Source organism: Phyllostomus hastatus, unplaced genomic scaffold (assembly GCF_019186645.2).
Source record: "Phyllostomus hastatus isolate PE091 unplaced genomic scaffold, TTU_PhHast_1.1 phas_contig_86, whole genome shotgun sequence".
NCBI classification, from domain to species: Eukaryota; Metazoa; Chordata; class Mammalia; order Chiroptera; family Phyllostomidae; genus Phyllostomus; species Phyllostomus hastatus.
In genome coordinates, this window is record NW_025333977.1 from 23,329,991 (window position 1) to 23,474,169 (window position 144,179).

Here is a 144,179-nt window from a genome sequence, read left to right on the forward strand (position 1 = left end):
TTTCAGACAAATGGAAAGGAGGAAAAAGCTGGGGTAGCAATAATCATATCTGACAAAATAGACTTTAAAACCAAGACCATAGTAAGAGACAAAGAAGGACACTACATAATAATAAAGGGAACAATTCAACAAGAGGGTATAAACCTAGTAAATTTTAAGCATCCAACATAGGAGCATCTAAATAGATAAGGCAAATCTTGATGGACATAAAGGAAGAGATTGACAGAAGAACATTATAGTAGGGAATTTTAACGCCCCATTGACTTCACTGAATAGATCTTTCAGACAGAAAATCAACAAGGAATCAGCAGCTTTAAATGACACACTAGATCATATTGGTTTAATTGATATATCCACAGCACATCACCCCAAAACAGCAAAATATACATTTTTTTCAAGTGTACATGGAACATTTTCTAGGATAGACCATATATTAGGACACAAAACAAGTCTCAATCAATTTAAGAAAATGGAAACCATATCAAGCATCTTCTTTGACTGTAATGCTATGAAATTAGAAATCAATCACAAGAAGAAAACTGAAAAATACAAACACATGGAAGCTAAATAACATGTTATTAAACAATGAATGGGTCAACAATGAGATCGGGGAAGAAATCAAATATACCTTGAAGCAAATGAAAATGAGAACACACCAACCCAAAATTTATGGGACAAAGAGAAGACAGTCCTAGGAGGAAAATTCACAGCATCACAGGTGTATCTCTAGAAACAAGGTAAAGCTCAAATAAACAATGTAATTTCATACTTAAACAAAGTTGAAGAATAATAAACAAAGCCCAAAGTGAGTAAAAGGAAGAAAATAATAAATGTTAGAACAGAAATAAGTGCAATAGAGTCTAAAAAATACAAAATATCAATAAATCCAAATTCTGGTTCTTCAAAAAGATAAACAAAGTTGACAAACCTTTAGCCAGATTCATCAAGAGAGAGAGACAGAGAACCCTGTTGGAAATTGTCCTGCCTGGTTTCAGAAGCTGTAACCCACCATGGCTAAGGCTGTGTGAGAGACCTTGGGACCATAAGTCACTAAGGAGACAAAGCTTATCTCTCTGGCAGGAGCACCACCTCTGCCCCCTTTACTTCACTTTGCTTGGCCCTGAGTCTGACCAGTTAACCAATGTTGGGTAAGATTCATCAAGGGAGGGATGACCTAAGACAGTCACGGTCACGAAGGGGCCCCCACTGAAGGACTTGGGGAGCTATAGAAAAAGGGAGTGAAGGAACCCCCTTGGCTTTGGCATAGCCTGAGTCCCCATTCTGTCTGCAAGAAGTCTCCTAATCTCTTGGCTGCCTTACTTCCCCTGCCTGACTTAAGCCTGAAACAATGCCAGAGGGCAGTGCAGCCCTGCACTGGAAAGTGTGGGTTCCCCAGGGCAATCAGGCCTGAGAAAGAATACATAAAATCCTGTGAAACCTGCTTTGCTAAGACTGCCCTCAATTTTCTGATAAGGGTTCGAGCAGGAAATGAGTTTGTTTCCCAAAGTTTTATAGCCCTTTAGCTAACAGACCCTGACTCAGAATAAGCCCTTGTGGTTCTTTGTATGTTATCTATTGTTTGATCCTTACTGCCTGACAATGATTGATGAGCTTTACCTGTATTCCTGTGCAAATTAAACCCAATAAAAGCCCATTGAGGAAAAAGTTCCTGGCCCTTCTCCTTGTAGAGAACGACCACCTTTCCTCCCCAAGCAGATCATGTCTTCGTAGATTTATTCTCATCTGTGGCGGCTGGGGTGGGAGTTGGGGGAAGAGGCCCTGTGGGCAGAGCCCACCCACAGAACCCAAATAAGTAAAATAAAGAATGAAAGAGGAGGAATAACAACTGACAACAAAGAATTTTAAAGGAGTGTAAGTAATCATTATGAATAATTATATGCCAACAAATTGGACAACCTGGGAAAAATGGATAAGTTCCTGGGAACATAAAATCTTCCAAAACTAAATCAGGAAGAATCAGAGACTCTGAATACACAGATTATACCAAGTGAGACTGAAGCAGTAATAAAAAAAACTAACAACAAAAGCCATGGACTAGATGGCTTCACAGGTAAATTTTACCAAGCATTCAGAGAAGACTAACAGCTCTCCTTCTCACATTACTCCAAAACACTCAAGAGGAGGAAAGACCCAAGCTCACTTATGAGGCCAGCATTATCCTTATTCCAAAACCAGTAAAAGACACTATGAATAAAGAAAATTATAGGCTAATGTCCCTGATGAACATAGATGCTAAAATCCTGAACAAAATATTAGCAAACTGAGTACAACAATACCCTGAAAAGATTATACACTCTGATCATGTGGGATTTATTCTAGGGATGCAAAGTTGGTACAACATTCACAAATCAATACATGTGATTCACCACACAAACAAAATGAAGGATAAAAACCACATGGTCTTATCAATAGATGCAGAAAAAGCATTTGATTAATCTCTCAGTACAATGGGAATAGAGAAAACATGCCTAAACATAATCAAGTCCATATATGGCAAACCCACTGCCAGCACCATACTCAATGGGCAAAAACTACAACCATTCCCCTTGAGACTGGGAACAAGACAGGGATGTCTGCTTTCACCTCTCATATTCAACATAGTCCTAGAAGTCCCAGGCACAGCAATTGGACAAGAAGAAGAGATTAAAAGCATCTAAATTGGAAAGAAACCAGTAAAACTGCCATTATTTGCAGCTACTACTGCAACATGCTACTGTACATAGAAAACCCTAAAGATTCCACCAAGAAACTACTGAAATTGATAAATGAATTTAGTAAAGTAGCAGGATACAAAATTAATATCCATAAGCCAGTTTCATTTTTATGTGCCAATTATGAACTATTAGAAAGGGAAATTAAGAAAACAATCCCATTCACAATTGCTTCAAAAAGAATAAATACCTAGGAATAAATGTAACAAAGGATATAAAACCTGTACTCAGAAAATTATAAAACACTGAAGAAAGAAATTGAAGAAAATACAACTAAGTGGAAGCACATACTACGTTCATGGATAGGATGAATTAACATCATTAAAATGTCCATACTACCCAAAGCAATCTATAGCTTCAATGCAATTCTTATGAATATTCCAATGTTGTATTTTATAGAACTAGAACAAATATTTCAAAAATGTATATGGAACCACAAAAGACCCCAAATAGCAAGAATGATCTTGAGAAAAAAGAAAAAGTTGGAGGAATCATGTTACCTAATATGAAACTATAGGAAAAATGGGGATGACTGTAATTGAACAACAGAATTTTTAAAAAATAATCATGGTACTGGCATAAAAACAGACACATAGACCAATGGAATAGAATAGAGAACCCAGAAATAAACCCTTGACTTTACAGTCAATATTTGGCAGAGGAAGCAAGTGAGTACAATGGGCTAAAGACAGTTTATTCAATATACGGTGTTGGGAAAATTGAACACATACATGTGGAAAAATGAAACTAGAGCACCTTTTTACAACATACACAAGAATAAATTCAAAATGGATTAAAGACTTAAATGTTAGACTTGAAACCATAAACATCCTAGAAGAAAACATAAGCACTGAAATGTTGGGCATTGCTCACAGCAAGGCAAACAAGAAAAACCAAACAGATAGGACTACATAAAAGTAAAAAGATTTTTCACAGCAAAGGAAACCATCAACAAAATGAAGAGATGACCCACTGAATGGGAGAACATATTCACTGATACATCTGATAAGGGGTTAATATCCAAAATTTATAAGGACTTATAAAACTCAATACCAAAAAAAGAAAACACCTGAACTATCAGCCAAGATGGAGGTGTAGGTAGATACACATTGCTTCCTTGCACAACCAAAAGAAGGACAAAAAGAAATTTAAAAATGAAAAACCAAAACTGCCAGAAAATTGAACTATATGGAAGTCCAACAACCACAGAGTTAAAGGAAAACTATTAATCCAGACCAGTGGGAGGAGTGGACATGGGCAGTCAGGGTGGAGAGGACGCACGGCAGGGTAGACCTGCCTGAGTAGACCAGGCAGGCGAGGTGGTGACTGGTGGACCAGGCAGTACCACATTCACATGCAGAGAAGCTGGGAGGAAACCTGGGGGGTGAGACAGACTGTGCAACCCAGTGTTGCCCAGGTAAACTAAAGCCTCAAAACCTCTGGCTGCAAATTCCTGTGGGGATTGTGAAAAGGAGAGTTTGTTGGAGAGACACACAGGGTCCTAGAAGGTAAACAAACCCACCCACCCAGGAATCAACACCAGAAGGGCCCAATTTACTTGTGGGTAGTGGGGGAAATGACTGAAAGCCAGCTGAGAGCCAAGCAACCAGCATTTTTCCCTCTTGAAACCCTCCCTCACATACGGTGCCACAACGCATCAATGTGGCTTGGACAGCCCTGGTGAATACCTAAGGTTCCACTCCTTACAATGTAACAGGTGTGCCAAGAGAAAGGAATATGGCCCAAATTAAAAAAACAAAAAACAAAAAACAAAAACACAGATCAAAATTCTGGAAAAATAATTAAGTGACAAGGTGATAGCCAACTTATCAGATGTAAAGTTCAAAACACTGGTAATCAGGATGCTCACAGAAATGGTTGAGTATCCAAAGAAACCCCCCAAAATGCTAAATCGAAGAATATAAGCACCCTTATGTTCACTACAGTCATATTTACAATAGTTAAGATTGGGAAGCAGACAAAGTGTCCATCAGATGAGTATATAAAACAACTATGGGACATTTACACAATGGAATACTACTGGGCCATAAAAAAGAAGAAAAAATTCTCCTTTTGAGACAGCATGGCTGAACCTGAAGAACAATATGCCAAGCAAAATAAGCCAGTCAGAGAAAGACAAATACTCTCTGATTTCACTCATGTGTGGAAGTTAATGAACAAACTGAACTAACAAGCACGACAGACAGACTCATAGGTAGAGAGCAGGATGTTTCTGGGGGGAGGGGATGTATAGGGATCAAGCAAAAAAGAAAAAAGACTCATGGACACAGACAACAGTGTTTTGATTGCTTGGGGGAGAAGGGGTGGAGGTGGAAGAGGGTATAAGGGGGGTAAATCATAGTAGGAAAAAATACAACTAAATTTAAAAATTGAAAGTTAAAGAAAAGAAAAGAAAATGATAGGCTAATTTTCACAGGATCTGTTGGCTTTCCTGAGTAGTGAACTAAATGGAACAGAAAGCTTGAGATGTCTTTTTGCTGGTTTTCTCGCTAATAGAGAATTCAGAAGCAAGAACCTGTTCAGCCTCCAAGGTGAGAACTGTGATCTCAGACCTTCCCTCTTGCCAATGTTGGGGGCATCCCTCTCAACAGGGAGACATCAAAGTTGTTCACCTGGAAAATGTCACAAGATGAGGACCGTGTGTTCTGTGGAGATGTTACTTGGGTGGTAAGTTTGTCGATAAATTTCCCTTCTAATTTATAAACAGGTGCAAGACTTTAACAGGCATTTTAATAAAGTGTGTCTAAATGACCAATACAAATACGAAAAAGTGATCATCATCATTAGACAACAAAATGCAAATTAAAGCTTCAATACAATGCTGCTAAAATTAAAAAGATGGACAATACATGTGTTGGTGAAGATATGGAGCCATTGGAACTCTCATAAATTGCTGGTAACAGTATACATTGTAGAGCCACTTTGGAATATTACCACAGTTTAACATACGTGTACCCTATGACCCAGCAATTCTACTCCTGGCTTATGCACCCAACATACTCAAATGCCATGAGTAAGTGCCATGTCCACCAAAAAGACAGGTGAAACATGTTCGTAGTCTCTTTATCAACAATAGCATCCAACTGTAAATAATTCAGCACAGTAGAATGGATGCATAAATTATACTCATACAATGAAATACAACATAGAAATGAATATAAGTAACTACTGAGATATATAGCAATGTGTTTTAGACAAAAGACACCAAAAATGACTAGTGTACAACTTATACAAAGTTCAAAAGCAGATAAAATTAATCAACGACGATAGAGCTGAGAACAATAGTAATCCTGGGTGTGCGGAGCAGGAGTGACTAGATGGTGACATGGGACCTCCTGGGGTTGGAAATGTTTTATGTTGTGACATGATGGTGGTTACATGGGTGTATGCAAAAATTAATTGAGCTGTACCTTTAAGATTTATACACTCTGTGTGTAAAGTGTACATATATTAATTATATATTACTATACATATATTTTACACATGTATTTAACTATATATAATAAAGAAAAAAGCTAGCAGTGAGTAATAATTCTGTTGCTGAGAACCTATACCTCAAATACAAACATTTTCAATTCTTAACAATATACCATATTTCACTAGGACAAAAAGCCTAAAAATATTATCTTTGAATTTAAAAAAATACAAAAAAGACATTTAACAAAATGGTAGTAATGAGATTATGGGCTGTGTTTATTGTCTTTATATTTTTAAGTATTTTTTAAATGTTCTGTGGAGAGCAGGCAAATAATTTTAGAGTAGCTGCTAAGATGTGGACTAAAAATAGTACCTCGTTTCATTTTAATTCATTAAATTATAATATTAACATTTAATAATTTTCTTTTTGCGGGTATATTTTAAACAAAAGAGATAATTGAAAATTAGGATTCTTTGGGCTAGTCCTCTTTTGGATAATAGACACTGAAAGTTTATATTTTTCATTTATTAAAACCATATGCATGTTCGTGTCTTTCTTGCTTTATTTGAAAGCAGCAAAGCCTGGTGTTAGGCATGTGGGCTCATATTCTGACTCCTTTAGTTTATAGACTCAGCTCTGCCATCTCTTAGCTCGTGACTGTAGGCAACTGACTTACACACTCTAACTTTCAGTTTCTTCTGAGTTAGGGGTGGCGATAGTCTCCAGAGCAAAAGGGTCGTCCCAAATATAAGTGATTTTTGTTATTGTTAGTGCTACAGTAGACAATTAAATTATTTTTGCTCTATGTGTTTGTGGGTCTAGTAATACTGTTATGTTTAAGGTGAATTTTGAAAGATATTTCACATTAAAAATTGCTAAGCATTCTGAGCTCTCAAAAATTAAATAGCATAGCTCTAACCAACTGATCTACTAATCTACAGTGGACATCAGTAACCATTTGCATTTTCTAATCCTCATGATGTAGGCAGAGTAGTGCTCCTATTTCGCACATGAGGACACTGAGGCTCAGGGAGGTGAAATGAGCCCCCAGAAGAAAAGGAAGAACCCAGAGCAGAGCAGAGGTCTTCTTCCAACTTGAAGATCAGGCAGTGCTTGCTCCATAGCATCACACCCACCACGGTCGGCAAAGGGCAATTTCTTTCCAGGTGTGTTTAACCTTTAATTTCTATATGCTTCTCTGGTTTCTCCTTTGATCTGAACTGGGTACATCATCCCACTTCAGTCTCCCACACACTTCCCCTCAACCACACTGTGATCAGTGAATTTTCCCACTTGCACGCAAGAGCTCATATTGGCCCTTTGCCAGAAGTGCCGCTATCTTTCAAAGCTAAAATCATATTCTTCATCCTTTCTAATATATTTCCTAATTTACTTCATGCAGTACTCTTTCTAATTTCAGCTTCTCTTCAATCCTGATTAATACTTTGTTTTTTCTCTTACTCAGCACTAACAGTGCTGTTTTGTATTGCATGCCCTTGGTTATTTTTCTTCCTGTATAATTCTATTATGTATCTTAAAACCTCTTATGGTACCCAACATAAAGGCTCAAAATGGAAGATGCCTAATGGATATGTGCTGAATGGATGAATGTGTTAATAATGTAGCAGGCAGGTAAGTATACATTTTTAAATATATATTTAAGAAATAAGTTTGGGGGCACATGTCATAATATTCAGAAATGTACTGTCAGGATATTTGAATGAAACAAATGATTTGCAAATTCTACTTGCATTTCATTCATTAAAAATTTTTTTTGAGGTATTAAAAATAGGATTCTTGCTCAGTTGTCCTTGGGTCTGATCTCATTAATATACTGGAAATGAATTTGCTCTTCTTTGCAGGCCCATTAACTTCTACAGGCCACAGAGATAGGGCACTCATAGAAAATTTCTTGAATGTCAACTAGATCAGAGAGCCAGGGCCAGAACTCATTGGTAAAAGATATGCAGCCATCCTTTCCCGAGGTGGGTCAGGATGCTCTTGCCCAAGGCAACATGGTATTCAACTGGTCTGTTTCACAAACTCCTCAATGCCATTACAGAGACTGGTGGAAAAATCCTTTTGTGTATGACATGTTGATTATATTATCTAATACAAAATATGGTCCTACACACTGGGTGAGCTATGCATGTCAATTTTTAATGTTTCCCGTTCTGATCATGAGTTTCATATGGCTTGAGATATACTTGAAATACTTAATGCAGTACATTTTATCTATTAAGAAATATTGAACTGAATATGCAAACTAAAAAGTATAAATATAAGTAAATTTGTATTTTGAACCAAAGAACCCTCACTTTTAAAAAATAAATTTTGTTTAAAACTTTTAAATTAAAACAGAAGTTTTCAGATTTTTTTTGGATGATGAGTCAGTTTTAATATTCTGAAATTCTCAGTTAACACCAAGGTTCAGTGGATGCAAATTTTGCCAACAAGGAAGTAGAGTGGGAATTTCCAGAATATTTCCGCAGGTAAATTTTTCAGAAGCTTGGTCATGGATCAGACAAAACTTATGTAACCACTGGCTGATTGCCAGATCTCAGAGGATTTGATGAGTAAGAGTTGTGTATTGTCGGAGTTTCCCGGAGAAACAAATCCAATAGCACATGTGTGTATACACATATGTACTGATACGTGTATATATGATTATAAAGATTTGGCTCATATGATTATGGAGGCTGAGATTTCCAAGCTCTTCAGTGAGCAAGCTCGAATTCCAGGAGAGCTGGTAGTATAGTTCCAGGCCAAGTTCAAAGGCCTGAGAACCAAGAGAGGCAGCAGGGTAAATTCTAATCCAAGTTTAAAGGCAGAGAAGACAAATTCCCCAGCTAGAAGGCAGGCAGAGGGGAGTTCCTTCTTATTCACAGGGGGATTAGCCTTTTTGTTCTGTTCAAGTCTTCCACTGATTGAATGAGGCCCACTCACACTTGGAGAAGGCAATCTGCTTTACTCAGTCTACCAATTCAAATGTTAACCTCATCCAAAACACCTTCACAGAATATTATGCTAAGCAAAATAAGTAGGTCAGAGAAAGACAAATACCTTATGGTTTCACTTATATGTGGAATCTGATGAACAAAATAAAACAAACAAACAAAATTAAAACAGACCCATAGATACAGAGAACAGACTGGTAGATGCCAAAGAGGAGGGGGGGGTTAGGGGAGTGGATGAAAAAGGTGAGGAAATTAAGAGTACAAACTGGCAGTTATAAAACTGTCACAGATGTGTAAACTATAACATAGGGAATATAGTCAATAATATTGTAATAATTGTGGATGGTGCCAGGTAGGTACTAACCATATCAGGGCAATTTGTAAAGTATATGGTTGTCTGATCACTATGCTGTACACCTGAAACTAATACAAAATAATATTGAATGTAAACTGTAATTGAAAAATAAAATTAAAAAATGGAGACACCCTCACAGACCATCAGAATAATGTTTGACCGATTACTGTATTTTGCTGTGTATAATGTGCACTTTCTTCCCCAAAATTTGGAGAGAAAAATAATAATGTGTATCATACATGGGTATAATGATTACATACCGTGGTATAATAATCCCATGCATAATGTGCACAAAAACATGGGTGTGCATTGTACACAGGAGTGCATTATGCACAGTAAAATGCAGGTATAGGGGCACCCCTGTGGCCCAGTCAGGTTGACACATAAAATTAACCATCACAAGATGTTTCAACAGGATCTCCCCGACTACCCAAGATAATGAATGCCACTCTTAAAGTTGGAGCCTAGATTAGGAAACTCACCTTTTTTGGGCAACAGTGATGTGATAAAGGAGCACGGATTTTGGAGTTAAATTGATCTGGATTAAAATGCCCCCTTTCATTCACTTTGTAGCTATGCAAATTTGGATAAACTAATTAACTTCTTAATTTCCTTACCCACAAAACACAATTATTCACAGATTATCAGGGAAAAACATTTGTGGTGTGCTTGTCACATACATAAACATTCAATATATCATGTCTATTATCATCAGTAATTCCCTCTGGATTTACACAGCATTGTTCCAAAAAATAATTATTTTGCACTTCATACTTTAGTTAACATAGAACATTGTTTGCAGATAGAAGATGAAGCAATGTTGCTTGGACGTCGTATTTTTTAGGGTATGTTCCAGTGTTCTTTTCAAATCACAAAAGTGTATAGACAATTTTAAATAAAGTCTTGAAAATCAAAGCAGACCATGATATTAATACTTTATATGCTCCATGGTCCTCTGTTATGAGTCTACACTGAGTGTCTGGAGTGTCAGACTCAGTAAGACAAGACAAGAAGGAAACAGGACACAAGTTCATTGACGGACAGCAAAGTGTTCCCTCTTGTTTACAAAGTGTTCCCTACTGGGTCATGCCGATCTGCAGACTGAAAAAAAACATGGTGTTGGGACTACTTACAGGGCATTTTAATTTGGCTACATAGAACTCCATGTGCTTGTTTGGGGCACAAATTCATTATGGTCCCAGTGACAAGAACAAATGCTGACCAGTGGGCTGATTGAACATTGTTTATCTCATTATCCTGGTATCCCACCCCCTGGAACAAACGATCCAGGCTTAATGATAATGGACATGCTGTGAACTCAACACTAGAAGTGCATCTTGGGGGCAGTAGTCATGGACCTGTGTCAGCAGTCAGGCCAGGCCTCAGTGAAGTTATGAAGCAGCGCGTGTTAACTGTTTGTTGACTTCATCTTCTCTTTTCATACTATCTTCCTCTTTTTCAGACCAGCTCCCATCATGCACTTGCTTCCTTTCCTGTGTTCTGTGTAAAATCAGGAAAAGAAAAATTACTTCCTAAGTTGAATAAGGATTAAATAAGGTGACGTCTATGGTGAACCATGGATTATTATAAACACTTGTAGTTGTTTCATAATTAGAGCAATACCATTAATTTTGCATTTCCCTTAGAGAACTGTAAGCTTCTGAGAGCCTGCAGGTGCCTTGTTCAGGACTGATCCCCAGGAACTGGCACTGTACCAAGCATTTAGGAGGAATGCAACAGCATTTATTAAATGAATGGGTAGATGGGGGGGGGTGGATGGATGGGTGGATGACAGACCATAGGGTAAGTGGATAGATGGATATTTTGAGATTCAAAAAGTTGCTGAATGTATCATCCTTGTGCCTCTTCTCTGCCTGGACAGTACTCATTGACCATAGAAGAAAAGCACAATTCTCTTTTATGATTAACCAATTAACTGGCAGTTTATCTGAAATCTTAGTCCCTACAATGTTGGCATAATAGTTTGTAAGTTTTTTTTATTTTTAATTAAATTTAATTAATTAATTAATTAATTTTTAAATTTATTTATTACCAACCATAAGCCAAAGTTACTTCTCCAAAGTAGGCAGGAAAAAAATCATTTGATTTTTTTCAAATGATTCAGAAAGTCAAATGATCAAAAAATCATTTGATCCTAAAATTTGTACTCAAAAATAAAAGCTAGTAGTGTATTTATAGTTCATTATTGTGCTTACAAATTTTGAGTCAGACTAACCACTAGAGCTAGTGGTGGTAGAGCCACACCTATTATTTCTGCTAAGTGCCATCCTAAATTAAACATCACCTGTATTATTATTTTTTTAAGCTTAATTATCCCAGAGAGGATGAAGAGCTGACATTATCCTGTGTGGACATGAAAAATATCTGCTTGCCCTTATTAACTGTGCTGCTAAGCCCCAGGCTCCAAACACACTTTATAAATGTAGAATCACTATGTTGTACACCTGAAGTAGATTATTTTATGTCAACCATACTTGAATTTTTTTTTAAAAAGGAAACTGCCACCACCACCACCACACACACACACACAAAAATATTAAGAAAATACCATGTTCTTAGTGGTAAGGCCAAGTAAACGGAAAATGAAGTTTAAAAAAAAAGTGCACTGAGGCTTTCCTACTCACAGTGTGGCCTGTGGCCCAGCAGGCTGGGGTTCTCCCAACCCACCGAAACCTACTTCATTAGAATACGCATCCTGACAAAGTCCCCAGATGATTCGCATGCATTTAATATTCAAGAACTTTCACAAGAGACTGGTGCCATCATAGAAGGTCAGAAGTGGGGGCTTCACCTCTCCCCAGAACTGATGGTCACTTAAGCCTATCTGCTGAGAAAAGCTGGGCATTTGGAAGATGAGAAGAAAGAAGCAGAAGTTAGATACACAGAGATAGAGGTGGTAGCCTGGGTTCTTGAATTTTCCAACCTCCCCAAAAGCAAACTTTCCTTCATTTTTTGTTCTTGGATGTTCAGATTGCTGGTTGTATCCTTACCACAAGCCTCCCTCTTTACATTGGCTGGCTGGAGGGAGTGAACTAAATCATGACTAAAAGAAAATTAAAACGGATATTTGGAGTTAATTTGCATACCCTGTGTAGGTATTATTTATGAGCAAGTTGCCTTTTGTGCTTTTTTAAGTATTTATTAAATAATACATAGTCATTATTTTAAAAATTAATTTTTTAGAGGAAACCAAAGTAGAAAAACCTTTTTTCCCCTAGGGCCTCATTCCCATTTCCCAGAGGTCACCAGTTAACAATGTTTTGTATAAATAATATTTTTCTGCATATGAGCAATGCTCTGTTTTCCCTGCTCCTTGGCAGCAACAAAAGAAGAGAAAGTGGATCATATTATTAATATTATCAATATATCTAGAGGGATACATATAATATCTAACATTTGTTTAACTCATGCTTTTTAAAATGTCCTTCTGTAGCTTTATTTCTAAAATAGTCATTGGAGGCAGGCACTACAAATATCACCACTTTCATAGATTTGACATATGTGTGCACTGAGGCTTAAAATCCTGACCTTGGTTTTCATTGAGGTTTCCTAAATAAGTAGTTATATGACAGTTCCTGCTGTGTTTGCTTTAAAATAATTGAGGACATTATCCTTTAAGGCTCGTGTAGGGATATTCTTTTAGAATTAGTGCTAGAGGCAGGCCATTGTCCCTGAGAAACTCAAATGCTTCATAAAGGCTGAATCACTGACCACATTTTAAACTTTTTCCTGAATGGCTAGGGGGCTGTGAATGAGAAAGAGGCTCTGTAATAAATCCCACAAACTATCAGAGTGCTGCATGGTGACTCAAAGTAACCCAGCAGGATGGTCAGATGACAATTTCCTCACTGGACAGTCCCTCCAGGTAGTTATGCCCCAGGCCTAGCTTCCTCAGCAAAGGTCTTCTTTACCATAAGTGAGCCCTGTCCTTGGCGCTTTTGTACTTAGGACAACATATCTTTGCAATACCAGAGGAATTCTCTTTTCTAGACTCCTGGAGGCACATCCTCAGGCACCAGAGCACAAAACACCAGCACACAAGATCGCAGACCTCCCTGTTTTTATCTTATTCCCCACATACCATCTCTATGTGCTGTAACTGTTAACTGTCCTGTACCAACCAAGGTAAAAGAAGCATGTGTTTCTCCATTTTGTATTTTATCTAATTCCACAGATTTCTCTGCTTTGCTTTCTCCTGCCCCCTTGATCTACCACCAGTGGATTTCATGTAACTTTCCTTAAGTCTTCTTTAATTCTAATGTATAAAATAAGCTGTAAAACTGCCATCCTCCAGGGCATTTTTCTCAAGTTTGAAATTTGGTTCTGGGCATGTCCTCAAAATCTTAGATCAAATAAACTCTTATACAAGTATTTCTATAGGCTGGATGTTCTCTTGTGGACAGGTGCTCAGAGCCAAACCAGAAGTCAAGCACAGTTGACTTCTCTAGTCGGCATATTTGGTTCCTTTCCTTGGCTATGAGCTCCTATCTCTATGTCACTATTTCATTGTATTTTTTGTGTAATTACAATCTGCTTCAAGTATTTTGTGGAGTAAAGATGGAGTTTAGATAAATATGACTTCTAAATTGAGGAAACCAAGATACCAGTGAAAACTAACAAATTTATTGAGATACTTGCTGGTAGCACTAGAGCAGGAATTGTGCTTTCCTAAACTATAGTTCATGCTGCTTCCTCTGTTTCACATAAAGTGAGTATCAAGCTTTGTCTCCTTAACCATGGGACACAATATAATATATTTGTTTTTAAAAGTATGGCAATCCTGACAGTAACCAGAGGGGAGGTGGGAAAGGATAAAGGGGGGATAAAAGAGGAAGAGTTTTCAGGAACATGTATAAAGGACACATGGATAAAACCAAAGGGGGGTGGGATCAAGGGTGGGAGGTGAGGATGGCTGAGGTGGGGGACAAATGGAGACAACTGCACTTGAACAACAATAAAAAATAATAAAATAAAAGTATGACAATCCTGCAAATATCACAGCTGAATGTTGTTTGAATTGAAAACGTGCTTCAAACGTGCTTTTGAAGGCCATCAAGCTTTGCCTTAGGATCTACCTAGTGCTGGGAGGCTGGAATTTGCCAGCAAACACAGCAAGAGATGAAGGTCCTGTAGTTCTTCCTGCACTAAATGGTCCTTTAAAAATGCAGAACATCGTTTTATTCTGACAGCCCTTTTCCAAATGGATTGCAAGTATCTACATTAAATCAAAACATGTAAAAGGGGGGGAAAAGGCAAAACACTTTGGTGGGCAGAGAAGTGACACACTCTGAAAAGGACTATTTTAAGTTTTAGAGGGAATTCCATACTGCTTTCCACAGTGGCTGCACCAGTCTGCATCCCACCAACAGTGCACTAGGGTTCTCTTTTCTCCACACTCTCATTGGCATTTCTTCGGTGATGTATTGATGACAGCCATTCTGACATGTGTCAGGTGATATCTCATTGATGTTTTAATTTGTATTTCTCTGATGATTAGTGACATTGAGCATCTTTTCATATGTCTATTGGCCCTCTGTGTGTCCTCTCTGGAGAAGTGTCTGTTCAGGTCCTTTGCCCATTTTTAACTGGATTGCTTGTCTTTCTGGTTTTGAGTCCTATGAGTTCTTTATATATTTTGGAGATCAAATCTTTGTCCAAGGCATCATTGGCAAATATGTTTTCCCATTCAGTGGGTTCCCTTTTCATTTTGATGATATTTTCTTTAGGCATGCAGAAGCTTTTTAATTTGATGTAGTCCTATTCGTTTATTCTTTCCTTTATTTCCCTTGCCCTAGAGGATATATCAGCAAAAATGTTGCTGCATGGGATATCTGAAATTTTGCTGCCTACGTTTTCCTCTAGGACTTTTATGGTGTCACAGCTGATCCAGAGATCACAGGGCTGGGATTACACCCTAAGAAGCTTTAAGCACCAATTCAAAAGAAACTGCACCCCAATGTTCATAGCAGCATTATTTATGACAGCCAACTGCTGGAACCAGCCTAAGTGCCCGTCAGCAGATGAGTAAATAAAAAAACTGTGGTACAACCGGAAAGCTGTGTGAGGTGCTTACTTACACCTTGATTGGGATCTCTGTAACACATTTCTATTCTTAGTCCTCCTCATGTACAATGTACTTTGAAAATGTTAGTGTATAAGAGAATTGATGTTTGTTTTCTGTTTCATCTTAGACAGAGGAAATAAAAGGGGTTACAGCTCCTTTTTTCTTTTCTTTTCTTTTTTCTTTTACTGGTATGCTACCAGTGTATGATGGACAATGGAGAGACATGTTGTAGAGTGTTCTATTGCCTAGTTGACAAAGCTGCTTTTGAATGCTGGTGCCACTACACACTTCTATAATATGTGTCCATGCTATATGACAAAATGCTCTGATTCCCAGTGCCAAAAGCTCAATTCAGTGAATACAACTGATCACACTCATCCATTGGTGCTCTTTTTATTCTCTATTGGTGCTTAAAGAGCTTATCCTTTACAAGTCATCCACACTGTTGCTTTGGCATTTTATCTTTGCTCAGATTGTAAAAGAGTGGTGGCTTGTTTATGCTTTTGTATTTGTGTCTAATGCACATAGTAACATGATAGATGCAATGCCTTGTGTAGCTACAGTCTTCTGGAAAGGCCAATCTTTTAGGAATTGTTTTCCAGATCTTCAGTAAATTTTTTCTTTAGATTAAAAACTAAATAAAAAACTGTGCTACATTTACACAATGAAATACTATGCAGCAGAAAGAAAGAAGGAACTCTTACTCTTTGATCAGCATGGATGGAACTGGAGAGCATTATGTTAAGTGAAATAAGCCAGGTGGCAAAAGATACATACCGTATGATCTCACCTGGAAGAGAAACCTAATGAACAAAACAAATAAGCAAAATAAAGCCAGATGCATGGAAACAAGGAACAAACTGACAGTGACCAGAGGAGAGAGGGTGGGGAGGGTGAGTGGAGAAAGAAAGGGAAGGGTCTGGTCAAACAGCTTGTATAAATGACCCATGGATGTGGACGACAGGGTGGGAACTGACTGTGGGAGTCAGGGAGGGTGGGACAAAGAGCAATGGGGGAAAAATTAGGACAACTGTAATAGAACAAAAAAATAAAAACGACTATTTTAGATTTCATTCTGCCATGAAAAGCCTTTTTATTCACCTTTCACAGAAAGTATTATAACAGAAAAGGTGTGGGAAATCTTTTTATTCCAGGTGAAATATGAGCAAGTGTGTTGCATGGCTAAAGCCATTTACTGTCAAGAGTGCCCTCTGCTGGATTTTTTAATAACGTTCCACAGGGCCTGGCAGAAGGAACACCTGCGAGAGTGTGGTCGGTCGGGTAATAATGTGGGTGTAATAATTTATAGTTTTAATTTGAACATTTCACCTAAAATGTCCTATGGTGTGCTTGAGTGTGATAGCGTTATGTTACAGAATCACACGCTTATGATTGTATTAAAAAAGTGGCGTTATTTGTGCTGGACCTGTATTTTAGGCTTCAGTATTTCATTTGTTGATCAATTGAGGTTTTTAATGCATTGGTTTAAAAATGTATGCATATGCCCTGGCCGGGAGGCTCAGTTGCTTGGAACATCATCCCTGCACCAGACTGATGCTGGTTTGATCCTGGGTCGGGGCAAGATCCAGAGGCAACCGATTGATGTTCCTCTCTCTCTCTCTGTCTCTCTGTCTCTCTGTCTCTCTCTCTCTCTCTTTAAAAAATATCTATCCTTGGGTGAGAGTTAAAAGATGTATGGAGGGGGAAACCCCAGGAATTTTATCTTAAGAATACAAATAAGCAGTTATAATAGCATCAGGAACAATATTGCACATCATGAAAAGAACACTGTTTTAATTGTGACAACCTAAGAACAGTTCAGCGAGAATTAATTGAGTGCTTATCCTGGGAGAGGCCCTGTGTCAGGCATTGGGGTTACAAAGGTCATGCTGACACGACCCCACATCAGGATCTCAGAGTCTCGTGGGGCGTCAGATCCACCAGCACACCGTTACTCTGCCATATGTCACGTGCAGTGGGAGAGCAGAGTGACACCTAAGTTATCCTGTTCGGAGAGCAGTTAGGGAAGCCTTCCTGATGGAGCCTGGCAAAGAAGACAAGGCAGGGCACAGAAAGGCATTCTGGGTAGAGGGAAGAGTATTGGATAAGAGGAAACACGGCGCATGTGCAGAATGTGAGCAGAACCTGATCTCAGGCTCGGCCTGGCTTGCTCCGCGCTATACTCAGGGCTTGCCTAGAGGGGGTGCTGCGCAACAGCGGTTCTTAGTTGTTTTCGCCTCAGGACTTCGTCCTCTTAAAAGTCACTAGACTTTTGGAAGTCCGTATGACTTCCTAAATGACTGGACATATGGACTTTGTTTCTTGATGATTACCACATTAGAAATTAAAACAGAAATTTCTAACATAGTTGTTGATACATGGACCCACAGGTTGCCTTGAGCTATATTTTATTGTCAAGAGCCAACCAACAACCGACCCTTGACACAGGACGGATGAGACACATCTGCACAGCAGAGGTGACTGTGCCCAGATCTCCTGTCTATCTCTTCCTGTATGCCTGTCCCTGCTAGCAATAGGTGGTGGGATTTTTAGATACCTGTGCGTTATAACAAAAAATCCGCACAATGCCTCTGATTCTGTGCGAAATGACTTGCTGACCACAGAAGTCCCTAACAACCCTAATGCTGCCTAATTCCCCCACCTGGGAAGTTAAGGACAAAATTAAACTATGGGCAGACCAGCTGCCAGAAAGTTAAAGGAAGCTGTTGCTAGGAATGTCCCTTAAGGAGTCACCACTTAAAAGCTCAAGATTTATTAGAGCCACTACCCCTCCCATACCCTGGACAGGAATGTTTATTAATGGGACCAGGTGGGTAAAGAAGCAAGGAATTCTAGTTGAATATAATAATCTCAGTACATGGAAACAAATACAGAACATGGCCCCTCCAAGATGTATAAATCAAAAGACCTAGGCAGGAAACCAGTTACCTAACCTAGACAAATCTAACCTCAATGGACAATAGCTAATTTCTATATAACTCATAAACCACCCCTTGCACCCTTTTAACTTAGACCAGTCCCTAGAATCTTAATAGACACCTAGTTACTAATTGCCACCTCAAAGTTTGTGCCCGTATAGCTTCGTTGGCTATCTGATTGATAACCCTCTTGGTCAAAATAACCTTTGTTTAACATGATTGATCTGTAAGACCTTATGTACTTTTCAAAGTTGTCTCTTTGTTTAACATGATTGATCTGTAAAACCTGTACTTTTCGAAGTTGTTTCTATGGAAACCGTTTCTGTTTTAATAATCACACTATGCAGCTGCTCCATTGAATGTTGTATAACCTCCCCTATAAAAATAAAGATTGATTCTTCTCAGGGAGTCATTCGGGCCCCAAAAGCCTGACTGTCCCCCGGCACCCCACCTGGTGTCTCACTTCATTCACTTGGTCTGAGCCGTTCCTCCTTCGGGGACCCTGAGACCCACTGAGGCTTGACCTGGGCGTTTTATGTCTTTAAAAATCCTGTTTTCTAAACAGAAATAAGTAAGAAGGGTGGCACCTGTCTGCAAAACTTTTCATGTCTAACTTAATGGAGTCAGCTGGCTTCTGATATCTGCCTCTGCATCTCATATGTTGCAACACTGCATGTCAAGTAGCAGCTGGAAAACTCTAATGTACATTCATTAAACAAAACAGGATCAAAGGCAAATGACATCACAGTATTATTATGAAAACAGTTTTGGTTTGGTGAGCCCCAGGGGTGCCCAGGCTGCACGTGGAGAGCGAGGGCTGCAGGCGTAGGCGGAGGCAGGTCCTTGCGGGAGAGCTATGTTCGCAGAGCTAGGTGCACACTGAATGTCACCGAGGGCCGGGGCTGTGAGCTTGGACATACATAGTCAAGTCTGAGGTTGAAGTCATCCTTTCTGCAGCTGTGTAGTGTATGGATTGGAGGGCACAAGACTTGAGAGAAGACAACTAGTTATAAAATTATTACAATTGTTTGGGCAAGAAGTGATGAGAAACTCAGCTGGATTGGTGTATTCAGGCATGGAAGAAGGGAATGGATTTTGAGAAATATTTAGGAAGTGGAACTGATTAGACTTTGTGACAGATTAAGAGTTGGAGGGACTGGATTAGGAGATGGAGAAAATGCCATCGTGTTAGCTTGGGTACCTGGAGAGCCAGTGGTAAAATCCATGACACAGTGACTATGGAAGCCCATGCCAGGGCAGGAGGGAAAGGAGGTGCATTCAGTTGGGGCTTGCTGCATGGCTGGAGCTGGCGGAGGACCCACGACAGGCACCCTGGAGGGTGAATGAGTGAATCTAAACCTCCTGTGTGGACCCCATTCGTAGGTGCACTTTTACCTGCTCTTGAATACTGTCCCAGACCCTTTCTGCTCCACTCTCTCTTTGTGTGTTAATTGGCTGCAGCCATTTTTAGGAGTCAAAGGAAAATGACACTGGGAATGCATTTAGCTTGAGTTTAGTGGCATACGCATATCCACGTGATGTTTCGGCTATTGCAGTTATTGCTGACTCACCCAGCAGAGGAATGACCCAGGAACACTTCTCTCCCACACTCTGCAAAAGAGCAGGGCAGAGGCTCTGAAATAGGAGCTCACTGTATTGCACCCAGCACCAGGCAGGTGTTTGAGAGGAGGTGGAGCAAAAGCAAGGTTAAAAATGAATGGGGCCAGAAGTAACTGTGGAAGATTCTCCATATCATCAGATATATTTTTAACATGTAAGCAGAGGAAGTTCTCTTCCGGCAGGAACTGTCACTCCTTCCAGTAAGCTGTGGTGTCTCTCTCCCCTCTCCTTGAATCTGGGCTGGTCCTGTGATTTGCTTTGACCAATAGAATATGCTGAAATGATGTGGGGTCATTTAGAAACTTTCATCTTTGAAGATACAAATCTTCCTGCATTTGCATACTTAGCATGTTCCGTCTTGGAATACAGATGCCACGCTTTTAGAATTCCATTTCAGGAGAAAAGGCCATGCGGAGGAGAACCAAGTCACTCAGCTAATAGCCAGCCAAAAGAGCCAGCCACCCAGGGAGCATGTGGATGGCCCAGCGCAGTGGGACACTCTGATGACTGGGCCCCAGGTCAATAGTAACATTTGGCAAACAGTCCCCCAAGCTAAGCCCAGTCAACCCAGAAATCAGGCAGTAACAAATGGCTGATTTTAACTTACAAGTTGCAGAATAAGATGTTACTCAGCAAGAGATCACCGAAACAATTGCTGTGGTTGGATCAGAAAGAGGATAAAGACAACTGGGTCAAAAAGGAGCTCCCTCTTGACAGGACAGATTTGACTATGCTTACAGAGCCAAGAAGGAAAGAGTAGAGGGAGAGTTAAAGGTACTGGAGAGACGGGAGGTACTTCAGCAAGTCCTTGAATGAGACATTAACGAATTGGATTAAGGACATAAATTGAGGTCCTGGCTATGTATGGAAGGCAGTAACTTCATTCCGTGAGAGTGGAGGACTGAAGTCAGGGGGAGTGTGTCGTTTAGCTTAGTGGACCATTTATCTTGAAGTAAAAGACTTAAGATAACTGTAGTCTGTAGCCAAGCAAGTATTATTTCTTTATTTCAGGAATTTACCTAGAATAAAGAAAACAGAATGCAACTTCTTATTAAAAAAATAATGAAAACTGAAAGAAGAAAAAGACAACATCCTAAAAGTGGTAGAATTGCTTTGAATGGTTAAAATTTCTCAAACTTTTGATTTGATTTCTATGGAAAACTTGTGGAATGTGTTAAATAGAGCATTCTTTTAGGACAGTTTGCAGCAGTTTAACAGAGCAAAAACCTCATTATCTGTTAAGAAAAGTGAAGAAAGGACTTAATTGTGGAAAGATGAAAAGAAAATCTTCACTTTATCTGTTTTCTCAAAAACCTTTTTTGCTTTAAAATTTGGCCAAGATACTTTGAATTATTAAATTTAGCTTAGAAATATTTAAATGACTTCTTTTTTTTACTTTCTGGAAAAAATAGCTGTGCATTTTATGTCTATTTTAACAATGTTTACATTACGTAAATTGTTACCATTTAAAAATACAGTAGTTATATTTTCTGTATAAAGCCCAGGATACTACAAAAGATGGAAAGAACAGGCTGACATTTGCAACATACTTCACAGCATTTAAATCCAGTGTGACATACAAGTAACATATGTGTTGCATCCATTCTGTAGTTTTCAAGTTATGGAGAACCGTATACTGAGCAAAGATCCATTCAAAAAACACTCAGTCACCAATACAAGTTTGATAATACATGTAGCAGTTTGTCTTTTATCCATGAAATCTGTTTTGCAGCATCTTTTCCAGCTGCTCATTATAAAACATATTTCTTATCTGCACACTCCCTACCACTTGTCTAAAGTTCTCTGACTCACAAAAATTAAGTGATCATTGACCAGAAGAATATCCTTGTTAGCAGCTGTCATTATAGACACAATAACATCATGTCTAATGGTGTCCTCAGGGTCATGGGACCTCAGTTTAAGACATTCTATTGAGTCCTTTGCTAAATCAAGATGGTTCATAAGACAGTGGCTAGCAAACTTCACACATTCCAGGCATATGGGTACATGAATGCCATGAGACCTGCCCAGCTGACACTGCCCAAGTGGTTTGTTTTGAGAAACCCATTCTCATTTCTTTGCCCCAAACACTTTCGCCAGCAGTTTAACAACTTGCAGGCGCTCCTCGTTATCACTGCTCTTTAGTTGAAATTCAAACTGGGATAAAACTGAGAGCAGCAAATTACTATCAATACTATAGAGCTCCAAAAGTAAATCAAAGATGCGCTCTGACAAAGTGCTGAGAGAGGTTTTCCCAAGTGTCAGAACCTGGCTTTCAAACTGGTAACACAGTATATGGTTCAACAGCTTGAGCTATCCTTTTGAGTAAAACCTTTGCCAAATCATATGCTTGCTTGTTTAAATTCTTATGGGCAGGTTCCAGATTTGCTAAAACCTTACCCAAAAGCTCTCAAGGTACTACTGTATCTCCTTCACAAATGACAGAGCTCACAAGGTCTATGTGCATATGAACTTTCCGGTTGTGGACACTGTTTATAACTGAAAAAATGTTCTGTATAGTTGTATAAAAAGCTCATGGCTATCTTCCAACTCAAAGCAATATTAAATGACTTAACCCAAACAATGTTCTCAAGTAAATAAAAATACCTGTTCAATTGTGGCCCCTTTGTATCATCTAACCCCTTCAACTTGCCTTGTTGTAAACACAAATCTATCCTTTAGTTTATCAGGCGATGTGTAAGGAGCTCCAGGAGCGTAAATCCTGAAAATATCAGCAAGGCCACAGGCTACCAGCAGGTAAACATCTTTCTCAGGACGCTTGAGGAAAAAGTCTGAAGCAAGAAGTAAAGCCAGGTTTAAACAAAGCTCCTTTTCTTCTTCTTCAGAGCCCTGGTCCACATCCACGCAAGTTGTCACAGCCATCTTTAACTGTCTCACCATCTCCTCTCGGATATTTTATCTGAGATTTCCTTGACGCCAGGAGCAAAAGCAATTTCCCATCATTGGGCTTCGTCTTTGAATGAGCCCTGAAGCCATGATGGAATATTTTTACCCCGTCGGGGGTTGAGATGATGTCTTCTCTAACGCCTCCAGTCTGGGTCAGGTGGCCCCTGGACAGGTTTCCAGGACACCCCCAGGGTCCAGCAGAGGGAGGGTGGAGTGGACTAGAGTTGTGTGAAGAGAGACTGGGGTTTGCGGCTCTGGGGAGAGAGCTGAAGGGACAGTTGCCAGAAACTCTGGGCTGAGTCCCTCTCCGGCACGGCAGAGGCCATCATTCTTAGGTGGAGCACGCCCCTCCTGGCATCAGCCTGGGAAGAAGCAGTAGCCCCACCTTCTGGTCTCTAGATAACTTCTTTGAAAACTTCTGTATTTCACAGGTTTCCCACAATATGAGCAGCACATACTCTTTCTAGACAAGAAATGAATGTCACCAAGGAGGCCACTGAGCTACCTCTCTCGAAAGGCAGCTGGAGGACTCCAGTGGGCAGGAGATTTGGGTAGAATTGCAGCTAGGAATCTGAGATACAGAGAGGAGAGAGATGGGAACCAGAAAAAGAGACGAGGAGCACAGTGCCAGATGGAGCCATTTTATTTCCAAACATGAGTCAAAGCAGACACAGACTTTCCTACCTCCATACTGGATTTTCATCTTATAAAACAGATTTGCTGCTAAAATCCTTCATAAAATCTGCCTTTCCTTTCGCAGTAGAAAAGAAGCAAAAAGTCACAGGTTAAAAGGTCATGCATAAAATATTCTATCCACCAAGATAATTATACAATAGTCTTAAATTCTTCACAGATCAATGAAAAAAAATCATTAAGACTAATAGACACTTCACTATGTTTTGCTGCACTTCAAGATTTTTTCTTCATATATTTATGTTCATATTTCACAAACAACGATATTACAAAAATGCTATCAACTTTTTCATAAAATAGGAAAACAAAACAAAGCCATAACACTAAAATATATACACATCAATCTGCAGAGCATAAACTTTAAAAAAATTAAAACAAAAAGAAGATGAACTCACCCCAAATCAAAATATCTCCAACATAAACTCTGCAGGCTTCCCAAAGGAGTTCTTAGCACTCAGATTTTGGGTTGGTGTATAGCTTATCCTGCATCTAGTGGTTCTGTGTATCATGATTCACAACTGTTATTATTACAAGGACAATTTCAAGGTCTGAGGTGGGACACAGTGCAAGTCATTAGACAGATATTCACACATATAAAAGCTTTAATGAAACTCAAGTATTTCATCAGAAACAGTGCTTGACTCCCCTCTCTTTCACTCCCCCACTCCCCTTTCCTCTGAGAGACCCTGCAGAGGTCTGGAGTCACTTACTGTCTGTAACTGCTCCAGGATTTGGCTTATCATTCTAAGGGCAATGGATGTCATTTTAAGGAAGTCTGTGCATGTATTATATTTTCTTTGCTTAATTAGAGGTAGATAACCTCAAAATAAGGTCCAAATATCAGTTCCTCCAAAGAGTGTCCAAAGCACAATATTAAACAAGGAGGTTAGCTACTAGAAAGTAAGAATTGAAATTTTAATTTTTAAGAAAAAATATCTTTGATGATGCATGTGTCTGTGTATATGGAGACAAAACAAACAAACAAACAAACAAACAACCACTGTAGAAGAAGAGGTCAATGTATCTGTCAGTCTGGAAAAAACTGTTGGAATTTATGGTTGGAAGGAACCTCATAAGTCAAGTAATCAGTTCTCTGATTTTAGAGGAAAGGGAAAAGAGACCCGGAGAGGGTGAGGGAGTTGCCTGAGCACACCAGCACACTAATTTGTACGACTATTTTTAGACACACTCAGGCACACACACACACATCCACACCCGGTTGCATTCACTTCCGTTTTGTACAATAGCTGCTACCAGCTTACACAATAAATAAAATGAACTATGCAAATTTTTGTTTGCTACTTCACGTCCAAAAGTGGGAAATGCCCATCTTTCAAATGAGCGAGAGGTTCTACTTTCTCCCAACTGATACATTTATCAAACTGTGTCATCACTGGCCTGGGCCGCTGCTCTCTGCAGCCCCTGGAAGCAGCACAGATGGAGGGAGACGTAGGAGTGGCGGGAAGGAAAGCAGAGAAACTCAGCTCACGGTGGAATCAGTTTCTAGTTATGCCAAAGATGCTCCCACTGGCAGTGAAGGCTTTACATCAAGTTCAGCTTGGGCTACTGGAACTTCTAGACTTGGTGGAAGGACATAATGAGGGTGTAGGCACCAGTGCCAGTGTATGCCCTCTGCCCAGAAGAATGTGAGCTAGTGCTCCTCTGACCGTCAAGGGTAGAGATGAGCAGTGTGGGTCTTGTCTAAGCTATAAACTATAGACTTAGATGGCTTTGCTAGGTGAGGTCATAGTTTCTAATGATCTGAATTTGTAGATGCATGTGAACATCACAATACTTAGGCCTAATGTACAGTAGTATTAATAGCTATTTTACCTTTTCCATAAAATTACATGTGGATATAATTCTAAGGTAGTTTTTAAAAATATTATTACTTTTAATATTCATTATAGACTTTATTCTAAAAAATCTTGAGCCCAGCTACATATATTAACATGAAATAACTTTAAAAATAAACATACATTATATACATACCAAAATAGCCCCGTTTGAAAGCCATGTAAGTGAAAAAGTTGAGTTTTTAAGAACAAACTAGACCTTTTATGGGTATTTTTCATAATTTTAAACTAATATTAAGTATATCTTCTTTCTGACTATGCCCAATATATACACACTTCTCTTAGTGATTTATGTCAGAAGTATTCACTATGAAAACAGTAGGTTGGTTGGTTTGTCTGTTTTCACTTGTTCTAAATTGGAAAATTTATTCCAAATATAAGTAAGTTTGGTCCCAAAAGTTCTCCTCCAAGGAGACAGCATAACCAAAAAGCTTGCAATGTACAGCTGTCCAGGGCATGTGCAACTTTATATTTTCTAATAATAGCGGTGGAAGGTAACTTTCAAGTATCATCATAATCCAACTGGACATACAGACCGTTATCTCATAAAATTAACTTAACACTCTATAGGGAGAAAGTCATTGGAGAAACTGGTCCTTGCTAGAACATCTTCACCAAAATTCCCATAGGAAACAAAGCCATCCATCTACAAGGGACAGAGGGCACTTGGTACCCAGCACTGACCTTAAAGCGCACACATTTAACAGTGCTCCGAGCTCAACGTAAACTCTAGCAAGATGAAGAAGAGCCCACACTTTCTTGACTCACTAAAGGTTACTGGATCATCCAGAGCAGGAAGTATTTCTTCTAAACAGAACTTCTTGGGGAAGGCAGGACCCACAGCTATTTTCCTCCTAGTCCTGCCCTCCGCAGCAATGGCTATTTGTAGTCGTTTGGCTAAAACAAGAAGAGAGAGACTGGCTAACTTGGAGAACCAGATGTAGGTGTTTTTGTACTTATTTTAGTAAAACATTTAAAAAAATTAAATTAACACAGGGAAGGGAACAGAGATTCCATAACTCACAAATAACAAGGGGGGAATGAGTTGACTAAAAAGTGCATGTCTTTCCAAAGCAGGTACAGGAGGTCAAGAGGGGCACAAGCATTCCAGAAATTTTACTCCTTCACAGATTTTGATCCAGCCATGTGATGTAACTATTCCTAGTCCGGATTCCCACTGAGAAGTTGGTGGGCCAGCTGGTGAAAATCATGCAGCCGTGGAAGCCATCCTCAAAGTGATCCAGGGTCACCTCCACACCTGCACTCTCCAGACGCTTTGCATACATGATCCCATCATCTCGTAGGACGTCGTGCTCACACGTCAGAATATAGGTCTTGGGGAGGTGCTGCAGGACTTCCTGGTCTGCAATGAGTGGGGCGGAACGGACATCCAGCAGCTGCGGGATCTCCCGGACAATCCTGGCGTCGCCAGTGGTCTGCATGACAGGCTTGTAGTTCTTTGTGAAGACCGTGGGCAGGAGGGACGTCCAGTTCAGACGGGCCCTGAGGGCAGCAGCCTCTTCCACGTCGAGGGAAGTGTGGTTGTTAACTATCATGGCCTGGACAAAGTCATAGTTGCCTTTGAAGTAGTCCACCCAGTACTTCACCATGACGTAACGGGGCAGGATGGGCGTGTCCACATTCTGCTGATAAGAGGGTGTGTTGAAATCTAAAGCCTGGAGGACTGGGTAAATTAAAGCTTGCAGTTTGAGCTTGCTTTTCAGGTTGGCATCTTGACTAAACTGGAAAAGAAGAAGCAAACATATCATTTTATTTGGCAGGGCTCCTTTTACAAAAACCGTACCTCAAAAAGCAGGGTAATGTGTTACTCTGAATCAGTCAAAAGGATACAGTTGTTAAATTTCAAGCAGGCAAGGTATTATTGTAGTTAAAAAAAAATTCTCATCACCAACCACCACCACCACTCTATGAAGCTACTGGGTATTTACTAAGAAAGGTATCATGTCTGCAACTTACAATTTTGAGTGAACACTTCAAACGTACATGATCTCAAAGGTTTCTACACCCTCCTTAACATATTACTTGTATCTATCCTTTGGTAATTAGCACACCTTACTATGGTACTATGGATGGATAATGTGTGAACCTTATGTAGTTGTGTATTCCCTGCAAGGTTCAAAAGAGGCAATGGCTTCCTAGGGAGAAAAAACTAGCCCAACTTTTCCAAAGGAGAAGGGTAGGAAAATGAACAGATGACAGGACTCCAAAGTGTTTCAGTAGGACCTCCTCTGATAAGCACTCAGTCTTCATGCTTCATGAGAGTGAGATTGTACAGACATAGTGCTGCCAGGGTACCCTCCACTCTGTCTAATGAGCATGTGCCCTGGAGTGAAGTCCAAATAAGAATGGGAAGGAACCTCCATCTCAGCTGACCTCCGTTCCCCTATAGCTCCCCCAAATGTGAAGGCATTGCCTTATTTTGTAATTCTACTGTCTCAAATGATTTATTTTTCATGTAACATTTAAATATAGCTAGCTAGCTCACTGTATGCCACAAACGATCTTCAAGGTAACTTTAGCCATACAATTTTGTTTTCCATGGGTCGTTAGAACCCCATCCCCAGGGAAGATGAACTGCTCTGTAAAAGCGAGGGGAAATGATCAGTAAAGTAGTATTATTGATATGTGCCAAGAATTGTATATACATCATCTCACTAAGTAAGTCCTGGCAACAGCCCCACAAATCAGATGATATTATCCTCATTTTCCCGAAGCTCAGAGAGGTTAAGGACTTGCACAGAGATAGTCCCACAGCTCCCAAAGGGGGCCTGGATTCCTTCCCAGTTCCACCTGGTTTTAGACCTTCCCCAGTGCACTGGGACTGATTTCTTACCACATTTGGGCATGTGGAAAGCAACCCTGCCAATGCCAAGTGGAGAATCAAGTTCTTTAATTATAGCAAAGGGGAAGAAACCAAGGTACACCACAGATAAAAAGGCAGATGCTACTTGAAAATATCAAGAAAGAAAAAAATTGGAGGTGAGAAGACGGAGATGCCATTCTTAAATTATTTGATATGCTACACAAAAACCGTTGCCACCAAAAGCCTTTCTGGAAGGAAAGGGTTAAGGAGCCAGGTGCTAGCTAGAGAGGGAAGCAGGCCCTGGGGCTGCAGTCGGACCCACCAGCAGCGGAACCACCAGCAGCCATGCTGGAAGCAGAAGACAAGCATGTCCACTGTCCCAGGGCTGACAGGGCTCTTGGACACAATGGGCTCCAGGAAGAAAGACGTCAGTGGGTTGAAGGAATTTACCTGGCTGTAGACAAGGCAGGTGGGAGCGATGCAGCAGGGAAAGTTCTAGGATGGGCGCATAGTCCCTGAGGAAGAAATACTCCCTACTCCTAGACTGGTTGTGGGCAACAGTCTGGAAAGATCGTGCAGAGGCAGGATGCAGTTGTATCTACAGGCTGGCTTTTTTTTTTTTTTTTTTTTTAACGAGCCACCTGGAAGGTGATTCAGAGTTGTAACACCCACTCAGGAATGTGAGCCATCTTTTCTGGATTGGGCCCCAGGCTTGTCAGCTGATTACCTCTTCCCTCTTCCTCCCACCCTCGGGCCTGCTGTCCTTTAACTTAGGACAGCTCAGAATTTTTCTCTTGTCAAATCCACAATGGGAAGAAAATGTACTTATCTTTGAATTTATACAGCTGCCCGGAATTTGGTTTTCAAAGAATTTAACCAGGGAAAGCTCAGGTTTATTATTACATTTCAAGTGGAAGAACCATTTAATGTTGTCTTTCATATAAAAAAACAAAAACAAAAACAATGGGAAACACTTTTTGAATTTTTAATTTGACCCAAGGTTCTAAGGAAACAATCTCAGCAATTGGAGTTCAGACAAAAATCCCCTGTTTTGGAAGTCCAACATGGAGAAGGAGCAGGAAATGCTTAATTTTCATGTGTTCCCTGAAGAGCAAGGGAGGCCTCTAAAAGGTTAGGCCTCTTCTCATGTTGAATGTCCCCAGAGCCTTTTCAAGTACTCAGAGATGACCTCTTTCAGTGACCCCTCTCCTACTTCGGAAAGACCTCTGAGCGCTCTCCAAGCTCAGTCACCTGAATAACTTGGCTGCACAGTGACCAGCCTGGCTGAGCCACTGCCATGCGTGGTGGACCATGCACTTGGTCTCTTGGACATCATCCTACACCCTCCTGCTGCCAGCACCTCAGAGCAGTCTGTTGTTACCTGTTGGCCCAGGGCAGCGGCCAAATTCCCACCAGCACTGTCACCAGAAATGCCAATTCTGCCTGGGTCAACCGAATACTTCTGTAAAACTTCTGGCTGCAGAAAATACTTCGTGGCCCGCACAACATCATGAATTTGCTCAGGAAAATGAACCTTTGGAACCAGCCTGTACCTGTGAAGACAAAAGTTGTATTTATTGCAGGACTTACTCTTTACAAGACATAAAGTTTAAGGAGACACTGGTTCCTTTTGATGCCAGAAATAAACAAGTAAGGAGTTGAAATAAAAATAAAAATAAACCATTCATTTTCTTGCAAATCAAATACTTAGTTTTAAAATGTAATGATTTTTTGTATTATCAATAATTCTTCCTCTTTTTTTTTTTTACCATCAGCCACCAAACCAAATCAAACCAAAACAAACATCTACTACTACCAATGCAAAAATGAAACTTCAAAGTAAAAGGCAGATGTTGATAATATTAAGGTATGGATAGAACCACAACAGACCTTGAATTTTATTTCTGAAAGTCAGTGTTTCATTCATAACACCTCTGGGTTAGAAGGTGACTCCGCAGCATTAACCACATGGTATTCTTCATGACTGACTTGTTACAGGTAGTCAAACTGTCCTCGACTAAAGCGGCCATGCCAGTCTGACATGAAACCCAGGCAACGCATTCACTGTCTGGGAAGCTGAACCTAAAGTGCCAGTTGTCAACCAGCAAAAAGGAAGCCAAATCTGCCTGGCAGCCCAGGGTGGGCTCTCTGGGCACCTCTGGCGCTTCTCCTACTGCCCTTCTTTTCATGATTAGAGTCCCTTTGGGATCCTACTCTGATCATTTTGTGGGACTCATATTCCCTTAAGAGTCCAAAACACCCCCCCCTAGTTTTCTCAAATGCCCCATGTAATATTACAAATTCATATTTGGTGGTCTTGTCTGGGAGAGTCCTCTCAGCCTCCAATCTCCTTCCTTATTTTCACTCACCCTTTAATCCTTACTCCAGGGTTTAGCCTCCTCCAGCCAGACTTCCTTGATTATATAGTCTCTCTGTGTAAGACAGTGTAGTTATGCGTGAGCTAGCTACTATCCCTTGATACTTCTATGTGCTGGGGGATATCACTGTTCTTACTGTCTTATCTCGAAATGATTTCTTTATGTATTCTCCTGAAGAGTATGTTCTCTAATATCAGGGACTATATTTTATTCATCATTGTATGTCCAGTATCTATCAGTGTGCTAGGCACATAATCACCCATTCAGTAAACCTTATGTGAGTATTAATATACCTTTATTTTGCAAATGAAAAAACTGATGCACAGAAAGTTACAGTATTTGATTTGTATTGGGTTGGCCACGAAGTCCGTTTAGTTTTTTCCATGAAATAAAAGACACATCTTTCATTTTCACTAATAACTTTATTGATTTGTATATTTTGAGAATGTGGCTATTTCTCACTATTGGGTTCTAGTGGGTGGAGGCCAGGGGTGCTGCTAAACATCTTCTGATGCATAAGACAGCCCCACAGCAAAGAATTATTTGGCCAAAATGTCAATAGTACCCACAAACTTTGTAAACCACTTTTGACACATTTGATCAGTCAAATCAGCACCTTTACCATACACTGCACAAATCTTTTTAGCATTTCAGTTGTATTTTTTACCTTTCTTGAAATCATAAATTATAATACACTGAAAATGTTTAATATTTTCTTCCATCTTCAATATTTAAAGGGTTGCACAAAAATTCACCAATGTTGATACTTCTTTAAGATTATTTATTTATTTACTTGTTTGTTTTTAGAGAGAGGGGAAGGGAGGGAGAAAGAGATGGAGAGAAACATCAATGTGTGGTTGCCCCTCATGCGCACCCTACTGGGGAGCTGGCCTGCAACCCAGGCATGTGCTCTGGCTGGAAATTGAACCAGTGACCCTTTGGTTTGCAGGCCAGCGCTCAATCCACTGAGCCATACCAGCCAGGGCAATGTTGATAAATTTTTAAAAAATGCACACAGATATGACAGGTGTCACAATACAATCTCACAAAATTGTTTCAAATGAAGTTAAAGACAACTAAGCACTACTAGAGCCATCGTACGGAAGAACTAAATGAACTTTTTGGCCAATAAATAAGTCTAACACAGATCAAAACCAGGGCAGGTAGAAACTTCTTTATTAAAATGTAATAATAGTTAAGAACTCAGGTCTTTTGATTTCCATTTTGTAATTAGCATTGCTATTCTCAGAAACTAATTTTTTCTAAGCAACTCTTACAAGGCCATTCGTTTCCTCCATCTAAAATCCAGCCATTTAACTAACTTGCTTCAACAATCAGTGTAGATACAGTTAAATGGACAAATATTTGTGAAATACTATCACATAAATAATAATTTAGATCTGGTCATTCAGGAATTACTACATTTAAAAACTGTACATGCAATAAGAAATTCCTTTAGTGGTTGCCTTATAGCAGATAAAATAAGTTTTCTAATTTCCTTCTTATTTTTTCATCTGTGGTGATCAGTCAATCATCCAAAACGTGTTTTTCTGCAGCTGATTTCCACTGTGTCTTAAAGCTGCTGCCACAGCATTCCATTAGTAATAATGGGTGAAAGGATTATACCATTTCGTCCACTAGGGGGAAACATCTCACAAGATTCCATACACCCTCACTTCCCAGGTGAAGGTGCAATTTTTTTTAACTTGATTACTAAGCTGAATTCTTAATTCTATCAATGAATTAAAAGTGAATGCATTTTATGACTTCAATTGTGAAAGTAAATATTTTGTCTCAACAAGATTCCACATATCATGATAAATTGTTTTCTTGGTGGCCCAGGAGGTCAGAACATAGTCTATTAGTATACACACATGAACTAAATTTTCAGCTGTTGTTTCCAAAAAGGTCTCAGTGACTTTGAATAAAGAGAAATTGTTCATCTAAAAAAAGTTCTACCATCTCCAACCTTATCAGGCAGTCAATAACTGGTTCAGATAACAGAGTAAACATATTTAAAAACAGGTTAAATAGGCTATCCCCTGCTGGCATAGCTCAGTGGATTGAGCGCGGGCTGCGAACCAAGGCATCACAGGTTCAATTCCCAGTCAGGGCACATGCCTGGGTTGCAGGCAACATCCCCAGTGGGGGCCATGTGAGAGGCAACCACACATTGATTCTCTCTCTCTCTTTCTCCCTCCCTTCCCCTCTCTAAAAATAAATAAATAAAACCTTTAAAAACATAAAACAAACAGGTTAGAGTGCAAAAGCCTTCGCAGCACCCTTAAAGACCTCCCAACCCTTCCCATCCCCTTGTTCAAGCTGGAACATTGTCTAATTGTATTAAGAAAGGACACTATTTTCAGACTGAAGAATGCAGTGAAACTAGATATTTCTGAGGTCACCAATGTAAGCTGAGCCTTCAAAGGAGCTTGAAATTGACCAGAGGAATATAACAAAAGTCCTGTAAAATCTTTATAGCCATGGAAAACTGACAATCAGGAGGAAATTCATCAGCGGTATAGCCAAAGAAAGCACGCAAAAATATACTTATCTGCTGTTTTTGTTTAAAGCTGTGTCCCTGAAAAGTACTGAAAAAGGACTCTGCCTTTTTTTTTTAACTTGCAGGTCTTGAGTAAAAGCACCTGGTGAATTCTAGCAGCTGCAGTCTCACCTTCCCCAACTCACTGCAGGGATAGAGGACTCCACAAATCTAGCTCTAACTGTCTATTACTGTGCATGCCTCCTACTAGATGAACAAAATTCAGTGTAAACTCAGGAATGAGGTTCAAACAACTTCATAAATGTGTACATTCTATAAAAAATATGGCAGTCCTGCTAAGTGAGGCACCTCACCGAGTACTCTGCAAACACGTCGCACTCAAATCTCAGAGCACACCTGTGGGTTTAAGGATGAAAACAAGGAGGATGTGTAACTTGTTCTACAACAATTAGTAAGTGGCACATCCTCGATGTGAATTCACAAATGACTGGGAAACCCATGTGGACTCCCTCTTTTAAAATATTCCTTCTTCCACACTCACAGCTGTTTAATAATGAGTATGTGTGTTCTCATTGACCTACCAAAGCAGCAAATTCTCAAAACTGGAGATTTTGGACACCCCAGAATGTTCCTCATGATTTCAATGGTTTTGCAATATTCTCAAAACAAACCACCAGCAGAATGCCTGGGCACACGGTACATCTTGTGGATGAAAAGGGTATTATAATAAATCATAAACTCCTAACTGGGCAGGTTATGGTGGGTTGTCACGCCCCAGGCCTATAAATTCTTTGGAAGAAGGTTTTTAAGCCAGTCCTGTCTATTGTTCTTGTGTATCTGGTTTGACATATCTTTGAAATGCCAGAAGAAATACTCCTCAAAGGTGTAACCACCCTCAAGAGAGTACACATAACCTTGTTAACTATCCTCTAATCCAAACCCTGCCTTGCTTTTTCCCACCTCCACGTCATCTTTTATTTCCTCCTTAACTCCAAAAGCGGAAGAGAAACCACAAACTACCATTCTCTGGGGTATCTGAGATCCTTCTCGACAACAGTCATCAGTTTTGGCTCAAATAAACTCCTAAAAAATTCTCTGCAGGTTTGGGCATTTCTTATGTTGACAATCTTTAATGGCATTCTTTCCTCCAAACAAAATTTAAAAGATTTATTTTATACCTTTTACATATAAAATGTCATATAACACTATCCGTGGTGAGGAAAGTAATAAGCCATATGGCTTTAACAACATAAACTGTTCTTAACCCACCTACTTGTCCGGCACAGCTCCAGGGACTCCACTTCCTGGAGCCCACGCACAGCTCAGTTTCTCAACTCTGTACACACCATGGGGTGATCCTGGAGGCTTTACAAAAACACTCAGGTTTGAGCCCCACTGCAAAACATTCCAATTCATTGGATCTGGAGTGGAGCCCAGCATAGCTATATTTGAAGAAAAATCTCCCCAAGTAATTCTAACATGCAGCTAATGTTCAGAAATATCACTGAGTCCAGCCACTTTGTCACTCTTGTCTGAACACATCTCCCTGTTCTCATTTCCCAACACATTGGTGACTGTTTCCATCCCCTAGGCCCTTCTGCCCGCAGCAACTCATCAAGTGTTCTGGCCCTTTAGGTCTCATTTCAAATGCCACTCTCTCCGTGAAACCTTCTGAGAGCCCAGCAGAAAGAAACTCCCCTGCCCAGAAGCGCTGGAAGCCTCTCTGACAACAGGTCATAATACGGACACCTCACCATGCTCTTGCAGTGGCGGAAAGTGAGAATCAGGCACTGGAGGGCCTGATGTGCGCCTGCCTGAAATGATCAGCACCCACTTTATTAACAGTGACAGAGAGGTGGAGCGATGATCAGTAAAGGCTGATAAATTGCTCCTTAAGTCAAAGGCAGGTGCTGTACACGAGCCTGCAGTTAAGGGGAAATGGAAATTGTTCCCAGCCTGTGGAAGTTGAAGCCGTGAATGTCACTTGTGTTCTGGTGACATTGAAATGGACATCCTCCCTCAAAATAACCTAACCTGGAAACACTGTGGACAATCCTGTACTGTGGACAAGGACACTGAGTTCTCTTCAGGTAGTGCCAGTTAGGTGAAAGGTATATGCGATATTCTAGAATGAAATTATACTCCTGTGAGATTCAGCAGGGGGGAGATAACATCTCATTCCTTCTTTTGGCCTCCCCCCCTTTTGTCCCCTATTCATCATCTCCCAAGAGGAGCTCAATAGATTCATCTTGAGAATAAAAAACTGTTAATATTCTCTTCAGTCCTAGAGACCCGTATCTTCAGTGGGGCTATGGGAAACAAATCAATACCTGCATCTGTGGTGTGCTCTCTGTGGGAGACATACCCAGAGGAAGAACCTATTTATTCCTCTAATAGGTAGATACTTCCTTTCCATTAAAAGACCATATAATGAAATTGCAAAAGTGGAAGGATTATGAGTGGATTATTTCTCTTCTTATTCTTAAAATGTAGCTTGGTCATAAAGGTTGAAGAAGGGTCCTTTCTTCTGATTCTATTCTCAAAACTTGCTCCTTGATATAGCTTTGACCACCAGATGTTCAGCAAGGGAGAGTTGAGATTAGCAAAGGCTTGGCTGATTGGGTAAGAATAACATCCAAAAGAACTGACATGTGTTTCACCAAAACCCTAGGAGTGGTTGAGCCTAGAATTGTGATCCATTCAAAGGATGCAATTCTCTGATACTCTGTTTACTGTTTAAGACTTCTTGAGTTCCATCTCCACGGGCAGCAGGGAGCTCCCCAGATTCTCCAGATGTGTCCAGCTGCCTGCTCCCATTCAGATGCAAACCTCACCTTTCACCTCCAGTCCACAGGTGACTCCAGAAGCCCAAGCAGGCTTGGTGCCATGTCCTTCTGACCTCCTCTCTGTGTCACTTCAGAAGCTAAACATAGGTCTGTGGGACTCGGGTGGGAGTGAAACGAGGCTTCACAGCCTCCCAGTGGTTTGCAGTCACAGGCAGCCCTGTAGCTGCAGCACAGGCCTTCTGTAGAGCTCCAGTGCCTGTGCCCCCAAATTCTAAAAGACCAAAACCACAAGAGAACCTGGGGGATTTTTATCAGTAGAACGTCTACAAAGGAGATGCATTAAGTTAACGATAGTGACAAGAATAAAAGAAGCCACAACATTATCTTTCTGTGCTATTGAATTATTTGCAGTGCTGGCCTTTGGGTTTGCTCAGGGTATCCTAGAGTGAGTAGAGCAAACCCTCCCTTTCTTGGAGGGGAACCTTAGGGACTTGGTCTGCCCCTTTCCAGGGCTGCCCAGGCGGGACTGATGCATGGGGACTTCCCCACTCAGTACTCATAATTTTATGGATAAAAAAACCAGGCATAACTATCCCATTTTTTTATAATTCTACAAGCAGCAAACTAAGGTAAGTGTTAGGTTCGGCAGAGTGAGGGGAGAGACGACAGGAGAATAGGCAACAAGTTTGTTGGATTTGACCAGTGAGCGAGCTGCTACGGAGTGGGCGAGTCCGAGCAGACCCCAGCAGCGAGGGTACGAGGGTGGGCGTTTTTGTGAGTTTAGGGTTGAGTCTTAAGGGGTGGGTCAGTGTTGAAGCATGAGGTAAGCTGCCTAGGAAGAGGGTTATGGTTGACTAGCTTCTGTATGATACAAGGTTATTGACAAACCTAGTGTTTAGCACAGGCAATGTTGTCTAGTCAGGTACAGGACAGGATGAACAGGAACTGTGGCCACAGGCTAGGACAGTGAAGGGTGGGGCAGGAGTTCTGGGAGTATAGGAAGCCCAGTGTAACCGCAGACATTGCTGGATGGATTATCAGGTAGCAGACCACGGGGCAGGCAGAATGGTGGCCTCTGCCTCCTATAGTAAGTACTCCAGCTTCTTTCCTGCCTCCATTAGCAATGTTCTTCTTTCCAGCTCTGCAAAGTGTTAAGTTCTCTGTGTGTACTGCCACTGGCACTTGATGGAATGGGACTAAAGCTCCACCTGTGTCAAATGGAGAGCTGATGAGTGTAGTAAAGATTTAATGAAAAGCAAAATACAACTTGAAACTGATTTCCACATCCAAGAAAGCCACAGAAATGCTTTCTAGAACTTAATAGAATTATGGATTGAATAAAATTTGTTAAATAAAATTTAATAATATCCAACATGCCAATTCGTTAGCTTACATTTTATCTTAAAAAAAATTAAATCTTCCTCTTCCCTTATGTTTTATGGTTCTAGTATTGTGTCTTATATAAACTGCAGATAAAAAGGTACCATGTTACAGATAAACTACAGTGAACTTTATGAAATAAGTTTATGAATATAAAATAGGACCTCCCTAGATTACATAAGTGAGGATGAGGCAGGAGACAGCAGAGGAAGAACTCTGAGACTGCAATACTGTCACTGGCCAGCATTTAGCATCCTGGTTGCCAGGAAATGCCTTTTACCAATTAGGTAGAATAAATAGTAAACCAAGGCAGGGAGGAGGAAGGAGACAAGTCTCATGTTAACTCAGCAGTGTTAAACCTGGTCTGATAATATTGCCAGGTGTCCCAATATCACAAGAAACATTATGTTAGCAAGAAAGAAGGAAAATCCTTGAAATTCTATGTAACATTTCCACAATCTGGGAAAGAAAGCCCTGAAACTGTGCTTTTATCCCAAGGCCTGAATATAGGAGAGCATCCCCGTTGCCCAAGGACAGAGCCCATAAAACAACTTTGGTTAATTGCCTACCTCTGGTCACTATCTGTTTTACGAGGGTGTCCCTGATGCTTACAGAAAGAGCCCATAAATAACTTTGGAAAGTGCCCCAATTTTAATTAACTGCCTCCTGTCATATATTTGTTTTACAACAAGATAAACAAATGGGGTATGGAGCAAGATAAGGATTTGGGCTAATAGACCCCACACATACTTACGTTTGGGTAGTCACATTCCCCCAGGAAAGACAGCACCACATTTACCCGTTAATCAATATGTAACTTTTTCCCCTCCTATCCCACCAACTATATAAGCCCTGAGAACAAAGGACTCTCTCTCTCTCTGGCTCAGGGTGCTCTTGGCTCTCAGTCCACAGGGCCTCTGGCCACCCGGCCTCAGGCTGCCCAGGGGCTTGCCACCCTGGTCTTCAGCCTCTCTTGCTTTTCTCACCCTGCTTTGCCCTGAAACTTTGCCTTTCACCTCCTACTCTACCCAGTCCTGTTCTCTTCCATGGGAATGGGCCACTAATAAACTGATTACGTACTACTAGATTTGCTGATATATAATTCTTTACATGCATCAGCAAGGAGAACCAGGTCTCTTCCATCAACAAGGACATATCTATGCTTCTTCCATATTATAAGATGCACTCTTTCACTTATTTAACAATCACTAAGTGTTAAATAAGTGTTAATTATTGTGCAATTATTATGCAACATAGCATAGTGTTGCAGAAGCTGCTGAGTAGAAGTCATGGCCTGTTTCTCATACCCTGAGGCCTTTGTCTGCACCTCAGTTGCTGGGTCAGTCCTCAGAACCTTGAGCCAGTAACATGAACTGAGGAGTTCCAACTCCCAGCGCACGCTTCACTTAAGGTGATTCTATGACCAGGGCTGCCCCCAGCCCCTAACTACCAGCTTCCTCAGCTTAGAACCTTCCCCAAAGCCCCGCCCCATGTGAAGCAAAGCCAGCACACCACCACCCACTCCCGCGGGCCCCAAAGATCAGGAACAGCTGCCTGCAGACAGCCTCCCTGCTAGGAGAAGGTGAAATTCCAGGAAGGCCAAGGGTCCACCAATCTCCTGAAGACTCTCAGGATTACCCACCCTTATTTCTTCATTTTCTTGGTCAACGCCAGAAGTGTAAGTCTCTCCATCTGTCTTCTCTCATGTTTTATTCCCTTAATGCTCTCTGCCTCCTCCCCTTCCTCCCAAGCCCTCTCATCATACCACTTTGGATCTCCACAACCAACTCCCTTTCTCAAACTAGGTAATCCTCATCCTAAGGACCTCTATTCAAATATGACTTACTTCAAGACAGCTTTTCTGACTCTTCAAACTAGGTAAGGTCTTACCTATTAGATGTCTTCAAAGATCTTACTTATTAGATGCCTCCATTACTAGTTACCTCCTACTTCACATCACTTATCACACTTAACATGACTTGCTCAAGGTTTATTTTCTCACCTAGATTGTAAACTCCATGAGAGCAGGTATGATGTCTGTCTTACTCACATTGTATGTAACCAGAACTTAACCTAGTCACTGGCACATAATAGGAATTCAACAGATATTTGTGGAATAAAAGAAAGAGGTAGGACATGAGCAGTGAAAAGAAATGCGTTCCCAAGTTAGGCCTCTGAAGATACTTTCCAAGAGAAACATCATGATCATACGATGTTGGCTGTGCCCTAATTAGGGCACAGGCTCTGTGGTTCTCTGTGGGCTGGCCAACCAGGATGCTAAGCATCTTAGCTCATTACTTCTGCAAAGAAACATGCTGTAAGTTTCAAACATATGTCGATAAATACATCTGTAAGTTGGACCTCTGCATTCTGTGGGCACAGCACTAACCTTCCAGACCTGTGTAGCACTTTGGGTGTCTGATGCCCTTTTACCTCAGTTGCCCAAACGGATTCTCGTGACAACTCTCTGAAGTCATTAACCCAACACAAAGCATATTTGCCCAGCATGCATGTGCTAAGCCTCGCACTGGGTGATGGGGACCCCGAGGAAAGAAGACATGATTTCTGTTCCCAGCAGCTCACATTTTAGACACACAGAAAGGACCCCTAACCCCATTTTGCACGCGAGGTTGAATGACTTGCCTGAGGTCACACAGTCAGGAGCGATGGTGCTTGCCCACTGCTCTGACGCCTCCTAGCTGACAAACTTGTGAATGCTACACTGCATAGGTTAGGCCCAATGGAAAGCCTTCCATGTTTTAGTTCTTTTAAAAAAATCTTCAAAAAATCTCATCCACCTTTCTGTGTTTTATGATAAGCCTAAGAACACCTGTTTCACTTGAAACAGATGCCGACAGGTGGAGAAGGGCAGACAGGAAGAGCTTAGGCTTGTTGCCAGTTGCTTATATTGAAGTCCTGGAGGGAGAGGCCGGGGTGGAGAATCCTCATGGTGCCAAGTTTCTTCCTTTCCCCTGGGCCTTAGAGGAGCTGGAGCCACACAGGAAACCACTGAAGGGGCTCTGAGGGGTTCCTGGGCACTGAGCTGTAGGGCCTGGCTCCATAATGGGGCTCAGCTGCTTCAACAGCCCCTGCTTCCCTCTGGCCAGCAGCCCAGGCCAGATGACATCACCGTTTACATGAAGGTTCCTGGATTGCAAAAGTCCCTGAAGGCCGCTGAGTGATCTGGGAGACCTCACTGAGAGGAAAATCTGCTGAGGAAGCAACCACCCTTCCCTCTGTGTGACTCTAGGGATTCTGGTCACAGGGTCAGAGCTGCCCAGATGATGCAGGAGACAGCCCTGGTGAGGGACCGCAGGAGAAAGGATCCTCTTAGGTCTCAGGTCTGGACTGGGGACAATCAGAAGATGAGCAGCGAATGGGGGAGCTGCTGGCAGGAAGAGGCAGAGGGACAGGAGACTGGACAAGCTCAGGGCATGGAAAGTGAGTGATGTTGCCATAACACTGTCACACTGTCTCTCAGCATTATCGGTTTCCTTCAACAGTGGCCTGACACTGTGCCTTGGGGACAATCCACCTGGCTCAGGTCTCCATCCGTCCTTGTGACTAGCTAGCTATGGGACCTCGTGCAGGATACTTAACTTCTCGGGCCTCATTTTCCTCATCCATGAGGAAAACATCAAAATACTTATCTTGGATGATTTATATGAGAATTAAACAGGACTCTTTATTCATTCATTCCACAAATATTTATCGAATGCCCACTATCTGCCAAGAATGTTTCCAGGCACAAAGATCAGCCATAAAGGGGTAAAATCCCTAAAATCTCTGTTCTCACAAAACTTGTGTGTTTCCATTTAGCACAATAAATACTTAATAAGTTAAACATATGATCTGTCAGATGTTGATGACAGTTCTGGAGAAAACTAAAGCAGAGGAAAAGGGGGCTGCACTTTTTAACAGGAGGGTCAAGGAAGGCCTCGCTGACAGGGTGGTACTTGAAGAAAGGTCTGAAGGAGCAGAGACAACTACACTATGGCGTCTGCACGCTGTCTGCCTCGGAATGGGCCCCGTGGTTTTCCTATTGTTGCCATTGCCACAATTCTCCTACGTATTCACGTGTTTCTTAGTTTCCCAGAAAGATCACTAATAAATAATTTGTAGAAACAACTCAAAATATCGATATTAATACTGCTGATAATAATGATGATCATAATAAAATCTGTTGAATGCATTCCTGCTTACAGGGTCTGAGTTACGGAACCTGACTCCAGGAGAATAACTTACAACTCTGGGTTGTAGGAGAGATTCTCTTAAAATGCTGACTGGTTGTCAGTGTTTGAAAAAGCAGTAGTGACAGGCTCTCTGACTTCCCTGCATGGGGAGCAGCTCTCCTGCCACAGCCCCTCACCCTCTGAATAGGTGTGCCTGCACCCAGTGTGTCTCCACCCCTGCCCTGTTCAGGGACGCCTCTCAGCTGCTGAGCCGGTCACTGTCTGCAGTGGTGCTGAAACGACCAGAGATGCAGACAGATGACAGCCTCGGCAGCTTGGCGGCCCCACGTCCTCTGACCTCACTGGTTTCTTAGCTGCAGCTTCAAAACCAGTGCCCTTTCAGGGACATCGACCCAGCAGCCAAGGTCGCTGGGGCTGCCACAATGGGGTGGCTGGCTCTGGGCCTGGAACTGGGGCTGTCTTTGGGAGCCTCGTCTTTGCTGAGGCCAGGGACCCTTCTCTGAAGCAACGGCTCTTCTATGCCATTCTGGGCTTTGCCCTCCCAGAGGCCCTGGGGCTCTTTGGCCTGGCTGGGGCCTTTCTCATCCTCTTTGCCATGTGAAGAAGCCATCTTCACCCCCCACAGTTCCTTCTCCCATGTCTTCTCTGCCCTGGATGTTCCTTTTCCTGTACCTTCCTCAGCTACCTGGGGAAAGTGGTTGGCTCAGAGTTTGACAGAAGACAAATAAATACTGTATTAATAAGGAAAGTAAGGCAGTCATCAAATTTATATGCTGTAGGTAACTACTTGTATATTTCCCTCAATTTCAATGAATTCCTTTCTAGAAGTTTCCAAAACTAAAATAAAAATATAATATGAGGCATTATAAAGTGAGTTCAAGAAATTCTAAGTTCCATCAAAAATCATTTTGTGTAACCTTGAGAAAATTGCCTCACCAATCTGGACCTTTGTTTTGCATTTTATATTATCACTGGTAAAATAAAGTAACTAGTTCCTTCTTAAATTTTTTCTATGACTAGTACTAATTACTTACTCAATGGAGACAATGACAGCATTCAGTTCCTCAGCCATTGCTGTACACAGTTCATCATAGTAGCTGATTTCTAAAAGAAACAAAGGGGCAATCACTATTAAACCAATTATTTAATACTGTCTTTTCTTAAATTCTGCTGTGGATTGCTTTTAGACTTGGACCTAAGTTATTAATAGTAAAAAGCAAATGGGAACATATATCTCCTTAATACAGTTACACGTACAAATGCAGAACTTAAATCAAGTTTTTAATAAAATCCAATTACTATAAAATAACAGGAAATCCATATTAGATTATGTTTGAATGTGTTTTTAATGAACTAAACATTTATTTTATAATGGACTACAAGAAATGCACCACATTAATTCTGATTTTATAGCTCTTCAAATGTATGCTTTTCCAAAAATCACAGCACATAAACAGTTTTCTTCTTAGAACCATAAAAATTTTCTCCTTTAACATCCTCATTTGCTGCAATTCAGGAAAGTCACCAATTTGAAGAATATGGTATTTTGTTTAAACCAACACATAACAAACTAGAATTTTAAGAACTCTTAGCAATTCTTAGAAAGAGGGTCCAAAAGTTTGCAGTGACAGAAACGATTTTGTAATGTGAAAAAGCCATCCCTTAGCTGTTCTTTCAAAATATTAAGAACAGATCGTGCCAACAGAAAGCCACATAATGACCTTATCCACAGGCCTTCCAAGGCAGTCTTAGACTCAGAAGTTTCATAACTACGTAGCCATCTACACATCTCCCTCAGCCTGAGCTCTTCCCCTGGCAAAAGTGATCAGTCAGAATTATGTACAAAAGGCCAGATTGACTCATGATCTATACCAGTCCCCCTACTTAAACCCCGGACCTCCAATATAATGTCTCACCTGGCAAGTGCCCAATGGCACAGATTCATTCTTTTCTAGGAAGAATATTCTGCCTTATGCATTTTTGAATCCCCATCACCGAGCACACATGAGGGGGACTGAAGGTCCAATTGTGCACACAGCCCAGGTTTTGTACCGGAAGTCCTGTACCCCAGGGGACTTCTCAGTCCTAGGCTATCTTATGTACTCAGTAGACATCTACTGGAAATGTGAGCAAATCAACAACTAAAAGAATAAATGATGAATATAGAGTTAAATGAAATGGGATTAGTAGAAAAATCTATACTTTTGGCCTTTGCCTCATGAAAATCATTATTTTAAAAAAAACTAGAACTAGTTGTCATTGCCTTTAAACTTAGAGGATGCCAAGGCTCCAGGCTGAAGATGAGGAAGGCACTCCAGGTAAATCACAGGCAGAGATGAGACCCTCACTTCCTCCTTGGTATGTAAGCCAATGGTCTGCTTCACGGGGCAGCTTGCCATTGTGACCTGTTCTGCTTACGAAAGTAACCCAACACTGAAGAAAACATTCTGGCCCTGGCTGGTGTAGCTCAGGGGATTGAGCATGTGTCTGCGAAGCAAAGGGCTGTCAGTTTGATTCCCAGTCAGGGCACATGCCTGAGTTGCGGGCCAGGTCCCTGGTTGGGGGGCATGTGAGAGGCAGCCACACATTTGTTTCTCTTCCTCTCTTTCTCTCTCCTTTCCCTCTCTCTATAAATAAATAAATAAAACCTTAAAAAATAAAAGAAAACATTCCTGAAATTTGTAAGATCACTTCATTTTAATGGAGGCACGCTTTTATATTGTTATCTTGGTTTCATAAGCAGATGAAATGTTGATGAGTTAGCATGAGTCTTCAGAAATACTCATTCTATTTTATAGAAAGATGTCTTCAAAACAGAAGTTGGCAAAAGAGTTATAGAGAATTCCCTCGTCTTCTAGCCCAATGACACCCCACCTTGCTTTGGTGCAGAAAGCTATTGCTAGCAATTCATAATAAGTTAGTCTGTGATTTGGGTCACAAAAAATATTTCCAAAACAGACTACCTTAATTAACAAACAAATAAGCAAACAAATAGGCAAAAACCTTTATGTAGGCTACAAACATATAATTAACCATTCAAATCAGGAAACTTTCAAGCATGAAAAGGACACACCACTAACACTTTTGCTGGGACAGTAAGGGTGACTGGGACTGTCCAGAGGAACCGAGTTAAATGTTCCCCCTCTCTGTACCCAATTAGAAAGTCAAACTCAACGACATGCCCCTCTCTCCCAGGGCTAATCACAGCCCCAAACAACCTGAAGGTGACCAGGACATACTTGCGCTTGCCAAGGCCCAGCCTCCCCCGTGGATATAAACAACGCTGCGTTTCAGCGGCTCTTCTGGCTTTGGAGAGCCTTCAAACACTCTGACTTCCACGCCATCAAAGTCAGTGTCCGTCACCTTCACCTGAGCGGATGACCATGCGCTTTTCTTGCCGAAAGAAACGATGATAAAATTCAGTGCGAGCAGATGATGGCTCAGGCCCAGGTAGTGGATCAGGTTGCTCTGCAGGGTGAGGGACGGAATGGAGAGGGAGAACACAGGTCAGCTTTGTCATCCCTAGAGTCACACTCACCAGCTCTGAGAATGTTGTTCTCTGAAGACTAACATTTGATGATGACAGTTGTGTCTTCTGATGTCCTGATTTGCATGCTTGCTTTGAATTCATGTTAGCCATAAATAAATGATGATGACATAAAAAATGAATTTAAATCCTTACAAGCAACTGCTACTGCTCTTGAGGACTTCCTGGCCACTTTTAACATAATAACAAACTGCATTTACCTTTTGCTTCTAGAGCCTACGGAATATTTTCAGGCATTAGATTCCCTTTGATTTTCAAGATCAGTTCTGAGAGGGAAATGGGACAGGTATCAGCAGGCCCATCTCATCAGGAAGGCTTAGAAATGAAATAAACTTGCCCATGTAGCTGGATGCATGGCCGTTCTGGGACCAAAACCTAGAACCTGTGAATTTAGGGATTCGGTCCATTTTGTTTTTTTTTCTCTTAGGTTAGTATATCACAGTTCCAAAAGCATAGCAGGAGTGGAGGAAGAATACTTAAAGTGCAATTAAAAGAGAAGAAAGTTTCATATTTGCCTTAAGTATTTTTAAAGTGTTTTTAAGCTTGTACATTTAAGTGTGTCTGGTTGTTTTGCCAGTGGGAGAAAGGAGTGAGTGTGCGAGAGGGAAGAAGCAGAGTCAGCTGTGGCCTTGGCATTCAGAGCAGGCCGATTCAGGCATAACCGGGAGCTTTTCAGAAATGTGTGAAGAACAGACAGATGCTCTTTGAGCCTGAGGGCATCGACCTCAAGCTCTGCACTAGGTGCTCACAGTAATTTGGTTGGAGAAGGAACATAGAGAGGAGACCCAAGTCATCCACTCCGCAAAGACCTCGTGGAGTGTATTCCCCTCTCTTTACTTCTTAGACAAGCTCTGTCTGTTGAGTACACTGATAAAGCTGACCTCCCTGCAAGATTTAATGGCCATGTTTCAGAGAGAGAGATCTGGAAGCAGTCTGGAGGCCAGTGACTGGTCACACTACAGAGGCTTGGAAGTGTCCGAGTGACTGGACACTGTACTGGCACACATGCACGAACGTTCTCCTAGTGGCTCTCAAACCCCAGGAAGGGGAATCGTGGGAGTAACAGCACCCTTCTGTACAGTATGAAACAGGACACTGATGACTAGTGAATATTTAATGCCATCATAAGAAATCAGAACTGTATAAAGTTTGCGATACACCCTGATATAGCTTCCCAGCACTGCGTGCTCTGGGCACACGGGTGTGCCTCAAAGAGAGTGCAGATGTCCTGCTATACACAAGCCCTCAGCCCCTGGGCAGCCAAGTTCTTAAGCAATTTATCCCAGGGTCCCATGTAAATATTAGTACTGTACACATATGCTGTGCTGTGAAAAGAGTTGGGAAGCACTGCACTGTAAAACCATTAGCCAGCGTTCATGAAAAAAAAAAAGCAAAAGGCAAAATCACCTAGAACAGAGGCTGGCACATACTAAGCCTTCTATGAGTTGGTTATTATTATCATTGCAACTTGAAATGTCAGCTCAGGGACAGATAGTCCAATGTTTCCAGAGAAGCTGAGACACTGTGTACATTTGTTATTAAGACCATGATGATTACAAAGTTCTAAAATTGTTTCAGGTTAAACAGATGGAAAAAAAATGATCTCTAAAAAGTTCATTTGTATGCTTATCTCAAAGGAGACAGGGAGTCTGGGGAAAAGCCACAGTACACTGATACCTATACACATAAATTACTTAGCATGAGGTCAACTTTCAACATGAGCAACCCACGTTAAATAGTTAAAGCATCTATTGTAATCCACTACCTGCTTCATTTCCTGTATCGAAAGGTTTGCATTCTAAGTCAGCGGTTTTCCACTTTTTGTAGTGATGGTCATTTCATCCTGCAAACGGTTTTGGTCAGTTTTTTTAAATTCTACTCTCTAAATCCTGCTTTACTCCCACTTATTATAGAAAGACATATTGTCATGGACCATTTGTCTGCTTGAAAATTTATGGTCATCTTTTTAAAACACTGTAAAGCTGGAGTACACTTTTAAATGCAGATTGAAATTTCTTTATTGGCATGCAAATTATATGACTTGCACTTGAGGCCACTGTACAGATCACCTGAGACACACTAATGCAGGACTCTTTTGAAACAGAAAAACCTCAGTGTTTATGGCAAGACATGACCAAAGGTCACATAACTGTCTCCAATAAGAATTAATTAGTAACCTACTATATGTAAAGACTCTACGACAAAGGTGGGTAAGAGATGGACCGGGAACTTTAGTAAGAATTTAAGTCTTGTTTTCCTCCCTTTCCCCAAATTGCCATCTCTTCTGAAGCTTTCATAGCTTCCTATACTTTCTCTGAGACTTTCTCATATAAAGGAATTCCTTAAATTGTAAAGCATTGATTCAGATTAAGTTTTTTTTTTAAGTTGATGGTCCTTGGCAACTGCTCAAAGAGTGGAGGGGCTGGGACCAGGTAGGCAGGCAAGGGGACACACAGCAAGGGTTCAAAGGGCCCAGGGTTTTCACCTGGGGTATGAGAAACAGAGAACATAGGTGGAAGAACATTCAGGGAAGGTAAGATAAATTTCATTTTAGAATCATTCCACACAAAGCCAATGGAACATCTAGGTGGACAGGTCCAAAGGCAGATCACAAATACAGGGTCAGAGATTCGAGGAGGTCCAGCCTGGAGGAAGAGCTCAGAGGTAACTGTTAACTCGAATAAACAGTGAAACACGGAAGAGGTAGCAAAGAGACAAAACACAGTGTCAAGGAAACAGACCTTGGAGAAAACATTCTTTGACAGGCTGAAAAGAAGAATCTAGAAGGAGAATTCTAGAGAGTGGCAAAAGTAAGACTATGAGTGAATCATAGTATAGAAGGCAAATTTGAAAGAATTTCTTTAAAAAGCTAACAATTTGGCAATTTAAGGAAGCTTAGGACTGAAAAACGACCATTAGCATAAGTAGGATGTCATGATTAGTAGCCAAAAGAAGTTTTAGGTGCATCATGGGGGCATAATCCAATGATTTCAATATCTTCGTCATCACTGCCTCTACTGTGTGCCAGAGAAGCCCAGCTCAGCCCTTTGACTAACGGCTCCCTTCAGGAATTTAGCAGCTCCATCAGGATTTCCCCAAGCCTTGCATTCTGCGCTGCTGGTTGCTCAGGTCAAGCGCTGAAGGTGTTAGTCCAGGCTAAGTGCTACTCAGGAATTACGGCACCGTACCAATCTTCCTCTAATGACTGGAAAAGCCTGCGTTTGAATGTCATTTCTACTACTTACTGGTTGTTTGCTTTAGTTAACACTCTTACGCCTTAATTTCCTCATTCGTAAAATGGGATTAGAGTATCTCACTCATTGAGTTCTTCTGAAGATTAAATGAGTTAACATACGAAAAGCACTTAGAACAGTGCCTGGCACAAATGAAATACTACATAACTGTTTATTATTATGATTTGCCAACTAATAATAATTGATATTATAAAAAAGTGTTACTTCAGTTTTTATTCCATGAAACAAGCATGACAGTCCTTATGTATAGTAAGTTAAATAAGATTATCTACAGTATTTAGGGAACGTTTGCTCAGTTTATTAAGTTTTACAACTTAAATGGTTAGAACAATTTGACTTGGTTTTGGCCATCAGTAACTACCTTTTAAGCTAACTTGTAATTTATGCTTGACTTGCAAGATCCCAGTATATCTTCTAGTGAATCTGAGATATTATAATTCTTCAAACATTATTTGTAATAAGTATTCATCATTTTGGACTTGCAAAAGAAGAACAGTGTTACAACCATCAAAGATTAACATCAGAATCTCAAAGAAATTACAGGTGACTTGGAAAGGAAAATTAGATTTATAGGCTCACTTCAGACACTGGAGGGGAGGGAGAGTGGAAAGAGTGGGCCACGAAGCTACTGGAACGAGTGTACTCCAGAGAAAGGGGGCCTGGAGCCAAGACTGGGTTCCCAGCCCAGGAAAAAAGAAGGCATAATTGCCCTACAAGTGTAAAAAACATGGTAGTTGTGACATAGACATGCCTTGCAGGGCTAATTCCCATCAAACCTCATTCTTGGAAGTATAAAAGAGCAATTACAACATTTCTCCCGATGTTGCACAGCTGAGCCAGTTGTCTAATGCACCATTTTTGAGAGAATGGATGGGACCGAATGGATTCCCCCCACTGGAGGGAAGCTGGAAAGGAACTGCTAGGTGTCGGACTCGGAGCCTAGTCCTGCTTCGTACCAACTGTGTGGTTTATGCAAAGTTACTATACCATTCTGAGCCTCTGCTTTTTCCATGTGTTGTTAACAGAAACAAACTCATCTCCTTCCATTGAGCTATTGTGAAAATTTTATTAAAACATCTGACCTCCAGCAAGCACTGGTATATTACTTTATTCATTGAATCTGATGGTTCTCAAAGCTGGCAGCATATTAGTATCATCTAGAAGTTTTAAAAATTACCAGTGCCTGAGTCCCATCCCACACCTATTAAATAATCATCTCCAAGAGCATGACCTGAGGCATGGGTGTCTTTTCAGCTCTTGATGCGATTTCAGTACATAGTGAGGTTAAAAATCACTAAGTAAATCAAGTCAACTAACTCATTCAATCACCATTTAAGTGTCTATTTGGTCATGACTGGTCTAAGTCTTGGGGGTACAGGATGAACTTTTAAAGCTCAAGGGCCTATTTTCGAGAAACATACCAATGTTGTGGGGGGTTCAGGAGGGAGTCTCCCCAGAAAGTACCACCTTGGCAGGCAGATTATATTTTTTAAAACAATTAAAAACCCAACAAACTCAAGAAAAGGTGGAAGTTTTTTTCTTCCCCTTTTCTTGCCTAAGATATACAGATAGGAAAACCTGCTTCAGAAAGCGAACCCTAACAGAGTCACCTTCACATATTCACCTGAGCACATTTGATTTGAATTTGGCATAGCAGGCAGGGAGGAGCCAGGCACACGTCTGTTTGCTAGATTCCCCTTTGTGTCTCATTGTGTCTGGGTGGTGATATAAAATCTGTTTACTGAAACTTGACTCTTTCTCATCTCCCTGTGAATTGCCCACCTCCCACTCCTTAGTGCAAAATGCCATACAGACCTCATTATGCCCCTCTTTGGAAATTTTCATGCTTGTGTGAATTCCACATGTGCAGGTATTACAATTTTATTTTTTCCCTGTTAGTCTGTTGTATGTCATTTGAATTATTCAACCAGCCGGAAGAACCAAAAAGGGAAGAGGGAAGTTTTCACAGGCCCTGAGTGTGGGAACATCCTAGACACGAGAGATGATTATGATATGATGTAGACACTTCAAACATAGAGCTATGTACATTAAAATACGGCGGGCTGTGATCCAGTTTAGGAGAGAAGAGACGGAGGCTGTCTGAAGAGGCTGCCTGGGGACAGCATTGGCTGGGTTGAACTGAGCTTTAATGAATGGTCAGTAGGTTGGAGAAGGAGAAAAGGGTGGGGAAAGCACACAGATGTTTGTGTCGGGGGGACAGGTGTCCACACTTCATCCTCCTGCCCGACGCCCACACTTTGCTTTGCAAGTGTTCAGCTCCACTCTCCTCCAGTAAGAACAGGGAGACATCAAGGTCCTCCTTCCAAGTCCCTCCCAGATGACAAAAATAAAAATGCTCCTTTGCTTTCTGGGGGCTGGATCTCTAATCCAACCCCAGTCAGGCTATCTGATCGCCATTTCTGAAGGCTTTTTAGCAATATGGTAAGTTCCACTAGAGAGGGGAAGCCAATTTGCTCAGGGAAAGCAGGAATTGTAAAGTTGAGTAGAATAAAAAATGAAACCTTGGAAACACCATTATTTAAAGGGACAGTGGATGAGAGAGAATGAACCAATCATTTAAAAATCTTCTCCAGTCCCAGCCCCCACCTCTACAAAAAAATGTTAATAGTATAGCAAGAGAAACAAGAGGCAGGAGAAGTTAAGGGAAAAGAGTTTCAAGAAAGAGCAAGTTGTTAAATGTTAGCAGAGAGGTGAAATAGGCCATCGGTTTTCACACTGGTTATGGGATCACTGGTGAACCTAGTAAGCACACTCAGTTGGAGATGTCTGGCTGGAAGCCAGGCTGTAATGGCTTACAAAATGAGTGGGAATCAGGAAACAGAGACAGTGAGTACAGAGGAGTACTTTCACTGTTTGTAGAGATAAGAAAGGCAGTAGGACAATGGGCTGACGGAAAAGTAAAGAAAACCTCTTTTTTTTTTAAGTTGAAAGTTGAGCATGCAAAAGAGAAGCATCAATTGGTTATCTCCCATATGGGGATCCTACATGCTCAGACTGGGGATACGTGCCTGACTGGGAATCAAACCCACATTTCAGTTACAGGACGACACTCCATGCAACTGAGACACACTCACCAGGGACCATTTTTTATTTCATTCAACGGCAGAACTGCTGCTTTCCCTGAGTAAGCTGAAGTACTGCTACGGCACAATGCCTAGCAAATAGGGAGTGCTTACCAACTAGAAGCCTATTAAATTGAATGGCTATGACTTCTGTCCATATGCTGATGACTTCCAAATTTTTATCTCCAGTCCCTGATCAGTTGTTTTTAAGCCGCAGGGGCATATTTCCAAATATCTCGGGATCTAGCCTAAAAGCTCTTTGAAATGAACATGTTCTACCCAACCCTTATCCACTCCCAAATCAGCAACTCACTCCAATAAATTCTTTATTATTGTTCTGACCACAACTTGCGTTTTCAAGCTGGAAGCAAACATTGATACAGGTTTCTCCTGCTACCTGAAAGCACAGCATTCCTGTGAAAGCTTTTGTAAGCTGAAATGGCACGAGGCAAAGGAGCAGTACCATTAATTTATATGGAAACATTTTTTTTTTTTAGTATTTCCAGAACACCCAAATAACCTACCAAACATAACAAGTGCACTTAATTACATCCAGTTTTATGCTAAGTATAACACTTTTATGAGCTCCCTTAGGCTTTTCTGATACCCTAGAATACATCTCACTAATGAATGTACAAAGTAAGTGGAGATAGAGCCCAGATGCTCACAGACACAGTTCAAAGCTCTGGCGTCTTAATCCTGAGATTCTGACTGCAGTTACTGGGGAAGACCTGGCGGGGGCGTCACTGTCCCTGCTTGGAGTGTGTGCTGCCTCCCTAAGGGCTTGCTGCAAAACAAACGCTGAATGCTGCTTTTGTTTTTCACAATAACAAAATCCTCTCAGAACTTTTTATTTAGTGCAAACAGGTACTAATGGAGGCCTTTCATAAAAGCAAAGTGACATAGCAACGTACACCTGTATTTTCTTCAGCTCCTTCCCCTCAAAGGATGTCCAATCGATCATCAATTTATGTCAATTCCACTTGCCAACAGTTCTAAATTTTGTTCTACCTGCAGCCTCCACCCCTTACCCGTACTGCTGCCTTGATTGTATGTTATTTCCTGTATTTGCCTACTAACTTGAATTCTAGACTCTTTCTCTCTAACCTGATGTACACAGCTTATCAGAGTTCTTACCCTAAAAAGCTGATCACATTACCTGGATGCTTAAATACTTCCATTGACTTCCAGTTTCCTACGGGGGGCAGGGGGGGGGGCGGGGGGGGGGACCCAAAAGACCAAAAACAAACAGAAACTGAACCTGACATTCCAGTCGGATCCCACTCTACGTTCCAACCCCATTTCCCTCCACCCCAGCTCTTGTGTTTTCCAGGTCTCTAGAGTCAAGTGTGCTCAAGCATAACTTGCATGACTTTGTTTTAGCCTCAGCCTGCCATTTTCTTTGGCAATGGCCTTCAGTGGTGTGCTGGAACTAGGTCTTGCCAGGTCACAAAAATCTACTGTTAAAATTTACAAGTCAGTTGATATGAGGTCAGTAGCTTGAAATTGGCCATCTGGAAATTAGCAATAGCTACAAATCAGATCTTCCCTGCTCCCTATGCCCACAGAGAGCACTCCACAGCCTCTACTCCTCTCCCCGCTCCCCTGTCATCCGGAGTGCTGTGTACTATTTTAGGGTGTGGACTGCAAAGTCAGTTGGCCAAGGTTCAATCCTAGCTCTGACACTTCCTAGTTGGGTCATTGGTGACCTAGTTTGGTGACCAGGCAGGTCACCAAACCTCCCTCTGCCTCTGTTTCTTCACCTGTAAAGTTGGGGTGATCATAGTAACTACTTTATAGTGCTTTTAAAAAGATAGCTGGTATAGAACTTAGAATATCAGAGCTCATAATGCTCTTTTTATTTGTTTACGTCAGGCCTCTCTAACATTTCAGACTGTCCTATAATAAAGTCTCACTACGTTAGCTTAGCTGCAGTGACTTGCAAAGTAAACCTCACATTAGCTGGGGGCCACGCAGAGTCACCAGCTGCACGGCCCTACACTGAGACATATATACCAGGATGTCAGGGCAGCAGAAACCCATCTTCCAGGCTTTCCCAAAAGAAAAGATTATGAAGAACCACGTTTCCATTATCCTGCCTTGAAATTCTTAGAACAAGGTCAGAAAAGGTAGAGGAAATATGATGGAGAGGGGAGAGCCTAGCCCTTGGACAGAGGCCAGGGCCAAGTCCTGGCTCTACCCTTCGTTAGCTGCATGACCCGGGCAAGCTTCCTAATTGTCTGGGCCCCAGTTCTCAGGCACACGAAGGAAGAAAGAGCACGTGAGAAGTCAATCCACATTACCTATTGCTGCCTTCTCTCGCTGGAGGGCCCGAATTGGCAGGAGCCTTGCTCAGGACTCTGGAAGGTTCCCATCTGGTTGGGTAACCTTCCTACACCTGCCCTTCTTCCCTTATTTCTTTTACTCAATACCACCTTTGTTAAATAAACTTTCTTTCCCACACGCTGAGAGTAGGCATGGACCAAAAGAGTTGCGTGGAGCACAAATGCACTCTACTCCACAGAGCAAAGCACTGGAGGGAATGATTAAGCCAACCTGTGAAGCACAAATACATTTATGTCACAGAAGGGTTCTCGGATGAGATTACTCCACTACAGAATTTCAGATCTGTTTAGTCCTGTGTCCATGGACTTCCTTACAAGCCACACAGCAAGCCTGAGGGGAGCACACCACCACTCAGTTAACAAGGTAAGCCTGGACAGAGAGAGGAAGGAACTCGCAGAGGGGTCCGACACACTGACCCCTTCACCTTAAAGCCCTCAGTTGGTTCCCTCACTCCCAGGGCTACAATTCAATTTGGAAGAGCACAAAAAAACACAAGAGTTTCTCTTTCCAGTTCCTAAGCCTGTTTGCTTGTTTTTTATTATCACATAGAAGACAAAGAATTCCTGTATTGCCAAAGTACTTGCTTAGCTCCAAAAGCCTCCTGTGTTCCATCAAGCTATGCCCAGGAGTATAATAGCCCAAACATACTGACACTGCTGTCTGCCAGTCACGGTTCTCAGTGTGGAGGTAACCCCAACCAATGGGGGTCCAGTGAATTGCCCAAGGCCACACGGGCAGAAAGTGGTGGGCTGGATTCGAACAGAAGCATTCTGGTTCCAGGACCCTTGACCATCACCCACTACTGCCCCTCACATGTCAATTTGTTTTCAAACCTATATCATAAAACTGGAAGGTTTACATCTGGCCTGAACACTTAGCCTTCTCCCTGGACACAAGGGGACACTGAGGCTCGCGCAGGGTCCACAGCTGTAGCAGAGCGGCTCTCGCCTTGGCCACTGGGGGCCACGCAGGTGTTCCTGACTCCCCTTTTCTTCCAGCCCGTCCTCACCAGCACACTCCTCTCGCAAGCTTTCTCTGGTCCTTTTCTCTCTCACCCCTTTCTTGGTCCCGTTCCATCCCTCTCTCCTTTGCCGTCCGTACACACGCATGTGGCAGTTGAAATGAGACTTTAAAAAAATTAATCTGAGTTCTTTTTTACTCACATCTCTGTTACCGATAGTAGCAATGACTAGACTGTGAGCTCTTTGGGATAAGATCTGAACCTTGGGGATCAATTTTTTTCCAGGGTCTCATACATAGGCAGTCATAAACAAATATCCTCATGAGGCCACTGAAGCTGCTAAAAGCCTCCTCTGATTGCCAGGACAAGCAGTATTTGTTTTCATTTGAGTCTTCCAAATAGCTGCTGACTAAAGGCAGCACAAAGGAATTAAACTTCCAAACAAAATCTCCCAGGCTTCCTTCTGCTGTATGGCAATTCAGAGCTTGCCCACTCACGCCCTCGGCCTGACTTCACAAAAATGTTACACAGGATACTCCAGAATGTGGGTTAATCTTCTGCTTCATGTAAAGTGCAGGAAGCAGCAAACTAGATGTGACCTTTGAGAAATGGCTGAAGTGGCATGCAAATGCAGAAGACATAGGTAATGACTTTTATAGATACCTACAGATGTCCAAAGAGCCTGATTCAGATGATTATAATAAATTAAGACCCTTTTGTGTGCCTTCAGAATGTGATTATAGTAACCTAATGCAGTTGGGACACACATAATAAATTTTAAGTATAATAATTACTCTTTTTGTACAATGCTTTACAGTTTATGACTGTTTGAAATTTCCCTTGTTTGAATCTCAAAAGAACCTGTGAAACAGGAGGAGCAGATATTATGCTCATTTTACGCTTGTTTGGAGCTAAATGCCCTTGCACAGTCATAAAGCTTGGAGTGCCAGAGCGAGCATCAGACCCAGCAGACTGTCCCGTCACTCTGAATGTGGTTACTCAGAGCTCAGAATAAAGTCACCATCCAAACCATTATTGAACACTGGGCCTCTCCCATCACACAGGTTTTGAGAACCTCAGAGTCAAAGGTTCAAAATCGGGTCGAGAAGGGAAGTAGGTCATGAAATGAATCCTTTCCCTACCAGGCTTAGTTGCCAGCAGATCTGCTGGGCTGGCCAGCAGGACCAGGTTGCCTGTGTCAACAGTGCCTAAGAAAACTGGTGTCAGGACAAAAGCCAGTGGCTTTGTAGCAATTAGGACGTGTACAACCAGAAGTTTCAGTCACTCCTTGGCCCGAGGCATTAGGAAGGAGGGTGGTCCACCCATCCCGGAGGCTCAGGACAGAAGGCAGGCTATTGCCCTGGGATCTGGAGGTCCCTGACAGTGGAGGTTTTAAATTTACCCCAGGAGAGGCTTCTCAATTTAACAGATTCAGGAAAATGAAACAATTCATGCCTCACAACCATTTAGACATTTAGTTGTAGATTCACAACGACAGCGAACGATCTAATGTGTTTAATGTCTAACATTAAGTCTAAATAAAAAAATCTACACAACAGATCACTATATTGATTACAGTTATAGGTTAGATAACTACATCTGTTGTGAATTCATAGGTCAGATATCCCATCACAAAAAAAAGGGTCCATATCTATTCTTTGGCAAACATTTGAATGTTGACTGTGTAACGAACACCAAAACTAGTACAGAGACAAACAAATAAAAAGACGGGCTCCATCCGGAAGAAGCTGACAGGATATAACTGTTTCTTTGTTTCTCTGTGGGAACATACACAGAGAAAGAAATAACACTTTGTACTCAGAGGAGTTTGCAACATGTTTACAGCATCGGTGATATCAGAACTGAGTGTCCAAGACCAAATGACAATTTGCCAGAAGACAATGGGGGAGGATGTTCCGAACAAGGGGACAAAGTAGAGTCACTGGCAAAGGTATAGAAGAGCAAGGCTTGTTGGGAAGTTGGGATGAACTACTATTCTGTGGCCCTGAAAGAAATAAGTCTGGCACTGTATTTCAATGTGTTGAAATATTCTTGATTGGATGACTTTGGATCTGGTCTTTACGATACTTTCTAAATACATCACCCACTCCCTCAACGCCAGTACAAAACCCAGGGAAGCAAAAGTCTGGTTCCACTAAAAGAGGTAAATCCCAATTGAAAAGACAAGAGAGTTTTGCCCAATAAGTAGGTTAGTAAATTATTAGTTTTTATTATGCACCTGTTGTTAAGACAAGGTTATTGAGAATGATTTTTTATCTCTTATCTCTTTTACCATCATTACACAATTGAACACGTTTTCCAGTTCAAGACCACTCAAAGTGTCTGGTCCTATGAGACCGTGAGCTCCTTGTCCTTAAAAAGCTGCAGAAGCAAAGGGCATCTCAACCGGAAAAAAAGAGGCAAGTAACATGATAATGTATATGTAAAGAATTCAGCAAAATTAATAGAATTAATAAAAGAGTTCAGTAAAGTAGCAGGATACAAAATTAATATACAGAAATCGGTTCACATTCCTATACACTAATAATAAACACTCAGGAGAAATTAAGAAAACAATTCCATTTATAATTATATCTAAAATAATAAAGCGCCCAGGAATAGATTATAACCGAGGAAGTGAAAGGCCCGTACTCAGAAAACTGTAAGACAGGGAAGGAAGAAACTAGAAAGGACACAAATCAATGATGTACAGGGCTAATGGATCAGAAGGATTCATATCGTTAAAATGACGATACTACCCAAAGTAACCTACAGATTCAATGAAATCCCTATCAAAATACCAACAGCATTCTTCTCAGAACTGCATAATCCTAAAACTTATATGGAACCACAAAAGATCCTGCATAGCCAAGTCAATCTTGAGGAAAAAGAACAAAGCTGGAGGTATCATGCTCTTTAATTTCAATTCACACCAGGAAGCTATAATAATCAAAAGAGTATGGTACTAGTGCAAAACAGACATATGGATCAATGAAACAGAATAGAGAGCCCAGAAATAAAGCCTCACTCACACGATCAATTAAACTATAACAAAGGAAACAAAAATATACAATGGAGAAACCATAGTCTCTTCAACAAGTGGTGTTGGGAAAAATGAACAGATGCATGGGAAAAAAATGAAACTGGACCAGCCCCTTATACCATGTAAAAAATAAATTCAAATCAATTAAAGACTTCAATGTAAGGCCTAAAACCATGAAACTTCTAGCAGAAAACATAGGTAGTAAACTATTTGATATCAGCCCGAATAGTATTATTTTGGATCTATCCCCTCAAACAAGGAAAACCAAAGCAAAAATAAGCAAAGAGGACTTCTTAGGACGAAAAAGCTTCTACACAGTGAAAGACATCATCAACAAAACAAAAAGACAACCTACTGAGTGGGGTCATATATTCACAAATGATATATTTGATAAGGGGTTGATATTGAAAATATATAAGGAAGTCATGCAACTCAATAATGACAAAAAATATACAATCCAATAAAAAAATGGACAGACATGAACAAACATTTCTCCAAAGAAGACATGCAGATGGCCACAGACACGTGCAACGATGCCCAACTTCTCGAATCATCAAGGAAACGCAAATCAAATCACAAAGAGATAACACCTGACACCAGTCGGAGTGGCTGGTCTCAGAAAGGCAACAAACGACGTGTACTGGCAAGGCTGTGGGGAAAAGGAAACCTTTGTTCACTGTTAGTGGGACTACAGTTTGGTGCACCCGCTTTGGAAATAGTATGGAGATTCCTCAAAACACTACAAATAGACGTAACTTACAACCCAGCAATTCACTTATGGGTATTTATCCAAAGAAAATAAAAGCACTAATTTGAAAAGATAGACGCACCCTTATGTTCATGGAAGCATTACTTACAATAACCAAGATATGGAAGCAACCTAGGTGTCCATCAATAGACGGACAGGTAAAGAAGATGTGATACATACATGCAGTGGAAAGTTGTGCAATGAAAAAGAGTGAAATCTTACCATTGGCAACAACATGGATGGACCTAGAGAGTATCATGCTAAGTAAAATAAGTCAGACAAAGATAGATACTGTATGGTTTCACTTATATGTGGAATCTAAAACAAAACAAATGAACAAGCAACACAAAACAAAAAGAGGCTCATAGAAACAGAGACCAACTATACATAGAAATAGTTGTCAGAAGGGAGAGGGCCGGGGGGTGAAAAGGTGAAGGGAAATATCATCAATAAAATTGTGGGAAGTCTACATGGCGACCTATGATTACTAGAATTAGTGGGTTGATCACATTGTGAAGTATAAAAATTGCAATTCACTACGTCACACACCTAAAACTAATATAATTAATATAATATCATATACCAACTATATTTAAATTTAAAAAGTCTTTAAAAACCTGCAGAAATGACATGATCTGATAGAAGCTAAATTCAATAAGTAAATAATTTCAGTCTCTGGGGAAAAAGTATAATGACATCTCTAAGGCCTTTCTTGCCAAGACCCATGTGCTCACTGGCAAAATGGAGGGCTACACACGGACCTCAGGAGCCAAGGCCGTGAGGAGGATGCAGAGGCGGCAGGAGGAAGGGGAGGAGGAAACGGTAGCTGAGGCGGAGTCTAATGATGAGGATCCCCACTGCAGTGTTTGATGACGTGAAGAAATAAAAGTGGGCAGAGATTGAAGAGAAAGAAAACAAAGTGGGGAAAAAACACTAAAACATTTGAAAATACTGGTGGACTTAAGAAGAGGACAGGTTTTTTATTAAAATACAATGGGACACCTTGTGTTCTGACATTCCTAAAATATATTAAATGGAGGCAAACAGATCCCAGGCAGCCCCTTAGCTTTGAAGTTGTTTTCATTTTAAACACAACAAATATATCCAAGGATGTAGAAGAGTTAAACTGGGGACTATTTTTGAAACCCGTTCATCATAGACTGTCACACTCCACATGAAAGCCAAAACTGAACATATTCTCAGTACTTAATTCCTCAATTCCTTCAGCCCTGAAATTCCCTAGTGCAGAGAAAGCAAAACCCAAGAAAATGCTGTCTTTTATAACCCAGAGGTCGTCCACCTTACACTTCAGAGCAGACTGAAGCATTCAAGGAAGCCTGTGTTGGCAACCAGGCCACTTCTGCTAATGAAGCCAGGGAAACCACCAAGCCAAGTGTGTGCCCACGCCCACAGCTCAGAAGCAGAAAAGGTTTAATTTTAAGTTGCTTGCATCAGTAGTGCCTTTGTTATTTTGTGGTATGAATATAAAATGGTGCATAAGTAAATGTTACTGCTTGAGCATTGACACATAGAGTAGTTATAAATTTTCTGGAAGAAAACATTTACTGTAAAGACTCTTAGTGTTGACTTCTGGTCAAGATGGTGGTGTAGGTGAACATGGCTTGCCTCCTCACTCACACCACCATGTCAAAATCACAACTAAACTATAGAATAAGCATCATTCGGAACCATCAGAAATCGAGCTGAGTGGAAGTCCTACAGCTATGGAATTAAAGAAAACCACATCAAGACTGGTTGGAGGGGCAGAGACGCAGAATGGGCTGGTCCCACACCCACATGTGGCAGATGAAAATGAGCAGGGGGATCTCAGGAGCAAAGGATCCCTGCCCCACACCAGGTCCCCCATCCAGGGTTCCAGTGCCAGGAAGAAAAGTCGCCATAACTTCTGGCTGCAAAAACCAGTGAGGATTAAGGCTTTGGCAATTCCTCTTAAAGGGCCCATGCACAGACTTATTCAGACTTCCCTCTCAATCATCCATGTAATTTCCACAGAGGAATGTTCAAGCTTAATGCAAAATTTGATGCAGATTTGTTGCTCTACTCATCCAGTCATTTTGAAGCCGACAGCCACACAGTAAACATGCTCACTCAACAATGTCTACCGCCCCCACTGACTAGTACAGGTAAATTGTCATTGTTGGTGCATGCACACTTCAGTCCACTCTCCCGTGCTACCAAGTACTAATGGCTGGACTTTTTCTGGACAGGACTAGCATGTTTGCCATATATCTGAAACTATTTATTTGCCAAGATGTAATTACTGTGTCTCATAATTGTGAGATTACTAAAACTAATCTTACCTTAGCAAATACCCATGAAAATCAAATCCAGAAAATGTTGCAAGACTCTGGAACAAACAAAAATTGGGAACAACTCATACAGTACAATTATCTAGGCACTCTACTACAACACACACACACACACACACACACACAAATCTGGGTGAAAGTTAAGTAAATCAATTTCTTAAGAGAGTTAATAATTAATCTAGTTCAGATGTCTGGTGGGTTTAGTTGGAAATGTAAGCCATGTTAACGTAAGAAGCCAACTAAACAGATACCACCTAGTCTATGTGCAATTGTGTAGAGAATTGGCAGCAAGAACTCAGTTTCACGGTGTCAAGGAGCCCCCCTGACCTACCTCTCTCTAATACAGGTCTCATTTCTTCATACATCTTGCTTCAGATCCCTTTCTGAAAAGCTCAGTCCTCACTAATTTAAACTGGATGCAAATAAAGTTGTACAATTTTAAAACCTAAAGGGCCCTCAGGTATGTAGGCCCTTTACAAACTGAGCAAACTGCTGCCCAGAGACGTGAGGTGACGAGCCCCGACCTCCCGATTACTGACAGATTTGGAAGAGAATGCAGGGCAGCACCTTCCTGATTTCAGCTTCTTTCACTGCATCTGTATGGGAAAAGTTTCAATTTATCTCAGAAAGCTTCTTTAACCTCAGCCTTTCTTTCTCTTCCCCTTCATAGCAAAATTGCCTAACTGTATGTTTGTTTTTGTCATTTTAATTCCACCCTGCCCCTTTACTACCCCATATGCCCCCCACACCTACAGCTAGAACACCAGGTTTCAACAGCATTGTCTGAATCCTCACTACCTGATCACCTGATCCCTGAGCTCTCTTTGACATCTCTGGCTTTCTAGGCTTTTGATGCCTTTTCACATACTTAGAATATTAGAATGTTAGAGCCAGAAGGAAAACTACAAAGCAGCTTTTCCCAAACCGGGTCCCGCGGAACAGCAGCTTGAAGAGATGACTTGGCACAGAGAACAAAGCGCGAAAGTTTCTGTGACCCTGTGATGAACTAAGTTTGGGAAACGCTGCACATCAGTTCTTCTCTCAGAGAGTCCCAGGCGCAACAGCTGTGCAGAGACACTGACATGTCCCAGTAGTAAAACAGAAATTTATTTTACTCTGCTTAGTCTTTCATCTTTTCACACCTGTTAAGTTCCCTTAAAACTGATTTGAGAAGACTGCTTAATCCTGCCCTGTTCCTTTACAAATCAAAGCTGCATCTGCTTTGAATGACTCATCAAGATCCTGCTGTATCTGGGAGCCAGAGCCAGGGCCCAATCCCGCTCTGAGTCCCAGGCCAGGGCCTGCACAATAAGGGTTGTTTCTGCTCTGCTAGATTCAGTTCTTTCTGGTCTTCAGCACACCCAGTATCCAGCCCTTTGCCCGGAGAAGGACTACCAATGTTCACACAGTGCAGCCTGTGGGTGAGGTGAGAAGGGCAGGTGCTTGATTTTATTATTTCAGCTTGGCCCCACAGCCAATCAGAACATAGGACTGTGCTGGGTTTCCTCCACTAAACAACTTCTACATGGCACAAAACACTGGGCATGGGCATGCAATGCCACCCTAAGGCTCCTTAGGGGTTCCAGTGAGCTACAGGAACAAGCCCAGAGCAGCGTGTCCTGAAGGTGATCTGAGGGGGAAACTGTTCAGATGAGTGCCATAGCCTTTAGGCCGAAGGGTTTGGTGAACCCACACCCTGCTAAAAATGTAATGGTATAAGCCCCACTGTCCTTCCATGCTGCCCATGATTCCTTTTCACGTTCTCCAAGTTTTCCCACATGATTCTAGAGACCGGACTATTCTAAGAATCAATCTCCTTTCCTTTTTCTTTCCCGGGGGAGTGAGAGCAAGAAAGAGGTAACACAAAGGAGCTTTAAGGGAGTGGAAAACAAAGAGAGGTGGGTCAATGTTTGTGCATTCTGTTTGGGCACCTGCAGAGTAATTGTGGAGTGAATGGACAGTGATGGTAATTAAAGGATGGATCTGCTTCACTGATGAGTGGTAGCCCATTCTCTTTTAAACACCTCCTTTATCCAGAAAAACAGGCCTGCTCACCAGTCCTGTGCATGCTCATTCCTACCAGTTTGCTTTTGCTCATATTTAATGTTATTTCCTTCTCCCCTACCACACAGGTCTCCCTTTCCCTAGCCTCCCTGAAATGCTATTCTGACCCACTTTTCAAGGTGCAGCTCGAATCTTTAACCCTCGCAAGGTTGCTCCAGCTCAGTTTTCACCCTTCTCTAAGCTCCCAGCCATCGTTAATTATACTGCCCGTCTCCAAGTTGCCCATGTACTTAACTGCCTCCTGGCATCTCTAGGCTTCTGGTCCTTATTATTTATTTACTGTGCAATTATGTCAGGTCTCTCCAAACAGAATCGGAACCTCTCAAGCAAAGCAATCATTTGGAACACTTGTGCAAAATAAAAGTTGTTCAATAAATATTTGTGAATTAGGTGAAACATTAAATGGGTGTAACTACAGAACACAGGTCACAAGTTCATGTTTTCAGGGGTCAGAGCAAATGAATACAACAAGTGTAACACATCAGGGAGTGGGGAGGCTTGTGGCAAACTGGAGGAACGATGTCCTGAATAAGGAGGTGCTGCTCTCCCTGGGCGATTGCCTGATGTGGAAATTCTGGCCCCATGTTGCCAGATGATCTAAATTTTTAAAGAGAAGCAGAAAGCCCAGATTATCATGTAAAATATCCTGAATTTTAAGTGTCAGCAATGAATTTTAAAATGTGTTTCATATACAGTGTGGTCCGAAAAGAACACATCTACAGGTCGGTCTCTTACTTTCAAGCTGGTCGTTTTGAAAGTTAAATCACATTTCTTCATACACACAGTATATATGATTGACAGTGTCTTTCTGTCCCCAAACCTGGCCAGTAATAAACAAAACCGAGACCTAAAATCGGAACATTTAACTTTTTGTTTTGTTGGTTTCACATTTTGAATTATGACGACGCACAGGACTGTTTAATTGGAGAGCAACGACAATGGACACAGGGATGGGAAGCACCTGAGCAGGATTTACGGGTCTGCCCAACGACTGCAGGGGCCGGTGCACTTGCTTCTTTAAAAGTTCCCTTTCCTTCAAAACACACAGATTTCCTGTTCCTTAATTTGACTTTAGTCTTCTTGTCAGGGGCACTAATGACAATTTGGGGGGGGGGACCAAAACAGATGTCGTGGAGGATAAAGATTAATTGTTCTGAGATTGTTAACTTGGTTAGTGTTAGAAGAAAAGATGAAAGGCAAATACGTTAAAGAGAATATAATATATTAGATGACATAATATAAATATGAAAGAAAGTCCATGTTGTCTCCTTCACCCGGCTGAGGATGCCAGGAAGTGGGCTATTTATAACTGAGTGTTATAATAATAGGTGCCCAATACTGTGTGAAGGGTCACTGGCCCTTGTCCTTGACGTTGACCTATGTGTTTGTTACCCACAGGTGCTGTGGACATGCAGGGCCCTACGATCCATGCAGAAGTGGAAGCTGACAGTCCTCACTCTAACTGAAAACCAAAGCAACATCCAGAGCACTAACCCTGGCAAAGAAGTAGGGAATTCGTATGTGTGCTCCCACTGATTTCAGGGACTTTGGTTCACTCCTTTGCATACCCTTAATGGGGACAAATCCTCTTCCCCTGAGGTTGAATTTGATTTTGGGAAAGGCCAAAGTTCCTCTAGACAAAGAGGTGCATGATGAAGCTGAGGAATATATTTTGTTCATAAGTGAGGTGAAACTGATGTTCACGGGACCTCAGGAAATGGCTTGGAATGGAATTTCTAAAAAACCGTTTTAAATATGTTTTGAGTACTAGCAACGGCATTGTAATTAAATTCAGTGTAGAGGAAGATACTTGGGGGACAGGCACTCTGCTAAAAGGCCCCTGCCTGTATTTCCCTTCACAGGGCAGGGTAATGATTGGAAAGACCCTGGGATTGAAATAAAAGTCCCAGTTGGAATTCCTTCATAGCTTCTACCAGCTGTGTAAGTTTTGCAAAAATACTTAATCTCTCAAGTATTTTTTTTTATGACAGTTTCTTTAAGAGTAAGAATAGAGGGTGAGAACAGGAATTACTGCACTTGTTTCTGACTGTTCCTCAGAGTAGAGCTGATACAAAGTAGATGCGCAGTAAATAGTCACGGAAGGAACTGACAAGGATTCTAATGTCAACTGTTTTCAAAGAAGTTACAATTAAACAAAACATCAATTTAAGCTATTAAATTAACACATTTTTAAAAATTGGCTGCAATATTTTATGCCGAAAACAGCACAATAGCACAATTGGCATTCTCTCACATTGTGTTAACCATATACACAGGAGAATACTTGGAAATAAGGACCTGCCCAAATAGTTATATTCTAATTTAGAGTTCTAGTTTTGAGGAATCTCTTGAGGAAAAATCCTAAACACAGAAAATAACACAAAAGTTACATATACAAGTATGTTCGCTGTAACATTATTTATAATGGCAAGTAACTATTTTACATTTCTGGTAATAGGGCAATAGTTACATTTAAAATGGCACATGCTCCATTGTAAAGAGAAGGAGCCACTAAACAGTAATAATGTGGTACATCCTTTTGGTACAGTGGTAAGTAAAATAAATGGTACACAAAACTGTATATACAGTATGATGGCATCTAACAAAAGTAAGACAACTTACACCCAAAAAGAGAGACCGACAGGAAATATAACAAAAAACAAATAAACGGTAGTTGTGTTAAGGTAATAGTGTAGTTAAGTTTTCTATTTTCCAAATTTTCTATAGCATAATCATGTACCTCTTAGGGTATATATAAAAATAATTCCATTCTTTAATTTACTAAAGGAATTATGCTTCTATGGGAAAAAAATTTTAAAAGCAGCTGTGACAGAAAGGGACTCCAGAATTAAAAAGCATTCTGCACCCTCTGACAGCCACCTCCTGCCCAAACACATCCTTGAACCTGCCCATATTCCCAGGTCCCACTGGACACCTCTGTCTGCACAACTTGTCCGTCTTGCCCATGAATTATATCCTTTCCTTATAGCCGCAGAGGCTGAATTGTAGTGTGTTGTCTGCTACTGGAATTTTCCCTGTTTCTTCTCATGGCCAAATTCTAGTTCATCCATCAGCATCCAGCTCAAACACCCCCTCCTCTGGGGTGCTCTGTCCAGCTCACTGCTTGTGCTGTCACCCCTGCCTCACGCTCTCTGGTATTTAGTATGAGCTTCTACTTTAGAGACGTGCTGTATTGTCATGATAGGTCTCTACAGCTAACTCCTTTCCAGCATGAGCTATTATGACTCATTCTTTAAAACTTGTTAATTTAATAGCTTAAATTGATACTTTGTTTCAGTGTCTGCATCATTACTGCTCAATATAATTGTCCAATGAATGAATATGTTGCTGATTATGTTTTTGTTTGTTGTTGCTTCTAAATTCAATCTTTCTAAAAAATCAGGCAGCTTTCCCTTTACTATTTTTCTCACTTGATCTCTTTATGGGGAGGGAACAGGAATCCAAGGCACAAGAAAGCATATTTTGCTGGTTGATCCTACTGACAATGCTTCATTTGAGACTTGGATGCCCAGGGAAAGAAAGCTTCCTGCCAGGATGCCCTCTCTACTACAGAAGCTGTCCAGGGCCATTCGGTCACTCACCGCTTACTCACTCAGCAAATATGTGAGTGTGAACTTTGTGCCAGGTACTTTCAGGAGCTGGCTCCGCAGTGCCGAAGCCCACAGACCTGCTCCCTCCCCTCCCAGAGCCTCCAGCCTGGCAGGGGAGACAGAATTACTTAGGAAGAGGAAGATAAATTACTTAGGAGTAATTAAACAAACAGACAATTACGAAAGGCAGCATGTTCTGCAGAGGGAAAGTGCATGGTGGAGTGAGAAAGGAAATTTAGAGGCGAGAGGGAAACCAGACTGGGTGGTTAAAACAAGAGGTCAGTTTCTCTAACCATAAACCCAACCCCTTTGACAAACATGCAAGAAGCTTTTGACTCATGTAAGGCACCAAAGGCACTGTACTACCAACAACTGCAGTGTTTGCTTCAAACTTTAAACAAGGAATGCCTTAGTGAAGCAGAACATTTGGGGCACAGTAAGGGAAGACTGACTTAATTTTTTCTTAAAGCCCAAAAGCTACGTAAACCAAAAAACAATAGAAAAATGAATTGTTTTCAATCAAATTTTGGCCATCAAAATGTAAATAACGCGCTATGGGTTTGTAACAATGGCTGCACACTTTCACAATCCTACTATTGGCTTACCTAAAGTTGCCATAATTAAAATGGTGAAATATATCTTAACAACACAGCATGGGGCTAGCTCCACCCATGGATCGGTGATGTGAAGATCTGCTTCAAACTTCCATTTCCTACCTTTCGGAAAATCAGTAGAAGTAGTTCCCTGGATGTGCCATGTTCTCCCACCTTGCAATTTTACACCTGCGGTTTTCTCTTCCTGGAATGCCCTTCCTTCCCTACCTGTCTGATGTGCTTCTTCTCACCCTTTCAGCCTCCGCTCAGCCAGCACTGCCTCTGGGCTCCTCCGCCTGAGTTCCCCAGAATAACACAGGCTTCTTTGGCTGGGCTCCCCCAGAAACCACTGCAGACCACAAACTGGAGCTCTCAGCAAGTTTTGGTGGAATTGACCATTTCTTGGAATTTCCGAACTAGAATATGAGCACCTCAAGGTCTCTGCAGGGTCTGGCACATTGCAGGTGACCAATAAATACATCGGTCTGTTAGAGAATAAATAATGCATGATTTCCCCCCGTGAACAGAAACAGGAAGAGCTGTAACAGAGTAAAAACACTGTACATTTAAGCATAACTTCAGTGTTTACAAACGGCCCTAAGTAAACCTGGCTCTCCCACATGCACATAAAACCACAGGAACCAAACGTTATTGCAACAACTTTAAGGATCATAGGTATGTAGAACTTTAAAATGCTACCTATAGTTGCTTGCCACTCTCTAAAACCTGAAAATGGAAAAAAGGTGGGGGGGGGGAGAATGGCATAAAGACATTTAACCATGATAACACCCAAATGAACTCCAGCTTTTTAAGCAGTTGAAATGATCTGATTTTCTGAAAAATATGCCTTTATCGAATAAAGAAATCATGTTAATGTCTTTAGAGTAATTGAAAATCACTTCTAAACAGGTTGCTCCTGGAGATATAACCAATAATACTGTTTTTTATTTTCATGCAACATACATCTTCGCTTAAGCTGCCAAAGTATGCAATTTTAATTGGCTCTATGAGGAAATAAGGCTGACAAGTTATTGGTTGGGTCAGTAGGAGCTTCTGTGGCTGCTAAGACCCAAATCTGGCACATGCTGTGTCCTGTAAAATAGTGGTCCACTGTCCTTGACAAAAGGATAGCAGTGCATTTGGCTGCTATGCTGCTAACTACAGAATTAAAAGGCATCAGTTTACAATGGAGCAAGTTGTATTTCATCTGATGTGAACCTCATTTTGAAGCACACAGGGGAAGCTTCTTAGCCTGGTAAGAATCCAGATGTTAAAATGTATTTCCACGTAGATGAACCAACCTATGTAAATTTAGTTATTTGGGGAAGGAGAGTTCCTTTACTTTTTTATTCTCTTGTTTTTTATTTAAAAAATACATTTTTAATATACTAAATAATTATATGGGTATATATATATATGACTAGTTAGTGTATCTGTTATATCTATCAGTAACCGCCATCTCAGGTTTTAATCACAAAGTATAAAATATATTTTGGCTAATTCCTGTGAGAAATGAGAGCTCAACAATATCCACACTGCCTGAGTCAAAACATTTGTTTTATCAGGAATCCTTGAAATCATTCCAACAAGCAGGCTGCAAGCTGAGATGCTGAAATGTAAAAGGGCCAGTTGCCTGGGAGTAGATTCTGAGTCTGGTACATCGAGGGGTCCACCAGGATGCACAGCTGCTGGGCCCACCTGCGTCCTTGGGCTTCTCAGGCAGGCTCTCAGCAGAACGGACCGCCTCTTCTTGGTGAGGCTCTTCATTGGTTTCTATGACACTGTATTTTCCTAGTTTTGCTCTCTGTTCCCTGACTGCTCTAGCTCCTTTGTTGGCTCTACCTCTTCTCACAACTCTAAAACTTCTCTCTTCTCACTCAACACTGTTTCCTTAGGGGATTTCATGTCTTCATGGGATTTCAAACACCATTGACCTGCCAACAAATTTCTCCATATTTCCTACATTTTCCTTTATGTGATTACTTGTCACATATTTTTGGCACGGATTGTAGCTCTGGGAAGGCCAGGTGCTGGGTTGTATGTGTGTGTTTGTGTGAGTGTTTGTGTGTGTATGAACTGCTATAAGCCCAGTGCCTGGCACATAATCATTGCTCAATTAACAAATGACAGAAGTCATGGTGAATTTCTCTTATTATGGTAGTGAACAGAAGACATCTGACTTTAATAACTTAGAAGTCAAAGTCATCTTTTCCATAATTGTAGTCCAGATCCCTGGGCCCAGCAGGCAATCATCAGAGCAAATCCAAAGCCCTTTGTTGAAGAAAGTAACCCTTATTTGCTAGTACTTCTTCACTACCTTCATGTTGGGGCCTGAGGGCCACCCCTGGGACAGAGGTCAAATAAAGCACTTTATATAATAAAATATCATGTCACTAACTCTATCTTAGATACCTAAAGACTAAGGAACTTTTGTTCAAGTGACACATAATTTTCTAAAACAAATTAATACCTTGACAAAGCCAGTAGAGATCTTTAGTACAAGACAGCAACAGTCTAAGAGACATATAATTTCCCAGCTTTTAGAAAACTGATTCCACCAGACCACCTGCATTAGGACTCTGGCTCTGGGTGTGTGACTTGAGCAAGTTACTGAACTCTTCATGCCTGACTTCTTCATTTATATATGGGAATAATAATAGCATTTACCTCACTGGGTTGTTGTAAAAATTGAGGTAACATGCATGTAACATGATTAGAACACATGAATGAATTGGTGATGCTGCTGCTGCTGATGATGATCCATACAACCAGTTAGAACATCAGCCCAAGGACTCTGAAACTTTAACCATAGCAAGAAGTGTTTAAGTTCTGGCTATATACAAAGCACTGCACTAATAAATGTACATACACAATCACCCTTAATCTATATAATAAGCCTTGCGAGAGGCACTGTCATTATCCCACTTTTATAGATAGGGAAACTAAACAAGTTTAGAGAGCTGAGGTAACTTGCCCAACTAGTCTCACAAGAAAGTACTAAAGCCAGGATTTAAATCCAGTAGCCCAGCTAAAAGCAGTCCGGAGTGAGAAGATCTATACCTGTACAGAAACCCGCAAACCCAAGAGCAGGAGCAGATTGACGAGAATATGGTGAAAGTAAAAGAGTAAAGAACAGCATGTTACCATCGGAGTATGCAATAGACAACTGCCAAAAATCACGTCTGTACTAAATCTACATCTTACGTGCCAGGTGCTATTCCCAGTGCTTCACTTACTGACTACTGTGTGATAGTGACGACAAACGATAAAGCTTTGTATACATTACTCATACAATCTTCAAATACTGTTATGGGTTAAGTATCGTGACCACTTACCAGATCAGGAAATAAACTCATAGGTGAAATGTTCTTCAGGTCACACAGCTAGCATAGCTCAGAGCCTGGATTTGAACTCAGGTCTCCCTGATTCCAGAAATCCACATACTTAAACACTATGAAAATATTTCCCCAAATTTGATGAATATACCATCAGCATCATAAACATTTTTATAAAATAAAGATCTATAGTCAATTAAATTTGGGACTCACTGTATAATCTCTCTTTAAGACTCAAAATACATGTTAGTATGGCAGGAATTCTGAAACATTTTACAGTATTTTAAAAAAATCCTGATTAACTGTTTAGCTTAGCATCTCCCAGTCTTATTTAACCATGGAATCCTTCTTAATGTGTAATATATATTGAAATCCTCCAGAACTACAATTTGTAAATACATAATACACTCCTTTCCTACATGATGCTTTCTTACTGTGGATCACACCACAGTACAGAAGATTTCAGAGTGGAGGGGGTGCAGTGGGAAGGGGAGAAGGGAGACCAAACAACTTCAACAGGAAGCTGTGGAATATAGTTCAGAAGGCTACGGTGTCTGGCAGTCCTGGGTCTCAGCCAGCCTCATTAGGCAGTCATGTGTCTGCGAGCCAGTTACTTAACCTTGCTGAGCTTCTCTTTCCTTTCCTGTTAAGTGAGGACATTAAGACTATTTCACAAGGTGGCTATACCTATTATTTCAATCAATAGATCCATTATTATCTGCCAGAAATCTTCTTCTATTAAAAGCAAATAATCTTCTAAAAGCAGAAGAATTGACCTGTCTTACTACGAAAGTGGAGGAAGCAGGCATCATTGCTGCTCTCCTGGCTGTTTCTCACTAATAGGGAAGAACTGTGTCTTGAAATGGAAGTGATTGAAACCTTGGGATAGAGTGACTTCATCAGTATCTGATGCATAAACTAGGAAGAGATAAACAACTTGCACTTTAGAAAAGTAAACTCTAGAACAGTCAAAGAAAAGGTAATTTGAATCCCAGGGCGGGGGAATATTATGGGATAGGCAGCACAGAAGAGGGTCGGGTCAAATAAATTTCTTCTGGGGCACGCATCAATTATCCATTCAAGAGGAAAAGGGAAAGTATAGAATGATAACAAGTGTATGTGGGAATTCGCCAGCTATCTTTTAAGGAGGTGTCCTTAAATTGTAAACATTTAGCTCGAATGGGCACATAATTCATTACAAATTTGAAAAAAGGCATAATCTGCAAATATAACATGAGGAAGTCAGAAACCTAGAAAACAGTGAGGTTTGCAGAAAAAAAAAAGTTGCAAAGGCCAACCAAAAACCATTTTTAGGTAAGCTCAGAGTCAGAAGCGCATGAAGCACTAGGTCCGCCCCTCAGGGCACGTGGGTAACAGACGACTGAAAGAGTTCCTATCTTCTCTGTGGTGAGCGATCTTCACACCAAACCAAATGAAACCAAACCAAACCAAACAAAAAAAAAAACAGTAAGAGAGAAATTACACGTATAATAGGTGAGAAAGCTTACGATGTGGTGGGGAGTTTACATAGCAACAAAAGGAAATAGACATATAAAGGCCATAAAAAATGCTAGCAGAGTGTAAAGGAAAGAGAAATTAAAGCTGATTGGGGAAAAAGGGGAAGTTCCCAAAAGAGAAGATTTCTAGGAGGTGTTGAAAGACGTGGGGGATGCTGGCCACAGTAAGAGAGAGGGAGGGCCTGTGGGGCAGAGGTGACAGCGGGAGGAAGGAAGGTGTCAGCTGCCAGTGTGCAGTGGGTCATGAGATCGCTGCGAGGCCAGAGTCAGCAGAGCAGGACTACCGAGTCGTAGCAGGCCCTCAGTGCCAGCTATGGAATTTAGGACTTTTATTCTGCCACTGTCCTAGGGGACAGGAAGTCCGGGGGTCCAGAGGAGGGGTCCATTGGAGAGTCAACAGCTAGATTTGTGCAGACCAAGGAGCTCAAGGACCATTCTACAACTTTGATTTGAGTATGCTGAATGTTTACAAGTCAAATAAATGTAGGCCAAGCACCTGTGCAGATTTGTCTGGGTACAATTCTGGTTTAGAGCAGTTATATTGGTATGATTATTCATAGCAGCCCCTATCACTCTCGAAAATGTCCTGGTTTGGACAATGGATTATGTGGCTACCTAGGTATATGTAACTTGTGGGCTATCAATCTATGTTTAATAGCAATAATATAAACCATAGAGAGAAGAGATTCCTACTAGGTATGTCACAAATGGTTCACAGGTGGACCACAAGGTATTGGTTTCAGTGTTTTATAGAAGTAAAAACTTAAAACCATTTTTATAATGATTCAAAATTTATCCAAGTTGACAGTCTATTGAAAAACCATTGTATAATTCTCTTTATAAATCTTGTGAATTCTGCCATTCAAACCCATAGAGATTCCCCCACATATTTCCTTCAGTTTCCCCTGGCATACTTGAAAAATGTAATCAAGTCTATGGCAGGAAAAAAAGACTGGGTAGATGAACTTCACTGTAGGCTGTAGGAACCAAAAAAAAGGTCAGGACACAGTGTGCTAGTGACCAAGTGATTCGTGAGCATTCCGGTGTGCAGGACCCCAGCTGCGAGGGGCCTGTCAGAGAGAGGGAGCCAGGGCCAAAAAGGAGCACACCCATCACAGAGGACTCGCTTTCAGGTCAGCCTGACTGAGCAGCAGGAGGCGAAACCAGGAATCCAGGAACTTGGACTCCGGTCCCTATTTGGCCAGTGACACTAATCATGTAATCTTAGGGGACATCGCTGACCCTCTCTTAACCTCAGTGTTTTTTCACTTGACAAATAAAAATGACTAATGCCAGCCAGTTCTTGACTGTAAAAATAAAATGAAATGAAACAAGAGAAACCCTCTGTGAAAACTTAGAGTTTTATATAAATGTAAGATAGTAGTTTAAAAAATAGGTTCTTTAGGGTCTCATTTCTCTTAGGCTACCCTCCTCTTCCTCTGGCTACTGTGGGGGGATATGACGTTCATTCTCACTGCTTCCACCACCGGCCATTTCGGTGGTCACCACTCTGACCACTCCCAGGTCCATATCACCTCCAGCCCAGCTCGCTCTCTCTCTCTCTCTCTCTCTCTCTCTCCTGAGCTCTGGTCTTGTACATGTAAGCTATTTATGAGCAGCCATGGATCTTCAAGCCTGATCTTCACCCTCAGGTTACTCCTTTTCCTAAATCAGGGTGATCACCACCATTCACCTGGTTCCCCCAGAGCCTGTCCCAGGAGCCATCTTCGACTCCTTTCTTCCTCCACTCACACTAACCCTCCATCAGTAACCTGCCCTCCAAACCCGCCCACTTTACCAGTCACCCGCTCACCTCTCACCTGGGTGTCTTCCTAAGTGGTCTTTCACCTTCACCTGCTTGCTTAAACTCCAGTTTCTACACTGCAACCGAGAAAGACTGCGCTCAAACCCAGATTTGACCATGTGATTTCCCTGCTAAAAGTCCTTTCTTGGCCCCAGGGCCCTTCGTATTCTGGCCTGTTGATTCCTTGCTGCGTCACCCCTCCGACTTGTGAGCTTCGTGTTCCCGTCAGTCTAAACAACGTTTATAGTTCCTTAGCGGTATCAGCCTCTCCCACTGGAAAGTCCCGTCTGGCTGGAGTGCCTTCTTCACCCTTCTTCTCCCTCTCTTCTCTTGCCCCACCTCCTGCTCTCGGTGGGCTCCTAAGAAAAGGCACTCTACACAGTGATCAAGCACTTGAGTTCAGAGTAAGACGGGCGGAAGGTGAACTGTACTTGCACCTTTTATAAATTGTCATCTTTACATTTCAGTTTCCTCCCTTGTACGATACAAAAATAAATAAATAAATAAAAACACCTGCCTCTTCACTGCAAGCCTCACTTGGCTCACCTGGGGCATCAGTTCTCCGAGCTGGGGGTTCTAAGGGCAGACAAAGGGGTCAGGTGAAACCACAGTCAATGGGTTGATTTAAGTATTACCTACAATCCTTTCTGACTCAGAGATTCTAATGGCTCCTAAACAGAGGCACCATTCCCTTCATGCTTTTAGAAACCTTTTCTAGGGCCACATATTTCATTGAGATGTGCCAATAAACCAGAAGATAATTTTAGAAAACAAAAACAGAAAACACCCACCCCATAGAATTACAGCATGCACTAAACAGATCGCACGCAGAGCATGTAGCACAGTATCTGGCACAGAGTAAATGCTCACTAGGAGCTTAACAGACGCAGCTACTTTGACTGTAAGCGCTAACCTGGATACCTCAGATTCGATGTCAGTGTGAAAGGGAACTTGTCCCAAAGGTGCAGGTCCACATTAGAAGTCCTTTTCAAGGCTCTTGTAGAAACCCATGAACACCTCTGTCTTAACTCTCCCTCTGTCACTCAAGTCCCCACTCCGTAACTGCCAATAGGTTTATCTCCCTTTCCCTTGACAGTAAACATCTCAAGATTAGGTATGTGTGTGTCCTTTTCATTTTCATCTTGCCACTTCCTAGCACTGGTGTTCAGTTCATGTTTATTGAATAAGTGGTAACTCCTAAATGGTAGGGTTTTGGTTTACTTTGGAAACACTGAAAGATAAAATGAAGGAGAGAATAAGTGATAGTTCCCACATGGTTTCATCTGGCACTGAGGCAAATATTACTCACTATTTTAAAAGAGGTAATTGTGTAGTAATAGAACATTTAACAATGATCATTGCACTTTCGGATCTCACAGAAATGTCGTAGATCGAGCTCAGTCCACATGTTAGAAATAGAACATGCCATTAAAATAAAGTAATATTGATGGCATTTCTGTGCACAGGACTATATTTGTAGGGTTCTAGGAAAGAGAAAATAAAAAACTATAAATTAAGTGTTGTCTAACACACTTGGTAGCTGGATCAATCTGACCTTAAAGTTTGACTGGTTCATCCAGAGGTGCTCTCTAAAGAGGGACTCGGACTGCTAGCCTGTCAGAATTAATGCTCAGTAAGTATTGCCCTGAAGCTATTCTATAGGCCTCTCTGCAGCCAAGTATTTAAAGAAAAACTCCCATCAAATCAGCTACAAATGTTTTTGGTTGGTGAAATCTCTAACTTAAATGAAGAAATATGTTATCATGGCAAGTGTAGGAGGCAGACAAAATTTGTTATTTACTAATGTTTTCAAGGTAAATCTACCTGACATTAGTAAACACCCAGTTCATGCATGAATGATTATGGAAAAAGTGAGCAAGTTGGAGTTCTGCATGGCGTCTCCTAAGTGGACATTTACACCACACCCACAAATGCACAGAAAATTCAGATGAGATCACTTTAGATTTCAGCAAGTTTGGGGGCATTTTACAGGATTGAAAAAAAAAACAAACTTGCTCAACTCGTCCCAAAGCACTGTCATCCATAAGAAATAGGGGGAACATTCAGTAGAAATACTGATTTCAGCAACCTCTCTTTTACATTATATCATGAAAAAGATACTTAGTATCAGAACTGGTAAGTTAGATGATCAAGGTAGGTCAAGCCAAGCTCTTGCTCTGAACTCCCTTCACATGCCACTGATAACTTTACTCACCATCTTACCACCCCTCTACACTGTCGATACCCTTTCTCTCTTAGGCATTTCTGTAACTATACCTCTTCTGAAACACCTCTCAGCCAGTGCCTACCTCCTTAATAGCCGTACATTAGCATGGCTTTTCCAGTCTACTAAGCCGTAGTTTTCTTTCAGGTCATTTTAGCATGTCCCTAAAATCTCACACAGTAAGGCTTTCAACCTGTGTTACAACTAAGTGACTGAGCACAAAGCATGCCACTGTGACTGCTGTGTCCAGGGAGCCAGGATGCCTTAAAAAACAAATCTGACTTTTTCCACGGAACAATTACTAAGAGATTAATCACACTGATATGCATAGGCACATCAATTCCACGTTAGACGTGGGAAACCTACTAAAAAATTATTACAAGAAAAGCTTTAAAATTATTTATTATTACATGTTCATTGTAGAAAAACTAGAATATACAAATTTGAAAACTGAAGATATGCCTTTATATACCCCCAAATCCCTATATTTTAAATTATATACTTCTGCTTTTTCTATACCCTTATGTAATGTATATAACTCTATGCTGTAAAAGATATTTTAAATGGGATAGTGGGCATATGTGCTGTTTTGTAGCATTTTCGCACTGTACAGTACAAATCCTTTGTAGGCCACTGAACATCATTTCAAAGCTGTTTTTTTTTTTTTGGCTGCACAGTATTCCAAAATGTAGGTTTACCACAACTTACTTAATCTCTCATTGCTCTTAAGTTTTCATTCTTTTAAATAATGCTACAAAAATAGGGAATAAAAGATAAAAAGAGTTTGCTGAGTGATCTCCCATAGTTCTCATAAACAGCAGTTCTTCTGGACTATTTGAACAAGGTTTTTGATCCTGTAAAATACCCCTCTTTATAGCTAGTTTTGCCTATATCCATAACTATTTAAAACAAATTCCTCCAAAAAGACTGCTAGGTCAAAGCAAAAAATATGCTTCTATGGTTTTCAATGGATATTGGCAAACTCAGCCGTGGATACTTCTCAGTTTCCTCACCAGTATTGGGATTAGCATTGTTTAAACTCTGTGCTTACAAAGCAGTTTAAAATCAGTATCAGAACCTCCCAGACTCTGTTCTTTTGTCCCTCTGGTCTTCCCCTGCCCAGCTGTTATCTAAAACTCTCTCCACTGCCTTCCCAGATTGTCTTTAGGTTTGTGCTTTTCCACTGCTCAAGTCTTATGATGGCTCTGCTATAGAACAGGAATTTTCTTAACTAGTATTTTATCCCCTTTGACTCTTAGAGACAAAGTATCAACCAACTAATCTGATAAACGAATCCATGCTAACATGAAGAGGCTCATTTCCAGCAACATAACTTGAACAGTTTAAGGAAATATATGACCTATATTTGCAATGCATGTTATTTGTCTTAAAGCCCAGTGGTTCTCAAGTTTTTCTGTACACTGAAATCACCTGAGGAGCTTTTAAAACCACTGATGCCTGGGACTCAACTCCCAGAAATTCTAAATAAAGTTAGTATAGGGTGTGACTTGGGCATCAGGACTTTTTAAAAAATATTTTATTTATTTATTTTTTAGAGAGAGGGGAAGGGAGGGAGAAAAAAAGGGAAAGAAACATCAATGTGTGGTTGCCTCTCGCATGCCCCTCACTGGGGAGCTGGCCTACAACCCAGGCATGTGCCCTGATTGGGAATTGAACCGGCGACCCTTTGGTTTGTAGGCCAGCACTCAATCCACTGAGCCACACCAGCCAGGGCAGTATCAAGATTTTTTTAAAAGCTCCCTAGATGATTATAATGTAGTAGCTGTGTTTGAGATGATTTAGAGAAAGATATCAAGTAGCTTCTTCTTAGGGAATATTGGAGGACTCCAAGGAAGAAAAGTGTAATAAGCATAACTCGTCTGCACAAGATAAAGGAGATAAGAACAGTTCTAGTGGTAAAGCAGTTGCTGATGACAACAGAATAAAACTAGCATTCATATTTCTTGATGCTAGGCTACATTAGGAAGCAGGCCCACCTTCACTTCTGAAGAAACTTCAGTTGCCTTTGTAACTGAACCCATCAACTCTAAAATTATCTGGGTAACAAACTTTATGCCATGATATTTAGTAGTGGCTGTCCAGGTTTCAACTGCTTCCAGTTTACATTTGTTTAATTGTTTCAACAACATTGGACAATCCCAAAGATTTGGGTTCTCCACAATCCATAGCAGACCTATGGGATGACTCTTAAAAGAATAACAATAAAAAGGTCCAGGCATTTAAATACATTACTAAACCTCACTTGACCTTACAAAGTCACCCTGTTTTACAGGGAAGACTGAGCATCAGAGTAGGTTAGTAGGTTGCCTGGCCTCACTGTCACTTCGTGGCCTGGCCAGCATATGATTCAGGAAGACAGGACTCCAACGGTCATGCTCTCATTTATTTACAGTGTGTCAAGCCATACTGTCTTCTTCCCAGGACAATTTGAAGAAATATTGGTAAATTGCTTTACTGGGCAGAATAGGCTTCCATGTGGTTTGAATGATTTGTCTGATATTTCGCAACTCCAATGACAAGTGATGAAAGCCACTTCTCTACAAAGCCACTCCCAAGCTACGGTGCCAGGCAAGGATACTCTGCTACCTCATCTATCGCTGTGACCTGGCATCACACACTTTATCAGTCCCAAACACCAGCTCAGGGCGCATTCCGTCAAGGACTGCAGGGCCCGAAGGCCTTGCCTTCACTGGGTTGGCAGCCCAGTTGGCGAAGAAAGGCTTTTCTTCCAACCTCGCTTTTCCCAGCTCACTTACGCTATGGAAGACTTCCTTGGTAACCTGAAAACGAAAAACAATCTCGGCTGCCAGCACAGAAGCTTTATTATTTTATTTCCCCCTGTTTTTCTTATTCTCCTTATTAGTCGCTATTTTTTTCCTTATCTACTATTACTAAATGCCATTTAACCCACAAATACCATTGTATCCCAGAATTCTTGAAGGATGTTATTCCCAAATTACATCATTTCTGAAGGAAAAGAGGGAATGTAGGGCTTCCTACATGGAGACTGCCTTCCCTGAAAGCAGTGCTAGAGAAGGGGGTGGGCATTCTTTCTCCACGTGAACATTACGGTGAGCAGGAGGAAAGGAAAAGGGTCTACAGCTTCATAGGATGTGTCTATGAACAACAGGGCACTAGGGCGGTGGAGAAGGTACCTGATTCAAGAAAAGCAGATCCCTACTAGGAATATGAGACAATGCCCTAGTGAAGGGGCTTGCTGATAGCACAAAGCTTCAGAGACCATGGAATCTCACACACAACGAGGATGGACAGGGAAAAAGAATATCAACCCTCTAGAAAAAGTCATGATTTTCCCCCTCTGTTTCTCCAATCATTCTTGAAAAAAGGAGTTTACAAAAATGACCTGAGATTAAAGCTTAAGATTGGGGAAAGGGGAAAACTTGATTGTGGAGGAAGGTTAGGAGTTTAGATAGAGCAAGCTCTTCAGAAATACTGTTTAATCATAGGGCTCAGCCTTGGTTGCAGATTGTAGTTTAGATTTTAGAATCTCTGGCACTAAAAATAAGGCCTCTTACCATAGAATAAAGCGGAGACAGTGATATTTTCCTGTTTATGGGGGAAAGGAAATACACACCCATGATACAGTAGAGAGAAATTTTACCCTGCCAGGGTAAGCCAGAGGTTCCTGGCTCAGGCAAAGGTTATATCCTCAACAGCCAAGGACATCAAATAAATGCTGCAGGGCAGGCAGAAAACAAGTGGATCTTGCAAACAGGGGCTCCTGCATCTACTGCCTCTCCTCCAGCCAGCCAGGCCTCCTGGCCTTGTGTCCTGGGCTACACTGATAAATGCCAAGTACGAATGGGAGATCTGAGCGGTTCCTCAAGGACTCGGAGGAGCTCTGACCGCTAGGCCCCCAGGAATGGAGAGCTCCACAGTCAGGGTATGTGGGGACAGCGCCTGTGCCCGCTTCAGCTTTCAAGGTGGCTTCATTGCCCGAAAGGAGAGCCTGTTATTACAAGAGCTGTCCTAAAAATATTTAACTCGCTCTCTGCCGGCCCCTATCGGAGAAAGAAAATGGGGAAGAGGTGGCTTATCAAATGCTGAAAGATTGTTTTGCAAGCCAAAATGGGGGTGAGGGAAGCTATTTAGGTTAGATTACTGGTTAAATAGTTGTCAGATTCTATTCAAATACTTCACCTTTCCCGTCGCCAACGCAGACACAGACCTAGACTGCTGCTCGCAAGGAGGCGAATGCGACACCCTGAAAATGACAGACTGAACCACCTTAAAAAGCAATGGCCTCACTGCGTTAGAAAAATATACATTCTCGTGGGACACGGCCCGGAAATTTTGCATCCCCGTTCAAATACTGCCTAAGAAGGGGGAGAGAGAATCAGCACCGGGCTGCGTCTCACCACTTGCTGTGCGCTCCGGAAAGTCGCGTCCAGCAGCATCAGCTTCCAGGGATCGGACACGGAGCTGGGCAGGGGGATGTAGACGTAATAGGCGGCCAGCGCCACCACGGCGGTGAGCACGATACAGGACGACCTCATCCTCCTCCGGGTCGGCTCGTCTGCGGGTTGACGAGGACGAAAGGACGATGCCACCCAAAGACCTCCCGCAAGTTTCTGCAAGGGCCAGCTGCTCATTCACTGGTTTCTTACATGCCCAGGAGCCAATCAGAGGCGGCGTCGGGAGGAAGTCCGAGCGCTGACGTGCCCCCTCTTTGGTGTCCTTGCGAAGTGTTGCAGACACTCCAGGTTGAAAAAGAGCTGAGGCTGGTCTGTGCTCAGCACAGCGCACTCTGGAGGACACAGGTTTGTATTGCATGTGTGTAACCAAGGGCTCCCCGTGAAGATTCTCAAGTGGAAACCTGAAATTGTTTCAATACGATGATTTTCTGTCTGTCTAAGGCACATGGGCCTTTCTGACTCAAAACAGGAGATTCTGAAAAATAAAAATCCACTTTCTTTTAGAATCAGACTTTCAATGAAATAAAATTCTAGCTGGTAAGTTGTGAAGATAATTACAAATTCTTGTAAGTCAAGCAATGACAAGCCAGTAGAATATGTGGCATCCAAGTCTTGGTTTATGAATCCCAGTCTCCAAAAAAAAGGAACCGTGATTTTGCCACAACTCCTTGTGTGGGGAGGGGGTGGTTAATTCCAGGGCTGGCTAAGATAAAGTAAAGAGTCGCCTTCTGTGCTAGAAGAAAGAGAAGTGCTTAAACACGAAGAGGACTTGTTAAAAGGACACAGGTGGCAGCTTAAAGGATCTCCCAGTGGTTAAAGCTGGAATAATTTTAGCATCAAAATGATTAACTGGTAATCAAAAGGTAGAATCAAAAGGACTTGGAGAGGGAAAGAAAGATGAATTCCTGGGTTTTTTGTTGAAGCAACTGTGTAAAAAAAAACTGTGGAGAGTAAAGGACTTAAGGGAAAATGACAAATGCATTCTGGAGTATTTAGGTTCGAGGTGTCTATGGAACATCTAAGAAGAAATACTGAGGAGGTTGCTAGGCATCCAAGTCGGGACCTCTTGGAGAGGTTCAGTCTGGAGACTCAGGCATGAGAATCTCTATGTGCAACTGAAGCCATGGCAGTGGATGAGCGAGAAGGTGAGAGTGCGGGGAGTTGGGGGAAGAAAAGCAGGCCTGAAGGCCTGAGCACTTACTGTTTAAGAAAAGGAGGTGGTCAAGGTGACCAAAGAGGCTGAGAAGAAGTTAACCAGAAAGAGTACTGTCTGATGTAGAGAAGCTCAGTAATGACGAACAGGGAAAGTGAAAGAAATAATTTAGAACTTACATTGGTGAAATTTCTTAACTGGGTTCTAGAAAGGGGAGAGATAAGGTAGAGTCAATAATGACTTCAAAGTTTCTGATTTGAGTAAGGCCATCAACTGACAGAAATATTGGATGTAAAACAGCTTTTGGGTAAGATGGTGAGTTCAGTCTTGTCATGTACCCAGAGTTGTATTCGGCAACATTCTTAGCAATATGTTCTAAATGAAATGTTAAGCTCTTAATTAAACTCTAAGTCACTACATGATATGTAAAAGAAAATTAGTTTGGGACTACTGTATGTATAATATATGCACTTAATTTGCATAACACCCTCTACTGATGAGGGTTTGAAGCCCATCCTTGATTTTACCAGTTGTAGCAGCATTATGCTCAAGACAGAAAGCCTTGGCTTGTGCTCAAAGAACAAAAGGAAGTTTTCCTTTCCTTGTAGCCACCCTTTCATATCATCATTTAAAAAATCTATCAGTTCATAAAAAAAAAATCCAACATGGACCAGCCTATGGCAGCTCCAGGAAAATGACAATGTTGTTTCCTATTTGGGAGTTCATATTGCCTCCTCTTCCCAATCATAAACACACAACTCAGGGACCACTTTAATGCTTCATCCCTCAGTTCCCTAGCTCTTGTATTAGTTTCATATTGCTGTTGTAAAAAAAAAAAAAAGTACCACAAACTAAGTGGCTTAAAACAACAGAAATGTATATTCTCACAGTTCTGGAAGCTAGAAGTCTGAAATCAAGGCATCAGCAGGACATGCTTTCTCTGAAGGCTCTAGGAAAGGATCCTTCCTTGCCTCATCCTAGCTTCCGCCGTTGCTGGATTGGATTGTAGAGGCATTCAACTTTGCCTCTGTCTCCAATGGCCATCTTCTTTGTGTATCAGTCTTTGTGTCTCTTCTCTTCTTATAAGGACATTAGTCATGTTGGATTAAGGGCCAATCTTATCTTATATAGGTTAGTTAAGATACATTATAACCTTATCTTAACTAACTGTATCTGCAAGACCCTATTACTAACTAAGGTTGATTTCTCAGGTACCAGAAAAGAAGTAAATTTGGAAGGGGTGTGTGGCGCTGTCCAATCCAGTACAGTACCCAAATGTTAAACGAGTAATGGAAGCACTTTAGCTGAGCATCCCACCCCTTCCACGATAGTAGCTATGCCTCTGTTTTCCCTGGCCTGCTGAGATAGTTTGGGTGATTCCTGTACAGTTCGTGCTCCCCTTGATAATCCTCTGAAGCTCAGGCTTTTGTGTTTAGATTGACAGCTAATCTAGTAACTAATTGAGGCTAATAGAAGGAGGGGTGGAGAGGAGGTAAGGGATGCATATGAGCTTTCTCACACCTTGTAGTTTTGAAGATCCTATCTTCAGTCTCACTGATTATTCTACTTGATCAAGTCTGTTGATGCTCTCTATTTTTTTTTCATTTATTGTATTCTTCAACTACAGAATTTTTGTCTGGATCTTTTTTTTATGATTTCTTTTTGTTAAACTTCTTGCTTTGTTTGTGTAGTGTTTTCCTTATTTTGTTGAATTGTATTTCTATGTTTTCTTGTAATTTACTGAGTTTCCTTAAAATAGCTATTGTATTGTGAATTCTTTATTTGGTAAATTGGCAATCTCCATGTCTTTGAGTTTGGTTACTGGAAGATTATTGTCATTATTTGGTAGTATCATGTTTCCTTGTTTTTTTTTAATGTACATTAGAATTTTGCCTTGTTGTCTTCACATTTAAAGTAGCAGTCATCTCCGCCAGTCTTTTCTAAGACCACTCCAGTATCTCTAAACTCACAGTTATTTGTTTATTTGTTTGTTTGTTTATTTATTTATTTATTTATGGTCCCATAGAGTACTGGAATTTCTCTTCCAGAAACCTGGAATCTATTGATACAAAGGCTTTCTGGTCCTTGAGTAATTGTTTAAGTCAGTTTTCCTTAGAGGTGCCTGGACTATGGCCAAGAGAGGCTGAAGGAAGTTCATGGGTCACTGCAGGGTCCATGGCCAGGATCAAGGGTGGACGCTGAGTTTTTGTTGTGGTGGGGGTGACAGAGACAAGGCTTATCACAGGCTGCCATGGTGCCTTTTTAATTCCTTAGAGGTACTTGGAACTAAAGGGCAGGAAAAAATTCTTTAAAATGTGTTAAATTTTATTTCTTTGCAGGCAAACCTGTATTATTAGAGGAAGCATTGCATGGTTTATTTAGCAATTTGTAGTTTAAAGACTCCTGGGAAGTGAGTCAACTATTGCAGCATTATCCTCAGCACTGTTTCAGGATTCTTTCCCCTAGAGATTCGATAACTTGCTACCCATAGTAAAAAGTGGTATGGCAGACCTTTGATGCATTTGTTTAAACATTTAAAAATTCTGTTATTTTACAATTTTTATCAGTGTAAAAATCCATTGATGAAAATAAGTACTTTTCAACAATCTAGTAAAGAGACACACAGGAAAACGTTTAACCTTACCAAATGACAAAAAATGCAAAATAAAATTTCAGTGTTCTGTTTTTCTCCAAAACAATGATAAAGTTAGAATAGTAATTATGAATGGTGATGGATACTAACTGGACTTATTGTGGTGATCATTTCACAGTATACACAAGTATCGAATCATTGTATGAATAATTATCTTCATATTTATGAAGAAAACATATTTCTTAATAAAATGTTAATTATTTAAAATTAGAAAAAGCACCTTGGAAACTACTGGTATGTAAATGGTCCCTTGTAGAAAAGTATTTATTTTAAAATAAATATATAAATTAATAAGTCTGTTCTATATATTAAAATAGTATAAGTAAATGTTATATCTAAATGTATATAGATTACTTAGCCCTTAAAATAATTTAAAAGACAGGGCACTACTACAAACAGCTGCTTAGGTTATAATATGTAAATATATATTATGACAACACATGTTTAAAACAGTACAAACAAGTTTAAATGCAAAAACTGGAGGTAAATACACCTAAACTTCAAATATATTTGTGTTTGTATAGTATAACAATGTATGATTGTATTTTCTTTTTATTACCTTGAAATTTTCAACTTTATGTACTGCTTCCATAGTAATATTTCAAAAATAACTTAGAAATAGAGGGTCACATAAATACCAAAGAAAACTGGTACTGGAGCTCACTTAGACGGACCTGGACTTTCATTGAAAGTTACATCTATAGGGACCATTTATTCATCTGATTTTAAAATTGCATTTATAAACAATCCTCTATAACCTGTCTGCCTCAAACAGCCTGTCCTAACAGAAAAGCTGGCTGGGAGTTCCTTATTCCGCTCTGCCAACTGCTAGCTTTGTGACCTTGGGGAAGTTATTATTCATCAATCTTGACTCTTGGTTTCTTCATCTGTAAAACAGCTGGGGCCCATGATCTCTAAGATTCCTTCCAGGTCCAAAAACTATCCATGAGAAGGCAAATACAGATCTACTGTTTTAAAGAGATCGTTCTGATAGTGTATGCATGCTGTACATAGTGGGCAGGCATAGTGGGCATGCTGTACATAGTTGCAAGTCCGGATGTCAGACTGGAAGTAAGCTGTTGATCTGGACGAGGAGAGCTGAGATCCTGAACAGATAGCAGCAGGATGGGTAGAAAGTACTGGACAAATTTTAGAGGGGGAGAATACACAGGATTGCTGGGCTACTCCAATTTGGGGTGAGGAAAGAGTGAAAGATGATTCCAAGGTTTCTAGAGTTGTGGGTAATTGGTTAGGTGGCATCAGTCAATTAGAAAATACAGCAGAACCTGGCTGGCGTAGCTCAGTGGATTGAGCGAACCAAAGCATCACAGGTTCGATTCCCAGTCAGGGCACATGCCTTGGTTGCAGGCCACGGCCCCCAGCAACCGCACATTGATGTTTCTCTCTCTCTCTCTCCCTCCCTTCCCTCTCTAAAAATAAATAAATAAAAATAAAAAGAAAAGAAAATACAGCAGAAGAAGGTCTGTGGAAGGTAATACTGAGTTCAGTTTGGGGCTTACTGAGGTTTGAGAACCTGTTAGATTTCCAAAGGGAGAGTCCGGTAGGCCATTCAATATGTGGTTGTGGGTCTCAGGAGAGAGATCTTAGCTGGAAATGTAGACTTAAATATTTAAAACATTAACAGTATGAAAAGTGAGAAAAACAGATGGTAGGCAACAAGCACAGGACTAAAAACATGTGAACAGTGGATGAAAGAGAAAACTATGTAAAAAGTCTGGACTTCAGGGTTGTGTCCTTGTTTTTGCTCTTTTTATCTCAGCGAATATGTTTCTATGTCATAATTATTTTAAAAAAATATATAACATTATGTTATATATGTAACAACATTATTATATTATAATAACATTAATGACTCATTTAGGAAACAACTGCCAGTTGCTTTATTTTGTTCTACTTTAAAATGTCTGAAAAGTCATTATTTTAGACTCTAAAGTGAATGCACAAAATAAACATATATACTGTACCTGATATATATGTTTTGCCCATGTTTTCCAAGAAGACAAAATAAACACAATGCAGGCATCTCTAGGAACTTGCAGAATTGCAGAACAGAGCTGTGAAAGTGAGGGGTAGGAGAAAACATTGACAACTAGTCCTATTTCAATTATGGACCAATCATGCGATCCTGGGCCTCTTAAGCCTAGTTTCCTCCTGTGTAAATGATGGGGTTGTGTTAATAATAATAGCTATTATTTATTAGCACATGCTTTGTCAGTCACTGCTAAATAGAGACAAGTAATATCACTACTTCTGGTTAAGAGAGGAGAAAGGAGAAGTTAATTAACTTGCTCAAGTCACACATTTAGACAACGCAGAGTACAGACTCAGATGTTACCAAAATTTTATTCTGAACCTTCATCAGGTGATCTCTTGTGCTTTTTTCAGCTATAACCCTCTAAATAAATTTGTATTCTTTTATAAATCTAGATAAGAACTATGAGAAAGATGTAAGCAAACTTCCACAAGTGATGCTAGGTGTTTTGATTTTTAAGGTAGTGCTAGGTTTCTTGGTAGGCTCGATAGCCTGTTAATCCCTGCTGAAACTGACTCAGAAAGAGAAAGAGCCATGAGGCTTGGCTGCCATGGGAAGAATCCATGGTTAATGATGACTGTGTATTTAGAATGACACAGTGATATGGGGTAAAGTGACTTACCCCACAGTGACTTCTGGGGTAAAGTCTGTACCAGCAGCAAAAAAACGGTAAGAACAATGGTGGCAGTAGAGGTCCTGGCATTATTGTCATCTGTGTCGTCGTCATTATCATCACTGTCATGAACATCTATTGAGTGTTTCTATGTACAGGCAGTATTCTAAATATTTTATATACATTATTTTACTTAACCCTTTTTTGTTAATGTATTTCCACTTTTACTGTAGATAAATGTATATATTTATAAAAGTGCTGTCATAAAATACAGTTTTTTACCTGTTTTTATAACTTCATGCATTATTTACATACACGAGGTCTGCCCAGAAAGTTTCCAGGCATGTAATATGAAAAATAGACACATTTATTGAAGAAGATACAAGTTACAAGAAACATTGTACATAGGACAATGACACCTCAGTTCTGTTCAAAGTAGGCACCTCGGGACCTCACACAGTTCTCCCAATCACCATCAGCTGCCAGATTGTGTTTTTCTGAACCTCATTGACAGTCTGAAATCTCTTCCCTTTCAAAAGTGATTTTAGTTTTGCGAAAAGCTAGACATTGCAGGGTGCCAAATCTGGGCTGTAGAGGGGATGAGTCACCTGGGTGATTTGATGTTTCACCAAAAAACTGCATGAGATGTGATGTGTGAGCAGGTGCATTGTCGTGATGAAGCTGCCAATCACCAGTTGCCCATAGCTATGGCCTTCTGAATCATCTGAATAGTTTCCACAGAGGAATGTTCCACCTTAACACAAAATTTGATGTAGACTCATTGCTCTCCTCAATCATTTTGAATGCAATGGCCACACAGTACACATGCTCCATCAATTGTGTCTACCACCCCCACTGACTAGTACAGTGAAGTCGTTGTTGCTCACACATGTGCATTCCAATCCACTCTCTTTGGCTGCCAGGTTACACTGATGTCATGCAAACTGTCCTTGTTATATTAATAATGGCTGGATATATATACAAACTGTTCTTGTTTTTGAAGATGGAGCTTCTCAACTGTCTTTAGTGAAGGACCAGGGTTATTTTTCAGTTTTTTCAGACTAATATTTTCTAAGTTACCCTGTGATAATCCATTTGGATGTCACAGCAAACTATTAAATTTTCTAAATGCTAACTTACAATTTCTGTATTTATCTCATTGTGGACTGACAACTGGTTATGATCTGCAGATCATACTTGGAGTAGCATTGTTTTTAAAACACCTACAGATACTGCAAAGTATGAAGAAAAACAAACTTGATAAGGAGTCCTGTTGGGGACATCAGATAGCATTGTTCAAGGGCAGTGGTTCTACTAATTTTATTGCCTTGAGAAAAAAGGCAAACTCTGCTGGAAATAAACTATACTTTGTTATAAAATGAACTCCCTATAGTGTGTTGTGGATTATAGAATCTTGCACCTCTACCTAACTTTATATTATTCACCTACATCTAATCAGTCACTATCAAGTCTTTAATTTTGTTTACCCTGGCTCTCACATTTGCCTTCTTTGTTACTGCCATCATCCTGGCTCAGGACTGCAGAATCTTGGTTCTTGAACAATTACAAAGGCCAATTTAATGATCTCCTTGCCACGAGTATCTGCTTCTTTTTCTTTTTCATTTTCCTGGTGTAGAAAATAAAGAAGCAGAGATTTTTTTAAGGTGTTCTCTAGTTCTAACATTCCATGGTTTATTTTCTTGCTGTTCTTATGGACTCCACTCTATCCAAAAATACCTTCCTAAGTTTCACATTAGTGTCTTTACCACAAGAATAAGTACAAAAAGGAAGTATAGTCTGGAAATCAGCAGCTGAAATTTGAAAGGTACAACCTGGCCCAGTATGCTGACAATCTAGAATCTGTAACCTTGGCCACCTTGCATTGATGTTTTCTGTTTATTTTTTTTTTAATTTGGTACCCTACCCTCAAAGTAATTAATATTTCTTTCTTTTCTTTTTTTTTTAAGATTTTATTTATTTATTTATTTTAGGGAGGGAAGGGGGGGAGAGAGAGACATCAATGTGCAGTTGCTGGGGGTTATAGCCTGCAACCCAGGAATGTACCCTGGCTGGGAATTGAACCTGGGACACTTTGGTTCCCAGCCCGCACTCAATCCACTGAGCTATGCCAGCCAGGGCTTAATTAATATTTCTGTACCCTAGAAACCTAGGGTAAACCTAGGGTATACCCTAGGAAGGTAACTCCTAAAAGGAATGAGAACAAATAATCAGAATAGTATAAACATAACAAAAACATAAATTTAAATCCATGGTATTAATACTTTTTTTTAACTGCTTAATGTAGTAATAAGGAATTTTAAGTACACTCAAGAAGTAATTAAAACAATGCAAAATTTGTTTTTCTAAAAAATGTTTTTCCCTGTGATAAGCTTGTCACACACACAGTTGATTTTTCTCTAGGGCCTTAAGATAGTAAATATATCCATTAAAGTTCTAAAAAGATGATACAACAGACTAAGAGGCTGGACACTCAAGTTGTTTTTATTCTGTTGTTGTCTTTAAATTTGCACTATTGCTTATAAATTTTATGGGTAGGTGAGGGAATTTCCGACTGTAAAATTTTAAATAAATATATTATTTGTGGTTTCTACCTTAAGGTATTACAAAACTTTTCAGAAAATGGGCCTCTTAATTTATGTTCTTTCTTTTCTTTTTTTTTTCTAAAACATTTTAAAATTGGTTTTAGAGAGAAAAGAAGGGACAGAGACAGAGAAAAACATCAATTTGTGCATCATTGGCTGTTGCCTGTGTCGGAAGGACACCCTGATAAGCAGAGCTGCCCAGCCAGGGCTGTGTTTTTTATTCTCATATCATGAAAGCATATTTCTTCCTTTTGCTTAGGGGAGAGTTGGTAAAACACTTGAGCACTCATGGGAAAGTTCTTGAATGTAGGTCACTGGTAATTAACTTGAAATGAAAGATTTGATGGGGAAAATGACACAATTATGGCTGTTCTTAGTTATCATGCTTTTAAATTATGAAAGCAATCCTTGTTCACAATTTGAAAAATCAAATGATATAGAAGTGCTGTCTATAAGAAGAGGTATCTACTATAGGATAACATATTCTTGGCTTTTAATTTCACATTGGTGTTCTCAAGGGCAGCAATTTAATATATCAATTCTTTGGTCAGTCATATTCATGCAAAATAAAAGGAAACAAACAGGAAAAGCATTTCAATTAGGAAAATAAAATAATGTAATTTAAAAATGTTGATAAACATCTCAACCTAACCCATAACAGCTCCATTTAATCTTTAAAATGGAAAGCATGTGAAATGTTAATGCAAAATTAAAGGAAATTATGGTTAATGAAGGAGAAAATAGCCTAATATTTTAATAGCCTCTATAAAATAAATTCAACCGTGTGTGAAAGAGAAGGTACAAATAATGAGATAAAGCATTAATTTATTTTCTTCACATCTGTGACTATATCAAGCAAAACAACTTTCACATTAATATGCATTTGGAAAACAGTTTTCTATTTTTTACATAAAATTACCTCTTGATTATGGATGGTTAGGATACTATGCAGCTTTATGAACTCTAGTTGTACAAAAAGGAAAACATGGGGAATGGGGAGAGTTTGAGACTGTCTAGATAGAGTTAACGAAACTCTGAGCTCCGTCTGGGCAAAGGTAACATCATTTCGTTTCACTTTTATCTCCAGTGCCTCGCACAGTGTGTGCTGTGTAAGAAGTACCTAATAAATGTGTGTCCAAGAAATAATAATACTAACAGCTGACATATATTGATTGTTTTCTATGTGTCACTATCCTAAGCACTAACAGTTCATATGATCCTCACAGAAACTCACAAAATACTTGATAGGGTACCCAGTAGTTCATTCACTATAGGGCAAAGCTTAAGAGCTTAAGGAATTCTATAATTGCCTGAATTTAGGTTTCTTTTGATTCACCTTTGTTTTCCAAACTATGGAATTTCTTTTCTTGTCTGTGCCTATCTGGTCCTTATGTTTCACACACTGTTTACTTGGTCCCGTATGTTTGCTAGAATCTCAGTTCTTCAGTCATATGGGTTTAAAACTTCTCTTGGGTACCAATGCCTTGAACTTATATCCCATAAGCTGTGAATTCCTGTACTAATTGTCACTCTTTTGCTTTATTTCTGTCCCAGGATTTAGTAAAGGTGTTGTATTTATTGTTGTGTGATATCAAAATATCAGAAACCACAGGAAAAAAGAAGAGAATTGGGAAACCTGTAAGGTCAACTACATGAGTAAAAAAAATACATAAAATTTGGGAACGAACAAAGGAAAAATTAGCAAGGGTCTCAAAAGTCTAGTTTTTATGTTTTGGAATGTATATTTAAAAAATAAGATATCTGGCCCTGGCTGGCGTAGCTCAGTAGATTGAGCGCAGGCTGGGAACCAAAGTGTCGCCGGTTCGATTCCCAGTCAGGTACATGACTGGATTGCAGGCCATGATCCCCAGCAACCGCACATTGATGTTTCTCTCTCTCTCTTTCTCCCTCCCTTCCCTCTCTAAAAATAAATAAATAAAATGTTTTTTAAAAAGATCTCTTTAAAGTTTATAACCACAATGCTATTATCACACAAAATATAAATATAATAACTCCTTAATATCATCAAATATTCAAGCTATATTTACATTTTCTTTTATATTTTCATACTTTCAAATTAAATTTTTATTGAATTTTTCCAATATTTTATGAAAATTTTCAAACAGCAGAGTCGAAATAATTCAATAGGAAACATTAATTTATAGACCATCTAGATTATACCATGAATATTTTACTATTTCTGGTTTTATCATATATTTAGCTATCAGTCATCTATTTTTTACACATTTTAAAGTAAATTACAGACATCTGTATAATTTACCTTAAGTTCTTCAACATGCATATTATTAACAAAAGTCTAATATTTGTTACTTTTTCTTTTGATGTAAACTTTCCAAACAATAAAAGGCACAAATCTTCAGTTCTGACAAATGCACATATCTGCATAACTCAAACTGCTATCAAGATACAGAATATTGGCCCTGGCTGGTGTGGCACAGTGGATTGAGTGCCAGCCTGCAAACCAAAGGGTGGCTGGTTTGATTCCCAGTCAGGGCACATGCCTGGGTTCCCAGGAGGGGGCGTGTGAGAATCAACCACACATTGCTGTTTCTCTGTTTCTTTCTTCTTCCTTTGCCTTCTCTCTAAAAATAAAATGTTTTTAAAAATAAGATACAGAATATTGTCATTGCCATCATGCCTTCTTATTTATTCCTTATTTCTATCCCCCCAAGACAGAGCCACTGTTCTGGTGTTTCCACTGTAGATTAGATTTGGCTGTTCTAGAATCTTATATAAATAGCCTTACTCTTTTGTGTGAGGTTTTTCCTCCAACACAGCATAATGTTTTTGAGAATCATATACATTGTTGTGAAAATCAGTGATCCATTCCTTTTTCTTGCTGAGTACTATTTTTGTAGGAATACGCCATAGTTTGTTCAAATATTCTCTGATTGATGGACATCTGGGCTGTTTCCAGTTTTGGGGTATTATGTATAAAGCTCCTATGAACATTCTTATCCCAACATTTTGTGGTCATATGTATTGATTTTTCTTGGGTAGGTATTAATGTTAAAGGTAGGTATATATTTAGTCTTATAAGACTCTGCCAGATCTGTTTTTCTAAAGAGTTTGTGGGTTTTTAGATTCATCAACAATAAAGGTTCTGATTTTCTCACATCTTCTCCAACATTTGGTATTATCCATCTTTTTAATTTTAGCCATTCTAGTGAGTGTATACTTTTATCCCATTACAGTGTTAATTTACATTTCCCTGATGACTAATGACATTGAATAGTTCTTATGTGCTTATTGGCCATTAGTTTGTATTCCTATGTGAAGTGTCTGTTAAAATATTTGTCCATTTTTTATTTGTTTACTTGGCTTTTAAAAGTTTTGTCTATTGAGGATATTTACATATAGTGAAAGTCATGAGTTTTGACAAAGGCATACATTTGTTTAACTACTACCATAAGCAAGACATTACTTTCATCATCTCCAAAATTTTTCTTGTGCCACTTTGTAGTAAACGTGGCATTTTGTTTTTTGGTTTCTTTCACTTAACATAGTGCTTCTGAGAGTCATCCAGCTTGTGGCACGTAAATTCCTCATAGCTTTCCATGTTTTGGATGTACCACTATTTGTTTGTCCGCTCATGAGTGATACACATTTGGGTTCTTTCGAGTTTTAGCAATTATGAATAAAATTTCCTCAAGGAGTCTCATATATAGGAATGGAATTGCTGGACCTTAAGGCAATTGTATATTTAACATTGTAAGAAATATCTACACTGGCAATGACTGAGAGGTCTTGCTGCTCCACATTCTTTCCAGAACTAGGTACTTACTGTTTTTATTTTAAATTCTCACCATTCTAATAATTTTTAGTGGTTTTCAAATTCTGTGTTTTAGAAGAACTTAAATTTCTTCAGGGTTTCTAAAGGCAAATCAGGACCTCTCAGTTCAGCTCAGTTCTAAAAGCTTTACTTCTCTTTATTTTTTATTCCTTTCTTTTTTTGTTTGCTTATTTTTTTATTTTGAAAAGATTTTGAGTGCTTATTATGTGGTAGGTACTGACCTGGTCATTGGAAATATACCAGGGAGCGAAACAGACAAAACTCACTACCTTCATGGAGCTCACATTCTAGTGTGGAGAGACAAAGAATGAACAGTAACATAACAAATAAAAACATAATATGTTTGTGAGGCAAATGGGATCAGGAATACTCGACGAAGGGCTGCAATTTTGGGGAGGTAGAATTGAAGAAGAGGGTGAAGTCATGCACATATGAGGGAAGAACATAAAAGCAGAGGAAACAGTGTAAGTTAGGAGCATGTCTCCCATGTTTGGGGAACAGCAAATGGGCCAATGTGGCTAGAGGTGAGTAAAGGTGTGAAGGGGAGGGCTACTGCAGGTGATGATGCCAGTGAGGATCTTGTGGGGCCAGGAAAACTTTTGTGAGAACATTCGCTTCTGTATGGAAGAAACGGGAAGCCAATAAAAGGTTTTGAGTAGAGTGACATAATTTGACTTATGTTTTAACAGGAATACTCAAGGTTGTTTGTTTGTTTGTTTGTTTTGAGAACAGATGGTAAAGATTTAAGGATAACATTAGGGAATTGAGTTAGGAAGTTTTACAGTAATTCAGGTAAGGGCTAAAAGTAACCTAGAAAATGGTAATGGAGGGGATAGGAACCAGTCTGATTCTGGACATATGTTGAAGGTAGAGCCAACAAGATTTGGATTTGTAAAAGCAACACATCTTGGCATTCTTGGTCATAAACAATAAAAACCAATTCTATCTTTAAAGAGAATAATTTACTTTACAAATTCACAGAATCAGTTTGAGGATCAGCCTTGGCAAATGGGCAGGAGCTAAAGCTCCAGGGGCATAGGCAGTGGAAACACCAGCAACAATTAATTATTGGACCTAAAGAATCTGGTCTTCACACTATAGTTGCTATGGGAATGCGTATGATCCTTACCCATTTCCATATCTTTAGCACATGCTAAAAATTCAAAGTCTTATGAGAGAGCATCTGATTGGCTCAGCTTTAATCATAGGAGGATGATGTGCCCCATTCAGATTTATGGTAACATGGAAGCATGACCTCTCACTAAAACCATATTCAATGACGGATTCCTTAAAACTGAAATCACACTACTATTAGAAAGGAAGTGTTAAATGTTCAACAGCCAGGGACACAATTGTCCGCCAAAACATTCATGATAGAAGATTTGAAAAGTACTCCAAAAATGTAAAGGAGAGGGAGAAATAATTTCCCCAAATATTACTGCACAGATAAAAACACTAAGAACATTTTGTATATTTCTCTACAGATAATTGTCTTCTATGTACGAGATTTATAGAGTTGCACTATGCAATTGAATGTCATTTGCAACACTACATCTCACTTCCTAAATATCTTTCCCAATGCATTTCTATTATTTCTTACATGTGATTTTTCCTTCATTATTAAACCTACAGTGAATCTGCTTTTGTTGAATGGGCGTATAATTGAGGCCGACTATCCATATGTTTCTGATGACCTGGGTTCCATTTTTATATCAACTGAACTAGCAATTACATTCTCTCGTTCATTTAAACAGCAGCAACATAAACATGGCTAAGGACAAGCAAAGTATTCAAATTGTTGTCGTAGCAAATACTACTCTACAAAGATGGAATTGCTGTCAAAACTAAACTGGCAGACAGATAACTGGGATATCCCAGATATTTATTTGCAAGTCAGTTGTTAGTGTGGAAGAAGCAATGTATGGCTGCCAGCGAATAATGTATGATTGTGTAGATTATAAGAAAACTGAATTTTTTATATGCATAATTTCTTATGTTTATAAACAGTGGCAAGTTTTAACTGAATCTGTTTATTACCAGTGACATTAACTCACTTCCATTTAAAGCTTGATTAGCTGTGATACAAGAATCATTCAATTGTTGGAAAATATATGCAAATGTCAAAGATGGAATTATTTCATCCTTGTAAATTTATTAATGTTGGAAACATTCCACTTAATTTTTTTATTGAAAAATTCATAAAAATGGGTTAGAAAGAAATAAAAATAATAGAAACTTTCTTTAGTATCTTTGGAAAAAACACCACTGATATTATAACAACAATTTTTATTCATCCATTAATTTATTCAGTTGTATTCCAACAAAAATTCAATCAAGTGCTTTCTCTGTGTTAGGCACTGTGGATGAAATGGTGGATAAAAGGATGTTTTCCCTACCTTCAAGTAGCTTAGATAGTGGAGTAGACAAATATTAATCTAATAATCACATCTTTGATAAGTACTACAAAAGAAATACTCATGGTACTGGGGATTGTGTAATGGGAATTCTGAAGCTGTGGTTAGTTAGGGGAGACCTTCCTAGGAGTGGTAATTGAGCAAAAGCTAAAAGATGAATAGAAGTTATCTACTCTAGGTTAAAAAAATGGGGATTATAGGAGCTGGTAGAGAGAAGAGCAGGTGCAAAAATCTTTGACAAGGAAGGCAGGTAGAAAACTCGAGAAAGAAAGTGAACATGGTGTAAGATGAAGCTGGAAATGCAGGTAGAGGTCAGACCATGCAGGTGATGATATGATGACTTTAGATTTGCATAATGCCACTCTGAATGCAGGCTGGAGAATGAATTAGAAGGAGATATGGATTCTTGCAGATTAATTGCAATGCTATTCATGCAACCTTGGAGACTGTAATGTCTATCAGGAACTATTGCTAGGTGCTAGAAATACAATGGTGAACAAGACCAACAAGTCTCTTATGGAACTGAAAGCATTTTAACATTTTCAAAGGTAAAAAATACAAGCATTATGAATAAATATAATGTATATTGTAAAATGTAAAATATAAATATATCTTTAATAAGAGACAGAATAGATTAATGGAAATAAAACTTTGATGTTGGTTTTGCCACTAACTAGTTACCTGACTTTGGTAAAGGACTATAACCTCTCTGTTGCTAGCCTTGGTAAAATTCATTTGTAAAATAAAGAATGAGACTAATGAACTGAGATTTTTTTTCCACATCTAAAATTTTACTAATCAAATTATATAATTTGAAATAATGGTCTCATCGTATTTGGAAACCTCTTGCTCCATCAAGGAAAGCTAATTCTATTTGTGAAAAATTTTAAGTGCTAAATCTGCAGTCTTGTAAATCTATGTCCAGTGATTTATAGCCTTTTGATTCATATGAATAAAGCAATGATTCATATCATAATTACTGGCTACCAAGGTGTATAAAATAGCTTCCTATGGCTTGAAGTGATTATAATTTCTAAAGCTTGTTTTTCAGGCAGAGATGACAGGTTAGAAGATGCTGTATTATAAGCAACTTGGAAATATGACATTTTAATTGGAACATGTTAATAATTCCAAGATAGAATAGAATTCTATGGTTATTCATTTTAAAATAAAAATCTCAAGTGATAAGTTTTTAGAGGGATGAATCTTTGTAACTGTACATAATGCAGCATTACATATAGCTATGTATTTCATAAATGCCTTGAGTGGTTAAGGATGCTGACAGGAGAAAAACAATTATTTGAGATCTATGTGACATTACAGTGTTAATATTTAGTTCCAGTAAAACATTTAATCCTATGATGAGACATTTAAAATTTATTTATTCATTTATTTATTTTTTATTAACTTAGAGAGCAAAAGGGAGGGAGAGGGAGGGAGGAAAAAACATCAATTTGTTGCTCCACTTTTTTATGTATTCATTGGTTGATAATGGTATTTGCCTTGACTAGGAAATCAAACCCACAACCTTGTCTTATCCAGATGACACTCTAAGCAACTGATCTACCCAGGAAGAGCCGAGCCATTTAAATTTATTATTAAATAGATAAGACTATAGGTTAATAACATTTTATATTTAGAAATGATATCAGATAACTAATATATTTTATCACAACTTTAGGTAATAAAAACAAAGTCTGTTACAACAAATGTCCATTCATTGCAACATATAATATTTTTTCAGATATATTAGCTTTCATTAGTAGATTTGAACTAATTAGAAAAGTGTGAGAAATCCGTTTCATACTGATTTGAAGAATGATGACACGGGCAGTGTGCACACTTGTGAATGAGGCTGGGTGGAGAAAGATGGTCCATAACCCAAAACTAACTTTCCCAACTTCCCATCTTCTGTTGCCCTGAAGGAGTACAGATTGAAAAAATAAGATGGAGATAGAGTGGGGAGGGAGAGAGGGAAAGAAAGAAACTATGAATCAAGAGGAGGGAATAAATTGGAAGTGGAGCAAGCATCAGAGGATGTTTAGGGAAGACCATCCAGAGTGTCACTCAGAAGACAGAGGTCCGTAAATTGATCCTCCAAAGGAATAATTTACTTTTAATCTTCTCCATTTCATTTTTCCCTACTTCAGAAATTACTTTTTGCTTGGGGAAAATATGTCACACATTTTAATATACTAAGTACTTAAATTCAGTTCAATTCCTTGAGTGTTTTTTTTTTTTTTGTCTGAAACTTGTTCATTCAGCTTCTTAGGAGATGTGGATGACACAAGAATTTCTTAATGATTTATGCTTTCAAAGAACTTCTCATTTTGATTTATCTATCTACCTAGCTAGCTTATACTTGAAACAGTTTTGTCCCCTTGACATATGAATTCAATAACTGTATTTCCAGTGAAGGGTCCTGGAGCATAAGGAATCTTAGCGAGGGCCTGCCTTGGAAAGGGACAGAAGCCTGGCCAAGGGCAGCAGCACGACAGCCACGTCCTCTAGACGAGAGCAGATGGCTTGAGTCCAGCAGGATTTCCCTTAGAAGAGAAGAGGGAGATTAGATTTCGTGTAGAAGGACTGTCCCATTCTTCTGGGAGGAAAACAATGCAATGGAGGTCTTCTTTGCACCAAGCATTTGTGGCTGGGACTCTGGTGAAACAAAGGGAAGCAGCGTCGCTGTAGCTACCGTGGTCCTGGGGTGAGAAGGCAGTGCAGAGAACGATCAGTCCCGTTAGGAGATTACAGGGCTTCCAGTAGTAGTAATATTAATAGCTAACATCAATCGAATGCTTATTGTATGCCAGAATATGTTTTAATTACACACGTCGAGTCTTCTAATCCTCACAACAGTATGAGTTAAGTAGAAGCATGGCATATTTTAAAAAGACAAATGGAGACACAGAAAGATTAAATCATTTCCTGGAGGTTACATGGCTTGGAAATGTTATACGACTGTCTTGCCTGTTTGGTAGTCAAACGGCCACACATCTCTTTAGAGGAGCCCAGTATAACTTTTGTTAGGCCAGCAGTATAGTTTGTGCGGGGATACCACTCCATCAGTCCTTAGGTTTGAGTGCAAAGCCTGTTTAAGCGGACAAATAGTGAGGCTGTTCTCTCGTCTCGAGGGTATAGGTTCAGAGATGAGAATTTTTGGAATGCTGGGCACACCCGAGTTTAAGTATGCAAGCACATTCCAAAATGAAATTTCAATGACTGTTTTTCTTTTCTTTTGCCCTAACGGTTATCACAGGATTATAATGAATAGCTGACTGCAACTATTCTTCAATTATAAACAGGGAAATCAATAATTACCAGACTGCTTCACTCATTTTTTTAGGCATTTTAAGGTGGTCCAACAAAATCAGAAAAATTTGTAACCCCCACGACCTGTTTGAGATGTTCAGAGGAATTCCATTTCAAAGTACAAGTTTTGCCCTTCTTAATAGGATTTAAGATTCTGGCCACAGATTCCTCTTTTCTCCTTCAGGTAAATCAGCTGATTAGGTGGGAAGTCAGCAAACTCACCTGGGGAAGGCGTACTTTCTTAAGAGATTGTAATTATATAGGGTATTATGTTTAGAGAACAAAGAAAATAAGGTTGTTTTATAATAACAATAGTTATTACAGGAAAAACGATAAATTTTTGGCTAGACTTTAGACGAATACAACAAAAAAATCTCACAGTGGGGGTGGGGGAGGTTATCAGGAAGCAATTCACTTTGTCGCCAGGGAATTCTAGAATGTCCTGACATATTTTTACGTTTATTCAAATGCAAGTTTGTATTTAAAAAAAAAAAGTCCGACGAATACTAATAACTTATTTTAATCATCCACGAAATCCCCTAGACCAGAGTCCAGTGCCTTCGGTACATCAGGATTTAAATAAGCGAACTACTGATTTAAAGTCTATCTGCAGAGCCCCCGAGTTATCTTGTCCTCGGCTCTGCTACACCTTTAAGTCCAGTTGCTAACACAGAAAGCATTCGGGCAGAAAAATCTTAAGAGATCTCAGCAATCGGGAAAAACATCATCATAGGCACTGACTTCCTGTAGAGGATTTGGTGGTGCTTGGAAAAAAAAAAAAAGGTAGAGAGGAGAGGAGAATCCGCTCAAACCTTCCTCAGGAAACGGTGTGTTTACAGAGTAAACAAGCGGTCGCCATAGACACACCTGCTACTTCCCGCAGAAGAAGCCGGGGAGAAACGACCGCCACCTTCTGGCCACATCCGGGGACTCCTCTACAAAGTCCTGGCGTTCCGACGTCCGAGCCGTTGGTCAATTTGAAACACACGTACAACCAATCGCTGGGCGGGGAGCATTGACCAATCTCCGCCCCTCTGGGGACTACAGCCAATGGGAAGGAGGTTGACACCACGCGCCAATCGGCGTGGCTTTTAGAGAGGGAGGCTTACTTTTTGAATTGTCTGTGGCCACCTCCGGCGAGGAATGGCTGTAACGGTGAGAGTAATCGGAGCTTGAAGAGGTGGCATTCCAGGGCGTTTTTGAGAGTGGTGAGGACACTGTGGGTATGGGTGGGGGAGGAGGGGGTGGGCTAGGGTCCCGGGGGCCGTGGGCGTCTTTGCTTACGTCCGACAGCCCGCCCCGGTGACCGCGAATTTCCGGAGCACTCCGGCCCGGACTTCGCGGCTCGAGAAACTGCCTACTGCACTCCCAGCACCCGGGCCGTGCCGCGGGGCGGGAGCCCGAAGTCGACTAGGTTGCTGTGCATCTTCATCACTCACTTGGCTAGATAATGTTTCTAGAAGAGTCTCGGGGTGAAGGGTTAGAGTTGGGAAGGGGTTCTTGGCAAACCACACTGTCCTCGGTGGCTCTGGGTACCATCCGCTGCGCCCTTTGTGGGCTTATCGCGGAGGACGCTGTGGTTTTGCCCCAGGATTCTTCCCGGCGTCTTCTCTGTGGGCAGTTTAGTTTTCCCGCAAAACGCCAGCTCTTCCTCTTCGGGACAGATAAGTATGGCTTAGTGGGTAAAAGCGCAGCCTCTGGAATCAGTTCTGGCTTGAATTCCGGTTTACCACTGTTGTGACTTAGGCAAAGTTACGTAACCTCTTTGTTCTAGGTTGCTTGATCAGCTGGGCATAATATAGTACTTGCATTTTAGGATTGTTGCAGAGATTAAATACATACAAGCAAAAGGTTTAGAATAATGTCTCCCGCCTATTAAGGGTTAAATAAATTAGTCTGCAATTCAATCATAATGTCCTATAATGTTATAAATCTTGTTACTGTTGTCAGTAACACGTCCAACATATCCAGTATTGCATTGAGCTCTTCAACCCTGAAAGAAAGTTCACTAAAAAGAAACCAAAAGTAAATATTTATTTAAATGACAGATTTATCTGTGATGACAAGAGATATGTGTCAGAATTAGTGTATTTAGTCAGAAGTTTCTCAAGAATGTTCTTAAAGCAGGTTAGCTCACCTCTTGACTTTTTTTTGAAGTGACTTTGAATGAAACTCTTTAGAGCGCCCCCCACCCCACTGAAAACAATTGTGTTAGAGACTTAAAAAAAAGGACTAAATAGAATTATCATGGATTCTAAAAGACTTTTGTAACAACTATTGGAGCACCCCTTTAGAGAGCTTCAGAATAAGAATTGACATGGATGTTTGGTTAAGACTAGAAGAAATCTTCACATTGTGAGTATTATAAGATAATTAATAATTGTCACTCATTTTAAGACGTGTTCAGGTTTCATTACAACTGGATTTGAGTTTTATTACTTTTTCACTAATGTGGAAACTGTCCCTTAACCTATTAAGTGCAGAGCTGAGACAGGAAGTTGAGTTGTCTGACTTGAATGACCTAACAGTTGTGCTTAGGACTCTTGTTATTAGTGTCCCACGTCTTCACACTACTTAGCATCACCATCCAGAAAGGTGCTAATGATACCTCATTGTTTCGTCATAGCATACAGTTAAACAATCATTTGGCTAAGAATCTGGTGGGAGATACTTGTATATTTTATTAATCTGAAAAAGTAGGAAAGATCAGACATGTACCTCCAGATAATGTTCTGGAAATTTACTTCAAGATAATACATTTACATAAATCCCCATTTGAATTTATGAAAATCTGTTCAATTTTTCCTTTTTTCCCTGCTTGCCCAACTTTTCAATTCTTAAGTTCCAGAAATAAAAACAAAAACAAAAAACAACCTTTTTTCATAGTCCAGAGTCATATTGGCACTAACCCCATGCATAATCGTCTTGTTAATTTTTTTATAGGGGAGACATTTGTATGGTATTATGAAAATAACAGATAATGGAACAGTCCAATTATACATGAGAGGTTCAAAGAAATCCATAGAGGATGAGTCAAGAGTGGTGGTTTGGGAGTTGAAAGACATGATAGGTGGAGAATTGAGTGCTATGAAACGCAAGGAGGTGTGGAGTACATTTCTGTGGAGTGATTTCTGTTTTAGAAATGCTGAGAAATACATTGGCTGGAGCGTATGTAGACCAGGGGAATTAGAGGAGATGAGGCTGAATAAACCTCAGTCAGCCAAGCTAGGACCAAACTGTATACTGACTGCATGGTGTATTTGGATTTGATCATACAGGGAGGAGTGCTTGTGGAAGTTCTCAGCAAGGAAGTGATGTGGTCACATTTGTTCTTAGGATCACACCCCTGAAATTCATGTACAGAGTGATGTCTGAAGAAACTGGCGTTAGAGAAAGTTGTTTGAAGCTGTTCTATATGGATAGGTGGCCATTGTGGCATTGCTCCTCAAGAAGAGGCGTCAAGTTCCAGAGATACTTGAGATGGGATTGGTAGGGATTTTGAGGAAGGTGAATAGGTAGAAGAGTGAGAATGGATCCAGTTTTTGACTCAGATTATTTGGGGATGTTAGTATTATAAATGAATATAGCAAAAGAAGTAGGTTGGTTGACTGTAAGATGTAGGGAAAGGAGGTAAAATAAAATTTGAGTACCTTTTGGGTGTTCATATGTTAGGTGATGTTCTGAATACTTTCGATTGTTATTTTTACTATATCCTGTGAGCTGGGTATTAGTATCTTTATTTTATAGAAGAGGAAACTAAGGCTCAGAAAAGTTGAGTGACTTTCTTTGGTTCAATATTAAGAAAAACAGATGATGATGCTTTTTATAAATTTTAGTATAAAAGTAGAGCCTCTAATACTTGTTTGCCCAGTGATCATTTTGCTTCAGGTATTTTTATTCATATTTATTATTATTATTTTTTAGCCAACTTAGAAGAGTACAAACAATGGCTGACAATAGTGTGTTAACATCCAGTTCTGGGATTTCAAGCTTAGCAGACTCTTCCATTTTTGATTCTAAAGTTACCGAAACTTGTAAGGAAAACTTATTTATTGGACCTACTTCATATGTTGAAGGTAAATGTACTTTAAAACACCAAATCAGTATTTTAATACTAAACTTACTAGAGACTTCTAAGACTTAACTGTAACACTGTTAAGCTAGAGTACAGATACTAGTATTTGTTGACAGAATCTACACTATGTAGATTTTTGTTTGTGTGGATTAATGCTTCCCAACTTTGAAGAGGAAGTTGTCATCTTGTTGGATATTGCTTTTTCTGTATGTGAAGGCAGTCCAGCTGTAACATTGTTAGCTAGATTATATTCAGTTATATCTGATTAGGTGAAAAGCGACTTCTTCCCTTACTCCACCATGTAAATGGACCTATTCTAAAGTTGCATGTATTGTTGAAGAGGATAGCTATACAAGACAGTGCATGCTTCCTTTGGTCACGAGTAGTGCTGATGTTTATGTGCTTTGGTACAATATATTTTCCTTAAAATGAAATGTTGCCAAGCTTTTTTTTAATAAACTGGGAATTCAGTAATTTTAATTTTAGAGAATGTTATGATCTCAAAGATGAAAAACATACTAGATATAGCCAAAAAAGGGATTCAGAACTACTGATTTTGATGTTAATTCCTGGTAAACATATTTAAACATTTCTAATTTTAATAGAAGAAATGCCTCAGGTTGAAACAAGAGTGATATTGGTTCAAGAAGCTGGCAATCAAGAAGAACTTATAGAAGCCTTAAAGGTATGGAGTTTTAGTTTTTTTAAAAGGCCGTCTTCCATCAGTGTATAAATAAATTTTTTAGTTTTCTTAATCTCATACTTAAGTCTTTTTCCCACAGAGTATTAAAATGATGGATGTCCCTGTAATAATAAAAGAAAGTTGTCCTGGAAAATCGGATGAAAAATTAATAAAAAGTGTTGTTAATATGGTAGGTCAAGCACTTTGTTGCATGTGGCATGCTGCACTTCCCTTGATTGTATTCTTATATTCCATTTATGGTGATTGGCTCTCAGGCACAGGGTATATAATGCTCTCTGAGGCTAGATAAATAAACAATTTTATATTATTTTTAAAATTTGGATGTTTCTGAAACCCCAAACTATAGCATATACTGCAAATAATGAAATCCTTATAAAGTAATTTGGCATTGTTAAATTTAAATGACGTATCATGCATTTACAAAGATACAAGGTCTGTCCAGAAGGTATCCAGCCATGTAATATGAAAAACAGACATTTATTGAAGAAAATACAAGGTTCAAACAACATTGTACATAGGACAATGATGCCTCAGTCCCCTTTAAAGTAGGGACCTTGGGACCTTGTACGTTCTCCCAGTTGCTGTCAGATGTCCCCTCATATTTTGCTGAAGCTCATCTATGGTCTGAAATCTCTTCCCTTTGAAAGGCGATTTAGTTTTGGGAAAAGTCAGAAGACACATGGTACCAAATCTGGGTGGTAGGAGGGCCAGGTCACCTGGGTGATTTGATGTTTTGCCAAAAAAATTCTGCATGAATGGGCACTTTATCATGATGTAGCTGCCAATCATTGGTTGCCCGTAGCTGTGGCCTTCTGAATCATCTGAGTGGCTTCCAAGGAAGCTTAGCGCAAAATTTGATGCAGATTCACTGCTCTATTCACGCAGTCATTTTGAATGCGATAGCCACACAGTACACACACTCACTCAATGGCCTCTACCACCCCCACTGGTAGTACAGTGAAGTGGTCATTGTTCATGCATGCACATTCCAGTCCTCTCTCCTTAGCTGCCAGTTTACATCGATGTCACACAAACTGTTCCATTATATTAACAATGGCTTACTTTTTCTGGACAGACTTTGTATGCTTCTTTTCTTTAAATTCTTTATCTTTTTATCTCATTAACTTTATTCTAAAATCTTGCTTTATTTCCAAAATGATAAATTATAATGACTGACAATCAGCATATGAAATATATCTAATTCTCTGTACCAGCTGTAATAGTTTGTGAGAGCTGCCATGACAAAATACAGCACACTGCTGGCTTAAACTGTGAGAAAATACATTTCTCACAGTTCCTAAGGTTAGAAGTCCAGGATATCATCAGGTTTGGGTTAAACCGAGGCCTTTCTCCTTGGCTTGCAGGTAGCTGCCTCTTTGTTGCTATTTCTTCACATGGTCTTCTATCCATGCACCTCCCTGCTATCTGTTGTGTGTCCAAATTTCCCCTTATGAGGACACCAGTCAGATTGCATTAGGCCTACCCATGTGCCTTCATTTTACCTTAACTACGTCTGGAAAGGCCCTGTCAAATACAGTCACATTCTAAGGTATAGTGGATTAAAGTATCAATATGAATCTTGAGGGTACGTAATTCAGCCTATCACATCAACCTAGCAAATAAAGGCCAGATAATTTACCCATTTAGAATTTTATGTGGTTCTCTTTTTACACGAGTCATATAGGCACTTAAATAACTTCATTCTTTTTCCTAGATGTACGGTATAAAGTGGTAAATAGTAACTTGCCTTTTTATATCCTATATTTGCCAAGCTGCAACTATCTATATTTCACATCTTTCTTTTAATTTCTTCATGTATACTGAAATGATTGTTAATCCAATGTCCTTTTTGTAGATATCAAGTGCCATAGTGATTTTTCTATTTTTCCAATGACAGTTAATTTGTGCAAGAAGGATCCATATGTATGGCATCATTTTCTTGGTCAGAAGGAAAAGCAATATGTTTCTAATGCATCCTTCTATCAAAATGTGTGCACTTAAATTTATCACTTTTATTTTACATACACACTAGATTTATAATGACTTAAGCCAGAAGCTTATGCCATTATTATAATTAATGTTCAAAATTTAATATCTTAATGTAGATGGAGATATGTATATTAAAATACAAACAAGCAATTAATGAAATAGCTGTTCACTATAAAGTTTAATACTTACTGTATGACTTAACACTTAAGTTTTCTACAAATAGAAATTAAAAATGTTGATATTGAATTGATTTCTAGGTCTTATTTAGAGAGTTATGAATTAATTTTATAATATATAAATTTTATTTCTATAACTACATGGAAAAAATCAAGGAAATTAAAATGCCCTTTGTAAAGATGGAATCAGTGGAAGAATATGAAAATTTGGATTCTCCAGAATTTGAAAATGTATTCATAGTCATGGACTTCCAGGATCCTGTTTTGAATGAGTTATACAAGAAAAATTCTAGAGTTATTGGACCACCTGTTGTATTAAACTGTGCACAAAAAGGAAAGGTAATACAAGTATATTCATTATGACTTTTCAAAGTTAAATTTTTATTAACGAATGTGTGGAAATTCATAAACAGAAAATTTTTATTAATTGTTCAGAGTATGGAATATTTAGAATGGAATAGTAATAGCTACTATAATATAGTCCTTTAATACTTTCTATTGTAATTTTCAGTAGTGAATATCTAAGACGTTTTAAAGGTAAACACTAAAAACTATATTTGTAATTTGTAAGAGTTATAGTAGAGTTAGGTTCTATTCTTTGGTTTTATTACTTTGGTTTGCTATTTTTAAACTTCCTTATTAATTTAAAATTGCTGAGTCTCATTGTGTTTTTGTTATAGAAACTAGTAATAAGAGCATCATCTTTAGTTCTCTGTTTTGATTGAGAAATGCTGAAACTCAGAAACCAAATAAAATTTTTAAAGATCAAAATTAAGAAAAAATCTTGCATAATGGTGGTAATTAAATTCACATATAGTAAATACTTAAATATATATTTACATGTCTCAATTATATATATGTAAATTGTTTAAATTATTTACTGATTACCTCCATTTTTTTAGTTCAAAAATTGGAAGCATATTTGGTTCAAGTATGTATTGTATACCTAGTATATATAAATATCTGACCTGTTTTAATTTTAATTGGAAGCATTTACAGTAGTGCTTGAAGTCAAATCTTTCCTTGTTGATAATACTTCACATGCAACAAAGTACATTTTGGAACTAAAGGTTTGAATATATTTATATTCAATTTGTAAATTGCAAAGTGTGCTTAGATTAAGTGTATTAAATATGATTTAAGAATTATGGGAAATTTTTTATTGTAAAACCAGCAATCTCTTTTTTTGCTATTTTTTGTTGCATGTCGAACAATGCAAATGAATCTTTGGATTGGGACAGTTGATTGGCAAGCGGGAAAATATGGTTAAATTGAGAACAACATATTCTCCTTTCTACTATGAAGAAACTCACAGGTTTAAAATTGTTATATTCTGCAGCCTTTGCCATATTTATGGCGTCCACTCTATTGTACAAGCATGATGAATCTGGTACTATGCTTTGCTGGATTTAGGAAGAAGGAAGAATTAGTAAGTATTTCAGAACTTCTATTCAAAAAATATATTTTCCAGAAAAAAAATTTAAATTGGCATTTTTAAAATAATTGTACCATAGTTGCATTTTAAAAGATTTGTTTTTTTTTTAATGTGACCATTTCAATTTTTTTAATAATATTTTTTTAAGATTTTATTTATTTATTTTTAGAGAGGGAAGGGAAGGAGAGAGAGAGAGAGAGAAACATCAATGTGCGGTTGCTGGGGCCCGTGGCCTGCAATCTAGGCAAGTGCCCTGACTGGGAATCGAACCTGCGATACTTTGGTTCGCAGCCCGCTCTCAATCCACTGAGCTACGCCAGCCAGCGTGCATTTTAAAAGTTTTAAAGGAGAAATTACTATTATCATACCAGGTTTTAAATTTTGTGAAGAAACATTCTGAAGAGTCTTGTAAAGAAACAAATATTTTTTCTAGGATGGGTAGCATATGAATCAACAGAAATATTCATAATTGTCTAATCTTTTTATACTGTCTTTTTGTTCATATCCTATCAGCCATATTATTTGAAGTTTTTGTTTACACATTGCAATATTTTGTGATACAAGTTCAGCTCTACAGAGTTCTTATTGCCCTATAGAATTCATAAAAACTTCTTTCTTTTATTTATGGAATTTTCTATGTTGGAACTAATGTAGTATTACTCTAGTTTTGTGGAAAGAATCTTGGTATGATGTAACCTCATGTTAAAAAAAAGTAATATATTTAGGCTGTATGAAAGCCAGTTTTAATTAACTAAGTTTTGTGTTATCTTTACTAGCTTTTCACTATATATAATTTTGCCTGTGCTAATAATGCAAACAAATCTTCATTTTTTTACCATAAAATTTGTATCTTTATAAAAATTCTTTATATCTATCTTATAAATTGAAAGTGTTCAGTAAATGCTAAGTGAATTGTAAACATAGTTTAAAATTTTGTTTATATTAACTATAAAGTCAGTGTTGCTTAATTTTTCTTTTGAGGTCAGATTGGCAACATTGGTTCATCACATGGGTGGACTTATTCGAAAAGACTTTAATTCAAAAGTTACACATTTGGTGGCAAATTGTACTCAAGGAGAAAAATTCAGGGTATGTAAACTTGGATATTTTTGTGTATTTCAGAATAGCATCATTTGGGAATGCATTTAATAATAGCACTCTTGTCTATTTCTCCTACAATTTACTAAAGATCAGATATTCAATTTTTGTTTTATGTGTACATATAGTAAAAATTTGAAATCATAAAATGAGTGTGGTGTCAGGTTTAAAAGTGGCAGTGGAACTTGGGTTAGGTCTTCAAAGATATGTAGGATTTTGGAGCTTGGTAGATGGATAATATTTCAGGCAGATTAATAATATTAACAAAGGTTACTATATGTATTGGTGAATGAGGGGGTTGAGAAGTGATGAGAACAAATATTTCACTCTTGTCCAAGTGGTGTTTCTAGGAACAGAGCAGAGCTGTGTTCTTATAAAATGGTTCTAAGATTTAACTTGTGAAAAATTTAAAAGAACAAGAGAAAGTATTTACTTTTATTAGGATTAAAATCCTAGTTTAAGATTACACTTCAATATGTATTTTAGGAAGAGACAGTATCTGTCTCTCTGTTTCCATGCTCCATCAGTGTCTTACCTGTGTAATAAATGGTAATTTTAGTGTAACGTTGAATTCTTATGTGTAACAGTGAACTTCAGAAAGTATGGGGATTCATATGAAGATTCATACTGAAGATTTTAGTTACTTAGATGTCTTCTGTAGTGCTGTCTTGGGGGTCAGTTCTTTCAAGATAGTGAGCATTAAAGTAGAAGTGAAATATAATAAAGGTGAATTGAATCAATTTAGAGATATATTAAAAGTAAGGAAATGGTTTGGACAACATGGAACTTGTTTTAAAGTTACTGTATTTTGCCATGTATAATGTGCACATTTTTGCCCAAGTGAGGGGAAAATAAGGATGGACATTATACATGGGTAGTACTGATTCCATATCTATATAAATGTTTTTAATTCTTTTACTTATGCTTATGTGTTAAAAGTATAACTCTGGAAAGCAATAATATCTGTATGCAAAATAATACCCTGGAACACAATAAGCAGTTTTATATATAAACAAAAAGTTGAGTTAAAAAATTAAAATGAAAGATTTCTTTTTCCCTGACAGTTTGGACCAAAAACATGGGATGCACATTATACATGGCAAAATATGGTATTTTAACCTAAGTTGTATGATTGACACATTTTTTTCTGTTTTTCTTTATATTATGTTACAAAGCAGATGAACAATAATCTAAAACCATGCAAAAAATATGTATGTAATTGTTTAGAACTACCATGAATGCAGTTATTTAAAGTAAAAATTATTAGTAATTAATGTTTATATTTTTAGATTGCTGTGAGCCTGGGTACTCCAATTATGAAGCCAGAATGGATTTATAAAGCTTGGGAAAGACGAAATGAACTGTAAGTGTTAAAAAATTCAGTAGTTCAATTTGTGAATTAGACATACTGTCTTGTAGAAAGGTAAACCCTCATGCTCCAAACCCTAAATTCATAGACGATATAGAAAAATTAATTCAGTCTTTGGGTAGCTTAGGAAATAAAGGCTAGGAAGGGCAAAGTTATAAAAAAATCAGGAAATATTGAAAATTGAAAGATATCTGTGGTTATCTTTGTACTTCATCTTGTGAAATAATTTTGATTATCATAAATATTCTAAGATTATTAGGTAATAATTTTAATAATAGCTAAATGCATCTGGATGTTTGGATTATAGTATATTTTTTTATTTTATGTTTTTCTGATTACATTTTAAGTGGTGATTGCAATTCATAACCTTTGTAAGCTTTCCAACCTTATAATTCCATGCTATTATACTTCTTCGTTACTTAAGATTTTGTAAAACTAGAACTGCCAGCTCTGGCTGGTGCAGCTCAGTGGATTGAGTGTGGGCCTGTGAACCAAAGGATCACTGGTTTGATTCCCAGTCAGGGCACATGCCTGGGTTGTGGGTCAGGGCCCCAGTAGGGGGTACGCAAGTAGTAACCGCACACTGATGTTTCTCTCCTCTTTCTCCCTTGCTTCCCCTCTCTCTAAAAATAAATAAAATCTTTAAAAAAATCCTATGGTACAGATTAGTTATAAAAAAAAAAAACTAGAGCCCCTGGAATGCACATAAAATTTCATGTATGGAGCAGAAATTTGAATCTTGTAAAGATTACCTATGATCAAATTTTATCAGAAGTTAATTCAGGATGACTGAGGGCACATCAATTTTTTTTAACTTTTTTGGGGGGGTGGTTGTTAAAAATGTTAAAATTTTTGTTAACATTTCAGGACTGGATATAAAATATTTTCAATAAATGGATTATGCTAAAACCTTGAGAATTATAAATTGCTGTGTCTGATTTGTTGAATTTAAGTTAACTGGTTTTAGAAGAACATGTTTTGTTTTTAGGGATTTCTGTGCATCAGTTGATGATTTCAGGAATGAATTTAAAGTTCCTCCATTTCAAGATTGCATTTTAAGTTTCCTTGGATTTTCAGATGAAGAAAAAACTAATATGGAAGAGATGACTGAAATGCAAGGTAGGTTTTATATATGTGTTTTATTCCCACTCCTGCCTAATGACCTCCTGGTGAATTTGCTTCTTTAAAAATTTGGGTTTGAAGATAGTATGCCCTATTTATGTTTGTATGCATTCTTCTTCAGGAGGTAGCTACTTACCGGTTGGGGATGACAGGTGCACTCACCTTATAATTGAAGAGAATATAGTAAAAGAACTTCCATTTGAACCTTCAAAGGAACTTTATGTTGTCAAGCAAGAGGCAAGTAATTCTGAAATAAGATTGTTTTTTTTAAAAATACTACTGTTGGCTTTCTGATAAGTTGATTTCTTAATTAAAATGTCTTTTTCTCACCTAGTGGTTCTGGGGAAGCATTCAAATGGATGCCCGAGCTGTGGAAACTATGTACTTATATGAAAAGGTATGCTTTTTTTTTTGTACCTTAGTCATTTGTTCTGTGAATCGGATTATATAAAGATGACACTCTTCTACCCAGAAAGAACATGGTGTAATTAGCCTACAGGTCATCTTTTACATCACGTCAGGAGTTTGAGAACAATTGAATATGGGCTAGGAGTCTGTATATAGTCAGGTGAAAACACTCAATGTAATGATGTTATTTTAATCTCATGTATGTCAATCTTTACTTACACCTGGTGGTATTATGAACAATAAATATTGAGCCAAATTACTAGACTAACCTGGTAAGGACCTTCAGGTTAGACTGTAGGTAGGAGTTCATATGAAAACTTGAAAGTGTATTAAAATAGCAAGTAGTTCAGTATGGCTTTAGAAAAGAATGTGGGAACCAAGGCTAACAGATAAAGCTTACTAGGTGGACAGAATTAAGTTTTTAATGTTGTAGAGGTTTAGATTTTATTAAGTATTGGGAACCATTTAATATTAAGGGGAAGACGTCCTTTAAAAAAATGACTGTACCAGTAGAATGTAGGTAAGGAAAATCCAGCCTTCATCCTGGATCTTGGTAAAAAGTGCTGTCATTTGCCAAAATGTGGCATAAAGCTATAGAAGCAGGCTCCAAGAGAAGATTTGCTTCAGTTTGGGATTTAATAATTTTGAAAAGAATATTGAAGATGAGGTGTAGATTTACTGTATGTCTATAAAATCTAAACAGCAGGTGAGTATTGTATTCTTTTCAGACTTAATGTTAGATTCTTAACAAAGTTTAAAAATATGTTTTAGATATTGAGAAAGAGCTTTTAAAATCAGCTGTTATTAGACAGATATAGGAGAGCACTATGTTCAGCACTGTGCTAAATGCTAGGGATACAGTGAACAAAATATGAATGGTTCTTGCCTGCTGGGAGTTTATGTCCTAACCAGGGAATAGACAGTAACAAGCTTATAGATGAATATGTAATGGTGATAGTGCTATGAAGAGAAAGAACGAGATGCTAGCAGTTAGGCAATTACAGTGGTCCCCTGCCTGTTGTGTTTTATGAAGATTCTGAATTATCTGGCAGAGTATGTAGTTGTAAAATTGTGCAAAATTCAGGTTTTGTCAGACCCATAAATATGTTTTTCTTTTGTTGCTGTCTCAGTAAAGAACCATGGAAGTGAAATTGAGCTTTTGTGCTTTTGATTGCAGGCTAATACACCTGAGCTCAAGAAATCAGTGTCACTGCTTTCTCTAAGTACTCCAAACAGCAATCGCAAAAGACGTCGTTTGAAGGAGACACTGGCTCAGCTTTCAAGAGAGTCAGACCTATCACCTTTCCCTCCCCGTAAGCGCCCATCAGCTGATCATTCCCTTTCTATAGGGTCACTCCTAGATATCTCCAACACACCAGACTGTAGCATTAACTATGGAGGTAATTCACATTTAAAAAATTTATCTGTACATTTTAGTGGAATGGAATTATTATTAAAGTATAGATAAATCTCTTATAGTGAATATTAAATGGTCTTTAATTACTTTTGTTCTAGCTGAGGAGAACAAGCACATGGAAATGCTTCTATTTAATGATTGCCTACTGTATGCTAAGTGCTTTTTATATTTTGTGTATTTATAAGATAGGTTTTATTTCTCTTTTACAGATCAGTAGACTGAGGTTAGAGAAATAACTTGTTTAGTGTCACACATTAGAAAGTGACAGAGATGTTCAAAGAGCAGATTCTTCATATGAGCTAAACAAAATCACAGGTGTATTATAGGGAAAATGGGTCCAATGAGGTCAGAAGTGGTGAGTTCACTTTGTTCTCAATTGAGATAAGAAAGCTTCTACAATGAACTCTTCTCTGTTGATAATCAAATTTTTTTATTTTTAGCCAGCACACAAATATGTTGTGTTTTCTAGATTCCTTTGATCTCATTACATTCTTCAGTTATCCCATTTCTCCTCTCCAGTTCACATGAGTGCTCTTCAAAGACCCATTATCTCATTTCCTTGCTTTTCACTGTCTTTTCAACCCATTCCAGTTGAACTTCATTCCACTGCCCCCTCGCCCCCCCACTATGTAAAATTGCCTCTTTCTGGGGAGATGACCGCTTTTATGCCATCCATATTATTCAATACATGAACAGCTACTTAGTCCTGGACACATTTTTTTCCTCTTGGCTTTTGTACATTACTCATTTCTCATTCTCCTTTACCTTGCTCCTATATCAAGCTCTGAATGTTGAATGTTATTCCTGTGTTGTTTCTTCTCTATTTTAATTCTCTAAATGATCTCATTTAATTCCATGGTTTTAACAACATATGCTGATTACTCTGAAAGTTATTGTCCTCCTTCTCTAATGGCCTGCTTCATATCTCTTTATCCATGTCATAAACTTAACATAATCAAGTTAGAACTTTTGATTTTCTCCACCACTGTCAATGCTATTCCTTTGTCATCTTTTGTTTTTTCTGTAGAAAAGAGGTCTCTCTTAGACAATTTCGGTGGTCTCCTAAATGGTCTCTATATATCCATTTTTGCCTTTGTACATGTAACACTTATAGTGGTCTCTCAAACTAAAAAAACTAGATCATGTCTCTCTGTCTGAAGGCATTCAGTGGCTTTGTATTACTATAGCTTTCAAGTTCCTATGTAATTCTTCCTTATCTGCCTCTGACATCATGTGGTGTCATGTTCTCTCCAGTGATACTCTCTAAGCTTCAGTCCTACTATCTTTGTTTTTCTTTGAATATTTCTACTATATCCATAGCCCAGGGACATTATTTATACTTGCTTTTGCTGCCTTAAAGAAATTCTGTTGGGTTCTCTGTAATGCTAAGCCCACTCCTTCCTGCCAACCCATCACCTGGTTGTTGTTTTCAGCAGTAGTTAAAGAACCTTGTCTATCTTACTCTTTGCTGTACTCTCAGTGCCTAGTACAGGGTAGGTAATCACTAAATATTCATGAAATCAAAGTCATTTTAAGGTAGGCCCAGAAAACTGAGGTGTATTTCAGAATATAAGAGGAACGAGAATATAGTTTTTAGGGAATAGTGAATAGAAGTAAGAAGAAATAATAATTAATTAGAAAGGTTAATTGGGTCCTAATATTAGAGGGCTTTGTAATCAAGTTGGCATGTCTGAACTGTATATTGTCATCAACAATGACTATTAGAAACTCATGAGCACCAGACTAATCGAATAGATTATTTGTAGTGGATTATTCTGGAGAATGATCAGATGGAAGGCAGTTTAGAGATAGCCAGACCATGAAGTAATATCCAGTGGCTTGGACTATAGGTGATAGGGCTCTGAATCAGGATTGGAAAGAAAAGAAGCATTGGGAAAATACAGATAGAATGGAGTGATAGGAAGAGAATAAGAGGAGAAGACAGCAAAGTATAAAGTGGGAGAAATGTTACCTTGGCAAAAATAGCAAGTTTATATTTTGAAGGAAGATAGTGAGTTTTAGAGCACATCCAAGTTAAATTGAGGGAGTAATGTCCAGTAGGCATTTGGAAAAGTTCAGTCAGGTGCTTGTGCAGGGAATTATGATAGATACGTAGATCTGAGAATTTTACTGGTTCTGTAATTATGGACATATGGGCATGGGGTAGTAAGAGCTGATTATAAAGGATGAAGCTTGATTATCTAATACAGGATGTAGGAAAGGTAAATGAACCACTAAAAAAATGAGACATGACAATACTAATACATTAGATACTGTATAATATAATCCCTGTTTGTAGATCACTGCCTAGACATAGTAATAAAATTAGATCAGTATGTATCAGTCCCCCTCTCCCCCCCAAAAAATATCCCTTAATGGCAGAGGCTTCTCAGTCTGGTGACAGTAACCTGAAATAAGGCAAGTGAGGAATTCTTTGAAAGTCTGTTATCTTCTGAAAGCATTCAAAACTCTATAGTACACATACTTGTTTTAATATGCTTAAAATTATTTTTTATTCAGTAAAATTGGTGTGGTGGGACTATATAGTGTCTTCCTCATGTCTTTCTATTTTATGTTATATATTCCTGTTCTTATTGTAAAACTTTCTATTAGGAGATTCTGTATATAATGTTGAAATATACTAACCATATTGATAGTAAGAAAATATATTTTAGGCTTTTATAAAGTTTCTTTAAAAATTTTTTTAAATACATGTAAAATACATGAATGCATCCTCTCTGTAGTTTTGGCTGGACTGGATACTTTGAACCAACAGAATTTGCAGTTGATTTTAGGGTTTTATTTTTTTAGGGAGTGTCTGTCTGTCTCTCTCTCTATACACACACACACACACACACGCACACATACACACATGCGCATATACACACATAAAAAGTTTTATTGTAATTGTGTAATCGTAGTAATATCTTTCTCTTTTTATAACTTAAATGTTTTTACATGTTGCTTTTCATTTTATTTAAGCTTTTATATTGAAATAATTTCAGATTGCAAAAATATGGCAAAAATAATACAAAGTTTTCTGAACTCTCTACTCAGATTTCCCAAATGGAAATATTCTACTATGTTTGCTTTAATATTCATTCATTCATTCATTTGTTTGTATTCTTCCTGTTTCTCCACCCACACATTTTTAATATCTGCAGTTTTAAGAGTACGTTACAGATATGCTATGCCTTTACCTCTAAATACTTAAATTTGTACTCCCCAAAATGTGGGGACATTTCTTATATTAATTAGGAAATTAACATTAATACTATAATCTACTCCATAGACCTTCAAATTTTATGAGTTGTTCCATTAATGTCCTAATGTCTTTTCTAGCAAAAGAAAAAAGTTTTTTGTTTCTGGTCCAGGATCCAACCTAGGATTAAAGGTTATGTAATCTTTCTCTAGCCTCTTCTAATCTGGAATAGTTCCTCAGTCTTTGTTTGTAATGACCTGGACATTTTCGAAGAGTGCAGGCTAATATTAGTGAAATGTCTGTCAATTTGGAGTCATTGATATTTTTGACAGTTTTTTTCTGATCTCATTTTAAGAAATTTTACTTCAATGAATATCTGTATGGTGCTATATTTATAAGAATTGGTATTCTTCCCTTTTTGTGTTAAATCTGTGCAATGTTTGGTACTTGTATCTGGCCTGCATTTTAAATCACTCCTCCTTTTTTACCTTTTAGAAACACCAAAGTCTTGTACTAAGTCTCCCCAAAATTCTACTCCTGTTCTTTCAAAGCAGTCAGCCAGGTGGCAAGTTGCAAAAGAGCTCTATCAGACTGAAAGTAATTATGTAAATATATTGACCACAATTATTCAGGTAAGAGTTGGTTGCAAAATGATTTCTGCTCCAGTGTTACTAAGTAAAAAATATAAGAGATATCGTCTTACAAGAAAAATTACATAAGCATAGAATTTGACATAGATATTAAAAATGAAAGTGCGTGGCAAAAACTGCTGTTACGAAAATACCATAACTGTAATGGTAGCTTTTTTCTTTTTTTTAAAGATTTTATTTATTTACTTTTAGGGAGAGGAGAAGGGAGGGAGAAAAAGAGGGAGAGAAACATCAATGTGTGCGAGATACATTGGGTCAGTTGCCTCTTGCACTCTCCCAACTAGGAACCTGACCTGCAACCCAGGCATGTGCCCTGTCTGGGAATCGAACTAGCAGCCTTTTGGTTCACAGGCTGTCACTCAATCCACAGAGCCACACCAACCAGGGTGAGCTTTTATTCAAGCAGTAATGGCACCATTTTTTAGAGTGATTTTAAAGAGAAAAGGATCCTGATTAGATAATCATAGAGGGGGCCTAGTTTAATTCAGAACTTTGCAGGTTCCTTTTCAAGACACTGGATTTATTTATATTTAGAAGTGGTAGATAACTTTTTCCGAAAGTGTATGAGTCATCACTTTAGGTAGTACTGTACATATGTGACAAAGGAATAGGAATGAAGTGTAACAATATGGATATCAGAAATTAAAAAAATCCTTTCATATGTCAAGTTTTCTTAAACTTCGCAGGGATTGGTCAAATGTTAATTCACAGCTTACCACTATTAACATGTACTATGAAGTTATTTCTGAAGGAAAACAATTCTAATGAATTCTTGTAATATGAGATGAAGAATATATTAAGGAGTAAATTGAAATTCAAGTTTCTGAAAGACATAATAGGACATAATTATTTTGGAATCTGTAGAAAGAAGGAATACATTTGTTTTAGGTAATGAAGGAGATAGTTTGTCAGGAAAATAAAGTTTATGCCATCAAACTTGTCTTTGAATAGAAAGATGATGATGATAAGAAATAGATAAGAGATGGTGCTGGCTGGTGTGGCTCAGTGGATTGAGCACTGGCCTGCCAACCAAAGGGTCACTGGTTCAATTCCCAGCCAGGGCACATGCCTGGGTTGCAGGCCAGGTTCCCAGTTGGGGGTGTATGAGAGGCAACTAACTGAAGTTTCTCCCCCTTTCTCCCTCCCTTCCCCTCTCTCTGAAAATAAAATAAAATCTTAAAAAAAAAAAGAAAAGAAAAAGAAATAGATAAGAGATGGAAAGACTTCTTTCTTGGTATTAATGAAGAAAGAGGTTATTTTTCACAGTTAATTTGTGTACCAGTAGTCAAGGTTTTATGAGGCCTTCAGCTGTATTAAACTTTACTTGTTTTAAGTCAGTGTTTCTTTTCTTCCTCAAGGGAAATATCATACTTGGATGACTTTCTTGTTTAAGTTTTTGTAGTCAGCCAAAATGTACTTGAGTAGCAGACTGTCCTTTCAGTATATACTGTTCATGTACTTTGGTTGCATTTATTTCCTAGAAATGTAAATCCTTTCACACCATGGTAAATGTATTGGAGCTTCAGAATTATAATTTGAATATAAATTAAATTCACCAGAACCCCTTTTTAAAAAAGCCCTTGGAATGATTAAACTATAGACAAAATTTCATACAACTTAGTATAACCTCACCTAAGGTTTCATTTAAGAGATTGTGGTTGAAATTTATGATAGTGTTTTCTAGGAACTTTATTTTAGGACTGATGTATTCTTTTTGTTTTCTGAAATTGAATTTGGAATAACTTGATTTTAACTTAACCCTCAAATTAAGTGAGTATCCGGAATAAAATATAATATGGAAGAATATAAAGTATTCCAGAATATTAGAAAAATTTATAATAATATTTTAAATTAATGTTGTGCCAGGAGTTAAAGAGCATTTTTATTTTAAAGGAGCATAGACTGGAAGAGGAACTAGAGTATACATACCAAATTGTAATATTAGTGGAAGGTTACAGGTATCATGAGAAGGTTTAGTTAAGATATTTGGGGATTTGTAAGGTGAGTTTTACTTCTCTTTCACCTTAGGAAAGGTGTTGCATTGAAATTCTTGATAGGTTGAGTATTGGGAAAGCATCATAAAGGAAAAAGTTGGACTGGATTTTAAATTTGAATCTGATTGGTACATGCAAAGAATATGGGTGGGAAATGTATTTGAGATTTTGCAAATAATACAGATGATTGAAGATAATGTGTTCGTCATGGTATCTACAGTAGTCTAAAGGGAAATTAGAGTTTAGAGTGTATAAGGGGACCTGGATAGGGGATGGGGTATGGATACAGTGAGAGTTGAGATAAAACTGCCTGGGCCATGCCAGTGAAGGCTGTTGTTTAGTGTGCTGTGTCATCTGTAAGCTATAGGAGAGGAATGTGATACTAATTTGACTTGCATTTCAGAAAGGTAACTTGGTTTACTTTGAGGGTTTAGTTTTTTGCCTATGGCAAATGGTGTTCTAATACCATTTGTTGAACAATTAACCTTCCTCCACTGAATTGCTTTTGTACTTTTGTCAAAAATTACTTCATATTTGTGTGGATTTGTACTCAAACTCTGTTCTCTGCTATTGATCTTGCATGTTTCTCCCTTTTCCAATACCACACAGTCTTGAATACTGCTGTTTATACTAAGAAGTTCCTTTGCCTTTCCATATACATTTTTAGAACTCTGTTTTCTTTATTTACAAAATGTCTTGAATTTTGATAGGTTTTGGTTAAATCCATGGAGTATCTTGGGGGAGAATTCACTTTTTTCCTGTGTTGAATATTTCAATCCATAACCATATATTTCTTCATTTACTTAGGTCTTATTTGATCAGTATCCTTAGTTTTCAGCATCATGTATATGTTTTATTATAGTGAGTCCTCCCTTAACATCATCAATAGGTTCTGCGACTTTAAGCAATACAACATATAATAAAACCAATTTTACCATAAAGTAATTGATATAAATAATAGTTAAGTTCAAAGTTCATGGCATCTTACCAATATTATAATGAGATGATGTTATTTGAGGACCTGCTATATATTTATGCCTAAGTATTTTTCTTTTTTATCATACATGATACTTTTTAAATTTTGGTTTCCTTTGTACATTACTGGTATATAGAAATATGATTGATGTGTCTGTGTCCTTCCTGCATGTGTGCATACTGACCTTGTATCCTCTGACTTTTTTATGTGCACATGTTAATTCTAGGAGCTATTTATCTTTTTTTTTTTATATTGATATAGGCAGGTCTTCAAATCTAGTCTCTTTTTCCTAAACCAAGGTACTGTGCCTACTATTTAAAAACATTTAGTACTTATATTAAGTCTGGAATAACTGTTTTCTTCTTTAGTAACTTGAATAAAAATAGAAATTACTCTTGTACTAACAATTTTAATGATTTTTAGAACTGTGTAACAAATTTTGATTAGATTCTGACATAACATTTTATTGTAAGAGTATATATACACATATATACAGATATATAAATTAATAGAAAATGTTGGAAAAAGATCTCAAATTTAAATAGAAGTATTTAAAAAAATTTTCATTAACATCTTGTCTCCCCTTTATCTGTCTGTGTGTTAGCTTCCCCACTCCCCGCAACATGCAATCTACCTAAACTAATGTTTTTTACCCCCCCACCCCCGACCTTTTAGTTATTTCAGGTACCATTAGAAGAAGAAGGACAACGTGGTGGGCCTATCCTTGCACCGGAAGAGATTAAGACTATTTTTGGTAGTATACCAGATATCTTTGATGTGCACAGTAAGATAAAGGTAAATTTGTATACATTAGGTCCATAGTAATTAATTTTCAGTTATGTATATTTATTAAGATTTTTTCAAGTCCTTCTGATTAGCTAAATAAATTTTGTATCTAGAACTTCTGATTTGTCTTTTGCTCCAGTGCATTGTTAATGTTGTTTGCTTGTTGTTTTTTTTTATTTCAATTAATCCTGAAAATAAGGAATTAAGACCATACAAAGTTTTCTCCTAGAGCCATGTGGTTGCCAGTGCTATTTTTCTACCCTTGTCCCTCTGGGGTTGTAGAATTTTGGTTGTCCTTTGGTTTGTTTGAAAAACTATGAAGCTGAAAGGGACTTAGAGTTCATTTCATTTGATTCTCTGTATTTAGATAAGTGCTAAAATTATGTAAGACAATGCTGTTCTTTTAAATTTTTTATTAGTGAAGGACCCATGATTTTCATGTATGACTCTTTCATTGTTAAGTTTTGGGCAGGATTAGCTGAACTCTTATAAGTAACTTATCTCTTTTAATTTAATTTAACTTAATTTAACTTTCTCTTATTTTTTTCTGTGTGGTACTTGAGCAGCAGGAATGAAAGTAGTTTCTATAATAAATAATGCCAGTCAGCTTTATAATTAATAAAAGATGTTGAACAGTCACATCATAATGAAAAGTTAGGCTTAGTCTTCTTATTGGCTTGATACTCTGTGTTTTTATTTATTTGAGAGGTAGGCAGGGGTGAGAAACATTGATTTTGTTGTTCTACCCATATGCATTTTTCACTGGTTGATTCTTATATGTACTCTGGGCACTGACACCACAACCTTGGTGTATGGGGCAGTGCTCTAGCCAGCAGAGCTACCAGGCCAGGGCTACTCTGTATTTTCTTAATGATTTTTTCAGAGCATGTTTTTCTCAAGTTAATTCCTTGTTAAGGAGAAAGACTGTGTTACTGTTCTTCACATCAAATTAAGACACTATGTAAAGTACCTTGTAACAAATATCTTGAAAAATATTAAAAGATGTTTAAGGGATTGTCAAGTTCAGTCTTAAATGATTTAATTTGTGCTCTTTCAGGATGATCTTGAAGATCTTATTGTTAATTGGGATGAGAGCAGAAGCATTGGTGATATCTTTCTTAAATATGTAAGTATTTTTTTTTAAGTTTTCAGATTAAAGTATTGTATCATAAAGGATTGGCAGGAAATGAAAGTTACCTGTTTAAATGTGAGAGCTTTTATAACCTCGATATCATTGTATTTAAAAAATAAAATTTAATTCTTTCAGTAGCTCAAGGTCATCATTAACAACAGTAATTGTTATACTGTACTATAGTCGTTTTCTTATGTATCAAGTTATTTGCCCTTCACAAATGGGTAGGTTAATGATTTTTTGGAAATTTTCTTACTTTTCCTTAGTTGATACTCCTTTTTATTGCCATTGTATCTACTCTTCATAAAAGCTTCTAATGAACTGCTTTTCTTTAGTATAAGAACAACATAGCTTAAGTTTTGAAATAAATTTATTTTGAATGAGGTTCTGTGAATAGGATTTATAAATTTATTTCAGTCTTTTAAAATATGATTTATAAGTTTCAGTGCCTTGGGTTCTGGCACATTTGCTTTTGTTTTCTGAGGCCTTCTAACTTCTACCCTTACCATATATGTTCTTATATATTTTTTCCTGGTTGGTTGTGAATTACAAATATGCAAATTATTCTCACACATCTTTTTGATACCTGTTAGTTTCCTCAATTAGACAAGACAGTTTTCATTTTCTTGTTTGCATTTTTGGATAATATAATTAATCTTGTAATGGTGGTTTGGGTCCTTCAAAAAATAATAGCATGTTCTTATGTTCTGCATAAATTAATTCTAATTACTATATTCTGAACTTAAAAACTTTTTTTGTTATACAAGTTTCAGGTATACAACATTGTAATTCAGCATCTATATACAGTTACAAAGTGATGACCAAAAGTTTAGTTATTATACATCACCATGCCATTGACTTCTTCCTTCCTTTTGCTTACCCCCGCGAGCCCCTTTCCACTGATCTGTTCTCTGTATCTGTGATTTTATTTTTGTTTTGTTTATTTCTCTTTTGTTTTTTTAAGAGTCCACATATGAGTAAAATAATATGGTATTTGCCTTTCTCTTTCTGACTTATTTCACTTAGCAGTATACCCTCAAGTTTCACCCATGTTGTTATAAATGGCAAGATTTAATATTTTTATGGCTAAATACTATTTCATTACATATATTTATATATATATATAAAAAACCACACCTTTATCCATTCATCCATTGATGGACACTTAGATTGTTTCTACATCTTAACTATTGTAAATAATGCTGTAGTGAATGTAGGGGTACACATGTCTTTTAAATTAGTGCTTTCAGATTTTGTGGATAAACTACCCAGAAGTGGAATTCCTGGATCATATGGTAGTTCTATTCATAGTTTTTTGAAGAATCTCTATACTGTTTTCCATAGTGGTTGTACTACTTAACAGTACCACCAGCAGTGTACAGGGTTCCCTTTTTTCCACATCCTTCCAACACTTGTTGTTTCTTGTACTTTTAATAATAATTATTCTAACAGGTGTGAATTGATATCTCCTTGTGGCTTTAATTTTCACTTTTTTCATATTTAGTGATATCAAGCATCATTTCATGTGCTGTTGACCATTTGTATGTCCTCTTTGGGAAAATGTCTATTCAGATTTTCCTGTCCTTTTTTATTTATTTATTTATTTATTTATTTATTTATTTATTTATTTATTTATATTTTAATCATTGTTCAAGTATAGTTTTCTCTCCTGTCCTTTTTTAAATCAGGTTTTTGTTGAATTTTATGACTTCTTTATTTATTTTGGATATTAAGACCTTATTGGATATATGATTGGCAACTATCTTCTCCCATTTGGTAGTTGCCTTTTGATGATGGTTTCCTTCACTGTGCAGAAGCATTTTAGTATGATGTAATACCAGTTCATTTTGCTTTGTTTCCCTTCCTTTGGAGTCAGATCCTGAAAAATACTGTGAAGACCCATGTTAAAGAGTTTAACTTCCTGTGTTCTCTTCTAGGAATTTTATAGTTGCAGGTTTTACATTGTAGTCTTTAACCTATTTTGAGTTAATTTTTGTAAATGGTATAAGATTGTAGTCTAGTTTTATTCTTTTGCATGGGGCTGTCAAGTTTTTCCAACACCATTTATTGTAGATTCCTCCTCCATTATATGTTCTTGGCTTCTTTGTTGTTAATTAATGTATAGATGTTTTTAAACTTGTAGTACTTATATCAGTACAGTAAGCTTTAATATACTTTTGTTTCTTCCCAGTCTTTATTTTTCAGGTTCTAGGCCATTATGTGTCAGTTGATGCATTTTGTTTAGCAATTAACTCACTCATTAGTGAGAAGTTTATAAAGTAATTTTTTTATTTAATATGAGAAGAAACTTATAAACTTTTGCCTTCAATTATGTCAGATTGTGACTATTGATTATTGATTTTAAGTTTCATTGTGTAAGGGTGAAATACATTACAAATTAATGTTGTTTTTTTTCCTTCTTCCTAGTCAAAAGATTTGGTAAAAACCTACCCTCCCTTTGTAAACTTCTTTGAAATGAGCAAGGAAACAATTATTAAATGTGAAAAACAGAAACCAAGATTTCATGCTTTTCTGAAGGTAATATACATTCTTTCAAATAAAAATCTGAGAATAATATCTGAAAGAATTTATTAAAATTATGCTTTTAGTAAAAGTGTATGCATGTAAGGACACCTTGATGTTATCTGTTAACTTTAGCTGTACCTGAGAGTGGCAGTGATGTTTAGCTTCTGAAGGTTTGACATATTAGGTAGCAAAGTCCAAGAGTCAGCTGAGTAAATAAGAATGTGTATGGTGATTATTATTTTTTAAATTATTCATGTTTTAGTTCTCAAACACCTAAAAATTTCCAGGGCGATTTTGTTTGCCTTTAGTGATTTATCCCCCCTTATCAATGCTTTATTTGGTTTCTCCAATGGTGTCAGCATAATTAATATTTTTTAAAAGATTTTATTTATTTATTTTTAGAGAGGGGTAAGGGAGGGAGAGATAGAAACATTGATGTGTGAGAGAAACATTGATTGGTTGACTCTCGCATGCCCCCAACTGAGGACCTGGCCTGCAATCCAGGCATTACCCTGACGGGGAATTGATCAGGAGACCTTTCAGTTTGTGGGACGACACACAATTACTTGAGCTACACCAGTCAGGATAGCATAATTAATTTTTAAATATTTTATCTTGTGAATGATATAGATTTAAGAGTAGCTTAAGATGAAATACATAGTAGTGTGTAGAGGAACTCACTCTCTGGTTGAGATGTTAATGCTTGGCTGGCCAGGAGGTTAGTTCAGGCCTTGGAAGATGTTTTAGCTACATTAATCTGCCACTGAATGAACAAATGCCACCCCACCTCTGCAATTAGTCATCAGGGTACTAATGATCACATGTAATCTGATAAATGTAGGGTGTCTAGTGTTTGTAGAGAACATTTGTTAAAAATTGTTTAATAAATTAATTTCTTTCAGATAAACCAAGCTAAACCAGAATGTGGACGGCAAAGCCTTGTTGAACTCCTCATCCGACCAGTACAGAGGTTACCCAGTGTTGTGTTACTTCTGAATGGTACTTGCCTATTCGCTTTTCAAACCACTTTGGATGATTTAATGGAAAGGTTTTGTTCTAAAAAATTGGAAACATTTTTGTTTTGATAGTTTTCTTAGATTTCAGCATTTAAAGCTTATATCCTTTACATACATAACATCTTTATGGATAATCTTAATCACTTGTGTTACAAAAACTTAGTCTGGTTTAAAATGCTTTATTTTTTCTCATATCGATTATATTGACTAGTATTGTACTTTTTATCTCTCCACCAAAAGTCTTCTTACATTTCATGGTGTATCACTAATTTAAAATCATTTTATACTTATGTAAACATACCATTCACCCAAAAATATCACAAGGCAAGAGGTGATTCCTTCTCTTTCCCAGCTGATAACCCCCCAAATGATCTCTATATCTGTGATTCTGTTCCTGTTCTGCTTGTTTGCTTAATTTGTATTTTTAGATTCAATTGTTGATAGTTGAGAATTTGTTGCCATTTTAATGTTCATAGCTTTGATCATCTTCCTTTTCTTAAATAAGTCCCTTTAACATTTCATATAGTAATGGCTTGGTGATGATGAACTCCTTTAGCTTTGACTTGTCTGGGAAGCACTTTATCTGCCCTTCCATTCTAAATGATAGCTTTGCTGGATAGAGCAATCTTGGTTGTAGGTCCTTGCTTTTCAACATTTTGAATACTTCTTGCTAGTCCCTTCTTGCCTGTAAGGTTTCTTTTGAGAAATCAGCTGACAGTCCTACAGGAACTCCTTTGTTGGTAACTTTGCTTTTCTCTTGTGGCTCTTAACACATTGTGTACCTCTTAGAAATCTCTAAGACATACGCCAGGGACCGCACGTTTTTGGGCAAACTGCATGTTATTTAAATCATTATAACTACAGATCATAATGCACTTTAGGTGTTGTTTTTCAATAATTATAACATTTTTATTTACAAAAAATTAAACAACAAATTAAACAATTAAAGTTCCTAGTACTTTTTTAATGTATGGTACTGCGTAAAACATTTTCCTCTATGAAGAGGGACCAAACAAAATTTACATAAATATCTAGATTCGCTCCTTTTTCCATGGGCGGCATAAACTCTGCAGGCTCTTGTAGGAAATTTTTTCTTTCCACTTGATGGAATACACGCAGGTGCATGCTGCTTCATATCACCTGACAACCTTTTGGGTGGATCTTTACAAGGTGCTCTCCTTGCACCCCCAGGGGAAGGGCTAGACAGATTTGTCTCTGGGTCTGGAGGGCCTTCATTATTGTCATTCGTTATCCAGTCTCTGGCCACCGAAAGCAGAAACTGTCCTTCATTTCCTCTTGGCCCTTGTTGATAGTTTCTGTTTCCTTTTTCATGTTGATAGAGTTTGCAGTGAGCTCATTGTAGCTTCCCTGCAGTTTCTGGTATCTCATTGTGAGCTCATTGAGCTTCCTGACAATCATTGCTTTGAACTCAGTATCTGATAGTTGAGTTGCCTCTATTTCATTTAGCATTCTTTCTGAGACTTCCTCCTTTCCTTTCATTTGGGGATTGTTTCTTTGTCTTCCCATTGTTTGTGAGACTCTTCTGATAGCAGAAACTGTTTATACTTCATTTTTGTTTGTGAATTGAGGTGCTCAAAACACGAGAAAAAAAAACTCGTGAGCGGTAGGAAATGTGTTAAAATTCTCTTGATCTTTTTTTTTTTAAGATTTTATGTATTTATTTTTAGAGAGAGGAGAAGGGAGGGAGAAAGGGGGGGAAAGAAACATTAATGTGTGGTTAACTCTCATGTGACCCCCACTGGGGACCTGGCCTGCAACCCAGGCTTGTGTCCTGACTGGGAATCGAACTGGTGACCCTTTGGTTCACAGTCTACTCAATCCACTGAGCTACACCAGCCAGGGCTCTCTCATGATTTTTAACCTTTGGCATGTTAATTATGATGTGTCTTGGTGTGGACATCTTTGGGTCCAATATCTTTGGGACTTCCTGTCCTTCCTGGACTTGTATGTCTGTTTCCTTTATCAAATTAGGGAAGTTTTTTGTTTTGTTTTGTTTTGTTTTTCATTATTTTTTTCAAGTAAGTTTTCAATCTTGCTGTTATTGTCCTTCTGGCATCCCTATGATTCAGATGTTGACACATTTGGAGATGTTGCAGAGGACATCTTATACTCTCCTTGACAGCATTTTTCAGATGAGATCAGGTGCTTCAGGGTGGTATAGCTGTAGGCTATACAGTGTTTTTAAATCTTAGAGGGAAAACCACTAAATTTTTGTTAATCATGGAAAAAACCATTTTATCATTACAGACCTTAAGAAGCATACAGCTGAGGAAAATCCTGACAAAAGCACTCTAGAAAATGCTATTGAATCACTAAGGGAAGTAATGACGTAAGTGCATTTTTTCAATTTTTTATTCTTCCTTGGATTTAGAATGGAATTGATAGAACAATTAGAGTCATAAATGGAGAGAAGAATGTCAACAAATACTTGTAAAATATTGAAGCTATTTTTCTAATAGTGTAGTTACACATTAAAATGAGAGTGTTATAAGAAAATATTGATTAATCAAAAACATTTATTTCTTAAACTATTAAACTATTATGCACAGGGAATAGCAATGGTTTGCAAAATTGAAAATGTTATAATTTACTAATAGACATTTTCTTCATATGTCTCTAGTCATAGTTTATTTTTATCTTCATATTCATATAAACTGCCCACATTTATCTTGGGAATTTGACAGTAGTGAAATAAAAATAAAATGTTTATCATACTCTCTTCACTTTACTTTTAGCTTTTTGTTTCTTACCTTGAATTTTAAGGGATTAAATTGTTGGGGTTGGTTGGAGATGTAAGAAAGGCATAAACTCAATAAAATTGACTTAGGGCCTTGATTGTTATAAACTTGTAGGCATAGTTCTGATCAGAAGTGATCTTTTCTGACTATTACGATTAGAATCGAGAAGAAGGTTGGTATTGCTTTGTCTCATAAAGGGCAAGAACACTTCATTTCTTAAGACTTTACATATCAGCATATTTAATAGATTTAAAGGAATGATGTCTGAGATTTTGAGATGCATCAATATGAAATATTTCTTAAAATATTTGCAAAGGAACTGTTAGCGAGGAACTTTACTGGCTGCAAGATGAGGCTCCAACAGTAAAGTAACACTCAAAGTAGTGAATACCAGTTTCTCTTGCTACTGACAGTTCTGTGCATGTTTTGTTTTTTGCTTATTTAGTATTTATGTGTTCATCAGTGAGTCTTTTGATTTATTTTGGGGCTAGGATAATAGTTTTTTTCAACACTTCATACTTGAACAGACTCTGACACTACTAACCTTGATTGTTTCAACAAACTGTTGAAGTAGGCAGTCATTGCTAACATATTTTCACAAAAGAGAAAAACTGAGAGGTTGTTAACTTGCCCAACTTTTCTATGTAGTGTGTATCATACTCTACCACTTTTGTTTTGATAATAGCACATGCTATTTGTTATTTATATATAATAGATTTTGATAAACACAGGTTATGAAGTAACCTAACTAGGGAATAGACTACTCATTAGACCTGTCGCCGCCTTTAGAGTAGTGTCAAGTGGACCACTCCAGGGATAATGAGCCAAATTCATAAGATGGATGATTAAATATTCCTTATTTTTCAACATTATTAAGCATCTTGAGACCTTACAAATCTTTCTAATATATCTCTATCCTAAATGACTTGCTCATAGTAGATTTTTAATAGATGTTGAATTATAGAAACTGTTATTTTAATGTCGAATTGTGATGCTGATGTATAAATCTTACAGAATTTGACCATATCTGAATTCTTGAGATTCTTAAAATAGGCATAAGGATTAAATGCTTACTGTGGTTGATTGAAACAACTATAATTTGTTAGGTAAAGGAAATAACGAGACAGCACCAATTAAATGGTCCTTGCTATTTTATTTAAGCAAAACAAACAAACAAAACCCCCTAAAATGGGATTCTAACACCATTAATTACATAGACTCAATTTATAAACATTGATTTATTATAGATTTATGTTTCAGTAGTTTCAGCATATTAATTCTACATATTTAAAATATATTTTGATTAACTTTGGCATACATATACTCCCACAATACCATCACCACTGTCAAGATAAGGAACATTTCTGTCACCGTAAAAGTTTATAAATAGCCTTCGGTATCACTTTTCCTGCTTCTCCCTCTCTAGACTATCCCAAAGCAACAACGGCTATTTTTTTTTTGTTTGTTTTAAACAGTATAATTTGCATTTTCTAGAATTTTATCTAAATTAAATCAAACAGTATATTATCTTTTGTCAGGCTTTTGTTTTTTACTCTGCATAATTATTTCGAGAGTAGTCCTTATTGTTGCTTATATCAATAGTTCATTCTCTTTTACTGTTTTCCATTGTATGGAAATACCACATTTATCCATTCATATGTTGGTGAATGTTTTGATTGCTTTCAGTGTCTGGCTACTACAAATAAAGCTGCTGTGAACATTGGTGAATAAATCTTTGTGTGGACATACACTTTCATTTTTCCTGGGTAAATACCTAGGAGTAAAAATAGCTAGGTCACGGAAGTGTTTACAAATTTACCCTACTATTTCCAAAGTGGTTGTGTTATTTTGCATTCCCACCAACAATGTATGTTAACTACCTGAGTACCGGTGGCTCCATATTCTTACTAAGTATGGTCATTCATTTTAATTTGTGAACTTCTAATGGATGTGTAGTGATGTATCTCATTGTAGTTTTGACTTACATTTTCCCTAGTGACAAATGATGGTTAGCATTTTTCATGTGCTTACTTGCCATCCATATTATCTGCCTTGTGATATACACATGTATGTCCAAATCTTTTGTCTGCTTTTTAAAAATTTGGGCCCTGGCTGGCATAGCTCAGTGGATTGAGGGCGGGCTGCGAACCAAAGAATCGCAGGTTCCATTCCCAGTCAGGGCACATGCCTGGGTTTCAGGCCACGGCCCCCAGCAACCCCACATTGATGTTTCTCTCTCTCTTTCTCCCTCCCTTCCCTCTCTAAAAATAAATAAATAAAATCTTTAAAAAAAATAAATTTGGGTTCTTATTTTAGAGTTCTTTTTAAAAAGCCATTCTTTTAAAAAGAATTGTTTTAAAAAAGGCTTTTGTCAAATATGTGATTTGCAAATGTTTTCGTATAGTCTGTGGTTTGTTTTTATTTTTTTAATATTTCCTTTGAAAAATGGGAGTTCTAGATTTTTATGGAATCTAATTTGTTTTTTTTTTCCCCCTATGGGTGGTAATTTTGTGATTTTATCTAAGACATGTTGATCTTGGTCTAACCCAGGGTCACAACAGTGACCTGTTTTCTTCAAAAAAGCTTTGTATTTTTAATTATTAGATGAAAATCATAGGTCCAGTATTCATTTCTGGTTGGTGGGTTTTTGTTTTTGGTTTTTTGTTTTTTTTTTTTGGTATAAGGTTAAGGTATATATAGATCAATATGTTTTTAATGGAAATTTGTTTCATTGCTCTTTGATAAAAAGACCAACTTTTCCCACTGAATTAGTTTTGCACTTTTGTTGGAAGTCAGTTGACTTTAAATTTTTAGGCTCTTAATTCTATTTCATGTATCTGTATATCTGTGATTATGCCAGTACCACACAGTTTTGATTTCTGTGCTTTGTAATTTAAGTTTTAAAATTGGAAAGTGTGAATCCTCCAAATTTGTTCCTCCTTTTCTGGAAGTTTGACTATTCTGGATCCCTTTAATTTGCATTTTGCTTTTAGATTCAGCCAGTCAATTTCTGGAGGTGGGGAAGAATAATGGGGAATTTGATAGAGATTTTGTGTAATCTCTACTTCAGTTTGTGGAGTATTGTCATCATAACAATAGTAAATTTTCTGATCTGTGAATATTTCCATATGACTTATTCCTAATAGTTTATTCTTATTGATGCTATAGTAAGTGGAAATGTTTTCTTAATTTCATTATTGGAGTGTTCACTGTTAGTGTGTAGAAAGACAGTAGAACTATATACATATTGGTCTTGTACTCTGTAAGCTCGCTGAACTTGTTTTAATTCTAAGTTATTTTTTTAGAGAACTCTTTAGGAGTTACAGTAAACACAGTCCTATTATCTGCAAAGAGAGATAGTTTTAATTCTTTTTTTCCAGTCTGGATGCCTTTTATTTTGTTTTCTTTCTAATTGCTCTGGCTTGAGGCTCTAGTACAATGTTAAACAGGAGCTGTGAGAGTGAACATCAAATCTTACTGGTTTTAGGGGGGAAAGTGTTCAGTCTTTTACTATTAAATATGATGCTACCTATGGGATTTTTATAGATTCCCTTTATTAGGTTAAGAAAGTCCTCATTTATTCCTAGTTTGTTGAGTTTTTTTATCATGAAGGGGCATTGGATTTTGTCAAATGCTTTTTTGCGTCTATTGAGGTGGTCATGTGGTTTTTGTCCTTTATTCTGTTGGAATGGTATATTGCATTAATTGATTTTTAAAATTTTTTAAAAAAGATTTTAGTCATTTATTTTTAGAGAGAGGGGAAGGAAAGAGGAAAGATAGGAGAGAAACATCGATATGCGAGATAACATTTATTATTATTATTATTATCAGTTGCCTCTCCTATGACCCCAGCTGAGAACCTAGCCCACAATCTTGGCATGTGCCCTGATTGGGAATTGAACCAGCAACCTTTCCGTTCGCAGGCTGGCACTCAGTCCACTGAGCCACACCAGCTAGGGTCATCAATTGATTTTTTATTGTTAACTCAAGCCTGTACTTCCAGGATAAAAATCTCACTTGGCCATGGTGTTGAATCCATTTTATATGTTGTTGGATTTGGTTTGCTAGTATTTTGTTGAGGATTTTGGTGTCTGTATTCATAAAGGACGTTGGTATATAGTTTTCTTGTAATGTCTTTTGCTTTGGTATCTTGGTGTTTATGCCTCTTCTGATTTTTGGAGGAATTGGTATAAATTTTTTAGGTCATGGGTAGAATTTCATAAATGAAGTGTTTTGGGCCTAAGCTTTTTATTGCAAGAAGTTTTAAAATTACTAATTGAATTTGTTGTTATAGGTGTATTCAGATTTTCTATTTCTTCTTGAATCAGTTTCTGTACTTTGTGTCTTTCTAGAAATTTGTTGATTACATCTTAGCCATTTAATTTGTTGTTCATTGTGTTTTATAATCCTTTTAATTTCTCTAAGGTCAGTAGTGATGTCCTGAATTTTATTCCTGATTTTAGTAATTTGAGTCTTTTTCTTTTTTTTTTTCTTGGTCAGCTTAGCTAAATGTCAGTTTTGTTGATCTTTTTCAAAGAACCATGTTTTAGTTTTGTCAGTTTTTTCTATTGCTTTTGTATTCTCTATTTCATTAATTTCCACTCTAATCTTTATGTCTCCCTTTCTTGTGTTTGCTTAGGTTTAGTTTGCTCTTTTTTCCCCCCTCGGTTTCTTAAAATGGAAGGTTACGTTATTGATTTAATTTTTTAAATTATTATATGCACTTATAGGTATAAGTTTTTTAAGTATTTCTTTATATGTATCCCATAAATTTTGGTATGCTGTGTTTTGTTTTTATTTATCTAAGTACTTTCAAATTTCCTGTTTACCTAAATACTTTCAATTTTCATGTTTGTGAATTTCCATAGTTTCCTTTTTAATTTTTAATTTCTTTCCATTGTTTTCAGAGAACATAGTTTATATTATTTCAGTCCTTTAAAATTTTTGAGGCTTATTTTATGGCTTTATCTGGCAACTGTTCCATACACACTTGAGAAGAAAGTACATTTTGCTATTGTCGAGTGTCGTATTTCCCTCATTTTACTTGCATCTTATTGTCTTTGAATTTAAATATGTCTCTTATAGACAGCACTTAGTTGGCCAACTTGCCTTGTTTCCTGTCACACAGGAATTGACTTCCAGTGTCTAGAGAACCCTTGTTTCTTTATACTTTGAAGGTTTTTTAGTTGTTTTAGGCAGAAGGGTACCATATTTAGCTGTGTGTAATGTACACCCATGTTTTTGAGCACATTATACACGTAATTATTATACCCATGCACAATGCGCATCCTTATTTTTTCCAAAAATTTGGGTAAAAGAAGTGCACATTATACATGGCAAAATATGGTACATGCTTTTCTTATTTCATCTTTTCTGGAAGCTGTGGTCTTAGTTTTTGTTTCAATGAAATAATCAGTGTATGACCTGAGAATAACTTTAATAAAATCTTAACTTAAAACTGTTAAAATGAAGATTATATGGCTATACAGTGATCCCGCACCTATCGTGGGAGTTACGTTCCAGAGACCCCCATGATAGGTGAAAATCCACAAAGTAGCAGTGTTATATTTATTTTATTTATATATATTTTAACGCTTTATAAACCCTTCCCACACTCCTATAAACCTTTCCCATTCTCTTGTTAACCTTTCCCATACTCTTATAAACACTTCATATGCTCTTAAACACTTTCTATACACTCTTAAACCTATGTAATTTTAACAACGTATAAAATTCTATATGTATACTCACCAGTGAAATATACAGTCGTCCCTCGCTATATCGCAGTTCACTGATTGCTGCTTCACTGTATTGTGTGCTTAAAAGAACCTGAGATACAGTGAAGCTGCAATCAGTGAACTGCGATATAGCGAGGGACAAGACTGTAATGCATTTTAGGAAGTATATACTGACTATAGTTTAAAAAAAACATAGTAAGGAGTATGGCAAATGATACTTTTTTTGGAAGGGTCTATGGAATTTTTGTAAGTGTAATAGCTTCTTTTAGGGAATATTTTAACTGATTCAGTTAATTAGAATTAAGATAAACTCATTGGAAGGACTTTTATTGTAACATGAGAAGTATTTGTATGCAGTTTCTATATTCTGTTGTTTTAAAAGTTAAAGTTTTAAAAATAACCTTATTGATTTTTCAGACATATTAATGAGGATAAGAGAAAAACTGAAGCTCAAAAGCAAATTTTTGATGTTGTTTATGAAGTAGATGGATGCCCAGTAAGTATTCATTTTTGATGATTCACTTTTTTTCTTTCTTGTTATTTAGATTCTATAATTTTAATATAAATGAATCTTGGCACCACTTTCTTTTAAGTTATAATTTAAACAATTCCTTTATCTCAAGTGATCCATTAATATTTTCAATCTGTACAGGCTAATCTTTTATCTTCTCACCGAAGCTTAGTCCAACGAGTTGAAACAATTTCTCTTGGTGAGCACCCCTGTGACAGAGGAGAACAAGTAACTCTCTTCCTCTTCAACGATTGCCTGGAGGTAAAGCTGTACGTAATATGATATTAACGCTGCTGATTTGTGTGACTTCCTTGAATGTATAAGACCAAGCTATGATTAAAGTATTAAATACAAGTTTAAAGTAAGTGAACTTAAATAATCACACTTTTTGATTGAGACGAATTTTGATTAATGGAATGCTTTTAGAGGACCTAATATTAAGAAATAGCATAAATTTTCATAACTTCAAATTTAAGTCAGAATGAAAATTTAGCTTATTGTCATACGAATAAATAACTCAAGAATTTTAGGAACTTCTTATTTTTATGTATATTTATAAACGATGTACAAAATAATTATGAGTTTATTTTGAAATTTATATAAGTGTTTTTCAGCAAAGAAGTCAGTATTTTCTCGAAAAGAGAGATAACTTGATTATTTAATATCATGAACTGTGATTCCCTGATTCTTTCTAAGTCAGCAGGGTTTAGAGTGTGAGTGGTGAGTATATAAGATGGTGTGCAATGATTCTAATTCTAAAATTCTCATTTAAGTTTTTCCTCCATATTATTTCTACAAGCAAACTGAATTACATTTGTGTCCTTTTTCAACTCTTTTTTTTTCATTCTGTTAATAGTATATTTTTAAATACTTAAAAGAGCCTAATGGGGTATATAAAGGAGTGTATTTTCCTTCATCTCAGGAGGTAAAGCTGTTCATTTTGATAAAATGGATATTAACCAGAAGACCTGTTTGACATTTCTATTATTGGGTAGCTTTGTTACTTTCATTAAAGAGATTTGATGGCCTTCCTACTTATCTATCTATCTATCTATCTATCTATCTATCTATCTGTCTGTCTGTCTGTCTTTCTTCTTATTGAATTTATGAGATGCACAATTCTACAACATATCATCTCTGGACTGTATCGTGTGTTCACCACCCTTAGTCTAGTCTCCATCTGCTACTATTACCCTCCCTTATGCCCTCCTCTACCTCTCCCCCCGACCACCCTCAGCAGTCACCACATTGTTGTCTGTGGTCCATGAGGTTTTCTTTATTTTTTTTTTCTTTTTGCTCAGTCTCTTTACCCATTTACTCTGTCCTGCCCTCTCTCCACTCCAGCTGTCAGCCTGCTCTTTATCTATGAGTCTTTTGCATGTTAGTTGATTTGTTCATCAGTTACCACATTAAGTGGAATCACATGGTACTTGTCTATCTCTGACTGGCTTATTATTCATTTAGCATAATGCTCTCCAGGGTCGTCCATGCTTGTTGCAAAGGGTAAGATTTTCTTTTTATGGTTGAGTAGTATTCCACTCTGTAAATGTACCACAGCTTTTTAAATCCACTCTACTGATGGACACTTGGGTTTCTTCCATATCTTGGCTATTGTAAATAATGTTACAGTGAGCATAGGGGTGCATATATTCTTTCAAATTAGGGTTTCAGGTTTCTTCAAATAAAAAGCTTATTTTCCTAAATTATGTGAAAAAAAAAACAAGGTAATATCACTCTAACAATGCAGTGAGTATTCTTTTAAAAAGACTATACCTCTTTCTTTTTTTCTTTTCTACTTGTTTTCTAGTGTTGTGCTCTTATATCGTGTATATTAATATAAAATGAAAGGGAATCTTAGAGAATAAATAATCATGCCCAGTCACCAAAAGTTCACTTGTGTTAATGCAGAGTTTTGTTGTGAGGTTAGTTAAAAATAGTATTTTAATTTGTTCAGAAATGTTACAACACACAAAAGTAAAGACAGTGAAAATACTGTACACAATTGAGCATATCCAGAACTGAGAAAGTTATTAAGAAATCATGAGGCAGGTAATGCAGGACTTCTTGTCTGTTCTGTAGTAAGAAATTTGGCCTGCTCTGCTTTTGAGAACAGGAGCTAGGTAGAGTCAATTATGAATCATACTTACTTCAGTTTGCATTGTCATGGGGTTCTGTCTGTCCATAGTTTGTCAGTACTTCTATTTGTTAGCTTCTAATAAAGCTCTTTTTTGTTTTTCCTGTTGAAGTCCCTAGGTCAACTGGCTATATTCACCTAATTGGTTAGGTTATAGGTACTTCACTGTTAATCCATTCTGGTTTTTATCCTCTTAATCTTGAGAGAGTTGTGGCCAACTTTAAATTTTTGATCTTTCATCCTCTTCAAATTCCATGAAGACTTCTATAACTGGACTGACTTTCTTTCCATTTTAATTCCTGCCATTTGTTACTCCCTGTAGCTTTCAGTCAATTATGTGATACTCTGGCCTCTCATTACATTTACCAGTGACTTTTTGTTCTGCTCTCTCTCAGAATCTCAGTAACTAAAACAGCTCTATTTTTAACATTAAATTTGGAATTAAAGATTTATAATCCTGAACTCTTATTCTTTAGCTTATTTATCTAAAAAAACAAATAGGCAAACATAAAACCCACACCTCTAGGCAAATTGGAAATGAAGAGTGTGGTAAAATCTATAATGACTTCTCTTAAATATGGCAGATGATGTTTTACTGAATCTAAAATAATTTAGTGTTTGAGAATATATTTTCCTTTTATATTTTGCTTGTGTTTTGATTTTTAACTTGACACAAGTATGTTTAAATATGCATGAAAATATTTAGAGTCCTTATTGCTTATTTCCATTCAATTAATATGTGAACTTTTTTTTTAAAGATTTTATTTATTTATTTTTAGAGAGGGAAGGGAGGGAGAAAGAGAGAGAGAGAAAGAAACATCAATGTGTGGTTGCTGGGGGCCGTGGCCTGCAACCCAGGCATGTGCCCTGACTGGGAATGGAACCTGCGATGCTTTGGTTCGCAGCCCACCCTCAATCCACTTAGCTACGCCAGCCAGGGCTATATAAGTGAACTTTTAATATTAGCTGTATAACATAGATCTGTGTCATATGTCTGCTTCAGTGTGAATGTGGCACTGACTGCCTTTTGGGCTTTTCTAATTAGCCAACACAGGTAGGTATACTTTTCAGCCACATTTTATCATATTCATGATGGTGACCAATTAATCTTAATTCATTAAGTAACCCAATCTAAATGATTTTTTGTGAATGTCTTTCAGTTGATTATAATCTCAAAAGTCATGTTCTTTTAAAAAAGCTAAATAACATAACAGGCTTTCGTGGAAATGAAAACAATAACTTGAGAGACCTTATAAAATTCACAGAACTCAAGTATATCATGGAATCACAGGGACCTTTCTGATTTTGCTCCTGGCTTTTCCAGTGTTCCTTTGCCTATCCCTTCCTTTTGCATGAATCCCCAGTATAGGTAAAATTATATTTTAACACAGCATCTTGAATTTATGATTTGTATCATTTGTTTAGTATATTGTATAGTTACCTTTTAAATGTCATCTTTCTCAACAGTATGAAAATATTAGAGACAGACCTTTTTTTTTTTTTTAATTTAACTCCTTTATTCTCAGGATCTGAGGTAATCTTGAATTCTTGTCTTTAACTGATATCAGTTATCTTTCGAAGCCAGTACAGAGACCCCAGAGCAACTATTTTTTTCCCTGAACTCAAGAAGATTCCTCAGTTCTTTAATCCTCTTAGTTCTTACAATGCTTCTATGTTTTTTCACACCTTTGGGATTTTTTGCATAGATCCTGTTCCTTGGCCTGGTTTCCTGACTTCTGAACTCTTATTATATAAACATGAGCATTTCTGTGCACAGTTAATGTGTATGGATTTTTTTACATAACTTCTTATCACAGCAATTCTGGAATGACTGATAGTCAGATGAACTGCATATAGATTTATATGATTAGTACTATTTTATATTTTATGTTTTTAGTCTTTTTATTCATATTAACTATGTTTTTTTTTCTGTAATCAGATAGCAAGGAAACGCCACAAGGTTATTGGCACTTTCAAGAGTCCTCATGGCCATACCCGACCCCCAGCCCCTCTTAAGCATGTTCAACTAATGCCTCTTTCTCAAATTAAGAAAGTGCTGGACATAAGAGAGACTGAAGGTATGCTTATTGGATAAACTATTGGCTAATAAAATTATTCATTGCAGGTTTGATTCACTTTCTTATGTTTTATGTGTAAGTGCTAAATTATCCTTACATATAATTGGTTAGTTCTGGTAAAGTAATTCTTGTACTTCTATCCCAGCTCTGTCTCTAGGAACTGACCTGGTTTTTGATATTTTTCAAATAAAAGTGCTATCTCACTTCGGCATGTAACCACTTAAGGAATATCTTCATCCTTTGAATGGTTGGTTACGTGTCAAAATACTATTCTAACCTAGCCTGTTCCCATACCAAACTTTTAATTTCTTCACAGTCCAAAAGAAATTACTAGTCTATTACCTGTGCTCTGCATCTTCTGCCTTCCCTGTTTGTCCATGGCTGCATTTTTAAGGATGCAGTTAGGCTATGACCAGGAATAGATGTGCATGAGTAAATACACCCAAAGTAACTAGGGTAGTCTTGACATGGAGTTAAATGTATACTAAGGGGAGCTTTTACTCTTGACTTTGGTAGTGTCAGGGAGGGTTCTCTGAAGGCCCGAAATTGTCAAAAGGTTATGCTTACCCAAAACAGTATTAGCTATTTACCTGGCACCGAGTGGTGTGTCTGCATGGTTTCCTCTAAAGATGGAAGGCTTTGGGTTAATAGAAACAATTAAAGAAAATTTGAACAATACCTTATCTTTACTCACTTGTCAAATTTTGAGTTATTAAGGGTTGTGTAGTACATTTATTTGAAATAATTTCCATATTTTTGGATTATAATAATGAAAGACTTCATTGTTTGAAGTAGGTTCCACATCTTGGTCACAAAACTTTTTGTAAGTTTTAATATTTGGACATTTTATTTCTTTCAAATGGTTTTAGGTAGGTTGAATTTTTAAATTATTCTTACATAGTCATTTATAACTCAAATTTAGGATTCTAAGTTCATTCTAATTGTTTAAAACCTCCATCATACAAAATATTTAATGTCATGGGAAATATTATTTATGTAGTATCAAATTATCATTGTTGGTTCATCATATGGTACTTACTGTTATAATTCTTTCTAATGTTTTAATGAAATATGGTGATGCTCTTGTCCAATTAAAAATAGAGGGGATGGGAAGGATGGTGAAGAGAGTTTTTTTTCATTGGAATATTGTTGGTCTGAAGGAATAAACTTGTATAAATCTGTCACTTTCCAAGGGTAACAATGTTTATGATTCTGGAACTCTAGATTGCCATAATGCTTTTGCCTTGCTGGTGAGGCCACCAACAGAGCAGGCAAATGTGCTGCTCAGTTTCCAGATGACATCAGAGGAACTTCCAAAAGAAAACTGGCTAAAGATGCTGTGTCGACATGTAGCCAACACCATTTGTAAAGCAGATACTGTAAGTTCTTAATCTCCTATTATAATGAAAAATTAAACTCCATGGCATTGCATTCAAGCTAAACCTGTGCATTTCTAATAATTTACTAATTATGAATATAGGAAAGTTTTAGTTTTGTGTATATTGAGAAAAGCTGGTTTAATAAGTTGTTTTGGAAAAGAATTTTTAAAAGTATACACATGTAACATTTCTATGAGTTGCTAGTGTATAGAAAGGTCCTCATAACCTCATAGTTTCTGTGTTTCTGATTTAGTGAGGCTTTTGGGACTTGTAATGTACCCTGTGATTTTCACAGATGCCCTTTGACATGGCTGTTTGTAAAATAGAAGGTATTCTTTTCTGCTGTGTGTTTTTTTTTTATTTTTTATTTTTTTAATCTAACTGAAAGCAGTAGATGAGTTGTAGGAAGTTGCTTTTCCTATTGGGCAAATAGCCAATCTAGTTTTCTTTGTCTAGCCTCTTAAACTCAAATGCCATTATGAATATATAAATATAGTATATATAATTACCCTATACAGATTAAAGTAGAGATAGATGAGAAAATCAAATGATCAAAGTTAAGTGATTTACCAGAAGTTGGGTAGCCTGTATTGAAATCTTATTTTCAAATCTTACAAAAAGGTATGTGTAGCTCTTTTTCACACATACACCTTTTCAATAAGGTTTGGTATAAAGAGCCTGTAGCTCTTGAGTGAAATATAGGTCCTTTATAAGATAATTTAACTTCATTATATATAGGCTCCATCATAAATCATAAGTGACATAGATTTATTAACAAAATTCATTCGTTATTAGAATTATACTTTTGACATTAGTGGTTAGAAATCTGTAATGACTTTAAAAAGCTACCTACCATCTGACCTCAGTTAATGGAAAAATTTGCTTAAAATACAATCTATTAAATTATTGGCCATAAGTTGGCTAATAATGCTAGACCTCAACTAATGAAACAAATTCCATAAAGTAAACTTAGCCACAAGATGGCAGCAAACATTTAACAATATCCTGTTTCATACTGTCTTAAACAAAATTTTTTTTCAGTTGTGAAATTTTGTTACTAAGAAATATGTCTGTAAATTCACATATTTGTTAACTTCAGTTGAACTCTGTCTCCAATTTAAAATAATGCACATAGTAAATTTTTGAAAAACCCTGAGCCTCACTGTCTTATCATTTGAGAACATTTGCCATGTTGAAGAGAAAGTATTTATACACCCACCCACCCACACACACACACACACACAAGACATAAAAGGTAAAAATCTCTGATTCTTGGAATCAGTAGTTATTGCCCTATTATGTATATTTTGGTACCCTAAATAATTGGAGCTTAAATAACTAAGAGTAAGTATAGCTGTTTTATTATAGACTAATTTCATTTTTCATGCCCATTTGTAAATGACTTAAGAATTAAAATTTTCAAGCTGAAAGAACACTTAATCTAATACATTTTTTATGTGTGAAACTAAGGCCAAGAGCATTAAACTAACATTAGATTCTGGGTATCCTTATTTGGTTAAGCCCTCTCAATAGTTTTTCTCCTCATGGATGTGATGTCCCATATTTGTTGTTTCAGATTTAAAGGTTATATTTTAATCTGTTGAAAATTTTTTTCTTAGAATGCTTAGGTATGTATTTTTGGTCTCTTGCCTACATATAACCTTCAATTACATTGTCTGTACTCTTAAGGCTCATATATCATCTGTGGTCAGATGATAGCTTTTCTTAAGCCATTGCAGATTTCCAGCCTCTGATAGCAAAAGTATAAGTCTATTAACAAATTTAAGCAATGTTACACTCTCTTCCTCTACTTTGAATAGTTTGTAAATAACTGGATAATTAAATGTCTTACGCTACAGTTTAGTACTTTTACTGTTAATTATTTATACTTCTGTAAAAAATCAAACTCATCCTTACATCTTGATGAATCACCACTGGCTACTTATTAGTAGCAATATTCACTCTATTCAATAATATTCAATATTGTAGAACTAGAATTTCTTACTACATAAGGAATAATTGACTGAAGACAGAACATATATAAAAGGAGTTTGTGTTCCTAAACCAATAATCTTTGTAATGGACTTTGCGTGATTTTTATTTAAAATTATAATTATTCTGCTGATTATTAGCAGTCCATTGTAAGTTGTTAATATAAATGTCCGTTATTGGTACCACTTTAATTTGACCAAATCAGAAACTCTAAGCTATTAACATGATTACAGAGTTTGAGGAAATCACTGAGGCACAGGCTAAGGGTGAGGACACAATGATACTAGATGCTATCATAAATGAGAGAGTTGCATAAGTTGTTTTCTATTTACGTGAATCTATATAGGTGATATATGGATGTTAAATTTGTAATCCATTGTTTTTATTAAATTAATATCTTACTATCTCCAATTGTTTTCTGATAATTTTTTTGGAATTTTCAGCTCTCAGTTTTTAAAAAAATGTCATGAATTGACCAATTCAGATTGAGCATTGATAAATTACCTTTTGGTTTGAAAATATGACATAATAGAGAAAAATTATTCTGTGTCAAAACTTTTTTTTAATTTATCTTTATGTTGCCCCAGCTGGCGTAGCTCAATGGATTGAGCGAGGGCTGCAAACCAAAGTGTCGCAGGTTGGATTCCCAGTCAGAATACATGCCTGGGTTGCAGGCCATGGCCCCCAGCAACCGCACATTGATGTTTCTCTCTCTCTCTTGCTCCCTTCCTTCCCTCTCTAAAAGCGAATAAATAAAATCTTTAAAAAAATGTATCTTTATGTCTAGATAAAAAATTTCTGTCAAAAAATAGATTTTTGGTATATATGTATTGATTGGATGAAATCCAAATAGAAATGAAATTAAAATTGAAAATGGAATGAAATGAAAACAAAATTAAGTTCATAAAACTAAAGTTAAAGCTGTGCTTAGTTTATGTTGCCATATATACAGCAGTGTAGAAATACGAATGTTAATATAAAACATTAAGATAATGCAGGGAGACTCGGGGTTAGGCAGAACTTGTATCACAGTCCTTGTTGCTGTGTTTTCCATGGTTTGGCAAGAGATGTTAACTATTCAGAGGTTTGTTGTTATTTTCTTTAAGATTTTTTAATTACTCTCTTTTAGAGAGGGGAAAGGAGGGAGAAAGAGAGGGAAAGAAATATCAATGTGCAAGGGATACACCTATTGGTTGTCTCTTGCTAGTCTGCAGCTGGGGACCTCGTGGAACCCAGGCATGTACCCTGACTGGGAATTGAACTGGTGACCTCTTGGTTCACGGGCCAGTGCTCAATCTTCTGAGCCACACCAGCCAGGGAAATTTTTTATGTGATTGTCTAGATGATTGGCAGGAACTAATTGAAAACTATTGGTCAAATAAATATAGATACATACAAACAGTTTTCCTCTTTGTCAGCAGTAACCAACTAGAAAGTGTAGAAAATAAAGACCCTTCCCCTGCATCACATACTACTTTTTCAATAAGGTTTAGTATAAGTTTATCTAGGAATATCCTTATAAGGAACAAATGATATCTATTTTAAGAAAACTACTTTACAAAGAGGCCTATAATGTTCCTCAGTGAGAATACTGATTAGTCATAAAAATGTCGATTCATTGAAGTCCTTATAAAATTCTATAGAAAATATTTGGAATATGATAGAATGATTTCAAGGATGATTTTCTTTTTTAAAAAAGCAACAGGAACATTTAGAAAATAGTACTTCCTTTATGAGACATTGTAACTTTCGAGTTACAATAATCAGAACACTTTACACTGATTCAAAAATTTATAGGTGGATCAGTGGGAAGGACAGATATTCTTGAAATAAGACTTCATTGTATGATAAATGTAGGACCATAACAATTTAATAAAATTGTTAACACATGGTACTAAGATATTTCATGAATACTTAGAGAAAATTAGATGGTATATACTAACCTTATCATTCCTAACTGTAGATTCAAGAATTAAAAATGAAAAGTGAAGCCATTTAAAAAACCTGTAATAAAATATAGGTGGTAAATATTAATTTGTTTATTTTTTGTTGTTGAGTTTTAGGAATATATATTATGGATATTAATCCCCTATCAGATATATACATTGCAAACACTTTTTCCCATTCTGTGGGGTTGCCATCTTACTCTTTCTTTGATAGAGTCTTATGTATACAATTTTTAAATTTTCATGAAGTCCACTTTGTCTGTTTTTCTTTTGTCTCTGCTGCTGGTATCAACCAAGAAATGATTGCTAAATCCATTGCCTTGAAACTTTTTTCCTGTATTTCTTCTAAGAATTTTTATAATTTTAACTCGTCTATTTAGATATTTGAT

At 38.2% G+C, this 144,179-nt stretch overlaps 2 protein-coding genes and 2 pseudogenes across 10 annotated transcripts in view; 2 read left to right on the forward strand and 2 right to left on the reverse strand.

Moving 5' to 3' along the window:
* Positions 1-21,586: 21,586 nt before the first annotated feature.
* On the reverse strand, positions 21,587-23,087 carry LOC123826968 (annotated as a pseudogene).
* Positions 23,088-23,659: 572 nt separating this feature from the next.
* On the reverse strand, positions 23,660-80,824 carry NCEH1 (neutral cholesterol ester hydrolase 1). Its single transcript, XM_045851564.1, has 5 exons — positions 80,508-80,824; positions 44,887-45,115; positions 42,682-42,751; positions 29,789-29,960; positions 23,660-27,325 (listed from the first exon to the last, which is right to left on the reverse strand). Exons 1-5 carry the CDS (start codon positions 80,739-80,741, stop codon positions 26,708-26,710), a joined length of 1,323 nt encoding a protein of 440 aa, XP_045707520.1. The 5' UTR covers positions 80,742-80,824; the 3' UTR covers positions 23,660-26,707.
* On the forward strand, positions 41,791-42,248 carry LOC123826884 (annotated as a pseudogene).
* A 19,449-nt stretch (positions 80,825-100,273) lies between the features above and the next one.
* ECT2 (epithelial cell transforming 2) overlaps positions 100,274-144,179 on the forward strand; it is a 52,564-nt gene continuing 8,658 nt past the window's right edge. For 2 of the 9 annotated variants that reach the window (XM_045851998.1, XM_045852004.1), the window contains exons 1-22: positions 100,274-100,387; positions 103,104-103,255; positions 103,860-103,939; positions 104,037-104,126; positions 106,279-106,461; positions 107,462-107,551; positions 108,539-108,646; positions 109,945-110,018; positions 111,013-111,143; positions 111,268-111,383; positions 111,481-111,543; positions 112,732-112,954; positions 116,669-116,805; positions 120,469-120,588; positions 121,637-121,705; positions 124,139-124,249; positions 125,140-125,236; positions 127,522-127,603; positions 134,168-134,246; positions 134,403-134,522; positions 138,335-138,473; positions 139,698-139,852. In XM_045851998.1, the coding sequence (XP_045707954.1) occupies positions 103,126-103,255; positions 103,860-103,939; positions 104,037-104,126; positions 106,279-106,461; positions 107,462-107,551; positions 108,539-108,646; positions 109,945-110,018; positions 111,013-111,143; positions 111,268-111,383; positions 111,481-111,543; positions 112,732-112,954; positions 116,669-116,805; positions 120,469-120,588; positions 121,637-121,705; positions 124,139-124,249; positions 125,140-125,236; positions 127,522-127,603; positions 134,168-134,246; positions 134,403-134,522; positions 138,335-138,473; positions 139,698-139,852 (2,397 nt within the window). In that variant the 5' untranslated portion in view covers positions 100,274-100,387; positions 103,104-103,125. The remainder of the gene's footprint in view (positions 100,388-103,103; positions 103,256-103,859; positions 103,940-104,036; positions 104,127-106,278; positions 106,462-107,461; positions 107,552-108,538; positions 108,647-109,944; positions 110,019-111,012; positions 111,144-111,267; positions 111,384-111,480; positions 111,544-112,731; positions 112,955-116,668; positions 116,806-120,468; positions 120,589-121,636; positions 121,706-124,138; positions 124,250-125,139; positions 125,237-127,521; positions 127,604-134,167; positions 134,247-134,402; positions 134,523-138,334; positions 138,474-139,697; positions 139,853-144,179) is intronic. The other 7 variants (XM_045852001.1, XM_045852005.1, XM_045852003.1 and 4 more) reach the window with 5 other exon arrangements.

What these genes read in the sequence shown, in the direction of transcription:
- NCEH1 (XM_045851564.1), bottom strand. Translation starts at nt 80,741, where the DNA reads ATGAGCAGCTGGCCCTTGCAGAAACTTGCGGGAGGTCTTTGGGTGGCA. An exon ending in GCTGTCATTGTCTCCATTGA is followed by an intron (nt 29,961 to 42,681) that starts GTAAGTAATTAG and finishes TTGTCTTCACAG; the next exon opens with GTACAGGCTGGTTCCAAAGG. An exon ending in CCGCTGCCCTGGGCCAACAG is followed by an intron (nt 27,326 to 29,788) that starts GTAACAACAGAC and finishes CTTCTTTTCCAG; the next exon opens with TTTAGTCAAGATGCCAACCT.